The sequence below is a fragment of the Cupressus sempervirens genome, chromosome 3 (assembly GCF_028749045.1).
Source record: "Cupressus sempervirens isolate cs-2001-9-10 chromosome 3, ASM2874904v1, whole genome shotgun sequence".
NCBI classification, from domain to species: Eukaryota; Viridiplantae; Streptophyta; class Pinopsida; order Cupressales; family Cupressaceae; genus Cupressus; species Cupressus sempervirens.
The window spans coordinates 233,258,457-233,402,635 of NC_143120.1; the positions used below are offsets into that span (position 1 = coordinate 233,258,457).

The 144,179-nt window shown below is 36.1% G+C and overlaps 3 protein-coding genes across 4 annotated transcripts; 1 reads left to right on the forward strand and 2 right to left on the reverse strand.

The window, feature by feature from the left end:
- Nucleotides 1–4,752: 4,752 nt before the first annotated feature.
- LOC149565706 (microbial collagenase) lies at nt 4,753–116,291 on the reverse strand. Of its 2 annotated transcripts, XM_089819203.1 has the most exons (5): nt 115,921–116,275; nt 80,960–81,014; nt 52,910–53,183; nt 52,730–52,789; nt 4,753–5,465 (listed from the first exon to the last, which is right to left on the reverse strand). In XM_089819203.1, the coding sequence occupies exons 1-5, from the start codon at nt 116,144–116,146 to the stop codon at nt 5,175–5,177; spliced, it is 906 nt and encodes a 301-aa protein (XP_089675329.1). In that variant the 5' UTR covers nt 116,147–116,275; the 3' UTR covers nt 4,753–5,174. The 2 variants fall into 2 exon arrangements, with proteins under 2 accessions (XP_089675329.1, XP_089675330.1); XM_089819204.1 differs by lacking the exon at nt 80,960–81,014 and having other exon boundaries at nt 52,910–53,163; nt 115,921–116,291.
- Nucleotides 116,292–129,691: 13,400 nt separating this feature from the next.
- Nucleotides 129,692–130,366, reverse strand: LOC149565707 (uncharacterized). Its single transcript, XM_089816369.1, has one exon. It carries the CDS (start codon nt 130,364–130,366, stop codon nt 129,692–129,694), a length of 675 nt encoding a protein of 224 aa, XP_089672495.1.
- Nucleotides 130,367–141,320: 10,954 nt separating this feature from the next.
- LOC149565708 (uncharacterized) lies at nt 141,321–143,810 on the forward strand. Its single transcript, XM_089816370.1, has 3 exons — nt 141,321–141,446; nt 142,902–142,961; nt 143,246–143,810. The coding sequence occupies exons 1-3, from the start codon at nt 141,321–141,323 to the stop codon at nt 143,666–143,668; spliced, it is 609 nt and encodes a 202-aa protein (XP_089672496.1). The 3' UTR covers nt 143,669–143,810.
- The last annotated feature ends 369 nt before the right edge of the window (nt 143,811–144,179 follow it).

Genomic DNA, 144,179 nt, shown 5'->3' on the forward strand with positions numbered 1-144,179 from the left:
TCACTTATTTGATAAACCAATCAAATCACATATCCCTTGTCACTAACTATTATAGCAGTTGCACTATTGATTCACTTGATAATCCCTTTATTGTATTCAAAAGTGGGGGTCATATTGTAGACTTTTAGAGACATCCACAATGCTCTCGTATTGATCACAACCACTGAAACTTACTGCAACGCTTTTCTCATCATGTTTATGGTGGGCAACATACATGGAACACTAGATCAATAGTTGACATCAATAACAATACAACAAATGATCATAATGCAATCAAGTGTATGTCATTACACTACTAACATCACCTACCATGACCACACCACGTATACCAACATCTTTATTTCTCAAACTAAATATCTTAAGGAGATGTTAGTAAAATTTGGCATGGAAAATTGCAAACCAGTTGGACACCTATGGTTATAAGTTGTAAATTGACTACTAATGGTGATTCCCCTAGCACTATTTAGACAAGGTATAGATCTATGAATGGTGGTTTACAATACTCAATTCACACTAGCCCTGACATAGAAAATGTAGTTGGTATTGTGGCAAGATACCAGGCAGAACCTAAAGAATCACATGTGGCAGCAGTAAAAAGAACTTTTAGATATTTAAAAGGAACTTTGGAATTTGGTTTGTGGTATGATAGTTTAATGATTTCATATTATATGCCTATATTAATGACGATTGGCAAGAAATGTTGATCACAGAGAAAATAGATGTAGAGGTGCATTTTTCCTTGGACGAAAATTGGTTTCATGGCTAAGAATAGCAAGATTGTATATCACAATCTATTGCAGAAGCAAAATATGTGGCAACACAAACCAATTGTAATCAGCTAATATGGATGAAATAGATGCTAAAGGAGATTGGTATAACTTTGTATAAACCTATCATCATGCATTGTGATAAAACAGGTACAAATAATATGTCAAAGAATCCAATATTATATTCAAAGACGAAACATATTACTATCAAATATCATCTTCTAAGAGAGAAAGTGACAGAGTGGGAAGTTGCATATATGTGAGCACAAAAGAGAAAGTTGTTGACATCTTTACTAAGCCTTTGCCTAACAACATGTTTGAATATATCAAAGGTATGCTTGGGTTGATATCCCCTCCTTTTGAAGGGTAATTGATAGAGGGATGAATTGGTCTAGTATATTCAAAGCACATTTATTCATCTGAACGTGATGTTTGGTACTGCTCCTTAAGGGGAGTGGTTGCATGGTGCATAGCTAGCCCAAGAGCTCTTATTTGATCAGATTTTTATAATAGTATTTGTTGGCACTTACTTGGATTTTGGTTGCAAATTGGCTTGATGCAATATAAGTATTCTGATCAGAATTGCATGTCATTCTGAAGGAAAGAAATCATTTGACAAAGGGAGATCTTCTTAGGGGGAGAGATTGTTGATGAGGTTGTTATTTGGCATTATTTTGGCACCCTTTGCCATTAATTTTGAAGGGGGAGAGAATCATGTGAAAAAAAATTCATCAAGGAAGATATGTGTGTGCAACTTGAAGCCTGTATATGTTGAACATGTTATGAAAGGGAGAGAGATGACCACTTTTAGATTGATGTTTTTTCACCATATGTTGTCATCAATGTCAAAGGAGGAGTTTGTCAGAGATAGGATAGATTTTTAGCACTTAAGAGTGTTGCAGAGATTATGTATTAATGATAGTGTCATTAATGTCAACATATGTTCTTTAATTGAAGACAAACTCAAATTCTATATATCAAAGGTCATTGATCGGTTTAGTGCAAGCAATGGTTGATAGATTTTGATGTGCAAGCTTAGATTTGTAAAGACAATGGAGTGTAGACATCATGTCTATGTTCATTGTACTTTATTTGATATTTTGGACGAGTTACAATTTGTTTATTGAAGACTAGTAGCAAACCAATGACCAAGAAAGTATGTCAAAAGCAACGGCATTATTTTTGTTGTAGCTTGATGGAAAGAAGGGATTAATGCTAGCGAGCATGGAAAATGATATGGCTTGTTCGTGGTGTGTATGTTCAGATTTGTGAGTTATTTGGTTTACTCTAGGAAGGTCATTGATGTGTGATGTGTGATGCATTTTACTCACAATCGACTAGATAACTATAGCATGTGAATTGTTATTGGCAAGTGTTAAATTATCATTATCATTGTAGCATGTGGGACATTTCATATAATGATTGTTTAATTTCTTTAAAAGGCATGTGTGTCTTAGAATGGTCTTATGTAATTAAGTGTGTACTGGGGAAACCCTAGTTGGCTGACCTAATTAATTATTTGGAATCAGTATTAAGATAAGTTATTTTCCTTATTTGAAATGTATGTATGGGATGTATAGATGTGAGCCTTGATGATGGATCATCCTAGTAGAGCTAAAAAGTTGTTGGATGCTTTGAGCAAAGGTATAAGTGGAACCTATCATTCCTAGTGGACTTCAACGGAATTATTTTGGCAAAGCAAGTTGTAGATCAATCAGTTCACATTCTTTGATTTGTTATCCTCTATAAAGGTAGTTTAACTTTTCAACACTGAGCTTGGGCAATGTGCCTTTTGTTCTCATCAACTCATAATAGGGTTAGAACCTTCTAACAAGTGTTCAAGATCTCCTAAAAAGGATATGTCCTTTAACATGGATTGTTGTACTAAATGCATTGTATTTGACTCCTAACATGGTCACATTCTTTCACAAAGAACTTATATATTAGTACATCATTTTGTGGGTGTCATCCCCACTGGAGTTTTAGCCTCTAATCAAGGGCTTTCCTCGAGAACAATCATCAGTGTGTTATGGTTGAAGATTCCTTATTGTTGTGCATTATTGTTTAATTTTTGGTGATCGGTTTTATTAAGTTTGGAATTAATTATATTTGCTCACAACTGATTCACCCCCCTTCCCACTCCCATTGTGGTATATAGACTTTACTTCTTAACATCACTAATTATATACGTAATAATCCCATTCAAACTAACATAGAAAAAGATGGAAGAGTGAAGTTGGAAAAGTTTACACTTTACAAAATGTTCCAAATGCATTAGCAAAGCCAATAAGTGTAGAGAAGTCTACAAAATGCAATAACTCTTTGAGCCTCATAACCCCTAGTAGTTAGATGTCAATGTATGAGTTCACTTTTTCTCTTTGCAAGGTATTCAACAATTGAGAAAACGCAAGGGGAAATGTCTCAACCCTACATCATTATTTTACAATTTGTCTTTAGCCAAATGGGGCTTCCCAATTTACATTGGCATTATTTTCCATGTGCATTTAGTACTTTGGGAATAATAAAATATCTAATGTCACTATATTGTGTGAGAATATTTTGTGACATTGCCAGAAAAGGGTTCCTCGTGACATTCCATTTTAGATGAGAATGAGATTATAGATTTATATTGAAATCCTAACCAATGCTGTGCGAATTTATTATGCATGTCATAAAACATCTTTGAATGGAGATTGTGAAGCCAAAAAAGTAAGGACTAATTTGAGGAGATAATTATGAGTTATCACAACTTATAATAGGTGTAAAGAATCATCTATTCTTAGCGAGATGGAATCCCTATGTGTAGGGGGTGTTGGAATTTGACTAGATGATGTTGCCACAATTGTGGACAGTATTTGTTCATATTATTGGTTTTTCATGTATTGTTCCTCTTATAAATTGAGTGCATGGTGGAGATAGCATGGATGAATTACAGATATTGTGATGATACCAACATTGCTCTATATCCTGAGTGTTAGTGATGCTCCAATAAAGACAACTTAGCAGTCGTATTGTAACTTGTTGGCTTCTAATATATTCAATTTTTCTCTGAAGATGGATTTCCTCCCGAAAGAATTTTCTCCACATACTATTTTCAATATATTGTTGTGTGTGATACTTCTCTATAACAATACAGTCCTTTTGTTTCACATGACTCTTCTTACATATCTGTTCTTTGAAATTCTGTTAAAAGCATATTCCACATCTCATTTTAAAAAAATCATTCAAAAAAAAGAAATACCAAAAGAGAATTTACTTTGAGAGCATCATAACAACATTATCAAAGGATAAATCACCCTAGACCAATTGCATGTGCACTTGATATCTTCATCATTGTTTCAAAGTCATTGAATTGATCATCCAAGGGGTTTGGGAGAAAAGACCATCAGTGTCACACTTCAGCATGTGCACTTAATGTCTTTGTCATTGTTTCAGTAATCGAATTGATCATCCAAGGGGTTTAAGTGAAAAGACCATCAGTGTCACACTTCAGCAAATTCTCCCAACATGTTTGTAAACACTACCAATTCCTTACACAGATTCAAACATCAAAGATTCCAACAATAATTTCTGCTTGTTCACTCTCACAGACAATTTCAGGTTTACGCACCAATTCCCTTCCAGAAGAATGGTAATCAGATCCATAGGTGCAGATATAAACCAGAACAATACACGGTGTCATTTTGTCATCTTTGGTATCTAGCTAAGTATCAAATTTAAACTCATTTTATTTCAAAATTTGATTATTGCATTTAATTATTTTGAATCCCACCCATTTATCTAAGTTGATAATTTACTTAAATCCTCTTATTTAATTAGCCTAGATATCCATTTGAAGATGTGATTTTATCCGTTACTATACTCAAGCTTTACATTCAAAGTTCATGTTTTTTGAGAAGAATTTTTTGAAAATATTCTGACTCGCATTTGAAAATAGGGGAGAGAATGCATTAACCAACAAAGGCCATGCATATACAAAGTCTAATTTATGAAAACTGAATTTATGCACTTTGAATATTAAAGATGTGAAGAGTTTGCAGGCTACAAGTTGGCTTCATGGAAGGTTCAAACTCCCATTTATAAGCCATATTCTACATCTTTCTGTACCAAAAGTACAAAATTGTTGCACTGGACATTATTTCTTTCCTTCAATCAAAATAGTCATGGCCTTTCATAGAGCTAACATTGACATTTATCAAGTCTGTGAAGCAGAGTTTTCTCTCAGACTCGAGTACAAGCAATGCAAATGTCATCACATCTCAAGTCATTCTGCAAGCATATAGAACTGCCCTTGTACATGGAGCTTGTTGATAAAGAAACTATACTAAATAAGCATTTGTTCAAACAACAAAGACAATGTAAACCAATGCTGTAATAAAATATCGTCAAACAGCTTAAAAGAACGTACTATGTCACTCTGGTGCACCTGCACCATAATGCTGTTCCTCCACCCCTCCCTTGAGCAACAGCAATCTCTTCATCAGCATAAAACCAAATGAAAAATGGATCTTTGGTTACTGGTGTTCGATTCTTGTCTTCTTCTTTTGCCAAATTGATTTTGAGTGGGCCGAGGGGACCAACCTTTAGATTCAAAGATTCAAAAATGAAGGCCAGGATTCGTTTTTTCCAGGAGAACCTTCCTTCAAATGTTAAGCAGCCTATTGGTCCCAAATATATTCCATTTTCAATTCTCATTGCCTGCAACATAAACCATGTATGTTAGTAAGAGACGTAATATACAAATGAATTAGTTATTAAAAATCCATATGTATTATCTAAGGGGCATACTACAGTGAGGAGCTCGCAAGCTGGAGAACATCAACTCCCTCTGCTTTTAAAAATCCATGAAATTCTTCAACACGGTTTTCTCATATCAAATATAACACTATTAACAAATAAATTATGGCCACAAACAGGACCATTGACTAGAGTTAAAATCCTGAATGCAAGACACTTTTATCAACACAGCACCTGGAGAGTACAAAGTGATATTTCTTTACAAGTTGAATTATGTACATCTGTTCTCCAGGATTTTAGACAATCTTGTTTTCTTCACATCACAACTATCCAAGTTTTTATTAAAGATACTAGAACTGAAAAGATCAAAGCATGGTCAGACCATGAGTTAGGTTATATCAGTGTTAATACCAATACTGGGGTATGTCAGGACAAGTTTCCAGGACGTGGGGAAAATAGGCTTCATTTTTGGGACAGGGGAGGGGGGGTACAAGGGGAGGACGAGACAGGAAGGATTGTTGTGTAGTATCCATATAGAGCTTGAAATGATGTTTCAGTATAGCATACCAAATTAAAATACTTGAACATAGCAAAAATGCACCATGAACTAGAACCATTGAACATTCAACATTGTAACATATTACATACCCAATAGTAACATTCAAGAATCAAAGTTCAAATAGAAATTCAAGTACTCATCCCAGCACTAGCATGGTTGCGAAATGGCAGAGGTGAGGATACTTGGGTACTCAAGTGCCTGGTGCAAGGACATCTCAGGGACAGGTTATTCGAGGTTTGGGAGGGGGGTGTGAGTCCCCATTTTATACTAGGTTATATAGATCAAAGACCGTGTATTCTAATTTTTTGTTCAGTCAAAATAATAACAAAGAGGGTTTCCTCCTTATATCATCAATTACATGCAAAAGGAAGAAACTTACACAAAACTAGTTCACAAGTGAAACTTCAAGAGGCAAGTGATAACAACAAATATTGTCAAAGAGATTGCTAGGACTTAGGACACATCTATTTTGGTCAAATGATAAGAAATGGACAATTATTAATTGTCTCTTCACATTGGCCTAAAGAATCTAGTTTATAAAAAATTGAATTCCGAATATTCCTTTTACAAGAAAACAGATATAACTAATTATAGGAAGAGGAAAAAAATAAAATTGCCATATCTGTTAACCATAGCAGAGAGTTATTTCTATTTAAACAGCATTTTCAATGCTATGTGCAAAGCCTGGACCTTATATCTGGTGTTTTCTAGGATCGCTAAAAATGTACTAACAATGCCATTTTTATTGACTGTTTTCCAAATGCAAATTGAAGGCTTATTAAATATGAGAGGAGACATGCCTCATGAAGAGACATGTCTATACAGTTAATATTAGTAATATAAATAACCATATATATATATATATATGATGATTTACCATCAACAATGTATCTCATGGTAAAATCAATCCAACTGAAGCTACAACCTTAACACTTCCTCTTAGTTAGGGAGGATTGATATAGAACACATTATGCTTTTAAGTATATGAAGAGATATCATTCCTAGAATGGCATATTAGGAATATCAACATAAATCTATCAACACACATATATTAACATATATTACATATGGAATTTGCTTCAATTCACTATGAGGCTAAATTTCTCAACGCTCCCTCTTTAGCAAAGAGAGAATTAAAGCAATTATAATACAAGATTTGAACACCCCCTTAAGTGTGGTCTATGATAGACTTAAGTTATGGTGTCTGGCAAGATCTGGCCTGAAGAACCACAAGAAATTGATTTTCACGGTGTCCGGCAAAATCCAGCCCAAAGAACCATGATAAGTTGGTTATCAAGGTGTCCGGCAAAACCTGACCTGAAGAACCACGATAACACTTGCTCCAACACATTTTGGTGTTAGGAGATTAATCAACTATTGATAAAGTCATCACCTTACAATAGTTACCTTCTTGTTGGTACATTCATTATCATGACTTCCAATACTCTAGGACAACTTAATGAAGTTTGTCATCCATTTATAAGATCGTCACCTTACAATGGTTACCTTCTATTTATATATGTCAATGAAAGATTGTCACCTTTTATTACATATCATATGTGAAATAGTAACCACCATAAACCAAGTCAGAGGGTGGGACAAAGGCTTTCACCTCAATTCTATCTCATAGATAAGAATACATTACAATAAATTTTACTTATAACTTCTCCTCATAGAGAAGATATCATTTACAAAGAATTGCACCTCAAAATTCTCCCTTTGAACATCAATCCTGGGAAGTCAAGTCTTCTAGTTCCTTTCTTAGAAGCTCTCTTCACCCAAGGATGCCTGTCGAACTCGCTCTAAATCTAATATCAATCTTGTGATTTTCTAGTGATAAGTCAATACTTCCTCATGATGCACTCAAGAGTAGGCCCATCAAATTCATGCAATCACACACATGCATTTCTAGACTTCCTCTGAATATTAATCTCCTAAGCTCCTGTGTTGCCTTCGAAGTGTTATACTCCCTCTTAATGTAAAAAGATACTAATAATCTCAATCATCAAAGATATTTTCTTCAAGAACCTCACTTTATCCAGCCTAATCACAACTTCTTTTAAGCTATTGTCATAAGTTGCCTAATGTCATTCTTCTTTTCTCGCAAGATCAACTTCAAATACAAAGGAAAAGATCAAGGCAAATAACTCTTATAGTATGTGTAGAATTACAAATAAGAGAGAGAATACAATAAGGAAGTAAATATAATACTCAAGGATAATAAATACTTATCTACACATTAATGTTCTTCATACAAGTTGCTCCAATGAAGGTCCATATGTATCAAATAAGATGATGTCTCTGTATAAGCATTTGTCAACCAATGGGAATAAAAAATTGGTTATTATTCCCCCCCACAATGTAAGATTCCCACTCATTCCATCAACATTGTTGGGTGATAGTATCTATTTAGTGATACTTAGTTCTCATGAGCGATCATTTCATTCTATGCAATTAGTATGTCGAGGAATGTAATGGAGTTCTACTTCCATGAATGATTCTTGTAATTTCCTTGTAGAATATATATATATATAATAACATATTATATATATAAGATATGTAGTAGGGTTTGCCTTGGTTTTAAGGAGATTGTATATGTTTTACTCTTTAGAATACATGTTTCCACTATTTGCTCCCTCTCTTTCAAGGTTGCCTCTAATGAAATATTAGGCTCCCTCTGAATCTAGATCTCCTTCTTCCTTCACTAGAAATCTCAGAGGAAAAGATCAAGGCACATAGTTCTTATAATATGTATTGAAATTAGAAATAAGAATAATTCTACATAACAATAAATATTATTATAATAAAATATAGATAAATATATATTTTGAACATATATACATATATTCAATCTGCTATGTATATTTTATTCTATATTTTCAACTAATTTCACCTAAAATGATCATAAATAATTGAAATAATGTTGGACATAACAAAAATACTTCTCTCCTTTGCATCAATTCATAAACTATCTCAATATCCCTCAAAACAGAGAAATGCCAATATTATCCTTTGGTATTTTCTAAAACTCCACCTTTGCCCGATCACCAAATCAATCTCCAAATCCTATTAATGCCCATCCTTTATTAATTTTTCCACTAGTGTCATCGGTGTTATATATTGCTTCAAATCTACTGTGGCAGACTTAACCATTTCGATATCCATTCCATGGTTACGTTGCATTTTCCCTATGCTCTTTAATTTGGGTTCATCTTGTCAATATCTATTAATTTGATACTTTATAATATCTGCTGGTAATTGTTGGCCTATCGAATTGTATAGTGTACTCTTATTCTTCCTTGAATATACACATCACTTGGTAATAGGTGATATATTTATTCCTTCATGGTAATGTATGAAAATGCATTCAAGCTTTATTTCATTCCCATGATAATGTGTCGAATCCAGTTGTATGCCCTTTCTAATCTGATATTCTCCAAAGTCAATGAATTCAAATCACTATGCTGATGTATCATAGTGTAGTGGTCTGCTGATCGCACCGAATGATGATTCCCCTTCTACTTGGCAGTATTTTCATTGGCAAGTATGTGGAATTTGGGTCTAGTGAAAATCTTGACCTTGTAATTATTTTATTTTATTTTTACCTTCCTCTCCCAAATTTCTTAGGAGATGCATCTTATTTTCTCCTCTCCATACACAACGCTATTAAATTTTAAACAATATCTTTAATAAAATATTAAGATATGGAGACCAATATGTTACCCGCCCTTTGAGTGCATTAATTTCTACATAGATCTTTCCATATGGTCAGTGTTTCCTCACATCTTTCCGATTTTATCTATTCTTATTTAATAGCCCATGATCAAATCGTAGTATCCATGAGATAATTACATTGCAAATTCTTTTTCATCACTGACTACATAGAAGGTTATTTTGACGATTTGTACCAACTTAGATATAAGACAACATGGATGCAAATCCTGCACTAATTTCTATATCTGTTACTTCTTTCTCTCTAGAAATTGTGATTCGATCTTTCAAGCCTTTCTCTTTATGAGGCTTACTATACATACATCAATCTATTGATAATGTCTTCTTAGAATGCTTTACCATAATTCGCACCTTGATTTTGATAATAAAATGATTATATATGATCCCTAAGTACCCATACTAGTGTTCGAACTGAAAAAATGACATTGCCCAGTTTCCTTCTTATTTCCATTGCTTTTTCATTCAATGTGCTTCTCTTATTTTGAAACTTTTTTTTAAAATATATTTTCAGTCTTTTTTCTTCCAATGTGCACTACTAGGTGTATAGAAGATATCGTAAATATGCAGCAAGTTTTCCTTTGTTGTTTTATGTTATTGGTATTTTTCCATGATGAAAGGAAGCAATTGATGATTACCTCGAACATGCCACCAATTTATCTCTGTTTCACTATGTTTTCACATATGTTTTAATTTTAAACATTAACCTATCAATTGGTGGCTCGCTTTTGTGCCCTTTCAAATACTTTCCGACACAAAATGGAGCAAAGAGGATACTATTCTTGTGAGGCTACCCTTGGGATCTATCCAATGCTTTTACATCAACATCTTGCAACCTTTAATAAATCAAGGTTTTTATTATTTTCATTGTTGAAGACCACCATAACAGGATCTGACTGCCATAATTCTGTCCATATTATTTTCGTACTCCTCGAGCAGTGAAGTTCAAATATTTTCCAATGGATCTCTTAAGTTGTGTTGATCTAGACCAAGATGGCACATTGTCATCCATACATATCCTGACTTCAAGGTTTGAAATTTTCTCCACGCAATATTTGTGAAGCCTCTAAACTTGAATGCATTTAACTACTTTTTGACATTTGCAATTGGCTCTGATACCATGTTGTTTTCTAGAATCGCTGCAAATGTACTAACAATGCCATTTGTATTGATTGTGTTCCAAATGCAAATTGAAGGCTTATTAAATATGAGAGGAAGCATGTCTCTACAGTTAATCATCACTAGATAATATATATTATATATAAGATATTTATCTAAATGATGATTTACCATCAACAATGTATCTCATGGTAAAATCAATCCGACTAAAGCTACAACCTTAACAATATCTTGCCACACAAAATGACCAAAGTTGCTCTTTTTGCAATAAGGTACCATCCAGATATGACACAAATCTGGCCATTGTTACCATATCCATATTACTTTGTAGGTTTGAGAGGATAAGAAAATTAAGGACCAGATTATGATTTATTACATCTTCATAAATAATAGATTACTTAAATTCATAGACTCATAAGACCATGTAAGTGATATAGTGTAGCTACAATGTAGGTCTTAACAGGAAACCTATATAATTTTAAAGAGTTTGATGCTATAAATAATAAAACTAGTCTGGAGGGTGGATAAGAAGGCAAACATTATCCTTGGCCTTTGCCTATCTGTCATGTCCCCTCTCTGGGCTAGACCTATTCTATTTTGCAATTAGTTCTTATGGTCGCCCGGGAGTTAATTGTCACACAAGGGGGCCCAATCAACGGGGTGCACTAGTACACCACCTTTCTTAACTAGGATCTATCTTTATATTTTTGAATTTGGGTGCTCACTTATGAGACCGCCTCATTGGAGATTTAGGACCTAGCCTTGCATATTTAAATAGGATGTTTGGTTGTTCATCATCATCAATCACAGTATATCAAGTCTTGTGTCTTCAATTCCAATTGTGGAATTAAGCATTAAAGAGCAATTTCAGAGGTGAGAGATCCTCCCTAGTATGTTGGTTTGTCTAATAAGGTGAATTCACTTTGTAACAGTATTGGATTAACTGGAATCATCTTGTTTCCAAATCATCATACCTTGTAGATCAACTTCTATACAGTCAAGCATTTAGTCTTGGCAGTGAAACACAGAGCATATAGTGATATTTTTGGCCTCAATGCAATTCTTAATCGAAGGCTATCTGGGCAAATAGTCAACTGCATCTATCATAGCCATAAACCATCATTGGAAGGCAATCGATTTCACTTGCAATCTTCATAACAGGAGATCCAAATTATAAGATCACAACCTGCAACCGCTAATTCATTTTGATAATATGATTTCCATCACAAAACATTGGCCAATGATTCATCATCATTCTTTAGGAATCAAGCGGTGAGTGAGGAACTGGCATCCTCCAAATCAGTACCTAAAGATAGATTTGGGTATGGATGAAGGAAGGGAAGGCATGGAACCAAACAATAAAGGGATGCTTGAGGTGGAAGATTGTTTTGAAAACAAGGATGAATGGAATATTTCAGTAGTGACTGGAGGACTCTAAAGTGTTCCTGTCAATGTGTAATTTCCTTGAAGCCACAACTTTCTATGAAGAAGAGCCGATGAATTTATGTAAATTTATGGATGATACATTTGACAATATAAAGAGAAAGTTACTTAGGGCTGCATCCCCAGAATGCTTTCAACTATCCCCATCCTAGAAACGTTCCAGGGATAGGAGAATCATAGGGTGCTTTGACTTTGACTCTCAAAATCATAATTGCACTTCTTGCAATAAAAGCTTCATAACACTAAAATCCAACACTTTATCGTTGCTTTTGTTGCCAATAAGTTGGATTTTTATTGCTGATAAAAACTGCAGATTATCATTGATAAAATAGAAATAAGTGCAATATTTATTGGCCACGGTTGCCCAATTGGTATTGTCAGCCAAACACAAATGCATTCTTTATTTTGTAAGTCGTATGTTATTGTTTGGCCAAAAAGAACTCCCAAGGTTTTGAGTTCTAGTGATTCATGCTTTATCAATATTATTTTTTGCATCTTAAACAATCAAGAAAATGGTGCACACCATGAATTTTTGTGGTTCTCAAGGTGCCAGTATGGTCTTGGCGATAGGGGCACTACCCCCGAACCCTGTGAGGGGCATTGCCCCTCGATCCTACTGGAGACGATGCCCCCATACCCCTCCAAGGAACCTGCCCCTTAACCATACTGGGGGCACTGCCCTTAGACACCTACAAGGGATGTGGCACCTTGATTCCACTAGGGGCAATGCTCCCCCAACCCCTTTTTATTTTTGGAGTACACTAGAACTTTAATTTTGTGCAGCACAAGACATTATCTACACTCTTGTCATTAGTCTATTACATGATGTAAGAGAAAAAGTGGTAGATGACTTTTTCTTTTGGGGGGGATGATGTAGTCAGTATAAAATGCGTATTGTTGTGTTTGATAGTATAAGTCGCAACCAGTTGTCCAAAGGGCTGACACACAACCATAGAAAACTTCTAGGTCTAGACCCCCCACCCTTCCAGTATTTTTTACTAGAGCTACTACGAAGGGGAAGAGGAAGATATTAGACTATTTTGATGTTGTACTTGTATTTGCTTATAGTTTTACATAGACAACTAGTTATTTTAGTTTGTTGCAGAGTTTAGACTTATCATGTTATAGCTACCAACCATCAATACTCCACATAAGAATGTCATTTTGTACCAAATTTGCATTTAAATATATCGAGACTCAGCTAATTTGTTTTGTTTATACATTTACTGACTCATTAGATGCATCTCCTCATTGAGTGTTGCCCCTTGGTAATAAGTTGTTGATAGTGATATTTTCAACTATGCTCAAAATAACACAAATATGGCATATGAATTTCACTAATTCTTATATTTTAAGGTGGTGTTATCTATAACTGCATGTTTTCATATGAATATTTTAAATTTCTCTGCATATTATCTTCCCTATCGTTATATAGCCATCCCCTTTGTTGTCCCCTAGCCATCGCAAAAATTGGCAAAAAAATTTGTAATCTCAGAAACTCATCCCCACGTCCCATGTCATACCCATCCTAGAAACTCGGGGAACCTTTAGAATATGTAATATGGAGGGTATAAAGGATTGTTAAGGGAAATCCACTTCTTCGGAAATTCAAGGAGAGAGAATAAGGAGGGGTGGAAAATGGAAAGGAAAAAATATTGAAATTTAAGGCGCAACTATGTCGGGAACATTCTCATGTCACTTGGAGAAGAAAGTGGCTAAGTTACAAGAGTAGCTAGCCTAGAAAGACTTGAAGTTGGTCAAACAGACCTCCTAGTTGGCAGAAAACTGTGAGGCTTTGATGGGAGTTTGAAAAAACGAAGTAGCAGTTTATGGAAGAAGCATACATGATGAAAGCATCTCACGAGTAGGGGTTGGTGGAAAGACAATGCCTCCAACATTTACAATAGCAATAATCTCAAACAACTAGTCTCGCCTCTTCTTTGCTTCCAGGGACGTCTTATCGTCACCCTCAGTATTCTACTTCCATTTTGTTGTGTTCGAGCCCGATCTTGTTCAATTGTCAAGAAGACAGTTTTTTTTTATCTTCTTTTTTTTCGGGAGGGGGGGGGTGGTGTGGTGCAGATATCATTTATGCCAAAAGTTCATAAATAAATGTGTTAATCAGTAGTTAGTTGGCAATGTAATGACATCTGTTCCCAATAGATAATTGCTGGCAGTTGTAGGTAGTTAGCAGATTTAACCAACCAACGAGTAGTATTATGGTAACCATTTTGCCTATCCGGAACCAATTCTGATTTTGTATACAGTACATATGGTAATAAATGACATGTTTTTCTGAGACTGCATTGTGTTGGAATTATCTTGTCCTGTTACTTCATGTTCTGCTTTGCAAATGACATATCTGTTACTCTGCATAATTATCAGTAAGTTACGTATGGGAGTAAACAGAGGGATTTTGTATTTAAGGTAGATGTAAATATTTCAAATAATCTGATGTGGGTATAGTGATTTTGGTGTGTGGTGTGGCTTCTTCAAGTGTTGTTTGAGATTGGTTCAGTTTTGGAGCTTTTTCTGAGAGCTGGTGTTTTTTTTCACAATAGTTGGATATCATAGTTTTGATCATATTTCATAGAGGAGGACTTTTTGGCTTATAAATATTGCTTCAAACAACTTCCTTGACCCAAGCAACTCTTGGTGATAAGTTATTTGCATCTTTTGATGGAGTACTGATTTTGTAAGGTAAAATCGCCCCTATTTATTGGGTGCCACTTCTTGCATAGCATATGGGTTTGATAAATATTGTAAATCTGCATATTAGTGATTCAACCTGCTCTGAAAATTGGAGTTTTCTAAGCACTAAATTTGCATATGGTCACTTGTTATCTTCGAATAAATCTGAAGGAGTCTGGCATACATGCTGATTTAAATGAGAATTGAAACTTATACTTCTTGGCATGTTTACCAAGTCTGCAATTTGTGGAGAAGATAAGACCTAACAAGTCAAGCCACTGCCTCAGAAGACCCTCTATCCACAATAATTAGCCTATGAGGATCACAATAATAGGCTAATCTCTCAAACTCTGATGCTGGCAAAAATGGAGACATTACGTGTCATTATAATATAATTTATTAATTGCTTTTGACTACCAAAAATGACCTTTTTCCATCATAACATAATATTCTGACACACAAGGCCACCATTTCTTGTGCTCATAATTTAAAAAAATTCGATCTAGTTCCAACGAGCTATGATACTGAGGTGACCAACATACAACACCAAGAAAAACAACCACCTCAACATATTAGATGAATAATAATAATAAGTCACCCATCTTGTGAAAACAACTATTGATGCATTAGAATCAAAATTTGACAACACCAAATTGATCCTAATAAAGAAAGACGATTAATGAACTTGACGAGGTGGCTTGCTATAAATAAATGCTCCCTCCAAGATTCTTTGATCCCAAACCAGAAGCTTGAAATAAAAACTGAGAGCATCACTCAACTCCTCTAATTGAACCAAACTCATTAGAAACAATAGTTCACTTACTATAAATAGTAAGTCCCTCAAACTAAGCCAAACCACACCATAGGTTGCTGGAAAGCCTATAACCCCACAACTTAGACCCTCAAATCCTACTGTCAACTCACGAGGGTCATGATGGTGAACTCACCAAGCCAACTATAGGAACCTACTAAAAATGGAGACATTACACCCAACCTCTTGAAATCAAGACCCTCTCATAAGTTTTGCTTTTCTTTACCACTTCTACTATAGAATTTAATAACAACATTCTTTAACTTGTTTTGCATTTTTTTTCTCTTCAGATTGCAAGTTTATTTTCCGCTAAATGGAATTGGAGTACATACTCCTATATCCACTTAGTGAAGCATAACTGGTTTGGTTACAAAAAGAGTTGAAGAATTGATGTATATTCATTCCAATTTGCGTCTTCTATCATTCAAGGATCTCCAATACAAAGAGGGGCCAATGAAGCTCTAAAATGTAGCAAATGAGTGTATCAACTTGGATGCAATTGTTGAGATCTTATTTTAGTTGCTATGGATGATGAAAACATACCTACACATGGTGCATCTAATGTGAGTGGAACCACTTTTGGTCCAAATGATCTTGAACTAGCAGCAGCTCAAAAACCAACAGATGTTTTTTTGACAATCTTTCTAACGATTGATCAATCATGAACTAAACTTGGAATTGTAATAAATTTAATCGGAATTGTGAAAATAGACATATATGATGTGGTTTAATTGACTTATGCACAAAGCTAGACATCATGTAAATGGAATACTGTAGGCTCACATTATTTGAGATTCCACCAGCCTTTCAGATTGAAGATGATGGCATGATCCCAAACCCAATGTATCAAAAAGCCCTATTTGACAAGCTTAGCCCTTTCCCTATCAAGTGGCAACAAAAAGAAAGCAATTCTATCTTTGATGGATTCCAATGTATCTTAGTGCATACTAACAAGTGGCTAAAAATCAATGGACTCAAGAGAGTACATCTGAAACTTGGGTTAGATTGCAATTATTTTGGACCTACTAGGAGAAAATCTCAGTTAGAGATCACAAAGAAGGATGGCATCCTCTTTAGGACTAGTTAAAACTCTCAAGTTAAAATTTAGAGGAAAAGGATCAAAACCACTTGTAGATTCTTCACAAGTGCTCAAGCAAACTCAACAATCGAAGGAAGAATCAAAGGAAGAACCTAATGAATAAGACGAACAAAAAGAGGGAGATATAATGATCATATCTCCCCCACGACTGCCAAACAACCAAGATCCATCTACTTGGGAGAGACCTTTCTTGGATGTCATAGACAACAATGTGGATTCACTCTCCACTTTTTTCACGCCTACTATTTTCGTCTTGGAGGTGAATATGTCAACACTCTCCATCTCTTCAACAGCTCATCCTATCCTCACAACAGAGCAATGTGAGAACTTGGGAAATGAAATTGATGATTTTCCAACTCTCACAGAAGGTGAAGTGTTCCAACTTCACACCTCAGTCGCAATTTGAGAGATGTTCGTGACAAAGTCATCTCAAAGAACACCCATGGTTCCAATAATGCAAACTAAAGCATGCACATTGACAACGGAAATACAATCAGGATCAATGTTTGTTGTAGCTATTGTCCCAATTTCAATAGATGAAAGTTTTAGTCTTCCAATATGGTTGGAAAAAATCACCGTCAACAGAAGAAAGGTCATAGTACCCCTAGATAATCTCCCTGTCAAAAAGAATAAATCTAAATCTTCAAAAGTCAAGATTGTTTCAAGAATTGTTGTTGAGTTTGAAAAGACTCAATATGCTGAGATTGCAGAGCCTTTGGTAGACAAACCAGTTGAGGAGCTTAACCGCTTAGATTACAAGTTCACCAAAATTGAACTTGGTAAACAGTCGCAACTGAGGTGTTTGCAAGATGCCCAAGTTGCACTTGCCAATTTATCAAAAGGCAATCACGAGCTTTAAGAAAAGAAGAATCAACTGAAGCAGGAGGTTGCATGTCTTCATGAGATCATTCGCCAACAATCCTCACAAATCGTAGTCATCACATCTCAAATAACCCAAATAAATCAGAAAGTTGAGGCAGCAAACACTTGGTTCAAAGAAGTTATCTCACAAGGAGTTCAATCCATCAAAAATGAGGTCGAAGTTCTTGAACGTATCAGAGGTGTTGAGGAGATACCCCATGACATGATTGCTTCCAATAACCAAGAAACAAATACCTTGAAAGAAATTTAGGGTGTTGGGGATCAAATGGCAGACGATCTGGATGTCTTGATTTTATGCAATGTCATTCCATCCTCTGATATGTTCTACAGATATTAGAGACTCCTGGGTCATAAGTAGCAAGTATTGGAGCAACTTTTGACAAAGTTACAAGGAGCCTTGGAATACTGTCAAGTGGTGGAAATGGAGATCATGAACGATTTGGAGCAGATTGGATGCAAAGTCCTTACTGAACATGATAACTTGTTCACTAAAGAAGAAATGGCCTCAGGGTACACTGACAAAGTCAATATTGATTTTGATTTTGAAGTTTGGATCACATATGATCAACATGTTTGCTACATACAAGTTTGTGGTGAAATACTTGTGGGATTCTCTTGTAGAGAATTACAAAATTGTAAAATTGTAAAATCAAAAATGATGGAGATCCTATAGTGACAATTAGTGATGTTTCTATATCTACATATTCTAATGAGGATGTGGGTGTTGTCAATACAATGGAGGTGAGTGCATTTGTTGAGAGAAACAAAGAACCACATATGGCACCTTGTTCTCCTGTGGCTTCATCTTTTACAGTGATTACTAGAAATGATTAGGATTCTAGTGAGGTATATTTTATGAAGAGTCCATACTACTTCACATTTATGCAGGATTCATATGGGGTGCAGAGATTGTTTGTACCTAAGTCAGATGACTGGCGAAATGACTGGGTTAGTGCAGAGGACATACTACGACCACCTATGGATTTGACTACAAGTGATACCTTGGCATCTAGATTCTATATCATCGGGATAGGTGTTAAGTGTTATATTGTAGGTTATGTTGATGGTCCTGATGATATTAGCATTTAGTTGGTTCAATGATGGCAGGGATATTACATGCTTCATTAGGGATCCAGGTAGAGGTTGGAGTTCACTGTGTTGCCAAATTGCTTGACGAACAATCTCAAGGAGGGAGGACTTTAATGTCCTCATTTTTGGCAAGCTTCTACAGATGATTGAGTCAATTCATTATTATGACCCTTGTGAGCTGACAGGATGATTTGGGGGCTTTGGTTGCGAACTTACTATTTTTAGTAAGTTGATTTATGGCAGTTGCCATATGTGGCAATGCAGATGATGGTACTGGTAGTCAGTCATCACCTACACCAGATGGATTATTTATTGTGTCAGCTTATATTTATTAATTAATTATTAAAGTTGAATTATTATAATAATAATATTACAATAAATGTCATTAAGAGTTGTGTTGGAAATTTTCTGGAGTTGAGTTCTTTTGGGATACTTTTGCCAATAGAGGATTATAAATATGAGCTCATTTCATTGGAAAAGCATTCGATTGAATATTATTTTCTTTTGTTGTCTTTGTGACATTTTTGATGTTCTGATATTTGATGCCCTTGCTGAGGTATAAGGGTGAGTCTGAAATTCTGAGAAGTGCCTGGCAATTCACAGTTGAGGTATTGTGAATTCTTTGATCTGAATTATATATTCCCCTACTGTTTCTTATAGCGTCTGGAAGGTTAATTAATTGGGAGTCTTGAAATTTGTGGAGTTCAATTTGTTTGGAGGTTTTTGTAAGTGTCTATCATATTGTCCATCCTATTGCTTGAGAGACCGAATTGTGGAGAAATTAATTGTTCTTGGGGAGACTGAAATTCTGCAATTCCATAGCAAATATCTGTGAGCTTGAAAAGGAGGTGTAGAATGCTGAAGGCAGCGTTCTGGCATTATTGGATTGCTTGCGTCCATCCTCGTAGGCCTGTGTTCATTATTCTGGGCATTGCATTCAAGACCAAAAGCCTACAACCTGATCTGAGAGGCTAGCATTTCCATTTAAAGGCTAACATTACTTGCCTGGAGAAATCTGACTCTAGCGTTCAGCATTTATAATATGTCTGTTATTGTTATATTCAACATATATAAAATACAAGGATCTCCCAAACACAAAGAAACAAAAGTTCATTAACCACTGATATCTGAGTTTGTTTGCAAACTATTTGACAAAATGTCAAACAATTGTTCAATTAAGAAATAAATGGAGTTTGTTGAAGTTATAATCTGGTCGGGGTTATTACGCATCATCACTTAACTTTACATCATAAAAGATCTACTAGAGTCGGCCCAAATACTATTGGTTGAGGATCAAACATAAACTATTCTAAGTGTTCTTGATTGCCTCCTGAGCATACTTCAAGTGATCCAAAACATGCCTTCCTATAAACCAAATCATGTGTGATTGTAACACGAATCTCATAACTGAGTATAGATTATAAATCTTGAATTACATCATCTGAATGATCATAGGTTGGATAGACCAATCAAATCATTCATTGTCTGAGACTAACTATTCAACCTAGTGATACAATCACAATTCAATCTAACATAACTTTCTTCGTACTTGTGTACAGCACATGAAATCGTACATATATTTTCGTGAGACATCTTTGAGTTTCCCACATCAACTATGCACTCCAACTCGACACAGAGATCAACCACACACTGGATTTCTATTCAGCAAATACTAGAACAATGCTCTTGATAAACGATCATCCAACAACCTTCAAGTTGACATCAATGACAACACAATAATTGATCAATTGACCATCAAGCATGCAACGAAACATCTCTTCAACACAATCTGCATCAGTTATGCCAACAATCTCCCCTTTTGGCATTGATGGCAACACCAACTAATAACACCAATTAATGATGGCGATACCAAAACGCAAACTTGATAACATCAACTGTCATCTTTAGCTCTTCTACTTGTACTTTCCCCTTTTCTCTAGATAAGGTCTTCTTCCCCTTCGTCTTCTTGTACTTCTCCCCCTTTGACAACAATACCAAAGGTGTCACTCAACATAAGTCACCTATCCAACTTCCAAATACTCCCCCTAAGATGTAGTCCCCTTTCCATCAATCCACTGAAAAATATGCAATAATTCCACTTGATTGATGCAACAATAACATCTTACTTCTACTCTAGTAGGGGAATGACCACTAGCCTAACTCTTAGATACTCAAAAGCATCCTTAGGTAATGGGTTTGTGAAGATATCTGTAACTTGTTCCTTTGAGATCACGTAATCCATCTTCACCTCTTTCTCTTGCACCTTTTCTCTCAAAAATTGATACTTGATAGCAATTTTCTTAGTCTTGGGATGCTGAAATGAATTCCTTGATATATTTAACCACAAGCACTATTACAAAAGACAATCGCTGCTTTTGTGATATTTTCATTAATCCCTTCCAAGACTTGTTTTATCCATATAGCTTGTGAGCAATTACTTAAGGCTGCAACATATTATGCTTTTGTTGTAGATTGTGAAATACTATTTTGCTTCTTACTAATTCACGATACAAGTCTGCCACCTAGGAAGAATGCACCACCACTTGCGCTCTTTCTATCAGCAATGTTTCCCGTACAAGCTGCATCAATAAACACTTATAGAGAAAAATCATCATCATGAGGATACCAAAGTCCATAATCAATTGTTCCTTGTAGATATTTGAATATTCTTTTTACTGCCACCATATGTCTCCTTTTGATTAGACTGAAATCTTGCAACAATCCCAACTGCATGAGCAATGTCCAATCTTCTATGAACACTATAATGTAACTTGTCAATCATAGGCCTATAAAGTGTCTCATTTACTGAACTTGATCATCTTCTTTAGACAATTGCATCCAATAACCATTGGTGTTCCTACTTGTTTGAAATCATCAATCCCAAAAAATTTAACACTTCTTTCACATACTTGGATTGACAAATGAAAATACATTCTTGAGTTGCATCACTTGTAAGCCATTGAAAATTGTTAATTCACCTTTGATTGACATATCAAATTCTTTCTTCATTTCTTCTACAAACTCCAAGCTCGTGTCATCATCACCACAAAAGATAATGTCATCAACAAAGACTTCAGCAATCAAACAATTTATCATCTTCCATCTTCAAGTACACATTACTATCTACACTAGTTCTCCTGAAGTCAATCTTGATGAATTATGAATACAACCTTTCATACGATGCCCTTGGTGCTTATTTCAATCCATACAATGCTTTCTACAACTTGCAAACCATATCTTGATCTTCTGATAATACAAATCCTTCAGGTTGTTTAATGTAGACTTCTTCCTCTAATACACCATTCAAGAAAGAAAATTTCACATCCATTTGAAAGACTTTGAACTTCTTATAGGAAGCATAGGTTATTAGCATCCTTACACCTTTAAGTCTAGCCACTGGTGCAAAAGTTTCTCCATTATCCAATCCTTCCTATTGTGCATAACACTTGCAAACTAATCTTACCTTATTTCTGATCATTGTACATCTTCATTTAGCTTGTTCTTGAATACCCACTTTGTACCTATCACATTCTTGTTTGTAGGTCTTGGAACTAAAGTCCAAGTATCATTATTCTCAATTTGATCAAGTTCCTCTTCCATATCCTTGATCCAATCATCACTTTTCAATGTTCACTAACAGTCCTTGGTTTAAACTCTGAAATCAAACAAGTGCTCTCTCTAACCTTTCTTCTAGTCTGTGCTCCAACATTCATATCTTCAATTATCTAATCTATGGAATGATTCATCTCCACATATGTAGATATTACCAATTTAGTCCTTGGAGCTTTTTTTTTACCGGTTGCCTTACTTCCTCTTATTCGGTATTATGTTCAACAGTTGCTCTTCCGATTTCACATAAAAAATCTCCAGACTGATTTCAGATTCATTGATGCAATGGAGCCTAGTGGGTTAGATCAAATGATGATCAACTGGTCCTAAGACCCTCTTCGCTGAAGTTCTATTAACCAAATAGATGGTATGATGACCAAAAGTGCAAGCACCAATCGCAAGTGCTTCAAGGATGATGTTAGGTTATCACAACCCCTCACCCAAATAGGGAAAACCCCAATCACAAGGGAACCCTATACAAGTTATCACAAGTTGCTCACAATGCACTATTTGACCAATTTTGGTAAAAGACCCCTAAAACTCATGGAATGACCAAGGGAGACTCATACACAAGGGAATGGTCTGTTTAGGTCATAAATGGAATGGTTCAATGGTTAAAATCGAACTATGTAACTTTTGGCACATAGTTGCTTTACAAAACCACTCAAAAGGCTAGTAGCCCTTTTTGATGAAAATTTGACCAATTGCAAATAACTCCACACAACCTAGGGAACAAATCACAGAATGGGATACCCTTTTGGGACTTACCAAACAAACTGAAGCATCAAGGTTCGATGCAACAAATAGATAGGGTTTTGCTTAATATCTCGCCTAGGCAATTAGGCCTATTAGGTCTCCATTAACAAAGGAGGTACATATTCTAGAGTTCCAATCTGCAAAACAATGATGGGAACATAAGAGGGCAGACATAAACAAGTCACAAACCCAAATTCAAGCCTTGATGCCAACTCTGGAGCGAGTTATGGGAGTTGCTACATTCATTTCCTAGCATGCACATGGGTCTTGCATTACTAGGGCATCAAATATCTAATGGTTCCCTGCAAGTACAAGTATGAAACCAAAGAAATATTATAGTACATTGCAAATACTAGGATTTCACCAAAGCACGTTAGATTCCCATGGTGAAACCCTTGGCTATGACTCAAAATCCTTCAAAACCCTATGTTAGCAAGAAATTCAGACCAACTAGTGCAAAAATGTGAATATCTTGAGATTGGTGATAGGTGGAGACTTCAAATCAAATGCATTGGAAAGCTAACTCATTCAGCTATCCAAAAAATGTGGGTCTCAACCCCTGGAGAGTCCTTACAGGTCCGTACACTGTGTTACAGTAGTCAAATTGCAGGAAAACAGGGTAATTTTATTGATTTAAAATGTGTAATACATCCTTATTGCCTATCACCCGCCTAAAAGGGCTTCTTATAGGCCTTCCAACAGTCACAACAACATTTCAAACTTGTTTGTGGCCATTGGGATGGTTTTACATTACTTTGCAAAAACTTGCTAAAAGTTGCTTGACAACTTTTGAGCAATTTTGCATTTTTTTTGCAATTTTTGCAAACTATATGCAAAATGCCATGAAAACTAATCTAACTGATCCAAATAGGACCAAAACATGTCAAAACATGAAAATATGCAAAATTCTAAGTTTCTAGGCCCTTTGACCATCTTTGACCAAGGGCTTATAATGTGTAAATCTTGGAACTAGGTCTTATAATTTGGTCTAGATGCCTAAATGATAGTTCTAACCTATTCTAGATGTTCTTAGGACTTTGATGAGTCATCATTTATTGTGGGTGCTCCTGCACCATTCATGCTTGCGAGAATCATCATACACATCAAATTTATCTAAAAATTCATCTACATTCACATAGGCTCTCTCAATCATTTTGTTAGTTCTCTTGTTAAAACATTTATATGCTTTGTTTTTGGTAGAATATTCTAAGAAGATTCCTTCATCACTCTTAGGATCAAATTTTCCAGTGAAGTCATCCCTTTTGATATAACATATACTTCCAAAAAGTTTGAAATACTCCACATTAGGAGTATGACCGTACCATGATTCATAAGAAGTCCTAGCAGTATCTTTCTTCACTTGTACCTCATAGTGTAGACTACAGTACGAATTGCTTCTCTCCAGAACATCTTTGCAACATCACCTTGAATCAACATGGTTCTAGTAGCATCTACAATTGTTCTATTTCTTCTTTCAGCAATTCCGTTTTGTTGTGGAGTTCCTTGGAGCAAACATCTACCTCTTAATTCCATTCTTGTCACAATAGTCAACAAACTCCCAAGAACTATAATCTCCACCTCTGTCAGATCTTAAACATTTTAGGTTTTTACTGGTTTCTTTGTCTATTTAAGCCTTGAACAATTTGAACTTATGAAATGCTTCCAATTTGTCTCTCAAGAAAGTTACCCACATCATTGTAAAGTAATCATCAACAAATAAGATGAAATACTTATCAAAAGGATAGCTCCTAGTCTTAATAGGACCACACAAGTCAGTATGCACCAAATCCAAGACATTCTCAGATTAATAAGACTTTCTACTAAAAGTAGTACTAGTTAACTATCCAGTTGACATTCCTTACACATAATATTGTCTGGTTATTTATGGAGGCAATCCTCTAACTACATTAATCTAGCTTATCTTAAACAAGCTATCAAAGTTCGCATGGAAACACCTTCTATGCCAAAGCCAACTCTTCAACTTTTGCAACCAAAAAAATGTTATCAATAGAACTCAAATGGAATAAGTTACTTTTGGTCTGTCTCCAAATAGAAAATCAAATCTCCTGAGCTTCCTACACATACCTCCCTTAAACTCTAGCCTTCATCATTAAGTTAACCAACACTAAGAAAATTATGCTTCGAACCTTCAACAAGATACATATTATCAGCATTACTTTTACCATTCAAAGAGATAGAACCTTTACTTTTTACCAAGCATGGAATTTAACTATGCCATCAAACTCTTCAAGCTTGATATGATAATAATATTAATGTCCAACAAAAAACCACAAGGGTTTATGGGACTGCGCATACAAACAAAAAAGTCAGCCAAAGCAAAAGCACCAAACGATGACTGAGAAGAAACAAAACAAGACAAGAAACGAGGAAAACCAAGGTAAGGACTAAGGATCCTTCCTTGGTACAAAGAAATCAGTCACAAAAGGATATAACCGTACACGATTCAGAGTCTTAGATTGTCGCCGAAAGCCATTGGAAGAGTGTCACTACCTAGAAAGACTCGTACAGTTTCTGACCAATCTGGAGGGAGTGATACTAAATGGCCTTTTCACACCCTGGGGTAAAGACAAGGGGGAGAAAAAGGCAGTGATGCGCTAATCAGAGGTATATCCCTAAGGTGTGATTGACTGCAGGGTATGCTCACAAAGCTAGGAGGTCTCATGCAGATAAAGTGCAAGACACCGCTGGTCAATATAGATGAAGAACGCTGAAAGAGAAAAATAGTCTTTGGATAAGCAGTAAAATCTCTCTGATCTCATAGTAGATAGGACAACGAAATATGAAGTGGGTCTCAATCTCAACCTCCGCTGAAGTACACGATCTATAGATCCAATCATCCCTATCCATATGGTGGTTGGTTTGGGCCTGAAGACAATGAGAGCCAACTCTAAAGGAGCCCAAAGTAGATTGCGGGGTGTGACACCAGCGTCAATTAAGATAAGCAGAATGCACAATAATACCATTCTAAATCACAAGAAAATGCTCTGCAAAAAAGGCCATCTTAGGATCTAATCCACTAGGAGGATTACTCCAAGTAGTGATAAACTTTCCTCTATCATCAGCCATGTGATGAGAACATCCATTGTCAATGACCCACTCATTACTATAATTTGGATGTGAGACTTGTTGATGTCAGTTTGGTACCACTAAATAACATATAGCAATTGAATACTTGATATGGAATATCAAACACTCAATCCCTCTCTTGAAAAGTAAATACTCATGAAGAACATTAGAAAAACTCCAAGGTTCCTTACACCTATGGGTACTAACTCAGTTATATTAATGTGATTTGTTGGTTAATCACATAGGCAGACTTAAATTATTCACTCAAAGATAACTTGGACTTTTGCTATGATGGTGATGAATCTAGCTTTGCAATGTATATGAGTGCAAATGATGTTGATGGTGATGATGATGGAGGGTATGTCTGTCAATGATGCTTCTCCTTTTCTAACTTTCTTCTTCAATGAACTCCAACTACTCAACTACTTGCTACTTTACATCTACTCCTATGAATGGAAAGATTAGTAAATGGATGGGGATCGTATCTAATGAAAGCTTACCAGCAGCTCTACCTCCATAGATGTAATGGTTGAAGGGAAAAAGACTAGATTACCACGCAAGGCTTCCTAACAAGCAGCTAGGATGCTAGTGGCCCAGTTTATAGATCCCTATCAAACATCCACTAATATCACCATACAACTATCCATCTACTCTTACTCTTAACAACTTTCTTCAAATAAAATCTACTTTAACAACTTCATTGAAATTTAACTCTTAACTATTGGAAGTAGAAACCATGCAATAATACCAAGTGTCCCTAATCACCATGCAAGTCAAAACAATGATAAGAGAAGCAATTTTGGTATTATCTTAAGCAACAATTTTCTTCAACCCTCTACAAATGAGAGCAAATGGCTTTATAGGGGCAAAAATTACAACCAACGGTAGAGATTAAGAGGCAAAATCAATGATCCATATTAGATCCCAGAAACCCTAATTAGGGTTGCCACCCCACTAGCTAATGAGAAGATGCCACCTCATCAATGGACCAATGAAAAAAAGGAAAAGTCGCATCCAATGAAAAGGCACCAAAATGGTAGCCAATCAAAATCAAACCCTTATCCTACCCAATAAGGAGAATTTGCCACTTGGGCTTACATCAAATGATCTTCTAATATAATTCTACCCTTTTCCTTCATCTTCTTAGCCAAAGCAATGAACTTGGCTAGCCTGTCATTGACTTCCTTCATGGGAGGGCAAGGTGTGTGCTTCATCTTGAGTTCAGCTGAATTCATCATGTTGCTTGCTGCTTGCAGTGTCTTCTCATGATCCTTCTCATATTCTTTCACATATCCAATAAAGGCATTGAGGGAGGCAAGGGTGCCCAAATGCTTCTTCTTGGTGGCAACCTTCCCCAACACATCCAATCTCGATCCAAATTTTGTCTCATTGACATTCTCCTCTTTGATATCTTCAAAATCAAGTGCAGTCCCAACATCACTCTTCATGGTTGAAATGGAAGTGTCAACGCCTGGGCTATGTTGTGCAATCTCATTCTGTATCTCTTCAAGTATCCTCAATCTGATAGTCAAGGCAACAAACCAAGACTCCATCGTACTGATTCCTCCTTCATCTACCAACTTGACTCTTCCCAAATATCTCTTCGGTGGCCCAATAAATGCTCGTAGCCTGGGAATGGCTAAGTCCTTGACTAGAAGGAAATCCTTCCACTCCCTTTCAAATGTTCTGAATTTGTCTCTAATAGCCACCAATTACTTGAATGTCAAGATAAAGGAAGGCAAGTAATTTCGCCCAACTTGAATTATATCATTGATCCAATCTTTGATTTTGTGCAACTGAGCCAATATCTCTTCTATGTTGCTCTCGTTGTCTTGCGGAAGGGCTGCTTGGTGCAACTGTTGGATAGGTTGGCAATCTCTCCAATACTTATTCTCAACATCCAACTTTACAATCCTTTCGTTTGCCTTCCTTAACCTTTCTCTAATTGAAACCATGCCTTCCTGGATCTCCTCACATTCCATGTCATCCATGATTCTTCCCAAGTTATGCTCTACTATCTCATACTCCTGAGCTACAATCTCATCCACCGCCTTGCTAACCTTTGGTATAGCAATCTGAACTTTTCAATGGCCCTCATCATCACTATTGATTACCTTTGCCACCATTATTGCAATTTGTCTTTGTTTCTCGCTATCTTCCTTTTCACTAACACTTGAATATCTTCAATTGTTCGGACAGTCACCACCTCACCTCTTGGCATAAGCATTTGCCTTAACCATAGCGATGCAGTGCATCTCCCCAAATCTGGATTCAGTTCGACTAGCAAAGCATCACCAATGGCCTCAGGCGCCTTGCTTATTTCCTCAATATCAATTGGCCTATCCTCTTCTTCACCAATGGCTGTCATATCATCTCCATGTTGGTTCTCCGAGAGAGGAGAATACTCGGTACTGTTACTGTAACCGCTTGATTCTAAATCAAAGCTCACCTCTACCGCGACCCCTTGTCTACTTGTATTATCCCCTTGGCCTCGAGCCTCAATTATGCTCTCCCTTGACGATGTTGCATTTTGTCTCTTTGCTGGAAACTCTAGATGTTCTTTACTTTTCTCAACCTCAAAACCTCTCTCCTTGCTCTTAACTGCTCTTTGTTGCTAGCTATTGTCTTCACCTTTTTGTCCAATAGACTCTATTGGACCTCTTTCTTCCGATTTCATCTTCTCATAAGGCATAACTTCTGACTTTGGAATTGCCTTAACTTTTCATTATACCATGATTCAGTGTGTAGATCAACTATCCTTGTAACTGTCTCATAAGGAAGGATCTTGATGATCACCCCAATCCACTAGACCCAATTATGTTCCATCCACTGTATCATAATCTTATCTTAGCACATTTTCATCATCTTCCAATTGATCGAGAATATCAAGGCCTCTCCATCTGATTGCCCTCATCATGCCCATTGACAATCTTGAGAAAGCTAGCTTCCTCACATGAAAGTCATCCTGTGCACTGGCCCAAAAATCTTCTATAGTAGGGATATGTTCGAATGTGTTTTCGTGAGATGCCTTGATAAGACTATTAGGATCGAATCCCTATCTTGCTCTATACCATCCTAGAAAATACCATTCTAACTCTTTCTCTGCAGTTGCAAGGCGATAAGATTGGAGCAAGTATCATTTCCTATTCTAAATGAGAAGGTAATCCCTGTCTCGCCTTTAAATTTCATCTTGTCATAATGCTCAAGTTGCCTAGCCAACTCCATCAAAACTATCTTGTCAGGTGGGTACCTTGCAAGTCTTTTGGGACAAATTGTACTTCCTACCACTCTAATGTATCTAAATTGATGAAATTGGATGACCCAACTCCCATACTTCTTAAATTTTACGTTTGCTTCCAATGAGAGCCTTCTTGTAGGTGTCCCTTGTAATATCCTTACTTTCTTCATAGCAAAGGCATCATAAAACATCTTATAATCTTTGGTGTTGTGCAAATGAAGCTGTAGATAGCACCAAACATTGCCCCGACCCATTGCCAATCACTCCTAAGGCCTTAAGTCTAGGATTTTCATATAGTCTCGCAATCAAATAAAAAAATAGGATCCCATGTAGAATTGCTTTTGATTTTGCACTATCCTAAGTTGCAACTCTAGATTTTCACTTATAATTCTAGCCCAATCAAATTTTCTCTTTCCATTTTCAATTTCATCAATAAAGTAGTACATCCAATTCTCGAATTGCATACCTTGAGCCACGCCCATGATCCGAATGAGAAGCACAATTAGATCGTCGTACTCTGGCTTGAAATCTGACTTGGTGAGCTTTGACGACTTGGTAACTCCCCTCTTGCCCTCGTGTAACCAATTCTACTTTAGATGAATGAAGTAAGCCTCTTGATTATCCTAAAATAACTTGGCCGCCTGATCCATCATCACCACTATCATGCCTCTATGCTAGGGAATATTGAATACTTCTTCGACCACTTTTCCGCTGATGTTAGCCAACACTCTCTTCCCTTCATCGAAAATGGACTTAGTCACGATATCAAACCGAGATGCACATTCTATTACCAATTCCGGACAAGGCAAAGTAGGAGGGAAAGCCCCCACGTGTACAATTTTGCTCTTGTAGAGCTTCTTTGCCATGGGGGAGCATCCTTCCTTCAATCTGTCCTTCAACTGTACCATGTTCACTATACCGTTATTAGTATCACTTATTCGCCTTACTTTCAAGAAGGTGCTCTTAGGCATCATGTCTTCTTTGTCTTTTTTGGTATTCATTCCCTTTGGGTTCTTGCTTGCACTAACATCTACCATCCTAAACACTTATTTCTACCCCTTTGCTCTAAATGATATGGACTACACTTATCAATTCCCAAACTTCTTTCTATTGATGGAATCTAGCTTATTTCTGCCTCTCCAAGTCCTATCTCTACATTTATCAATCTTCAAACTTCAATCCTAGGAATGGGACTACCACTTATTTCTGCCTCTTCGTTACCTTAGGATGGACTACATTTATATCTCCCAACTTCAATCCTAGGGTGGTCTAGCTTATTTTTGCCTCTCCAAATGTCCTATCATGAAATCTACACTTACATCTCCCAACTTCAGCCTATCAATGGAATGATGAAGTGGTGGATGATGAGTGCAAGAAGAAAATAAGGGAAACGAACCAAGCAAGAACAAGGAATAAAATTCAACTTTAAAACCAATCTTCACCTCATAAAAATGAATAGAATTTTACCTAAAATCCGCCTTTACCAATAATCGGGTCCTCTTCAAGTTAGGTTCAGATCTTGGAAAATTTCAATCCTCCTTGCAAATATGATGCCCTAGCAAAAATTAGAATTCACCAACCTTGCAAAATCTGCCCATGCCACTGAATTTTGACGTTAAATCACATTGCCTCTTCACCAAAAAAAATCGCCCACTTCTGGAAGGAGAAATAGGTGCCAAGGATGGAGAAATCAGACCTCAAAAAAAATCGCCCAAGTTGGAAAAAATCAAATCTGCTCCAAAAATCGCCCTAGGGCAGAAATTCACCCAAGCAAGGAAGAGAAAAATGCCGCCAAGAAATGGAAAAATCCGACCCAAAAATCGTCTAAGCTGAAATTCGCCTCCCTTAGAAGAAAATCGCACATCCAAGGAGGAGGAAAAAGGAATGAGGAAATAAGAGGGGGGGGAGCCCCTCTTGTACAAACTTTTTGCCACTCCAAATGGGCCGACTTGCCTGGATGTAAAACAAAATTAAGTTAGTCCCTTAATTAATGGCCAAGATTTAAATGAAACACTAAAATTACTTAGCCCTATAATGAAATTGGCTCATTTAATTGCCAATTTTGATCAGAAATTGCAAAATAGAAACAAGGTAAGCTAGGAGATGTCAAAATTTTCATTTAATAATATTTTGGCAATTAAAATATCATTAAAATCAAATTTAGCAAGCTAAAATTGATTTTCAAATTCCAAATTACCAATTTCTTTTAACATTTCTAGAATTCTCTAGGCAAAATTTTAACCAATTTAATGTGATTTTGCAATTTAATTCAATTTCAATTTTGCAATACAATTTCAATTTTTTAACAAAATAAATCCTTTTCCTGGTAGTCGAAATTCAAACTCCAATTCAAATTTCACTATCAAAAGAAAATTTTCTTTTTCACCAAAAAATTCAAGATTCTCCAAAATGACTAAATCTAAAAATTCATTTTGAAAATGCTCGAGCTTATACAGTTATTTCAAATTTTCAAAAAAATCATGAAGTCCAAAATTTGTAATTTTATCCTACCAAATATTATTTTAACTATCAAAAAAAAGTTGTTATTGAATTTTGTTTGGCCTAAGGATAAAATTACATGTTTCGGAAAATCAAGTTTTGCACTAGGTGAAAACAAATAAAATCAAATCCCTCCTAGCCCGAAGGCATCCAAGGTGTAAAATTGTCAATTCAAAAAAAACCTCTAGACCACTCCAAAATTTGCTAAGGCAACCGAAAAATTATAACACCTACAAAAATTGCCAAGGCCTACCCAAAAAAGGGGGTCCCCAAAGTTTTTGGGGCAATGGTGTGAAAACCTCACAAGACTAAAGCCTTCTTAGCTTCACTTTTTGTGGTCTCCTCCTTGATAGCAAGATATAACACTTCTTCATCATTGTCCTCTGATTCATCATCAATCACTCCTTCATCAAGTACAATATAGCATTGCTTCTTTCCTTTGCCCTTAAATTTGCTTATCCTTCTTTTCAGTATTAGGATATCTCGCAGCAATCTAATGAATCTTTTTGCATGAAAAATACTTTAGAAGTAATTTACCTTTGTACTTACCAATACCTCTAGGTAATTTCCTTGCAAGTAGGGCTTCAAACTCATCTCGTCTCTTTTCTTCATCAAGAAATGTATCAATTTCTCTAGCTTTCGAGCCTTTGCTTCCCAAGGTCCATGATAAGGAAACTTTGAAAGGTGCTTCAACCTTGGGAATACTATTAGCATAATTGTTCATCTCAAATGCAATAAGCTTACCAATTAGTACACTAGTGGAAACCTTATCAAAAGTTCTTAATTCATGAGTTGCAGAAACTGTGATGGCATAAGAAAACAACAAGGTTCTAAACATTTGACTACCACTTCTTCATCATCAATAGTTCCACCAGCACTTCATATTGTATCAACCACCTCTTTTAACCTATGACCATACTGAGAAACATTTTCACCTTCTACCATTTTCTTATCATCATAGTTTCCTTTAAAACTATCAACTGTAGCTCTTTAAAAATGTACATCTCAACCATAGACTAACTTAAGCTTTTCTCAAACATTACGAGTAATACTGAGTCCATAAATATCAATAAATTCAATATCAAATAAGGTACTTATAGTGGCATCCAATGCTAGTATTTTTTTTGTCTCCACCTTCACGTGATCTTCATTGAGGATCCCATTAGGTTTGGCATATCTGACCTCAACATGTGTCCACTATTGTGGCCCCATTCCTCTGATGTAAATTTCCATCCTATCACACCATATGGAGAAGTTTTCCTTAGAAAACTTTGGACCATCTTCATCATCCTGATCTTTATTAGAAGTTGCTAGGCTTTTCACCAAGAGGACCTAGGCTCTTATACCAATTGTCAATATACTTAAGGTCCAAGATAATTGAGAGAAGGGGTGAATCATTAATCTATCAGATTCAAAACTTCCCCCAACTTATCAAATAAAGATCAACCATAATAGAACAATCGTATGAGATGCAAACAGGGTCTCAACAACCTAGGATCATGTCAATAGTAAGTAAATAACACATTAGATATGGAAATAACACATTATAAAATACTTTATTCAATTTTGTAAAACATGACATAAAAGAAAATAAATAAATTAAATGTACCTTCAATAATTCCAATCTCGAGAAAGTTCTAAACATTGATTGTGACATATGATGGTTTGTCACAAATATCTACATCTCCTCACTCTCTTGGTATATTTCTTTGACCTACTCTATTTGGGTGCCAATTGGTTACTAAAGGTCCAAGATTACTAGAGGGGTGGGGGATGTGAATCAGTAATCTATCAGATTCAAAACTTTCACCAACTTATCAAATAAAGGTCAACCATAACAAATCTTAACCATTTAACCATTCACCACATGCATGCAATGTAAACTTGTGAAACTGTAAGTAAGATGACTAATAAGATCATCCACACAAGTAACACATAAACACCAACATTTTTCATGGGGAGACCCTTAGTCAAACGGAAAAACCACGGTGGGAGTTAGTATCCACAAATATTTAAATGCATCCAGTTAAAGGCTTAGCCTTTTTAGGAGCTTACAATCATGCCCTAATAGGAGCTAAGGGATTTGCCTCTAGCCATGTTAGGAGTTTGACCTTGTTAAGAGTAGTCTTGTTGGAGGATTTCTAACTCAAGTTAATGAGACACCCGATTATGGGAAGTAATCTTCAGATATGTTAGGATATTGCTAACCCTGTTAGAAGTGACCCGATCAAGGGATTTATAGTTGAGACCCTGTTAGGATTCAACAAGGAAAGCGATCTGGGCATAGCACTTCTCAATTGTTTGTGCAGATCCATTTCAGCTCAACATTTGCCTCTGACTCTAGGAATTCAACTACCGGGTTGACTACACACACAACTTATGATCATCACACTTGCAACTGCAACTCTTTGTCATACAAATACACCTTTTAATCTCTAGGGTGGCCACAACCCTAACCAAAATGTATTACACTTGAATTTCACCTAAGGCCTGCCAAACATATTACCAAACACTAATCTGTCCTTCACCAGATCTGCATGATCATCAGTTTGAGCTGCACATAATTCAACAAAGAACATCTGGCTCTTTGCACTTTTTCCAATGAACATGCATAACTTCAAGAAATTTGATCACAAAAAACAATGTATGATCAATTCATCAAATCATTGCCACATCATTACTTAACTTTACATCATGAAAGATCTACTAGAGTTGGCTCAAATACTACTAGTTTAGGATCAAACATAAACTATTCTAAGTGTTATTGATTTCCTCCTATACATACTTCAATTGATCCAAAACATGCCTTCCTCTAAACCAAGTCTTGCGTGACTCTAATACTAATCTCATAACTAAGTATAGATCAGAAATCCTGAACTACAGCATTTGGATCATCATGGATTTAATAGGCCAATCAAATCATTCACTTTCTATCACTAACTCTTCAACCCAGTTACATAGTCACACTTCAATAAAAAACTTTGTCTATACTTGTGTGCAGTACATGAAATTGTACATACATCATCATGAGAAATCTGAATCTCCCATACCAACCACATGCACTCCAACTCGATACACAAATTAACCACACACTGGATGTCTACTCTATAGATACTAGAACAATGCTCCCAATAAACTGTCATCCAACAACATTCAATGACATCAATGACAACACAATAACTAATCGACCATCAAAAATGCACTAAAGCATCTCTCTAACTAAATCTACATCAATTATGCCAACATTGCTTGCATCGCCAAGTTTAGGGAGTGTACGGTGTATAGTGTCCAAAAAATGTTCTCATATCTTGCCTCAACCAAAGCACCTGCAACCCTACAATCTTTTGTATTACATGTAATTACTTGGACCATATTCTCATGACCCACCATCTTTATGGACCCAATGAGGATTCTAGAAAATGAACTCTCCATCTTTGACTTCCGCTTCATAATCAACTACCCTCACAAACATTGTCCCTTAGGGGTACACTACAATAACATTTATCAATAGACAAGTTTTGCAATTTTTCCATCCATCCAGAAAAATAGAAACACCTAATTCAACCCAAGAATCTCTAATTGGTTTCAATAAGGCATGTACAAATTTCTTCTCATTGCAATGAGGAGGTATGCACCTTTTCATACGTAGGACTTAAAAAACCAAGAGGTGCACTATTGATTGTTGACACTATGTCTTTCCAATACAATATTCTCACCAAGTTGAATGGAAGATCACTAGCATAAATGCAATTTGCAATTTTTAGTTCAGCAATTTTTCTTGCTTCCATTTTAAACATCTTTTGCAACTAACTCTCTTGTGCGTAAAACTTTCTACTTCATCTTCCCCTTCTATAGACGGTATAGGAAGGAAGGGATGTTTGAAGACCACAACTGTATCAATGGGTAAATTCACTATTTTTTTCATTTCAAGAAGTACGAGCACTTTGTTTCCTTTTGCAATTAGTTTGTTACCATCTTCTTGTTTTTTATGAATCTCTCGTTAATTGTAAAGGAGGCAACCCCTTCTTATTTGGGCCCTTACACATATTAATCCTTTTAGCACTAGAGCCCATAAAGTGAAGTTTCACTTGAGAATAAGAGCTATTATACTGTATTTTACAAAAAAATCACTTCCAAATATATCTCCCACCTCCAGCAACTCGTGAAATCTTTGTGGTATGTCTCCATAAAGGAGATCCTCCATAAATTTTGAATTTTTGGTTTCCTTCCACACCCACTGCACTTTGACTACTAGCCATTCTTGCAATTTTTTAAAAATAAAAATAAAAAACAAACTTCAAAAATTCATCAAAAGACTAATGAATAGGGTTTGAAGGCTTATTTTAGATGCTTAAATCTCCTTTGAAGAAGCTATTCAGCACTCCACAAATGATCTTCGAAAAAACCATCTGCCCTTCAAAATGTCAAAATGGAGACAAAATGAGTTGAGAACAAAAGAATAAACAAAATGATATGTTTTCAAGCTAAATGGCATTATTAAGGATCGTTTTAAGGATTTTAGGAAAAAATATTTAAAAAGTACTTTTTTACATGTTTTTTTGGTCACTTTAAGTGACACTACCCATCTATTTGCCCAAATGCACACTGGGTGTGCACATGATGCATGTCGCGGCCTGTAGATGCACAAGTTGTGCATTCAAGCGCATCCATAGGCTGTGGTGTGCACCCAGTGCACATCTGCATCCGATGCAAGCCTATAGTAGGCGCATCCTACAACTAAGGTCGCAATCCATATTCAAGTGCCTCTCCAAATTAGAGTTGTTGAAGGTAATTTAAATTTTACTCTTAAAATTTTGTAAATTTGATTTTTTATTGTTTTATGTGACATGTATATTTTATACCATGTGAGGTTATTGCAATACAATTTGCATCTCACACGAAGACAACTAGTGAAGGTGCAAGAGACATTGAATTCTACAGCCATCAACAGCTTGTGGACTATTTGGAGGTAGTCAAGCATAGAAAGAGCCCAAAAAGGAAAAGCAATGATCCTAAACACTTAGTGAAATCATGTGAAATAAGTTTTGAATTCTACTAAGCCCATCATGAAAATGATTAGGTATGCTGATAATTATGATGGCAAGAACTCCATGGTGGAGAAAATAGGAACACTAATAGATTCCAAGGAGTATTGACCCAACGGAAACAATTTTTTAAATTGTGCAACAAATTATCGTTGACCATTGGAACAAGATGACTGCCCTCTTACAACTCTTAGCATTTTCTTTGTCACCAAACTATTATAGCATAGAGGTACTTTCATTGCCAAGAAAAGTGTCACAATATAGAGATGGGAAGGTTGTTGACGACTATAAGGCTACAATTAGAAATATATATACAAATCAACAAATCTGAATTATTGTCTTTAGTGAGTTTGGCCAATTCATATCTTTAAAAAGTCACGATGTTTCCAATCTTCATGACGAATATAGGATAAGTGATGATGAGTGATGGTATCTACATGATCAAGGTTTCATTTTCTTGTAGCCTCTTGCAGTTAAGATTTTCTCCAAACTATGTTTTTATTTTTATTGTTTTTCATTCAATACTATCATACTATATAATATACTAAAAAAATTGGATTTTTAATTTATATTTTATGTTAGATTCTTGAATTATAAAAGAAAATACTGATTGTTGTATGCAAATTCAATAAGTTGCATGTTCTTCAATTGAGAGAAACTGAAATACATACTCCATTCACCCAATCAAAAGCAATTGTTTAGGTGCAAAATAATAAAAGGATATGGTCTACATACACTCCAACCCTCATCCCTTATCACCTTAGAAACCTGAATGCAATGAGGATGGTAACAAAGAATTGGGATCTAACCCCTGATTATGTTGATTTAGATGCTACAAGAGCACAACTTGCCTAAGTCTCTATGGTAGAGGCAACTGCTACACTTGACATAGCTAGCAGGAGCGGCAATCCAATGCATTGCGGTTCAAATGATGTCAAAACAAATGTTCACCTAGATGCTTCCATGAACAAGAATATGAATATTAAATATCAATTGTAAATTGAATTTTCATTGTGTAATGATATTTGAGCAGTGAGTAATTATCATTTTTACAAAATATGCATATGATATTAGGAGGTATATAAAATTTCAATTTGGCAATTATGGATTTCTGAGCATCATTGTTCTTATAATCTATACTTTCTCAACAAAGGAAATGCCAAGAGATGTAAAGGGGGTCATCTTGCTCCAACAATCAATGATAATTTGTTGCACAAATTTCAAAAATGTTTCCATTGGGTCATGTTTCTTGGCTTCCATTATTGTCTTCCTATTGGCAGTGGGCCAGCATCCCTCGTTGGATTCATGACATGGTTTAACAACCTCTTATGTCTTATATAAGTCTAGTGATTGTATCGGACATTGACAGGTCGATCTTTTCATGCAATGGCAACCCTAGCTGTTAACAAGTGGTATCACAGCTTGGGCTCAATTTCAAATCCTTGCAGGTCGTGGCGAGTAATGCTAGGAGGGGGATTGTTGGCAATGGGTTAGTGTCCCTCACTGGATTCACAATATGGTTTAACAACCCCATGTCTTGTATAAGTTTAGTGGTTGTATCGAGCCTTCACAAGTTGACCTTTTAGTGCAATGGTAACCCTAACAGTTAACAATAGCACCATACTCAAAATAGAAAATTAGAAACAAAATATAAATTTTGAAAGTTCAAAAAAGCTACAAGAGATAAAATACATATATGAAGCATCATAATTTCTGTTGGTATTTCCAACTAATGTATAAGGAGAATCTAAGGATTAGCCTTTAACTATGGTTAACTTCCTCATATCACTGCCCATTGCTTGAGAAATCCTTAAATGAGGAATATCAAGCTCAGCAAAACCTAAACAAGTCAACCTATGCAATACTGACAGATCTTACAACAAATGATAGTGAATATTGCTACTAGAAGATAATTCTCAATCTAATAGATCAGAAAACACAATTAATGCACCTCAAAATTGGCTCTAATTTGATATTTCACTTTATACACATATAATATTTCACTTTATACACATATATTTGAGAAACCAGAACCTACTCTGACTCTAAACCTATGAACAATAATGGAAAATGATCTTGATATTTGATGGTTACTAAAGGCCAACGAGATCATGACCAGTACCTTAATCCATTGGGACTGAATTAAATGCTCAATAAACCATAATTAGAATTGCATCCGCAGCCTTGAACACAACATTCAAAACATTCACACTGGTATATCATAGTTTGATCAAATCGATCAATTCTCAGGTAATTGTTGTGACCCATAACAAGTACTTCAATTTCATTTTTGAAGGACAACTAAGCTATGCATTACACATTTGTAAAGACATCATAAAGATGAAACTATCCATTCTTAACAGAAGAGACAACAAATGGTGAGATTTTCATTTATTGTTTTGAATGTGCTATCTAAAATTCATCAAACATATGACTGTCCAAAAATGTTTGCAACCTACTGTATGTTACTATTATCTACCGAGAACAAAATCCTAGGAGTTTCCAGAACCCTTTGTCAACTAGCCTTGAATTACCTTTATAGAAATAGGGAGCAAAGCAAGTTTCAAGCTGTTGGCACTTATCAAGAATTACATTCCATAGAATATGCCCAGAGGCATATTTTCAAAACCATAACAGAAAAGAAGCTCCTCCATTCTTTGCAAAGAGATCCTGCACAAAAAACAATGTTTGACCATGCTGAAGGACGCATGCAAAATTGAAAGATAGTGGAGCTAATGAGGCAAAAAACTGGAACCGTAACTGAAGAAACAAGAAGATAGTTGAAGATACTGCCAAGATGGATGAGCATAACTTCCAATCATTGAGAACAATTTCCAAAATAACAACTAAGCTTTGTAAAAAAACTCATGACCTATGAACTAGCATATTCTTGCTCATTAAAAACATTTTACTCTGGTTTCTCTTCTTCCTCCTTTTTCTCTGGGTCCACCTCCTCCACTTGGCAGTACTTCTCATACTGTGCATCATGGACCCTATAGGCCAATTGAAATCTATGATGGTGCTCACCCAGCTCGAAGATTGTTCACATTTACTATCAACTATTTCTCTGACATCAATGATAAACTATGTACTGTGAACCCTATGGGAAATAACTCTCATATCACTTGGTAGTACCTCTTATACCATGTACTGTGAACCATATAGGCCAGTTAAAATCCTTGATGGTGCCCATGTGGCTTGAAGACTACTTACATTTACTATCAACTATTGTTTTGACATCAGTGATAAACTTTGAGTAAGCCATATCCATGGAGATGAACTTATTAATGGTATTGTAATATACATGTTCAATAAAATAATCACCATTGCCCATCTTTTGGGCTGCCACAATTATTATGCCTTCATAATCTACTTTCTATTCATCAAAGCTCTTTAACTCAGAATTTTCCTTTAGTAGAGTGGGAGTTGTCAGAAATCCCAACTCTGTGAACAATTTCATCTTTTCGTTTGTAAATCTAATTTTTCCCTCCAAGTAGTGAATTTCACTTACAAGAAAATCATAAGTTATACACAAATTTTTGAATTGCTGGGGTATACTTAGTGTAAATGTAACTGTAGTCTTAAGTTGACAATTATCGTCTCCCAGAAATTTCCAAATTTCATTCAATTCCTTAACTTCCTTCAGGAAATCTTTGCATTGACTGAGAATCTTAGAAATAGTAAGAAAAGCAGTATAGACATCTTGTAACTTATCAAGTATAACCTTTAAGAAATGAGAGAGGGTGTCTCTCACCATTGTTATCACCATTTCTCTAGCCATTAATTTGGCTCAAGCAACCTTGTCGTCCTTTTCCTTCAATTTATTGTTGGCTTCCTACAACTCATTCCTCAAAGCACTTAAATTTTCTAATACAGAAGATTCACTTTGTTCCATCATGATCTCTTGAGGGGTGTCTTCTTTTCTAATACTTTTTCTTAATTTTGCACTTAGAATAAGAAACTTAGTATATGCAGCATATATCTCAACTCTCTCCTGGAGTGTGTTAAGTTGTCTTTCTTGTGACTAGATAGCATCGCTGCATGAGGAGTATGGGTAGCATCCTGCAAAGATGCAAAGATGCAAAGCATTAGTGTCCTTCAATGATCTTATGACTGCTCCATCTCCACCTTTATCCTCTACTCCCACAAGTTGGAGCCTACTAGTACTAGGAGCCTTTACCCATTATGCAAGTGCCTTCAAGGTTGGGTGATATTCAGATCTTACAAGTCCACCATCTTTCTCAAACTAAGACACAAAAAGTGGATCTTTCTATTGTCTAGTTTGATCCAATCAAAATACCTCCTCTAAGGTCCAGTCAGGGATAAACAACATTCCACTTTCTTTGACAAATTTTCTTGCCTCATCTAGATTGAGGTGGCTCAGATCAATATCATTCAAACCTGTGTTTTCTGGAATAACTTCTAATGGCTCTCTTACCTTCAATCACAATGCCTTAAATTTGGCCTATTAAAGAAATTGTCATCTGAAATAAAAACTTGAGCAGCTAAGGCTCTGTCATCATCCTCCTTCTCCAAAGAAATTTGATTATCCAAGCTTATTCATCTCGTGCCTCTTCATTAGATGGTCATTCTGAAGAAGAAGATGTTAAGGGTTGTTCCACCTCTTCTTTGTTAATGCTAAATTTCCTAAGCACATTTGTTGCTTCCTTTGTTTCTTGTCCAAATCGAGAGGCCTCATAGGGAAGTAATGGAGGACCTCAAGCAACACTTTTCTCAGGGACGTGGATGAAAATTCTCTCCAAACCCTTCAACTATTTGATCTTGTGCTTGCTTTCCTTCCATTTCTACTTCAATCTCTATCAATCCCTAATAAATGTCTTCTAAGTTACTTATCATCCATTCAATCCTTTTGACTTCATTCTTCTTTGTCATAAAAAACTATGAAATTAGGGTACCTCCTCATTTCATCCTCAATCTTCAAGAGGATTGCCCATTTCTTCCTTTTTTGAGTGATAAAAGCAGAGTCAATGCAATTCCTAATCACAACTTCATTGTAATCTACTTCATGGGCATATGGACCCCTGTTCAAATGAATATCCTTGAGCCACTCCATAGAACCTCCAAGATCATAGTTTCTTTTCTTACCACTACTCAAAAAGTGCCTTGCAAAAATCTAATTTTGTATTTTGTCAAATGCTTTGTTACCAATACCAAAATCTCCATACCTGGTGAACCTTAGAAGAAAAGAACATTTCTTCTGACCTTGCATGTACACGTTGTGCATCCACATGAACTACCACATAAATTCTATGAAAGCTAATCTAGGAGAGACATAATATGGGAGTTGATGAGGGACATAAGGACAGCCTTATACCCTAATAAGTGTGTAATCAAAAAAAATGAACCCATCAGAAAAAATGAACTTTCTAACATCATCCATCATCATCTCCTTGGGTCGAATCATTTCCAATTTTCCATGACCTTTACTAGCAACCTTTACAAAGAAACTCCTATCAACTCATATATCTTTACAACAAAATGCTAGCGGAATCCCAAATAATTGACCTTGTCACGACTCCTATCCCAGATGTAGTACCATCTCTGCACTAGGACAGCCCTTCCTTGATTATCATGAAATTTCAATTTGAGATCACTGCTCCACTCAAATTTACGCTGAAACAAAATTAGATGGCACAACAAAAAAGAATTCTTGAAACTAATGTCCAAAGAGTCCAACATAATCTTTAAAAAAGCTGAAGAATCTATTTTGAAAATAAGAGGCAAAAGCATATTACAAGTGGACATACTTATGCTAGATCCTCATAGCCATCAACATCACCCAAACTGGGACCTTTCCTATACATCAATACGTAAGATCTCAGTCAAGGCATAGTATGTCTTAGTGAAATACTTCTCAAACTTGGAAACCACAAACAATGCAGGCTCAAACAGAGGAAAAGAATAGGGATGGATTGCCAATCTCCGACCCTTTCTCTCTATAGGTTTTCCTCTTTCTTGTATAATTTGCCTCAAATTTCTCTTTGACAATCTCAACTAGTGCAAGTCTAACCAAACCAAAACATTCGGTAATTGCAATAGCACTAACATCAACTATGACCTGGTTCCCTATTATTCTTACTATCCTAGATGCACAATCATACCTAACTATAAGATATCTAATCAAATCTACCTCGATGGAAACATCTAATGCAATCAACTTTTCCATATTTAGAAACCAGGGATTACACTTGGGGATAGGGCCCTACTGATTCTAATGAAAACATGAAAATGAGTGTCTACCCCTCTTTGGAAGTGTTGCATCCCCACATTGGGCACAAACATAAATAAACTACTCTCCTTCTATGGTGTTCATGGTGAATACTGGAAGAATCTCAAGGAGATCCTCTTGGAAAAGGACCTTTTCCTGTAGTAGCATGAGGGGCCTCTATATTAACCTCTGAGGTTTGGGCATATTCTTCTTGCCTCTCCAATAGCACTTGATGCTAACCGCCCAAAGGTTTTACACCCTGCTCCCCTCTCATAGCTTTAAAAAAATTTCCTTCCTAGGGGCTCTAGGATTTTTCCCCTTGGGTGCAGACAGTCCTCCCTTTTTCACTTTTCCTTTTACTCTAGTTTTTTGGCTTTGTAATTGAGGCGAAAACCACTGGCTCAGCCTAAGGAACTTCCTATTGCTTAGGTTGTTCATGTTGTGCAAGTTGGTTTTCAACAATGATTACGTGTGGGTTGCCCTGTGGGACACTCACTTTCTTTCTAGTTGTACCTTTCTTTTTACCAGAAGAATCTTCTTCTTGCCCTTCTTTAGCATGTTTAAAAATGTATATCTAAGAAAGAGTTTCTATGTTTCTCCCAAATAATACACAAGAAGTTTTAAAATCCCTAGCTATACAAACAACAATTATTTTGTGTGAAAGTGTAATAGGAAATGAGCTACACTTAGTGGTTTTGTCTGCCTCAAAATTGTGAAAATTCTGCAAATGATCTGGCTTTGCAATTCCAATCTTTGTTTCTTCCTCATTCTGAACTATAAATGTCTTTGACCTCCAATTTGCAAAGTGAAAAATGCATCTTTCAAATGCAATTCTTATTTCACATCCATTTGAATTATTTTCTTGTCAACTCAACATTAATGGTGAAACACAAACACATAATCATGTATCACATTGAGAAAGGGTCATTGATGTGTCCATGCAGGCAAGATCCAATGGTGTGACCAAATTTGACCACTACCATGGTAGGCAACTTAGAAAAAAAAGTGAAATTTGATTCACCCCATGGGCCCGCATAGCACTTGCCTACTTTTTTTTACCCATGCAAGGATGTGAGGTCATCAATATGCCATGAGCTTCATTCAATTTGGAGCTAATCACATACTCATGTATCACATTGAAAAAGGATCGTTGATGCATAGATAAGAACCAGCAGTGTGATCAAAATTGACTACCACAATGGAAGGCAACTTACAGAAAATAAGTGAAATTTCATTAGCCCTACAAGTCTACATAGCATTTGCCAACTTTTTGTTTACCAATGGCGGGGTCATCAGTATGTCATGAGCTTCACTAATTTTGTCCCCATAAACTTGCAATATATCCTCTATAAGGCACCAAGCCATCACAAAGTTGTTGAGCTTCAAAAAAAAAATTCAATATCATTTACTTATTAGCACCCTGTTCACCTAAGCGCTGCCTTCAAAACTTTACTTAACCCTTATACAGATGCAAGGTTGTCATCTCTCCTCTTTGGTTCACTCACCCTGCATTCCTACAAATTAGCTTCCAATGTTGGGTTTACTCTCACAGGGATGCAAGGTCCCAACCTTGTCCCTCCCATTTGTCATTGCCCAACAAGCTTGCATATTACATTTAGAGTTTGGAGTTTAAGTTGTGGGGGTGTGGGGCCATCAATATATCCTTGAAATATTAACACCACATATCTACATGACATTTCACATTGTGGCTATAATGTTTGTGGGAGTGTAGGGACACATAGAACCCTTGGGTAATAATACACTCAAGTGATGCCACCCCACATACCCATACCACTCAACAAGGAGAAACTAAGAAGAATGCGGGAATGCAGGGTGCACTCTAACATAGTCTCAAATGGCTACCCCGCTCACCCACAACTTGATGAACTTCAAACCTAAAGACATTGCGGGGACGCAGGGTGGAGAGGACTTACAGTTGGAACATTTCCCCATAGGTCCACACCAATCAAGAGTGAAATTGGGAAAACTTAGTGAGGGTGTAGGGATACTCATAAACCATGAAAACAAACTTAACCCTATGGAATACACCTTTTGTTGCTAGTAAACTACCTAGGAACAAAGCACAAGGAGTTAGTTCACAAATGACAAAGTACCCTTAGTTGAATTGTAATATTCCTGTCCACCTCTGAGATAAAACAAACAATGAAATAATGGTGTTGCCTTACAAGAGAATTGTCGTACAGATTGCCATACGACATATGGTATCAAGATTGGTTTTATAAAGTCTGAACAAGAGGGTCACAGTAGGTCGTACTTAAGTTTGACCATACCGAAGAGCCTTAACCGTTCGTGTGAATGGGCAGTCCGTACTAAGCTGAGGGAGTGTTTTGATGGCCGTACGGATGGTGTTTGGACAAGCTGTACGGTTGATGCAGCAGTTCCGTACGGAGGATATCAAAGGGTCATACGGTGAGTATGAGCAAGTTGTACAAATGATTGTAGAGAGTTGTATGGTGCTGGTTGAGCTGTGTAGTATTGGTGGTTGGAGCCGATGAGATGTGGCACAAATGAAATCGGGTGTTGGGGGGTGAGAATGAATTCAATACCATCAATATTAAACTCGACCAAGACATGGAGAGTGAACACAGAAGCATACAATTTAATATTTGCAATATGATGGTGCTCTGATTAGCCAGATCCGAACAGTATTACAGGTGACGAAATAGAGTGAGGGTTGAATCCCACCGAAACCGGAATAGCCAAGTAGGGAAGATCTTTCACTTCTGAAATGGCGAACAACAAAGAATTCCAATAGGAATTCGCAGTACAGAGAAAATAATCCAAATTGCATGTGTAAAGACAACCTACATGCCGTACCTAAATACCCCTCGGGGACAACTTTCTAAGGGTGTATAAAGATAGCTGACGGCAATACAACTATGAAAACAAAAATAAAAATGAGTTTGAGATACATTAAATCAATCGGCCTATTACAATAGTTTGATAAATAATTTAATTAATAACGGGAACACTACAATCCTCCCGTTCCAAATTTTGCTTGTCCTCAAGCAAATGTAATGTCGGCTGCTGGAGAATGTGCTTGCCTCCCCACATCGCATCGTCCAATGGCAAGTGTTTCCAACGCACCAAATATTCCTTCGCTATGTGGTTCCACAGAGTCTTCTCACAAACTTCAATGATCTTGGCCGGTTCCAATATGAGCTTGCCTTCTTCATTGAGTGGTGGGAGGTTTGTAGCTACCGTGACCTTCTAGCCCATGGCCTTCTTCAAGTATGAAACATAAAAAGATGTTATGAATATGGCTTCTCTCTAGAAGTTCAGCTCATAAGCGACTTCACCAATGCGACGAACGATGCGATAAGGGCCATAAAAATGTCACTTCAATATCTCTTTTCCCTTCTCCTTCAATGAAGATTGTCGATATGGCTGGAGCCAGAGATAAACCAAGTCTCCTACTTCGAAACTCCTCTCCATTCGATGTTTATCAGCGTACATCTTTTGTTGATTCTGTGCCCGTTGGAAGTTTTCCTTTAGGTGTCTAGGATATCTTGTCCCTTCTGAAACCAATCCTTCACCCTCGATGCACGGTTGTCTCCCAGTACTATGTCGACGAAGGATAGGGGTTCATACCCGTACAGAGCTTTGAATGGTGTCATCCCGATGGACATGTGATACGTGGTATTGTAGCAATATTCACCCAAGTGTATCCACTTGACCCACGCCCGTTGTTGTGCCGAGACATAGTTTTGAAGGTAACCTTCGAGCCACTTGTTCACAATCTCCGTTTGTTCGTCTGTCTGAGGGTGTTAATTAGTGCTTGGTGACAATTCTGTCCCTGCCAATCAAAACAGTTTTGTCCAGAAGATACTAATGAACCGCTCGTCCCAATCACTAACAATGTTTCAGGGTAACCCATGCAAACGAAAGACTTCTCTAAATAATAGTTTGGCAACTTGTACAGCCTGAAAATATGAGGGGATGGCGAAGAAATGTGTGTACTTTGTCAATCTGTCAACCACCACGAAAATACAATCCTTTCCATTCACCTTGGGAAGTCCTGTTATGAAATCCATCAAGATATTTTCCCACTTATGTTCTAGAATTGGCAGAGGTTGCAGTAACTCGTCAAGTAGAGTACGTTCGGATTTGTTCTGCTGGCAAACTGCACACTCCCTTACATACTACAACACATCCCTTTTGAGTCCTTTCCATGAAAACCTTTCCTGGAGACTTTTGTAAGTTTTGAGGAAACCCGGATGTCCTGCTAAGGGTGAGTCATGTACTTTCAAGATTTTATGCTTTAATTTGGATTCCGGCACCAAAATATCTGATTCTTATAGTAGATGATGTCATCCACCAATTTGTATCAATCATCCTGGGTGTGACCATCCATTAGCTCACAAGCAAATGTGTTTTTGAAGTATTCTACCGACATATGTGCCTTCCAGTCATTTAAAATCTGGATTAGTGAGCAGATGGCAAGTTTCCTGGACAAGGCATCGGCAACCACATTGTTCTTCCCTTTCACATATTCAATGTCAAAATCAAAAGCCTGAACCTTACCCATTTTTGTTGCCTTTCGTTCAAGACCTGTTGCTCCATAAAATATCTCAAATTGTTGTAATTCGTACGGACAACAAACTTGGCCCCTACCAGATATTGTCAAAACTTGGTTAGTGCATGTACAATGGCCAACATTTCTTTATCGTAGATGGAATATAGGCATTCTATTGGCGAAAGCTTCCTACTCTCATAAGCTATGGGGTGTCTATCTTGCATTAGTACCGCTCCAATGCCTTCTCCGGATGCGTTGCACTTCAAAATGAACTGTCAAGTGGAATTAGGTAATGCAAGTACGGGACAAGTGCTCATTGCCTCTTTTAGTTTATCGAAAGTGAGTTGTGCCTTTCATTCCACTGGAAAGACCCCTTCTTTGTTAGATCTATCAAAGGTGCGCAGAGCTGAGAGAATCCTTTCACAAACCTCCAATAATAATTGCATAGCCCGAAAAATCCTCACAAGTCTGTGAGTGATTTTGGGGGAGGCCAATCAAGGATAGCCTGAATCTTCTCCTGATGCACTTGAACTCTGTATTTACTGACAACATGCCCCAGGTACAGTATTTCTGTCATGCTGAATTCACATTTAAATTGCTTGACGAACAAAGATTGCTCTTCCATGATCTTTAGGACTTCATTCAGATGCTTCAAGTGCTCCTCCCATGTCCTGCTATAAATAAGATCATCAAAAAATACCAATAAGTACTTACGCAATTGTTGTTGAAAATGCAATTCATGCATGACTGGAATGTAGCAAGTGCATTTGTCAATCCGAATGGCATGACCAAAAACTCATAATGTCCGTAGCGGCAACGGAAGGCCGTCTTTTCTATGTCTTCCTCCCTCATGCGGATCTGATGGTATCTGGAATGGAGATCTATTTTTGAAAAATAAACCGCGCCATGCAATTCATCTAGCAACTCATCTATCCTTGGAATGGGATATCTATTCTTTATTTTTTTTGGTTCAACGCGCGGTAGTCCACACACATGCGCATCATCCCGTCCTTTTTAACCAATACCACAGATGACACGAAAGGGCTAGAACTAGGACAGATCCATCCTTTATCTAGCAATTCTTGAATCGTCTTTTTGATTTCATCTTTGCATTTCTTGGGATGGCGGTACGGTGTGGTTATGACCGGCTTGGCTCTTGCTTCCAACTCGATAGTATGTTCAAATCCTCGATGAGGCGGTATGCCAGGAGGAATGTCCATGAAAAATTTATCATGTTTACTTAAAATATTCTAGAGTTCATCATCCTGTGGAGGTGTTCAATGCCCTTTTATAAGTTCCGCTGAGATAAAATAGTGCGCAGCCCACACAATGTAATCATGCCGAAAAATTGCCTCCATCCAATGTGCAAAAACTTCTTTCAGACCTTCATTTGCCATTCCGCAGAAGACAACCTTCTTTCCATCGACAACAAAAGTGAAGTCCATCCTTTTGAAACTCTAAGTGTATTCATCAACTATCTTCATCCACTGTATGCCTAGGATAACTTCCATGTCAACAAGGTCCACTATGAAGAAATCCTCAGTCATCGTGTGATTCACCATTGTGATACTTAGCTGAGGAGCAAGGTGCATGCAGGGTAGAAGAGTCCCTCCGGCAACCTTGACCTGAAAGCCTGCGTGCGCCTTCGTAGGTAGACTTCTTTGCTTTACAAAGGATGAGTTCATGAAACTTAGAGTGGCTCCACTATCTAGCATCACCGTAACCCTTTGTCCTTGAAGGGTGCCCCGTATACGAAAAACTATGCACCTCGAGCTGCCAGCTAAGGCAATAGTTCCTCCGCGTCGTACCAAAGCTACAATTCTCTCTATATGGTTTAAACTAACCATGTTGGTGTCATTGTTGGTGTCATTGTGAGTTGGTTATCTTCAGCCGGCATTTCTTCCTATTCATCCTCATCATCGAACACGACCTCAATGTAATGGATCTTTCCCTTTCCGAGGCATCTGTGGCCCGGCTCCCAAGGCCCCTTGCAATTGAAACACAGTTTCTTCCTTCGGAGTTCCTGTCTGGTAGCTTCGTCCAACGATGACTTCCTGGGTGGAGGTTTGTCCCTCGAAAACGTCGACGGTTTGGAATGTGAGTAACTTCGAGAGGATGATGCCGATGACAATGCCATACTCCGTGCTTTATTGATTGCCTCCGACAAGGTGGCAGGATTGAACCCCTTTACCCAACCTTTCAGAGGTTCTGTTAGTCCATCCATGAAGAGCACTACCCGTATTATTTTGGAAATGTCCGTGACCAAAACAAAGAGTTGCTGAAATTCCACAATAAACTAATCGACCAATCCAGTTTGTCTCAGTTGCACCAAATCTTTGAAATTGAGCTCCAGATCTTTACCATCAAATCTTTCTATCAATCTCTGTGAATTCCACATAAGTATTTATTTGATCATGCCCTAATGTGATGGTGTCATGGTGCCACCATTCATGCGCAACTCCCTCCAAGTGCAGTGCCGCAAATTTGATTGCTTCTTCTGGCATAGGATTCAGCTAGCACGCTTGCGCAGATATGGAACTGGATTTGTCAAATGGAGACAGATTTACTTTACTCAACTTTCTTCTAAGATCATCGTTAAAATATCCTCTGTTTCCACCTCCTAAATATCTCATTCTCAAATCCGTGTAATCTTTGTAGGAAATATCTTCCTCAAGATTTACATTCTTTCAGTCTTCTTTCAATTGTTCTTGCATCTCTTCAAAGGTTGGTCATTTCCCTCCGTATTGTGCCTCTGTCCAAGGTGGAAAAGTCGGCATGGAAGGTCGAGAGCGTGCTGGATGAGGGTTTGATTTACCCGACACCAAGTCTACACTATGACCATTTTGTTCTCTGGATATTTTATTGTCTGCCAACTTCTTGAGAGTTTCTTCCATGAGTCACTGCAATCAGTGATCTGTGCCTAATTCCTAGCAAGTTCCCTCAATAGTGTCACGAATTCGGTAGTTGTCGGTTCTGATTCGATAGCCATTCGATCAACGGAATGTGTCCTCCTTTTCTGACTATAAACTTTCATTCACTATTCACAGGCTAGCAAGATCACCAGCTCTGATACCACTGTAATATTCTTGTCCACCTTTGAGATAAAACAAACAATGAAATAATGGTGTTGCCTTACAGGAGAATGTCGTACAGATTGTCATACGGCGTATGGTATCAAGATTGGTGGTATGAAGTCTAAACAAGATGGCCACAGTAGGCCATACTTAAGTTTGACCGTACAAGAGAGCCTTAACCGTACGTGTGAATGGGCAATCCGTACTAAGCTGAGGTAGAGTTTTGATGGCCGTATGGATGGTGTTTGGACAAGTCGTACAGTTGATGCAGCAGGTCCGTACGGAGGATATCAAAGGGTTGTACAGTGAGTTCAAGCAAGGTTGTACGTACAATTTCAGAGGATCATACAGTGAGTATGAGCAGGTTGTACGAATGATTGCAAAGAGCCGTATGATGCTGGTTGAGTTGTGGAGTATTGGTGGTTGGAGCCAATGAGATGTGGCACGAATAAAATCGGGTGTTGGGGGGGTGAATGAATTCAATACCATCAATATTAAACTCGACCAAGACATGGAGAGTGAACATAGAAGCATACAATTTAATATTTGCAATATGATGGTGCTCCGATTAGCTAGATCCGAGCGAAGTATTACAAGCAACAAAATAAGGTGAGGGTTGAATCCCACCGAAACTGGAATAGCCAAGTAGGGAAGATCATTCACTTCCGAAATGGCAAACAACAAAGAATCCCAACAGGAATTTGCAGTACAGAGAAAATAATCCAAATTGCATGTGTAAAGACAACCTACATGCCGTGCCTAAATACCCATCAAGGACAACTTTCCAAGGGTGTACAAAGATAGCCGACGGCAACACAACTACGGAAACAAAAATAAAAATGGGTCCGAGATACATTAAATCAGTCAGCCCGTTACAATAGTTTGATAAATGATTTAATTAATAACGGGAACATTACATGAATGACTTGAGTTGCAAGTGACCGGTACAAGTCACCGTGAAAACATAAAGAGCTCTACAACACACTCTAAAGGTACCAACACAGCCATTTTCGCACACTTGGCCAACTACATAAAAAAATTACAATTGGAAACCCCAACCATACATTTAAGCAAATTTTGACAGTCCTAACACTTTCAATGTTGGGAGAAATGTATATTACCAAGCCTAAGTCAAAATGATAAAACGGCCCAAATCAAAAATTTGCATTGGATATGGATGTATTGAAATAATAGAGAACTTTACAAAACAAAACAAAAAGCTCTAAGAGCACTTAAACTGAATATCAAATCATTTTATATTACTGAAAAAGCTACACTTGATATAAGTTCTCAATATTAAATTATTAATACAAGAGTAACACACAGATACTTAAGCTGAAAAATAAATGAGCTATGATAAATGCCACTAAGCTAATAACAATAGAGAATGCCAAATGCTTTACTCAAAAGAGAAAAGCAGCCAGCCTCAGTACAATACATGTAATTAAATTATTAAAAAAGCAAATACTAAATGCTCTGATCTAAAAATTGCAAAACAAAAGTCAAAGATTGAAACTCCAGTTAGCTCTGCTGGCTAACAAAAAAAAAAATTAATTACAGAGAACTCAAACGGTATATTTTAACAACACTTGACAATGTTTAAGTTAGGCCAGAAATAGCGTTGTGTTTCAGACAATGAATATTACCTCATTAGAATATCAAGTAAATGTAAACCACTGAATGGTAATGCAATTTGAGAGGCATAATATTCAAAGGGTTATACACTTACAGATGCATCAAATCGTTGAACTGCAGTGACAGGAAAATAAGATCCCTTCCCAGATTTACCCTAAAAATATGATGCAACAATCAGACTTAGGGTGGAAAGGAAAAACCCGAGTACAAAATTTGACTTGATAAAAGATTAAAAAGCATCAATTATATTACACATCCATATGAATATACTTGCCTGTGCTGTGAAAATCAGCATCCACATTCGTCCAGGAGATTCATTTCCCCCAAGAGTATGAAGGAAGTTCTGAGAATCAAGTTTAGCATTTTTAACAACTCTAAGAGCAGAGACAACCTCAGATGTTACAGCTTTCCTGGTCTTTGCTGCATTCTTTAGTAGTTTTATGCTATTTATGACCTCTTTGGTCATAGTTGTGGTACTGGTTGAGGTGGTATCTTCTCCATCCGTGACAGATTTAAGTGTCCCATTCTCTAGGAACAACAGATCATACCTTGAAAGTCAGAAACAAAGAAAGAGACATTACATTACTGTCAGTAAATGACAAAACAACAATGTGAATCAAAAAGTCTATATAGAAACAATAGAGAAGTACTGAAGTAAAATAACCTTGGGTTATGAAAAGTAGCTTGACATTATAAGTACTAGAAATAAGGAAAAGCAGAGCAAGAGGGTAAACCTAAGATTATACAGTATATCTTTCTCTATCAGAAAACAAATTGTTGGGTCAATCAAACTTCTGCAATTAACAGGCTATTCTGCTCTTGGCATTATATTCAGATGACTGTCAAGGAATGCAGACACTTTTGGATAACTATTGATCACAATATTGATCAAGGCAAGGATGCTATCTATCATCTAATCAGTACCTATTATGAAGAGGCGCTTTAATAAAGATTAAAGTCAGACAGCAATTATGTTATTCAAACCGATTTCTTTGTGAAGAGTTGTGATTAAGGTAGATAATGGTAATCATTCAGATAAGTACACCTATTGGCATGATTAGATATATCAACTCTCAAGAAGAGAGGCAATTTGCTAAGGAGAGGCATAATTAAGGAAGAGACACAACTTTTCATCAATTGAAGAGTCACAACTTTTAACAGAAGGAAGTCATACAAGGGACATCTAAATGAATGAATCAGGCTTGGAAGAATTAGGGATTAACGATTATATGTAGTATTCATCAGATCAGAATTGAAGTAAGTCCACATATATCTGCTGGCAAGCAAGGGTTAACAGCAAGGCAGTATGCTGTAAAACATCTATACATCAATACTGATTTATATAATATTCAATCTGAATACCATTAAGAATAAGGTACACATATATGGTCCAGTAAGTAAGTATGTATGTATGTATGTATATGTATGTGTGTGTGTGTCTACATAGATGTAGGTATCATAGATTAAAATATAGCAGATATATCTGCGAGAAATTCAATTATCAAAAGAAGTTATGTCATTTTCTGGCAGGACAAAAAAAATCCAAAATATCGCAGAGCAACTAGCAGAATATCAGCAATAACTAATGCTTTATCATGCTAGTCAGAAACTTCCACCCGTGGATGCATATACAGGCGACGGCCCAAAAAAATAACCATTATTTTTTTGACTGCAAAAAAGGTTTGGAGAGGTGAGAAAGGGTAGACTATTTTGATATTGTACTTTTATTTGCTTGTAGTTTTACAAAGACAATTTTCTATTTTTAGTTTGCTTCAGAGTTCAGACTATCAAACTATTCAACATGATGATGCAATTTTTTTTTACCTATTTGCATTTATATATCTCTAGATCAGCTTGTTTGGTTTGTTTATTCATTTACTAACTCATTAGATGCATCTCCTTATTGAATTTTGCAAAAAAAATGCATTTCTAATTAAATTTAAGCAATTTTTGTTTCTAATATTTTTCCCTGATAAGTTTCTAACTTATCTCCGACATTTCCTGATATCCTTTGTTTGCCCTCGGCGATAAGTTGTCAATAATGATATTTTGAACCATGGCATATATACCTATATGTGTGTGTATCTACATATGTATGTATGTATGTATGTACATATACATATATATGTGTGTGTGTGTGTGTGTGTGTGTGTGTGTACATATATGTATATATACTTATATTTAACACACATATGTTGATGTAGGCATCCCTGCTATTTCTCTATTTTTGTGCATTCTTTTTCAATTTTGGATTGTTTTAGTTAAGTTTGATTCTGCAGGTTAGTATTAGTTTAGAAGTGAACTTATCGCAAACTTTCTGTCTGAAGTTTTGGCAGTTTCTCTTTAATAAAACCAACTGCCATCTATTTCAAGGGTGTGGAGGCCGCCGAGGAGGCCGGCCGATAATTGAAAGGAGAAATTTGTTGATTCACTAGAAGAATAGACTGTGGAGGACGAAAACAAAGACAACCTTCCCTAGGCTGGATGGTGAATGCTGGCAATGATTGGTGGAATAATAGTTGTGTTTGTAAAGGGAATGCTTCAATCCTTCCATGATTGAAGACATTTGTAATTGTTGTTAAAATTTAAAAGATAATGTGATGATTATTGTAGCCATTCTATCTTATAATTCCTATTTCTGTTAAGCTGAGCAAACTATCTTGAATTGTAAACTATTATGTCTATGTTTTTTATCATGATATTTGCACTCTATCTCTTAGATAATTAAGTATTCAATAAGAGGCATCATAAACACTACCCTGAGTTTCCCTTCAATTCTTCAGCCTTTGTGCTTTGTTTGTAACATACCACTATAATACGAATGCCTTATTCTCTCTCACCCTAGCACCACAGCACCTCATCGTAGGACCATGTAGGATTGTAGCACCACAAAAACATAGGATTGTAGCATCGTAGGACCGTAGGACCACAAAGGACCATCTAACAATTGGACAATAGGACCACGTAGGATCATCAAACCATAGGACCATAAAGCCATGAAAGACTCTAGGACCATAAGGCCATGTAGGACCAAAAAAAGACTGTAGAACCATCAAATCATAGGACTATGTAGGACAATCAAATTGTAGGGCCACATAGGACTATATGACCACGTCTTCCCGTCATATGACCAAGTTGTTCTCACTATAGGACCAAGTTGTTCTCACCGTAGGACCAAGTCTTTCTAGAGTATGACTATAAGGAAATATTCTCCCTTCGAATACTTAGTTGCCTAGCGTGATCTTTCAAATTTAGAATTCGACATGAAAAGCTAGACTGCTAGTATCAGAAAAGATCAATGTTGGGAAACAATGTAGACTTGCATATGCAAGAGACTAATTGATTTCAATAATGATAGCACTTCAGATATAACAACTAAAGCTTCAGTACAACAATCTTAGACTAGGCACAAATCAAAGTAGCGTGACCTGTTACTCCCACCGAAACTGGGGATGCCAAATAGGGAAGATTTTTCACCTCCGAAATGGTAAAATAGTAAACTCCAACAAGAAGTTCGCATATAATAATAAAATATCTAATTCGCATACCTACAACAACTTACAAACTAACCTTGTCTATTGCTTTGAGGGAACTTCCTAAAGGATTACAAAAAGTGCCGACATGGCCAACGTACTATAGAACATGAAATAAAAATAAGCCCCAAAGACAATAAAATTAATTTCGAGACAACATATGCAAAATTAATTTTTATTGAACTATATTATTATTTTTGCCTTCTTTTATTTTATAACTAAATTAATTAATCAAATATACAACAATATTGATAGCCTCCACCCACATGTTTAAGGGCAGCCCAACATGCAACCTCATGCTCCTTGCACACTCCTTATTGTCCTGTTCATGCGTTCAGCCACTCCATTTTCTTGTAGAGTCCTTGCAACAGTTTTTTGTCCATGAATACATTAGTGGAGCAATAATCTTCAAATTCATGACTGCAATACTCACCACCATTATCAGATCTGAGATATTTTTATCTTTGATCAGTCTCATTTTCAAGCAAGCATTTCCATTTCTTAAAAGTTTCAAATACATCAGATTTTTGTCTAAGCAAGTAAACCCATACTTGCATAGTTGCATCATCAATAAATGTAACATAACAATGAGAAGCACCAAGCGAAGATACTTGAGCTGGTCCCTATACATCTGTATCCATAAGCTCTAATTTCTCATTTTTCTTTTCCTTCTCAGTCTTCACAACACTCACTTTCTTTTGTTTTCCATACACATAACTTTCACAAAAATCCATATTGACACATTTCAGACCTGGTAAAACTTTATTTAAATGAAATAATTTCATACCTTTCTCACTCATGTGCCCAAGTCTATTGTGCCATAGCATTGTATTAGAATCTACAACACTTGTTTGTTCTCCCTACTCAGCTACAGCAACTATTCTTGACCATTCATTTTTCTGTACAATTAAAATAGAAGGAACAGTATGACCTATACAAAGATATAAGGTGCCTACTTTCACACCGTTTGCTACTACAAAGGAACCTGTGAAACTTTCCAATTTTTATCTTTAAAAGTAACTACGCAACCTTCATCACCGAGTTGCCCTGATGAAATTAAATTCCTACTCAGCCTTGGAACATGTCTTACCTCATGTAATAGCCAATGATTCTCATTCTGCAACTTAATCTTAACTTTTCCCTTTCCAACAATCTGACAGGGTTCATTATCCCCCAAATAAACAAGCTAAAAATCCCCTTGGACATAATCAATAAAATAACCTCTATGGGGTGTAACATGAAATAAAGCCCCAAAATCTAAAACCCAAGAATCATCAACATTTTCTAGAGAAAGAAGCAAAGCATCTTCTTCGGATTTGTTACTTCCCAAATTTGCCTCCTCCTTCCCTTCTAGTTTATCTCCTTCATTCTCTCGAGTCCAGCAATATTTCTTCATATGCCCTAGTTTCCCATAGTACCAGCAATCTCTTGGTCCTCTGGATTGAGACCTCTTCCCCTTTGACTTTCCTCTTGATTTCCCACGATTTACAGAATTACTTCCTCTCTCAATCGTTCTACCTCTACTTTGTGCGTTCAAAGCACTTCCTAATGTAGATCCATCTAAGATTTTCCTACGAGTTTCTTTACTCAAAATAACACCAATCACATCATCATATTTTAGAGTATTAAATCTGGAAACAGATTTACTCATAGCCATTACCAAGCCATTCCATCTTTCAGGCAAAGAACACAAAATCAAGAGAGCCCTAATTTCTTCATCAAAATTGACATTCACAAAAGATAACTAACTAGTAATAGTATTAAACTCATTTAAATGATCTACAACAAATCCACCTTCTGCCATCTTCATATTAAATAAACACTTCATGAGAAATACCTTATTTGAAGCAGAGGACTTTTCATATAGTGTTGCTAGGGTTTGCATCAACTCTTTCGATATCTTCGCTTTTGTAATGCTAAATGTCACTGATGGTGCCAAGCATAATCGAATGCTTCCAAGTGCCTTTATGTCTATCATAGTTCCCTATTTCTAGGCTTTTTCTTCCAATGGCTTCCATAAATCCTTAAGATAAAGATAGTCCTCCATTTGCATTTTCCATAATTGAAAATCCTGCCCATTAAACTTGTCAACCTTCAGCTTACTCTTGTATGTCATCGCTCTCACTCAACTGTGAGACTCCCACTCAACCGTGAGACATTCCTACAAAGGATAGCTAAAAAACAACAACGATCTGGCTTTGATAACACTTGTTAAGATTAACCATGGACACAAACAACAATTACATGCATATATAACCAATATCAAAAAATAATAGATCGCACAGAAGAGAACACAAGACACAAAGATTTAACATAGTTCACCCAATCCTTAGGCTACGTACATCAACAACAAGTCCAATATTATTATTATCCAGTAATTACAATCCAAAATCCCTTAAAGCTCAATATTACCGCAAGAAGCTACAATATCACCATACATTATGAAATCTCTAACCCTAAGTCATTTTATACAAGCTTTTTGTCACTTACAAAATTAGCGCTAGAATAAATCATCCAATAGAAAAAAAAAGCAATTGACATCTTTTACAATATAAGGTCATTTTTTGCTTCGGGGGCATTGGCCCCAAAACCCTTGCAGGGGCGTTGCCCCTCATCCCCACCATGTACTGCGACAGGGAGCACATCTGGGGTGTTGCCCCAGGACCCCATAGGGGCGCTACCCCTTGACCCCGTCTTGGGGACATTGTCCCCCATACCCCATAGAAATAATATGGGGGGAAGACCAAGCCAAATAAATCTCCGAGTCTAATTAAGCGCCACATCACAACACTAGGGATGCCAAATAGGGAAGATTTTCCACCTCCGAAATGGCAAAACACTAAAATCCAACTAGAAGTTTGCATATACAAATAAAATATCTAATTCGCATAGCTACAACTTACAAACTAACCTTGTATATGGCTTAGAGGAAACTTCCTGAAGGATTACAAAAAGTGTCGACATGGCCAACACACTACAGAACATGAAATAAAAATAGGCCCCAAAGATAATAAATTTAATTTCGGGACAATATATACAAAATCAATTTTTATTGAACTATACTATTATTTTTGCCATGTTTTATTTTATAACTAAATTAATTAATTAATTAAAGAAGCATGTTCAGTTTTATTTTTGTTAAGGCAAGCAAGGAGTTAGAAGTTTGTTTTAAAAATGGTGTGGTCCATGCAACCATGAGATCACTAACTACCCCACGAAAAATGGGGTAACATGCTAGACATAAGGAACCCAAAAGAGCAGGCATTGGCAATCACTAGACAAAAGTCTAAGAAGGCAACCCTAATCCTTGTATGGAGAAGGACAGGTTGAGGGAAGCAAAGGCTGTTATAGAATGGGAAATGGGAGAGGAACAAGTAATGTCATGACACTGCCAACACTCCCCTACGATTGAAGTCTAGAACAAACATTATCTAGAAAATGTTACAGGCCACTCTATTCTAGAGACCATGCCAAAATTAAAGGTGTTCGTTACCAATGTAGTTGGTAACTATTTAGTGGTAAAATGGGAACACTTAATGAGATGTGTAAATATAAGACTTCCACTTTTCAATAAAATTTGATACAAGAGTGTTATGTTCCCACTTTAGCAGTCGACCAAGTGTGTGTGTATTAGCCTAGTTCTACATGGTCTCAAGGGCTCATGAAGGGTTAAAAGGGATCTTCGAGTGTTTTGGCCTAGTCATCTCCAATTTGGGCCAAAACAGAGTTGATTTACTTAGTCTCAGGCATGCATACTATTTTTAGTAAGTCAACAGGACATAGGGGAGGCTAGTTTTGGCGATTGAATTTGATACTCCTCAGCGAGAGCTTTCCGACGAGCTATCACCCGTGTTGTCCGGAGTCCAATAGCTAATATATTTTTATGCCTGAAGTATTATTAAAGTAAAATTTAATTTAGTAGTAAAATATTAAAATGTTACTTTACTATTAAATTTTATGAGAATGTATGCAAATCAAAGGGGTCACCTAAGCGAGACATAAGTGATTATTTTAATATGTTTTATATTGCACATCTTTTATCTGACATTGCTCATGTGAATTGAATCGACCTTTGGAGAAAGAATAAAAGTAAGCATTAGTGGCTTGATTTGGCAGGTTGAATATGAGAAGAAAATTAATGTGAGTTGCAGATCTGTTCTTGGCATTAGAGGATGTCTATGCTCTCTTGTGACATTCTACACGTCATTCCCTTGGGGTTTGGTCTTTGGAATTCATTTCTATCAGCTTCATTAACAGGTAGATTAGGCACATTTTCAGCTACAAGTGGATTGGGTGTTTGCTCATATCATTCTCGCTTCTTGTCCGATGCTTATGCCATTCTGAAGGGATGATTTTATGAGGATCTTGGACTAATTGAAGACAGATTTTACTGTAGTGCAGCACTATTCATGTTACTGTATCAGCAAGATGAGAAGTCATTAATGAAACATTATGTTATAATGCTAGAGTAATTAGTGAGTTGAAATGTCTGCTATGTATTTGATTTTAATAGTTTGAAAAATAATACTATTTCAGCAGTAGTTCAATCTTCAGTTTGCATATTATTATAAATTCCTTCTTGTTCATGTTATGTAATTTCAAATCTATGCAAAGACATAAAAAAAAACAAACATTTTACTTCCAGAGCCATGAAGGGGTTTAAACATTTAACAAAGTAATAAAGAGTTGGATGCAAACTATTTGACAAAATTACTATCAACAGTTGTTTAGTTTTTGGGCATTTCTAAGGTGCCCATTACAGTGGTATCAGAGCATTAAGTCCTACCATCCTGCGGAGGCCTTACAAGGAATTTGGAATAGCCAGATAGAGGGAAAAGTGTTTGATGAAATGTCAAAACACTTAAGTCAAAAATAAAACAGGTTAGAAATGTATGTTTGAGCATGTGATAGAGGCCATAACTTCCGCCATACTAGAGCAAGACAACAAAGATTCGGACTCATAGAGCGAGCAGTCTAGTTCATCTATACAAGTGGACATAGTATCCAATCATACAAACACAGAGGAGATATACTTTGAACAAGACAGCAGTATGGGTGGCCGAGATGATAGGAATACAAGACTAGGCGGACGTAGTAATGTCGGTCCAGATCAGGAGGAGGTAATGTTCAAACGGTTACCGGGTACGTTAGAGAAGGGGCATCAATATTAATCCAGGTGATGCAGTCAATGGAAATGGGGGCAATGATAATAAAGGAGGCTGAGGCAACAACAATGGTCCTGAGAATAACATTAATAGTAATAATAATGGATATGGCAACAATGGGAAAGAGGTTGATAACTTTAGACACGCTGCACGCCCAACTCAGATAGCAAGCTCGAGACCTCATCTACCCACCTTCTCACCCAGAGATCCGGTCCAACTAGTAAATGAACCGCAAATTACTGAGTTATCGGATTAGTTAGTGGACTAGAGTTTCAAGTAGATATTTCCTTGAGAGACTATATGGACTTGAGAAAGAGACACATGCCTAGAGCAAGAGGGAGAACTCAAAACTTTGAGCCGAGAAAGAAAGTTGGAAAACTTTCTTTACCTTATTATGATGCTTCAGGGAAGATGACTGCACGAGCTTGGGTGCAGTAGGTAGATACATACTTCCAACTGAATCTGATGCCTGAGAAGGAGGCTATCAAGTATGCGGCTATTCACTTGGATGGTCCAGCGCATGAGTGGTGGCACCATGGCATGGTAACTGCTGCAGTGGCAGAGAAGAGAAACGCTATAGGAGGCAACATTGTTGAAAATGTAATAGGGAATTTAATGTTATGTTTTAAATGCTTTTAGTTTTTGAAGTTTGTAATAACGTCCTACATGTGGTGGCATACCTAGAGTAGCAGTTCGATAAGCTCTCCAGATATAGCCACCTAGGACCAGGTGTGTGGATCTTAAATTAGAATAGTTTTTTTTTAGTTTGTAGGTGGAGTGTTTAATGATTTTTAGAATCCAATAATAGGTAGTAGGCAGTTTTTGGAATATTCCTGACTTAGAAAACGACTGTCTAATATTGGTAGAAAAAATGTTTCAGATTCTTATCCTTTTTTTGGATAGAAGACGTTCTTCTTTTCTAAATAAGAAGAAAACGTTTCACATCCTTTAATAGAAAAAAAGAAAGTCATTTTTAAAGGTGAGCCAGTGGGCTATGTAAGAGAGGAATCGAATTTGGAGAGATATGGAATGTTTTTTTATTATGCAAGTTTTCGATGGGCTGAGTTTTGAACAGATTTTTCTTATCTTCTCACTGGAAACAAGTTGATAGTTTGCAGAAGATTAAAAAGTTTTAGTTTTGGGTCGAATTCGGTATGTTTGCAGAAAATTAGTCTCAGTGCGTGGTCAATATCTCGAGTTTGAACCGTTGGATTTCTCTAAAAAATTATATGTTGTTTGAAACCTAGTTACGCCAAATCTCAATGATTGGATTGAGTAGATCTTTTCTGGTTCGAAAGTTATTCATGTCTAAGTGCGGGTCTATCCGAAGGCAGCAAGAAGATATTTTGAGGAATTTTATTTACAAAGTTTTGTTTAATTGAATCTGATTTTAGTGTGTGATCCTGAAGGCTGTAGATGCCCCTTGAAGCAACTCAGTTGAGTGTCCGATTCCTCCTGAGCTTTCCAAGGTGTGGCTCTGCATCAGTAACCTTGGGGCATAATTAGATCACATCTTACGAGAAGTTCACTGAGAGACTCATAAAGAGATTTGATACTAAAGATCCTGAGTTACAGTTTAAAGAGTTGGCACAGCTCAAGCTGTGGGGATCAATTGAGACATACATCAGTGAATTTCAGAGGTTAGCTATGTTGGTTACAGATATTTCAGAGAGGAGATTAGTACTATTATTTATGGATGGACTCTCAAATCCCTTGAGGTGTTGGGTCAAGGGCCATGACCCAGCTACATTACAGGAGGCAACTAAGAAGGCTCGTGACTTAGCACCTTCTCTTAAAAGCAAATTTCAGCCTAGGAATTCACATACAAAGAAGGATGAAGATAAGGACAAAAAACCTTTTTACCAAGATGCACAGCCAAAAGGGGATAATAGGAAGTTGGATAATGACACCCTGAATGAGTTGAGGAAGAAGTTGTGCTTTCATTGTAGAGAGCCTTGGGACTTATCTCATAAGTGACCTCTCAAGGCTAAGGCAAATCAAATGGAGTATTTTTCAGCAGAAGAGTCACAATCAGAGGGGGAGAATCAGCAATTGATTCGGATGAGAGTAGCACTCTAGAGGAACATCATTCCTAAGGATGAAAGGTTGTTGGCATGATTGACAAGGGCTCAAAAGGCAATCACATTTAGGGTTAAGGTTACTATCCAGGGGCAGAAAGTGATCTCTCATTGACACTGGGGCTATACATAACTTTATAGATGCATGGTTAGTAGCAACGAGAGGTTTACAGACCGAGTAGCATGTTGGGTTTAGAGTCATGGTAGCTAATGGTGACAAATTATTATGCACTCAGAAGATATCTAATCTTTACATCAAGTTTGGAGATGGCTATGAGTTGGAGGATGAATTCTATGTAGTAGACACGGGAGACTATGATGTCATCCTCGGCATGACATGGATGGCCTCGCTAGTTGAGTTCACACTCAACCTAGAAAAATTAGAGATGAGATTCCAGCATGAGGGCAGAACTGTTGTACTTAGAGGACTTTCAAATGGGAGTTACAGAGTAGTCTCCTTGAGGAGAATGCAAAGACTTTTTTGGCATAATGACATAGAATGGGCAGTAGAATGTTTTATTATGCCAACTCCACAAGAGCCACAGGTAAAGAGTCATCCACCAGATATCCAGGAGATACTTGACAGGCATGCCAAAGTATTTGGCGATATTCCACATGGGATTCCTCTCGATAAGGGAATAAAGCATGTAATTGAGCTCGAGGAGGGAGCCAAACTAGTCATGATTACCCCCTATCGTCATCCCAAGAAACACAAAGATGATATAGAGAAGGCAATTAAGGAGCTATTGGAGATGGGGCACATTAGGTCTAGCAAAAGCCCATTTGCTTTAGCAGGAGTTCTAGTGAAGAAGGATGGGACGATGCGCATGTACATCGATTATAGGGCACTAAATAAGAAAACAATTAAAAACAAGTATCCCATTCCTAGGATTGATGAGCTGATTGACAAGTTGCATGGTACACACTTCTTCACCAAAATTGATTTACGATCCGAATACCACCAGATCAGGATGAGAGCAAAGGACATCAAGAAGATAGCCTTCCGACGTCACTATGGCCATTTCTGATGCAGAGCCACACCTTGGAAAGCTCAGGAGGAATCGGACACTCAACTGAGTTGCTTCAAGGGGCATCTACAGCCTTCAGGATCACACACTAAAATCAGATTCAATTAAACAAAACTTTGTAAATAAAATTCCTCAAAATATCTTCTTGCTGCCTTCGAATAGACCCGCACTTAGACATGAATAACTTTCGAACCAGAAAAGATTTACTCAATCCAACCGTTGAGATTTGGCGTAACTAGGTTTCAAACAACATATAAAAATTTTAGAGAAATCCAACGGTTCAAACTCGAGATATTGACCACACACTGAGACTAATTTTCTGCAAACATACCGAATTCGACCCAAAACTAAAACTTTTTAATCTTCTGCAAACTATCAACTTGTTCCCAGTGAGAAGATAAGAAAAATCTGTTCAAAACTCAGCCCATCGAAAACTTGCATAATAAAAAAACATTCCATATCTCTCCAAATTCGATTCCTCTCTTACATAGCCGACTGGCTCACCCTTAAAACTGACTTTCTTTTTTTCTATTAAAGGATGTGAAACGTTTTCTTCTTATTTTAAAAAAGAAGAACGTCTTCTATCCAAAAAAAGGATAAGAATCTGAAACATTTTTTCTACCAATATTAGACAGTCGTTTTCTAAGTCAGGAATATTCCAAAAACTGCCTACTACCTATAATTGGATTCTAAAAATCATTAAACACTCCACCTACAAACTAAAAAAAAACTATTCTAATTTAAGATTCACACACCTGGTCCTAGGTGGCTATATCTGGAGAGCTTATCGAACTGCTACTCTAGGTATGCCACCACATGTAGGACGTTATTACAAACTTCAAAAATTAAAAGCATTTAAAACATAACATTAAATTCCCTATTACATTTTCAACAATGTTGCCTCCTATAGCGTTTCTCTTCTCTGCCACTGCAGCATACTCCCCTGTAGAATGAATCTCAAGTCCTCTTGAGATGATGTGTTGTAGAAATGAATCTCATTCTTCTTTCGAACTTTCCAATTTCTTTGAACTAGGATGAGCATATCTACAAGAAAAACAAAAATAATATCCAACTTCTCCACCTTGTAGCTTTGATTCTTTAATGCTGTAAATGTCACAGAAAATTCTCCAACATGATTCACTATACATGAAATCTGCATCCCTGCATAAACATTATTAGAAGAAAACATATCATCAGCATTAAGATTATTTGAGTTCTCTTTTTGAATATGAGCTTCCTTATACACCATGTAATGTGCATCATATCTATCTTCATCAATATTAACCATAAACTTATCTGCTTCTTGACTATCAACCAGTTTCACATCTTGAATCTTAAGAATCGTATTTATCTCTTCTTCCTTTATTAAACATTTATCATCATCTTGATCTTCTGTAGTAATCTCACTTTCAAATATCTCTTTCTTATTACAACTTTGCTCAAGAACAATAACAGTATTGCACTCTTTCCTTTCTTCTTCAAATTGAGTTTCCATACTACCGCCATGCCTTTTCCATTCTCCCACAATGGCTGCAAATTTTTCCCATAAATCAGATTCTTCTTTAGAATTTGCTGTTACACATTCCTTAGCTTCATCTTCATGCCATTCCTCTTGACATTTTTCTTCATTATGCATATTTAAGGCTTCATCAGTTGCCTCCAAAATCTTTTCCATAGGAGTACCTTCCAACATTGTACTCTTCTCTATTTTCAAAGGACATGTTACTGTTCCAACCACAAATTGTTCACACTCAAATCCCATAGGACTTTCCTCTTTATTCTTCTCATCAACATTTACTTGCTGCAATTTATCTTCTTTCTGCTCTTCAGGTTCTTTCCCTTCCAAAGGACAACTTACATCTATCATTGTTGAGAGTTTTGTACCAACTTCACATACATCTACACTCTTTATGGCTGCCTTCTCTGTAGTTTCATTTGCCTATACCAAAACTTCTTTCACTTCCTCTTTCACTTCATCATGCATTGGAAATGCTATCCTATCAATAAGACTTATACTTCTTGATTCCTTCCATGTTGTATCATCCTTCAATGGAAGCAAAACCATCTTCTTCCCATTCTTGTTGACGGTATATGTGTTCTCTCTACAATCATATATGGTTGACCTGTCATATTGCCATGCTCTTCCCAAAATCAAGTGACAATCTTTTAAAGGCATAATATCACATTCAATGGTATCAAAATATGGTCCAATATTAAAAGAAACATATGACTTTTCGAAGACATCAATCCATTGTTCATCTCCTAACCCATAAGCTCTGTAAGGTAAATCATGAGGTACTCTTGGAAGATTCAGTTTCTCAACCATTTTTACTGAGATTATATTTTCAAAGGAACCACTGTCAACTATAACTTTGCATACCTTATTCTTGCACTTGCACTTTGTTCAGAATATAGAATGTCTTTGGCTATAGCTTTGTCTTTTTGCTTATTCTTCTTCCATTTCTTCTTTCATTTCTTTCTTCTCAACTACATTCTGCATATATTCCAACTTACTAGCTAGTTCTGCCACTATCTCCTTCAACTCTCTATTCTCTTTCTGGATAAGTTCTTTTTGCTCCTCGACTTTCTTCGCTAACTCTGCATTGGTCACCATCTTGCTTGACCCTACTGAAGAATCTTGATCAGGGGCGTTCAACATATAACTTCACAACCTGCAACTCTCAAGCTTTGATACCAAAAATGATGCAGAGCCACACCTTGGAAAGCTCGGGAGGAATCGGACACTCAACTGAGTTGCTTCAAGGGGCATCTACAGCCTTCAGGATCACACACTAAAATCAGATTCAATTAAACAAAACTTTGTAAATAAAATTCCTCAAAATATCTTCTTGCTGCCTTCGGATAGACCCGCACTTAGACATGAATAACTTTCGAACCAGAAAAGATTTACTCAATCCAACCGTTGAGATTTGGCGTAACTAGGTTTCAAACAACATATAAAATTTTTAGAGAAATCCAACGGTTCAAACTCGAGATATTGACCACGCACTGAGACTAATTTTCTGCAAACATACCGAATTCGACCCAAAACTAAAACTTTTTAATCTTCTGCAAACTATCAACTTGTTTCCAGTGAGAAGATAAGAAAAATCTGTTCAAAACTCAGCCCATCGAAAACTTGCATAATAAAAAAACATTCCATATCTCTCCAAATTCGATTCCTCTCTTACATAGCCGACTGGCTCACCCTTAAAACTGACTTTCTTTTTTTCTATTAAAGGATGTGAAACGTTTTCTTCTTATTTTAGAAAAGAAGAACGTCTTCTATCCAAAAAAAGGATAAGAATCTGAAACATTTTTTCTACCAATATTAGACAGTCGTTTTCTATGTCAGGAATATTCCAAAAACTGCCTACTACCTATTATTGGATTCTAAAAATCATTAAACACTCCACCTACAAACTAAAAAAAAACTATTCTAATTTAAGATCCACACACCTGGTCCTAGGTGGCTATATCTGGAGAGCTTATCGAACTGCTACTCTAGGTATGCCACCACATGTAGGACGTTATTACAAACTTCAAAAATTAAAAGCATTTAAAACATAACATTAAATTCCCTATTACATTTTCAACAATGTTGCCTCCTATAGCGTTTCTCTTCTCTGCCACTGCAGCAATTTCAAGTTTATGATTATGCCATTTGGACTAGCCAATGCACCTACCACATTTCAGAGTTGTATAAACCAGGTGTTCAAGGGGCAATTGAGGAGACTCATCTTGATCTTCTTTGATGATATCTTGGTCTTCAGTAAAACCTAGGAGCACCTACAGCATCTGGAGGAGGTGTTATCTATTCTGGATAGAGTGTCATTGTATGCCAAGGAATCAAAAATGCAAGTTTGGCATGACCGAGCAACTTTACCTTGGCCATATCATTAGTGCCGATGGTGTTCGGGTTGATCCTGAAAAGATTAGAGCTATTGTGGGTTGGCCTACTCCCACAAACCTCACACAACTGAAGGGGTTTTTTGGTTTATATGGTTTTTACAAGAGGTTCATTAGGGGATTCTCACAGATTGTCGCACCTTTGACAAATCTCACCAAGAGAGGAACCTTCACATGGATAGAGGCAACGCAGAGATGTTTTAACCACTTCAAACAAGCGATGTCATCTTGTCCGGTTCTAGCACTACCTGATTTCAAGAAGCCATGAGCTTCAATGTAATGCTTCAGGAGATGAGATAGGAGCAATATTGATACAAGAGATGCACCCCATTGCATTTGAGAGTAGGAAGCTCAGAGGAGTTGAGAGGAGTTATTCTATCTACGACAAGGAAATGTTGGCCATAATGCATGCATTGGCCAAATTCCAATCATATTTGGTAGGTGGGCGTTTTGTGATCAAAGCTAATCACAATAGTATTAAATACTTCATGAGCCAGCATGATCTTAATGACTGGCTGCAGAAATGGGTTACTAAATTACAGGCTTATGACTTTGATATAGAGTTTGTCAGAGGTAAGAAAAATGTGGTGGTTGTTGTTTTATCTCGGAGACCTCACTTATGTGCTCTAGCAGAGGTCTCAAGAGATTGGAGAGATCAAATTGCAGTGGAGTATGCAGGAGATGATTGGGCTTCTGGGATAGTTGCAAGCACCATCAGAATGACAGGTATACGGTGTTGGATAGGTTGATCAGATTTCAAGACAGAGTTTATTTGATCCCTACATCGCAGTTTAGAGAGGATATTCTAAGGGCATTTCATGATGCACCTAGAGCTGGGCATCCAAGGGTCTTTAAGACTTATAGGTAGATCCGAGAGCAGTTCTCATGGAGAGGGCTCAAGGATGATGTTCAAAGGTATGTAAAGTAGTGTGGAATTTGTCAGCAGAATAAGGGAGAGTAGGTTTACTATAGCCCTTGCCCATTCTGGACAAGAAATGGGAAAGTATTTCTATAGACTTCATCACTGGTTTACCACGAGTGTAGGGAAAAGATTGTATTTATGTGGTGGTACACAGATTGACAAAGTTTGCTCACTTCTTTGCTATTCCTTCTACTTATACAGCAGCTTAGGTGGTAGATTTATTCTTCAAAGAGGTTTTCAAGTTGCATTGGATACCGAGATTTACTATACCCCACAAACATTTCCCGCAGGTTTACTATAGCCCTTGCCCATTCTGGATAGAAAATGGTAAAGTATTTCTATGGACTTCATCACTGGTTTACCACGAGTGTAGGGAAGAGATTGTATTTATGTGGTGGTAGACAAATTGACAAAGTTTGCTCACTTCTTTGCTATTCCTTCTACTTATACAGCAGCTCAGGTGGTAGATTTATTCTTCAGAGAGGTTTTCAAGTTGCATTGGATACCGAGATTTATTGTTAGTGACAGGGATAGCAAGTTCATGAGCACCTTTTGGCAAGAGTTGTTCAAGTTGTGCGATACAGATCTTACACCTAGTACAAGTTACCACCCTCAGACAAATGGGCAGACAAAGATAGTAAATAAATGGGTGGAAGGCTATTTGCAAAACTATGTGACTGTGCAACAAAGAGCGTGGATCAAGTGGTTATATATGGGGGAGAATTGTTACAATACCACATATCACATGACCATCAGGATGACTCCATTTATGGCATTGTATGGGTATGAAGCACCCAGCTTCATGGATTTAGTTTTGGGGAACAACCGAGTGCCCAAAGCCAAAGACCTGTTGCAGGATAGTCAGGATATCTTGAGAGCGATCAAGGAGAACATACAACAGACTCAAAATCAGTAGAAGTTGTATGCTGATCAGCATAGGGTAGAGCGCAATTCCGAGGTAGGGGATATGGTGTATTTGAGGCTACAGCCATATAGGCAGTCATCGCTCAAGTAGAGCAAAGTAGAGAAGTTGAAGCCTAAATTTTATGGTTCCTACAGGGTGATTCGCGGAATGGGCGAAGTCAGCTATGAGCTTGAGCTTCCAAAGGGCAATCAGGTGCACAATGTATTTCATGTGTTGAGGCTTACGAAAGTCATTGATCAGAGTGTAGTTCCTTCTATAGATTTACCCCCTTTGGATGAGGAGGAGAAGCTCATGTTAGTACTTGAGGCTATTTTGGGCACTCGAGAGAGGAAACTCAGAACCAAGATGGTGAAGGAGTATTTGGTCAAATGGAAAGACTTGCAAGAGGATGCTACATGGGAGAGTGAGCAAGTTATTCAGCAAGATGGATTCAGATTACTTGAAAACAAGCAATTTCAAGGGGGTCGGACTGTAATGTCTCCACTTTAGCAGTTGACCAAGTGTGTGCGTGTTAGCCTAATATACATGGTCCCAAGGGCTAACAAAAAGTTTAAAGGGATCTTAGAGTGTTTTGGCCTAGTCGAATTGATTCACTCAGTCTCAGGCATACTTACTATTTTTAATAAGTCAGTAGCACACAAGGGAGGCTAGTTTTGGTGATTGAATTTGATACTCCTCGGCGAGAGCTTTTCAACGAGCTATTACTCGTGTTGTTCGAAGTCCGATAGCTAATATATTTTTATGCCTGAAGTATTATTAAAGTAACATTTAATTTATTTGTAAAATATTGAAGTGTTACTTTATTATTAAATTTTATGGGAATGTGTGTGAATCAAAGGGGGTGCCTAAGGGAGACATAAGTGATTGTTTTAATATGTTTAATATTGCACATCCTTTATCCCACATTGCTCATGTGAGTTGAATCGACCCTTGGAAAAGGAATAAAAGGGAGCGTTTGTGGCTTCATTTGGCAAGTTGAATATGAGAAGAAAATTGATGTGTGAGTTGCTGATCCGTTCTTGGCATTAGAGGACGTCTATCCTCTCTTGTAACATTCTACACGTCCTTCCCTTGGGGTTTGGCCTTTGGAATTCATTGGTATCAGCTTCATTAACAAGCAGATTGGGCGCACTTCTAGCTACAAGCGGATTGAGTGTTTGCTCATATCATTCCCGCTTCTTGTCGAATGCTTATGCCATTCTAAAGGGATGATTTTATGAGGATCTTGGATTGATTGAAGACAGATTTTACTATAGCAGCACTATAGCACGGCACTATTCATGTTACTGTAGTAGCAAGATGGTAAGTCATTATTAGAACATTATGTTATAATGCTGGAGTAATTAGTGAGTTATAAAGTCTGCTATGTATTAGTTTGAAAAATAATATTATTTCAGCAGTAGTTCAATCTTCAGTTTGCATATTATTATAAATTTCTTCTTGTTCATGTTATGTGATTTCAAATCTATGCAAAGACATAAAAACAAACAAACATTTTACTTCCGGAGCCATAAAGGGGTCTAAACATTTAACAGAAGTAATAAAGAGTTGGATAGAAACTGTTTGACAAAATTCCTATCAGCAGTTGTTTAGTTTTTTGGCATTTCTAAGGTGGCCATTACAAAAAGAAAGAGGAGCTTCCAAACATAACTCTGGAAATAACTCAAGTTGGATTAGAAAAACCATAGTAGCATGAAAGGATACCAATACTGAACCCAAATTACACTAACGAAGTATGCCAGCAAGTCCTCTTCATGCAATGTTGATTGATTTCAAAATGTGCAATGTGAATGTAAATTGAACCAATTGATCAAATGACGAGAGTAAAATAGATCTAGGTGCAATATGTGTGCAATTAGCTCAATTAAAATATGGAAATAGGTTTGTGCTTAGAGATAAAAGTAAAGGTGGAAATTTTAACTTAAAATATGCAAGAGAAAATGTTTCTTGCCTCTGAAAATCGCGGATATGAAGCTGTGACTAAGATTTCACAATAGATCAGCAATTAGAACGGAAAACTAGAAAAGCCCAAAAAGCCCAGACCTTCAGGTACAAGTCAACCAAAGAAAACCTACTAGTAGGTTTATGGAATGATGGACATGTTCCCGGAGCACAAAAAGAAAGTCAATCCATATTTTTCTAAAAGTTTGCAATTGATACTTTCTGGATCCGAATTTGCAATTTTGATACCCTACTCCTACATAGAAAAAAATTTGATTTTGTTTTGTTGGATGAAGGCTTGCCTTGGTCAAGCCCTAGATTGAGGAAACAACCTTCAAATTGAAATGTAGATAATGATACAGGGAATGATAGCATGAAGTAGGACTAAATTTAACAATAACAAATACAATTACCTTTGTAGGTGCAATTGAATTTGATATGTGATCAAACATGCAAATGCAATAGCCTTGACTCAAAACAAGGAAACCACAGAAGTCAAAACCTCATGATGGAAATGTTCGTGACATGCTTTGTGATGAGAGCTATTTATGCCCTAAATTATCCCATATTTTACCCTTTACATAAACCTTCATACTCATTTTCATATTCCATTTTCTCATTTTATGTTGCATATATTTCAATATACATAAGTAATATTTATTTTAGTTTTCAGATAAAATATATGAATAATTAATATTTGATTGTGTTTTACTGGCATTTACTATACCATGGAAATTAATATTTCATGTGGAAAAGATCACAAATACATATGAGGTCATTGATAACTACTTATAAGCATTTATTTATGGTTATAGCAAATCCATTTTTTTATTTATGACTGAAAAAATGAACAAGTTTGTTTCTTATAAAAGATAGTTGGGGAACGTTTGAACACACTACCTGCCACATACTATTTATTGCCCTAACCACTCAGCTATGGGTAAATTTTGGTAACAAACCTATGTCACAGTTATAAAGATATGAGTCCCGCCTATTATAAGCATATAAGAGAAGTGACGGTTAGTAATTTGAAAAGTGAAAGGTTGACAGTTTGAACCACTGACCTTCCATTTCTAATGCCCGCCTCTCCACCATTGCAGTGTGCACATTTTTCAAAAAATCTAACCACCGCACAATAGTATAGATAGGAAATTCTTAAAATAGAGAGCCCAAGTCTTATATATTGTAGAATTAATTGTAGAGATGGAGTGTGTAAGAAATATATATTCTACGCAAATTTATATTACAAGTGAAACTCTTGGCAAGCTTGTAATATTCTAGTGAATGTAATAGTATTGTTGATGATTAAATCAATGTAGAAGATATATTTGGTCTTTCACCGAATATATTGAGGAGGCAAGGCCCACTCCAAGATTGCCTGGTGATCTTTTATTTTCAGTTGTATGGTATGCAATAGTTTATTTTAATTAATCTTGCCTTGAATTAGTTTATTTTGCATTAATCTTAGTTATTTATATGCAATTAATTTTAGTGTGTCTATTTTTAAAATGATTAAAGCTTACATTTAATTCACTTTCTTTATAGATTTAATAAGTTGTTTGAATTCACTTATGCATTCTCGAGTACTCAGATTAATGAACATTGAATTAAATTATTATTTTATGAGTATTTACTAGTTCGTATAGCAATTTCGGTGTACTTTCTTTTGCCACATTGTTGTTGTTAGTTTTATTATAGGAAGATGTTTTTGTTTATGATGTTTCTATCACTAGGATGTTTGGTCACAAGTATTTATTTCATTTGCCATAGGTTTATTTTTATGTGTTCCAGTTGCATTCATAATCACTTAACTCATAACCAACATGCCTTGATAGGATATTGCTCGGACACCTTTCACAAGCTTACACCATTGGATTGACACAAATAGACCAAGCTGAAATTCATTCTGAGTATTAAATCTTTATCATTATTTGCCCCAATGCTGGCCTATTACCTTGATTAAGAATGGAAGAACTTGAGTGGCTGAACGGAAGACCTCCTCCTTAGAAGCCAAATTCCACTACCACCTTTAAGGAAGAAATTTGATACAAGAAGGAAATGCTTGAAGAATGCTTGATATAGATGCTTGAAATGCTTGCTTGAAGTCCACTAATGCTTGATTATGTTCATGTATGATGGCTTGATGGATGAAAATGACATGCCCAAGCCTCCTTATATACTAGTTTTCAAGATCAAAAACAAAGTATGACAACCCGGGAGACAATTAAACAATTTGAACACTCGAGAATCATCAAGCCTCGAACCTAAATCCCTCTGGGTATAGGTCGACCAGGTTGATCTATAAGTAAGAATATTCCCTAGAGAGGGAAACCTAAGGTCAACAAGAAAGTGTTGAAAGATTCGGGAAATATGGAAACTGTCGAAAGATATGACCAAAAAGGAGATAAAATAGAGCCTAAAGGGCCATGCAAAGAAATGAGAGATGACCTAGAAATTTGAGCAAGATTGGAAGAAGAAAGAGAGACCAAAAACACACTAAGGAGAGCTAAAATTTCTCAAAATAAAGTGCTTCCATTTTAAGACAGTACATTTAGCCCCCACTTCAATGGGAGTATGAGGCAAGTCATACTCTCAATAAAGAAAGAAGAAGAAGAAGAGACACTGTCACAATGAGATAGAACATCACCAAGTTCAAGGACATAAGCCCCCAAACCTAGGATCTTAACTGCATTCTTATGCATAAGAGCACGAAAGAAAACAAAGGAAAAAGAAAAGCGTAAATCAAAAGACACAAAAGATGTTAGTACTAAAACCCAAATCAAGTAGTGAAAGAAACCTTAGATAAGAAAAAGTCTCACCCGCTAATATCATACTTGGAAGGCCATTATAAGAATAAAAGATCACATAGGAAAGACAAGGGCACCATAAAAGATGATATTCCCCATGATTCTACCTACTAGCATGAAAGCAAAAAAGAAAACAAGAGAGAGAAAGAGAGAGGGATTATTTTGCCTACTAAGGCTTGTGTTCCTTACTGTGAATTACAAAAACAAAAATAAAAAAACTAGGAGGTTTATGTGTCTGATAGTCAACCATGTGTGCCTGTTGGCGGCTTTTGCATGCATATGTATCTATGTGTGTATACTCGTGGATGAATCTCTTGGTATCACACGAAGTGTAAATATATCTGAGGTCTTTGTGGATGGACAAGGGTCTGTTATCGGAAGAGATGTGTGTTTGTAAAAGTGCTTCCCTAGGATGGAGAAGTTTCACTAATACCCATTAGGGAGTGGCAAGTTGCAATGTAAAAGTAAAAGTGCATAAAAAGTAAACGACAGTACAAGGAGGGTGTATGTATGCCCCCTTCCTTATGAGGACTAGGTAGCCATAAACATCACAAAGAAGAGAATCAAGGATAACTACTTCTAACAATAAGGAGACATCCTCTAAGCAACAATGTATGCCACAAACATTGCAAAGAGTGTGGGCTATTTGTAAGCTAAGAAGATAGATAATTATGAAAGGATATGTCACTTATGAGAAGAGAACCTTGAAAGGAAGAGATCTTGTTAGCAAGACAACGACCTTCAAGAGGAGTGTCTAAACAACAATAATGACTTCAAGACAAAAGAAGGTGAGCAGAACAAGAATGCACCTATTTAGCCCCCTGTGTCTAGGTGGCAATAGAGATCCTTGGATAAAGGATGACAAAATTTTTGATGAAAAGTAAGGGAAAATGTTTATAATGATCATAATTTTGAAAATAAAGAAGAGGTGATTATCAAGGATATTCCCCTCTTGTAAGAGAGAATCCTGATGAAGACAACAATTCCTTATAGGAAAAGAATGTCACGTGATAAACAAATGTCACCATACTAAGGAAAGTTGGTCCTTAGAAAAAAGAGAGGAAGAACATACAAACAACCTTGCCCCCCAAGCATAGAGACAAGAATGAGCAATGAGAAGTTTGTGACAGATTATAAAACAAGATTTTGTAAGATATAATGACGAATTGTTAGCAGCAACCATAATCTAGCCTTGCACAAAAAAAACACCATAAATCAAACAAGATATATCATAAAATAATGCAACACCATAGAGATAAGGCAAGATGCAACATAGGATATGCAATTCCAAGCAACATAATGTTAGGAAAAAAAAATCGTGTACGAAGTAAAAAGATACTATAGATGATTACTAAATGACAAACATTCAAATCCAAGATATGTAAAAGAATTATTAGGCAGCAACAATTGCGTCTAGCATGAAACAAAACCTTACATACCCAAAGAGAAGAATGTATCCTAAAATAATGCAAAGCTAGCGAGAAATGAAAGAAGAGAAAAGGAAAACATGTTATGCCTACTTAGCTATCATCAGAGGAACAACAACGAGATAACAAATCCTTGAAAGAAATGAGAAAAAGCCTCAAGGACAAGTCCCTTATAACATATATGATACAAGGATAAAGTTGCACATAGAAATGTAACACAAAGGATACACATCTACAAGGAAGAGAAAGGGAAAAGATGGATAACATATTAAGCACCCTAAAACATGTCTCCTAGATACCAAATATACACTTCCTAGAAAGGATAATAAAGCACAGAAAAACGTGCAACAAAGAGAGAAAATAGATCCCAATGAAAGATGAACCTTACCCCTTAGTTAAGAGGAACAAAGAAAAAGACCTACTATGTCACTCGTAAACATATTATGTAGAATAAGAGAGAGTGACCCCAAGAGGAACTAGAAATGCTAAGTAATTTTATGAGTAAGGAATAAAATATCTTGCATATAAGAAATCTTACTGTTTTCAACTTTATCACGAACATATAATGCAAATTCAACACAATCACAAAGTAAATGTTCATTATCGTAGCAAAAAGGACATGCAAATCTATTAATAGCATTATTTTCATAAGGCTGATATCTTAGTTTAGATGCAGTCAAAAGTTAATGGTAGACTCTTAATGCTAAGGCAACCTGAGTGTCATTAGGAGGTAAAGATGGAGTTGGAAGAAGAAGATGAAGAGGAGGTCGTGGAGTAGCAAAGGTAGGAGGAACATTGAGAGGGAAAACCCTATGTTGGCGCTAAGGAAGGGTAAAGGGGGATCTTAATACCATGTTCATTATACCAAGACCTAAACCCTTATAACCTTGTCTAGTGATAACATTATAGCTTGTGGTATAAGTAGTGTGGAGGGAAGATGGAGAAAATGGTTTGTCTTGAGGGTGATGACAAAATGTAGTGTAAGAAGGAATGGAATAAGGAATTGTATATATAGGAAAGTGAGGAGTATTTGTGGGAGATGGTGGAGAAGATGGCTTTTCTAGGAATTGTCTAATATCGAGGTCATGAACCATATTTTGAAGGTGTTGGAAGGTGGGAGAGGTACAAGGGGATTGAACATGGGTAGGATTAGGCATAGTGTTAGAAGCATCACTAACAAAATCTCTTATGTCATCTAAAAGATGAATAAGGAATCCACATGAAAGCTTGGTGATGGTCTGAAAATATGCTTTATCAGAAAACCTTTTATTAGTTAAACTCATAAAACCATATGCAAGAAAACCATGTAAAAACATTAACATCATGAAATGAAAGAAACTTGCATAAACATCATAAGCATGGTAAAGAGATGCAAGGACAAAAGTAACCATAAAAATGATTACGCACCATAGTGACTTAGAGAATCTCATTGTTGAAAGGAAAGATAAAGTAATCTAACTTCTCAAGGTAGCCAAATCTAAGGAGAACGATTCACCGAAAGAAGATGAATACTCAATGGAAAGTAACAATCAAACTCTAGAAAGGTCACAAGTTAGGGTCACCAAGATGTTTAGAGGTGAAATCGAAGCACCTAATAAGATGTGTAAATAGATGACTTCTACTTTTCACTAACATTCAATACAAGAGAAAGAGGAGCTTCCTAACATAACTCTCAATATAACTCAACTTAGATTAGCAAAACCCAAGTAGAAAAAAAATGTCAATACTAAACCCGAATTATACTAAGGAAGTACGCAAGCAAGTCCTCTTTCATGCAATGTTAACTAACTTCAAAATGTGCAATGTGAATGTAAATTAAGATCTAGGTGCTATTTGTGTGCAATCAACATGATTAAAATATGGAAATAGGTCTATGCTAAGAGATAAATGGAAGGGTGGAAATCTAACCTTAAAATAGGCAAGGGAAAATGCTTTTCTATTCTGAAAACCACAGATCTGAAATTGTGCCTAAGATTTCAACTACAGATCTGTGATTAGAATGGAAAAAACCAAATATCCAAGTACAGGTCAACCAGAAGGAAGTCTACTAGTAGGCTCACAAAATGATAGACATATTCTTGGAGCATAGAAAGAAAGTTGATGTAATGTCCCCGTTTTTGGCCGGTCTATGTAGTTGATAGAGTTAGCTCATCATAGCGACCCTCGTGAGCTGACAGGATGTTTTGGGGTCTCAGTTGTGAACTTACTATTTTTAATAAGTCTATTTTGGGCAGTTGTTATTTTCGGCAACACAGTGGGTGGCTTGGCAGTTGGTTGTCACCTAAAGTTAATCAGATTAATAATTGCATGAGCTCTTATTTATTTATTAATCATTGAGTTGCATTTTTATAATAATGTTTATATTATTAATATAACGACTTTAAGAGATATTTCTATAAGGGTGTTGGAAAGCTTCTAGTGTTGAGTTCTTTTGGGCAACTTCTACAATTTCCAAAGTGGAGTTTTAAGGAAACTTTGGCAAACGAAAGCTTATAAATGAGAACTCATTTCATTGGAAAATGCATGCTTAAATATATATTTGTCTTTTGCGCCTTTGTGGCTTTTCTTGATTTCTGGTTTGTGAGCCCTTGCTATAGTTTAAGGGTCTTGTCTAAAAAATTCTTGGTGACTATCCTGAAGTATACAATTGGCCAACTTTCTCCTACTATATCTTTTTTATCTAGGGAGAAATATAATCTTTTAAATATATATTTTCTTTTGAATTTCTGACTAAGGGTTTTCTGAAGAGTTTACTGAGTATTGTTTTGAGCATTTCTAGCAATTTGTTGCTGTGATATAACATATTGCACATTTTCCTACTGTTTCATACTGTGTAACATCCGATTTCCCCGGGTCTAAATTAAGATCTAACATACTCAAAGAATATAGTTATTACTTCATTTATTAGAAAGACAGCTATATCATTCATGTTCATGTGAATAAGATTTACTGTTAAAAATTAGTTAGACAAAATTTCTTAAACTTAAAAACTTGAAATACCATGAAATTATTATAGAAATTGAAGACTACATACCTCAAAAAACTGAGATCAATATCAAACTAAGGATGCTTCATTGTAATCATTAGGGCATAGTTTACCATTGGAATCTTTTAGGGCTTCCAATATCACTGATTCAAATAGGGCTTCTAATACCACGGATTCAATTAGGGCTTCCGATACCACTGTATCATTTAGGGTTCCAATCATCTCTCAATCAATTAGGGCTTTAGATTCTTTTCCTTCCGATTACTTAATTGTAACAGTAACTCAAGATTAGAACATATACTTATATTCGATATTCATATAAATGAAAAACAATCCATAAAATCTCTCTTACATCTAGGTGAAATAATGAAATAACTCAATTAATCTTACCTTCTTGCATATTAATCATAAAAGTGATAATACCTACTTCCGAAAACCAATTGAATGTATGACTTATCTTTGTCTGATGCGCGTCCAGTAACTTGTGCAGAGATGAAACATTGTCAGGAGCTTAACCACCCAACCTCGAACCACAACTTGTCCCACACGATCTCTAACGAGAAAGGCCCTCCCTACCTGGAATAGACAGGGGTCATCTTGCCATCCACTGGACTTCCTGGTAATAAACTCACCATACGACTTGGCAACAGATCATAATAATAGGAATATGCTTGAGCTATTAATTAATTCATATTAAATGATAAATATTGAAATGTCATAACTGATACTGATTCATATTATTGATGATTCCTTTCTCACACCTCATCACCCATCTTCTCGGCTACACAGTCGAGTGAGTCCCAAGTATTCCGAATTCTCAGAGCAAACGGCTCTATCAATTATTCAAGAAGATTAAATACAACCATCATTTCACATTCTGTGTTTACATAAATTATATTCTTTAAAGATTTCAAAAATCGAATGCTTAATTACTTAATTTAATCACAACTGAATTCTCTTCCGCGTTCTTGCAGATTATCTCCACGTCTTCACCATTTCATGGCTAATCAATCAAGTTTTTAAAACAACTGCCATTTGAATTTATAAATGATGTATTCTCAAGGTTACTCGATTAATGATTTCTGACACACTTCAGAAAACCAGCAACTAGTATTATATATTAATCACTAACTACTATGCCTCACCGGCTATGGATGAATACTAAATCAGAAATGAGAAGAGATGGAACTTTTTTTAAATTTATTCACAGAATTGTTTTACACCACCTTCACCTATGATGGCATCGTTGCCTAGTGAATGCATTGGTGTTCTGATTTCTTGTTATCATCTTGTAAAAGAAAAATTATTTTAATTCTGAGCTAAATGGTTATACATAATTGGTAATCTTTTAGGGCAGAGTAAAACATTATTATGCAGACTTCATGAATTCAGTTCTATTAATTATCTTCTTGAATTCGTACCAGAATATATAGATATACAGCAGTGCTATGGTTCCTATGTATTATCGGCACAAAAGATAAACCATTGATGTTATGATTTGAAAAGAAATAAGGAAGAAATCCACAGATAATAATTGGTATTCTACATGTTTTACTACAGACAAGCCATATGGAAATAACACAAGGTATTTTCAGGGTCTTACGTGACACTTCTACTGCAGTTCGGCTTGCTCTGTTGCTGAGAAAAATACTTCCAATCTGAAACCCACGGCAAGAAATATCAAAGAGATTTGACACAGAAGAATAAGCAGTAATAGAAATCGATATCGTTCTCATTTGTCTTGAGAACCTCTAATAGCAAGGAGACAATATGGAAATAAGAAAAAGGAAAAAGATTGGGTTGTAATATGATATGAGACTCTATAAAAAGAAGAGCTTGACTTTACGACTTCTTGCAGTTACAAGAATCCACTCGAATTCCCAAGAAGTCTATACGAATTTAAAACATATATTCAATTGAACATGCCAAATAATAATCGGTTAAAAGCAAGAATAATAAAAAGAAAAGAATAGAATTGGAAGATTATAATTCAAAAATTATAATAATTCAATTATTATAATTCGAACATTATTATAATCTAATATTTATATTTACATGAGAACATCAATTTATTATTAAATTATAATGATGCCAAATCATTTTATATTATATGCACATGTTTAAATTATTATTAAAATTATATGATGAAAGATAAATTAAAATCCTTCGAGAGATGTTTTATATTTTAACTTAATTATTTTAATTAAATTAATTATTTATATAACTCATGCGGTTCCACAGATGTATCCTGTTTCAAATCGCTAAGTCCTCTACCCGTCTGCCCAGTGATGGTGATGCCCTGCCTAATTCTTTTCTGACAATGCTTCCACCCCTTCGACATGTTTCCTGCAAGGAATTTCTCCGTAATTAAATTATAAATTATTTAATCATAAATAATCATAACAGTTGACCTTCATCTTAATTCCATGAATTCGTGATTAACGATCAACTAACATGTCATCTTCACTTGAAATAATGACGACTAACTATCTTACCATTTCGCCAGATTATAACAGATTAAACTGCCAACTGACTTCATGCGAACCTCAACAACTATATTTCAAGCTAAGTCGAAAATTGGGATGTAACATACTATCTCTGGAGAATTGAATTGACTAGGGCTTACTGGTTTTTGAAGGAAGAATTTTGTGGAGTCTTTACAACTCCAAGACTACTGAATGGTGATTGAAATTGACTGTGCAAGCTGCCATTAATTTCTAGCTGGTGACATGCAACATACAAACTACTCCAGCAATCATCTCAAGGCTAAATAATTAAACCCAAGCACATTGCGATTGATTCTAGGTAATATCGCAAAGCAGTATGGAGTCGCGTTGAAGAATTGAAGGGACTGCGGCTAGACTGGTATCGCCTGGAACTCATTGTTGGGTGCTTTCAGATGATAGTTAGCTAGGGTTGGAGTCGAGCATGGTATATGGAATAACCGGCCAACTGCGACTTGCATTTAGGAATAAATCAACTTGTGACAGTCCATGTTGGGAGTCGGCTTGAAATTTGCAGCTGGTGTTTGACTTTTGGGAGCCATCATGGACAATTCGAAGACAATTTGAAGTCACAACTTGTCTAATTGAAGTGCAATCCAGGTGCAATTAAAAAATTGTAATTCAATTTTTAGTTTTTTCATAATAAAGTGTTATGAGAATCTATCCAGTCATAATCTGATTTACAATTTATGATTCCAACAACTTCTTGAAATTATTGATACATATCTACAAGGCAAAAATACAAAATAAAATTAGAAAACATTTTAATATTGCAAAACAACAAATTGTGCATCAATATTCGAATTGGGAACCAGTTCGGTTCTTTACAGTTGACCCAAAAATTTTCAATAGCTTGCAATTGATACTTTCTAGATCCGAATTCGCAATTTCGATACCCTACTCCTACATACAAGAAAAATTGGTTTTGGTTTGTTTGATAAGTGCTTGCCTTGGTCAAGCCTTAGATTGAGGAATCAACCTTGAAATTAAAATGTTGATAATGATAAAGGAAATGCTAGCATGAAGTAGGAGTGAGTTTAACAATGACAAATACAATTACCTTTGTAGATGCAATTGAATTTGATATGAAATCAAGTATGCAAATGCAATAGCCTTGAACCAAAGAAACCACAAGGAAACCCATGGAAGTGAAAACCTCATGAATGGAAATGTTTGCAACATGCCTTGATGAAGAATGGAAGTCCTTGAATGGATGAACAAAAGATCTCCTCCTTAGAAGCCAAATTCCACTACCACCTTGAAGGAAGAAGCTTGATGCAAGAAGGAAAAGATAGATCTTGGAAAATGCTTGATGTAGATGGTTTAAATGCTTAATTAAAGTTTTCTTGTGCTTGATCACATACATGTATGATAGCTTGATGGATGAAAATGAAATGTCCAAGCCTCCTCATATACTAGTTTTGGGATCGAAAACAAAGTAGGACGACTCGGGAGAAAAATTAAACAATTTAAATTTTAAACACTTGAGCCTCATCAAGCCCCGAGACCTAAAAATCCCTCTAGGTATAGGTTAACCTAGTCGAATTATACCAGAGGGTATTCTCAAGAGAGGGGACCCTGAGGTCTGTGAGTATAAGTAGAAGGATTTGGGAAATGTGGGAACCATCGGAAGATATGACCAAAAAGGTGATAAAATAGAAACTAAAGGGACATTCATAGAAATGAGAGATGACCTAGAAATTTGAGCAAGATTGGAACGAGAGATCAAAACCACACTAAGGAGGGCTAAAAGGTCTCCAAATGAAGAATTTGCATTTTCAGATGGTACAATAACAACATAAGCAACTAGCACAATGGCAGGTTGATCGAGGAACAAAAAGACAATCCCACTACAAATCTGATGATATTGTTGGTTGTTGTCAGGGGGAAACTAGTTGTGGTAGAAATGGAAATAATGCAACGAAGACTAACAAACACCATCTTGAATGGAGGATACGACGTAAATGAATTGTTGGAGGAGGCATGGTAAGCTCTCGACAAGCCAACACTCTTGTTATCAACATTCTATTTGGTGGGTTTCGACCAACGTGACATCAAACCAATTAGAACACTCATGCCCTAGAAAGTAATAATCAGTACCCAACAATATTCTTGGACTTCGTAGTCATTTGATTAGAGAAGAAAGCATACAACGCTCTCCTTGAAAAGGGTTGGTTGATCACAATCAAGGTGAACCACACCTAGAAATAAAACACTTTATCAAGAGCAATGAATGTATGTCATCAACTTGCAGAACCAAGCAGTCAGTCAATAGTTGACATTGGACTTAGCGTCTAAGAGAAAAGAATTTGAAATGGAAGGGGATGGAACCTAATGATGAGGGAATACTAGAACTTGGGAATTTCTCAGAGGATGAAACAAGTTCCTTTAATGGGTTGTTTCATTGGAAAATAAAGGACTATGAAGTCTTCCACCCAAGATGTAACATGTTAGGAATTGAAGAAATTGGCATAGATAGTAGCACTTTTCCTCCTAAGTACGAAGAGTGCAAAGAAGGTGTGGTGAGATTGGATGACACACTGGCCCATTAGTTCAACAAAAATAAACTAGTCAAGTACAAAGAACGAAAGGAGATAAAAAGGAAGAGGGAAGACAAAGGTGGCAACAAAAGTAAAAAGAACAAAAGTACCCAAACCGTAAGTAAGAAAAGCAAAGAATCTAAGGTAAAGTTAAATTTGAACATATGAAAGTTAAGAAATTAAAATTTCAAAAATAATAAATGGTAAAAAGCATTTTTTGAAAGAATAAGGACAACAAGAAAGGAAGTCACACATGAAAAAGAAGAAAAAGACGAAAAATTAAAAATAAAAACTCCACATAATAAAGGGTTGAGAGTTATTAAGGGGTATGAATTCAATTGTATTGATAATTGGCAGAGATAAATTACAAAAGAAGAACAAGAAACCAGCAAAAATGTAGGACTTTTTGCCAACTGGAGGATTGCACTAATCACCACTATAGGGAGACAGGCAACTATTACTGTATGAAAAAGATTTTCTATAATACTACCATATAGGCATTACTATCATATTCAAGCTACTTTTACCATACGGAGTTCATTCATGCTACCATCGTACAAGAATCGTGGTTATACTGCCATTGTATAGGCTTCAATCTTCAAGCCACCATATGGATTTCGCCAATTCTACTTGACACTATACAGTATTCACAAGTTGTCACCTCTGTGCAATCTTACCACCATCATGCGACATCACTATTGCTTTGCCTTTGTATGGCCTAAGCTCCATCTTGTCGCTGCTATATGAAACATATGTTTCCTTGTAAGCGCACGAAACACTCAATTGCATACCATCATATAGAGCATCTCCCTTTTAGCCACCATACAGTCACCTTCCATATTTGTCATTGCAAGGTCATAGTTAGCTATCACTATGTGGTATCAAGAATCTACTAGCACTATACGGTCTCAAGTTGAGACCATACGGAATGTAGTTGCGGTATGTGTGAGAACCGGTCAATACTTGTGCGAGCATCACCATGTTATTTCCACCATACAGTATCTAATATTGTGTCTATCATATAAATTACAAAAGTTAGTTTTCATAGCATACAAAAGTTTGTGCCATTCCTCGCTACCATACAGGACAGTATACATCTTGCCTACTTTGTTTGAACCTTGGTTCCACCATACAGACAAGTTCTTGCTGCCCTACAAGTGCGAAGAATTTCAAGCTCTACTACTACCATACAACACCAAGTTCATAGCTGTACAAAGGAGTCCATCTAATCTACTACCAAATTGTCTCTGTATCACCATTGTATAAAACATGGGAATTGCAATAACTATGCGAAGGTGAGAACTTAGAAGGTATAACAAGTTTAAATTCAATTAGAGAAAGATAACCAAAATTCAATGCAATTCAAGAAACAAACAGTGATTGATAGTTTCGGAGATCCGAAAAAATAAGAAACCATTATATCACTAAACAAAAGGAAAAGAAACAAAAAATGGCAACAAGCAATAGCTCAAAATTAAAAATCTCAAGGCCGCAAACATAGAATGATGAGAAGAATAGAATTGATGGCCTAACCTAGAGAGGGCTAAGCACCATTGAATGACACACCTAGTGGAACAAAACTAATGAAATGAAGAAATTTTTTTAGGCAATACAGATGTCGATATTCAATATCAAAGGATTTGAACATGTATTGAGGGCAATGGTAACATGTTATGACCACCATTCCCTATTTTGGGCAGTGATCCATTACTATATCCTTTCAAACATCTAAGTTTACCAAAGTGTTTGGATGTCGTGTAAAGGAGCAACGGTGCCAAAAAAATTGCCCAAGAAGATAATCGTTCAACAAATGAAACACATGTTGGACTTATTGTTAAGAAATGACCTATTAAAAAAGGATTTGAGCAACATGGGGAATAAAGTAGAAATCAAGGCACAAAACAGATGTTCCTCTCTATAGCCTTCTAGAAGTACATTCTCGACATGATCAAAAGTCGCCTTACAAGTGCTAGTCATGTATTAGACATAGCAATATGGCAAATTAATCTTATGGCAAGGATAAGCACACGCAAGACATATAATTGGGCAACAATTTTAATTGATAGGATCGAAGAGTTCCTTCTATTGGAACATAGAGCATTTTACATGTCACATCATGTCATTGGCCTCTACTTGGATGTAGTATGGGTGTAGGTGTCTGCTAAGGAATGGGGAGATTATAGGCCACTGAGTCACGTGGAGCACTTTATGTCGATTATCTTCTACTGGGCATACTAACAAGAGCAGATCAATACACAAGAAAGCAACTATGCCACGAGGTGTGCCAACAAGAGGAGTCATCTGATAGTGGCAAAACCATGCTAAGAGGTGTACCAATAGGAGTCATCTAATAGCGGTAGTAGGGATGAAACAAATTCCATTGAAATGTCTTCGTCAAGTGAAAGTGCAGCTGAAGTAACACAGGAAACAACAGGTGAAGGAGGTAATAGAGGAGCATGAGGATATTAGTAATACCATTCCTGCCACATCAATTCTGGTGTTGTAGTCAGCTACATTCTTTGTGCAAACACCAATACCACTAGTCTTGGCACTTAATAAGGGTGCATGTTCACAAGCGACAACACAAGGGCTCCACAACCATTGGTTGTACTACCATGTGGCAAGGAAATAAATGCACCACGAGAGGGGCAACTACCAACTGAGAGTGAGGCAGTGCCAACATAACACCAAAGGAGACATTTACACTACTATAAATAATTGGTTGCATGTATTAGGGGTACCAATAGAGGTAGTATTTTTGAAGTCTCAAAGACTCGAACAAGTAGTTTCAAGCATGGTAGCAGAAAGAGACGAAGGGCAATCAAGGGGAAGTGCAACACACCGAGGCACACTAGGTGGATGCAGTTGTAAAAACCCTTAGCCGGCTAGAACTAAATATTGTAAATGAGAACAATCTTGGTTTTTTTTGTTTTCTTGTTTTTCTGATTTTATTTTGATATTTTGTGGGACATATATAAATGTTGGCACAACCGAAAGAAGCATAGAAAAATAAACACTTCAATCCACTTCTTATTCAAAGAGGCATATACAATGCATAATGAGTTTATAACAAATCAACTTGAATGTATTAAGAAACTGGTTTATAACTGTTGAACTTTGGCCAGCTCTCAATGTGATCTGCCACGTGCCAACTCAATAACAATGTGCAGGCCGCAGCTAATGGTTGGTTACCCCACATGAATACATTCACCTTCACCAATTTCAACACAAAACCCCCAAGGACTCAATCTCACAATTCTAGAACGATGGATGTGGCTCCATATGCTAACAGCAAGTAGAATGAAAATGTCGTCCAGCTCCAACACAGATTGCACAAGTTGATCGCAAGATTAACTCAAAATGCCATACTTGCGATTTGTTATTACTCCTCCCAAATGCCAAACCTGCGACTTGTCTAGCTAGTGTTTGGGCATCCAAATTGTTGTCAAACCTAGACGCTGCTCTAGAATATCAAACCACAACCAATAGAAGGTTGTGCTCTCACACATTAGGTAGTAAATCGCAGGTCTTGTAATTACTGTCATCCAGCCCTTTGGGAAATGAATCTAGCTCAGAATTCGCCTAAGAGCAATTATTATATGGAACACTGCCACTCGTTGTCAATTGGCAATCATCAATATCCCTATCAAATCTCAATTCGATAGCTGAAGCTTGTAATCTGAATACAGTCAACTCTAGTATTTCAATCTTCATAGCCACAGTGAATACAATTGGAGAATTCCGAAAATTGTTTACCTCAGTGCAGCTGTCAATGATGAATCTCAGAATTACAATGCCAATCTCCCAGAAACTGAAAATGACAGATAGAAGATTTGACCAATGAAACCACTATACTTCAGCAATGATTCGAAAATCAAAAACTTAGACCCTAATACTTTAGCAAGGCTCACAATTCAGAACTTAGGAAAAAGCCACAATGGCAATTAAATCAAATATATATTCAAGCGTCCCTTTCCCAAAGAAATGAGCTCTCATTTATAATCTTTCGTTGGCCAAAGTTTCCTTAAAACTCCACTTCAGAAATTGCGGAAGTTTCCCAAAAGAACTCAACACTACAAACTTTCCAACTCTCTTTTTAAGAAATATCTCTTAAAGTCATTATTATAATAATATAAACATTATTATAATAATGCAACTCAATGATTAATAAATAAATAAGAGCTCATGCAATTTATTACTTTATTAACTGCAGGTGACGACCAACTATTGAAGCCACCCACTACACTGTTGAAAATAGACTTACTAAAAATAGTAAGTCCACAACTAAGACCCCCAAAACACCCTACCAGCTCACAAGGGTCGCTATAATGAGCTAACTCCATCAATTGCGTAGACCTGCCAAAATCGGGGACATTACAGTAGTGGAACTTCTTACAACCCTAGCGTCACCACTGAGGGAGAAACCAGCACGAGAATGGCAAGATGTAGTGCTATGTCTTGACAAACCGAACCTTCCTGTCCACACACTTCAGAGACATGGTCAACAATTAGAGAAAATGGTCCTCTTCATGTCCCAAGTAAGGAAAGCTACCAAGGATTTGGATATTGGTTAGGACCCCTTGGTTGATCATGCAACAAAGAAGCTCTTGAGATTCATGCTAGGGGAATGACATTAAAAATTTGCTAGATGTTTTACAATGAAAGAATGGCCACAAGTAAAGATAGAAGAGATGGTGGTCGCTTGGTGACCTCTAAACCCCCAAGTCGGTGGTCGTCATGATAGATCACTTCATGCACTTCATGGTATGGAGACTTGCTTCAGAGAGCTACTGCTATGCCACAACCATATCATTGTAGCATTAGATGAGGTGAAAATGGCCAAGAAGCCCACCCAGCAAATTAAACAAGAAAGTAAGGCATATTTTGACCTTGCCAAGAAGAGTCGGGCACAGCTAGCACGGGATGACTAATCTAGGGAGCACAATAGCCCAACTTCATGAACAAATAGCATAGAGGGACATACAGTTAGCAAGGAAAGAAACAATGTAAAGAACCTCAACTGGTTCCAACTCCAACAACATCAAATTACTTCACTTTTTGGATGTTTGACATTTTGTCAAACAATGTCAAACACTTTGCAAGAAACCTCTATCTTGTTGTCCTTTGACTTCACTTACTTTTTCTTGCTTGTAATGGTTTCAAAATTAGTTTAGACGCTTGTAGAAGGTTATTAGATATCTAAGAAACAAAATTGAAGCACAAATGCAATCTTTTTTTACCATTCCTATGCATACATATGATCTCAACTTGTAAAATATGCATCTACAGCCAGTAGACATTTCTACAAACACTTGGTATGCTTACTAATGACTGAAAGACATAACTACAACTTGGCATTTCATCAAATAGTTGCAGTGCAACCTTAAAACTTGTTATTTCAATACCAAGAACAGATAATAATGCCAATATGAAGCTATTGATTTGCAATTATAAACTTGCAAATTACTACTACAACCCTCATGAAATTTGCAATTAAATGAAGAACCTGTAGGTGACTGTTGTAGATGTCAAATTGCAGCAGATATGAGGATAACTTCATCCAACCCACAGCTGAAACAGGCCTGCAGCTAGCCAACAATTGTGTCACCCAAGCAAACACCAAATGCCACCAAATATGGCTGAACACGGCCTAACAGAAAAGTGTGCCACCTCTGAACCTCACAGCAATAGCGCGGATAAATCACAACAGCAGAATGCCAATAACAAGCCCAATTTGCTGCTCAGAATGAAGTATATCGTAGGAACAACCAATGCCAAAAACAGACGTAACGGACGCCAATTTCGCAGCCCATGTTCACCCTCTAAAACATAGTGATCATAGACTAGAAGGTAGAAAACATAGACATCCAATCTAAAACCAAAATACCAATTAAATTTGCTATACAACAGCAGCAAATTGATGCTCTGATCAAGAGGAATCAGTCCTCTCAATTCTCCAACTCCAAACCATTAGGAAACTTAACAAGTAATAAAAAAGCCATAGACAAGAATGACTTCATTTTCTCCATCAAGTCTCTTTTATAATGCAACTTGGCATCTTCCTCACACCACTCATTAAAGAGACTTAATCAATACACCTTTCAATTATAAGTTCTCGTTTAATAATTTAATAATAATTTGGCCACTAAAATAATAATAACTCTCAAAATACTTACCCTTTTAATATTCCGTTTGAAACATGAGTCACAACTATTATTTTCCCATGTGGCCAAATGCACTTTCCTAAAATAGAAATGGTCCCTCTCAATCATCACCAAACTTGACATAAATAGCAGGTGCATGAAACTGAGCCCAAACATAGTCCAAATTGAGTCAAACGAAGACTAAACTGAAACATATTGAATTGTGAGGAAGACAAGACCCTCCCAAAGCCAAGCATTTGCCTCAAAAGACCCTCTATCCACAATAATTAGCCTACAAGGATCACAATAATAGGCTAATCCCTCAAACTCTGATGCTGGCGAAAATGGGGACATTACAAATAGAACCAGCAACTCTTCAGGACGAGATGAAGGGAAAAGACATCGAGCTTGAAAAAGTTAAGACGCAATCGATGGAGGCAGCTAATATGGTCCACACAGCAAGAGAGCTAGAGATGGACGCCATGCAATGCCTCCATCGCCTGCAATAGCAATCCAATCCCTCATCCTCTCCAATTTCAGGGACATATCCTTGCCCCTCTTCATAGTTATCTTTTTGTACAATTTGCCCCATTTTGGTTTTTACCATCTAGAAGACAACATTTTTTGCGGGGGGATGATATAGGCAGCAAATCTGCCATAACTAATTAAATGATACATTTATTAGTTAACTAGTACTTGGTGATGTAATGAAACACTTATTCTGAGAGGTTGCAAGTTGTTAGCGATTACGAACCTTAACCAACCATCAAGCACTATTTGTATCTGGCTCCGAACAAATCATGGTTTCTTGATTGTATAGACTTGTTGTGAGGTTCTCACACCATCACCCCAAAACAATTGGGGACCCCCCTTTTTTTTGGACAGCCTTAGCAATTTTTTTTGACCTTGTCCAAAAAACTTCGATTTAGAAAATTTTAAGCCTTGCACACCTTCCAACCAGTGGGGAGAATGTTAGATCTATTTTCACCCAATTTCAACTTGATTTTCCAGAACAACCAATTTCATCTTTAGGCCAAACAAAATTTTAAGAGACAACATTTGGTAGGATAAAACTGTAAATTTGTACTTAGACGATTTCTTTTGAAAATCTGGATATAACTCTATAAATTTGAATAATTTTTAAAAGGGAAATTTTGTTAGACTTGAGTTTTGGAAAATCTTAAATTTTTCTTTGGTGAAAAAATTAATTTTGTGGAGATGAAGTCAAAATTGCAAAATCAATTTTAGGCTCTCGAAGTGATTTTATTTTTGTCAAAAAAAAAAAATTGTGGCATAGCAAAACCTGATTTGGAGGGAAATTGCAAAAGTTGGCTTTAATGGATTAAAATTGCCTTAAAAACTTTTTTGCCTTTAATGAAATTGGTAATTTAATATTGAAAAATGGCTTTTGGTTAGCCAAAATCCGATTTTAATGATGTATTAATTATTAAATCCTCATTAAATGGAAGTATTTAACACCCCCAAGGCATTATTTAATTTCTTTTTGCAATTTGGAACTAATTGGCAATTTAAAAAAGCAATTTTCATTTTGGCAAAGTTAATTTTGTGCTTAGCATTTAATTGGCAGCCATATCTTGTGCACTAATTAATTTATTTTTCCTCCCAGGATCCCAATTGGCTAGCTTGGGAGGATGAACAAATTGGGTATAAGAGGAAACTCTTTTCTCTCATTTCTTCACTTCTCACTCTTCCTCCTCAAGGTGTTGCAGATTTTTGGCAAGAGCAGTCTTCTCTTGTTTTGGGCGAATTTTTTCTTGGAGCAACTCTCCATTGATGGGCGATTTTTCTTGCAAGTGCAGATTTCTCCTTTATAAGCGATTTTCCTACGGCAGATTGGCTCTTTCTTTTGGGTGATTTTGTTCGAAGGCAAATTTTCATGGTGTTAGGCAATTTTTTTGCAAATTCTGATTTTTGTTAAAGAAGCTGTGATTTCTGCTCTAAATTGGGCGATTTTATTTGGGAAATTATTGAGATCAAAGGTCTGAATTTTTGTGGACAATTGGTGGACAGTTTCAAGTGTTTAAATTTCTGATTTGCAAGAGGGTTTGAAATTCTCAAGGTCTGATCCTAAAATTCAAAAAAGTCAAGATCCGGCTATTGGTAGAGGTGACTTTTAATCATTTAGAGTTGAAAGGGGTCCTTAAGCTGACTTCCTTCTTTCGTTCTAGTCTAAGGATTGCCTCCCTTGGTTCTGCTAGTCTAATTGTCCACCACTTTACCATCCCATAATAGGGCGACGAGATGGAGGATGTTAGTACAAGCAAGAATCCTAAAGCGACAAACACTAAGAAAGACAAAGAGGATATAATGCCCAAAACACCTTTCTTCTCAAAAATGAAGCGAATAACCGACACCAATATCGATACAATAGACATGATACGGGTAAAGGACAGACTAAAGGAAGGACAATTCTCCTTGGCAAAGAAGATATAGAAGGTGGTTGCAAAGCACAGCCCAAGCATCGACACTTCCATTTCAACTATGATGAGCGACATCAGGATGGTGCTTGATTTTGAAGATATCAGAGAAGAGGATATCAATGAGACAAGACTCGGATCGAGATTGGATGAGTTAGGAAGGGTCGCCATCAAGAAGAAACGTTTGAACACCCTTTCCTCCCTAAATGCTTTCATTGGATTCGCAAAGAAATATGAGAAAGATCATGAGAAGACACTACAAGCAGCAAGCAGCATGGTGAAATCAGCTTAAATCAAGATGAAGCACACACCTTGTCCTCCTATAGAGGAAATCGATGAAAGGCTAGCTAGGTTCATTTCCTTAGCTAAAAGAATGAAAGAAAAAGGGAGGGTCATATTAGAAGATCATTTAATGTAAGCCCAAGTGGCAATTTCTCTTTCTTCTAGAATAGGACAAGTGTCTATTTCTGATTGGCCGCCATTTTGGTGCCTTCTCACTAGTTGCCACTTTTACACTTTTTTCATTGATCCATTGACGAGGTAGCATCTTCTCATTGGCCGATGGGGTGGCAACCCTAATTAGGGTTTCTAGGATTCAATCTGGATCGTCGGTTTTGCTTTTGATCTCTACCGTCGGTTGTAATTTTGGCATCTATAAAAGGCCATTTGCTCTCATTTGTAAGGGTCAAAGAAAATTGTTGCATAAGATAATGCCAAAATCGCTTTCTTTCTCATGGTTGTGACTTGCATGGTGATTAAGAGCCTTTGGTATTATTACATGGTTTCTACTTCCAAATAGTTAAGAGTAACATTTGTGGGAGAGTTATGTTGGAGGATTGTTGCCAAGATAATATCAAAATTGTTCTCTATTCATTGTTGTGGCTTGCATGGTGGATATACATGATCATTTTGGTGTATTGCATGGTTCTTCTCATCTCTCAAATTAAAGTAGGATTTCATTTCATGTTGTTAGAGTAGAAGTAGATGGCTAATTGTATGGTGATGTTAGTGAATGTTTGATAGGGATCTACAACTAGGCCACTAGCATCTTAGCTGCTAGTTAGGGAGCCTTGTATGGTAAACCAGATTCTCTTTTCCTTTGAATCATTGCATCTATGGAGGTGGAGTCACTGGCAAGCTTTCATTAGATTCAATCCATCCATTTGCTAATCTTTCCATTCAAAGGAGTAGGAATAGAATACCGAGTAGTTGAGTAGTCGAACTTCACTCTAAGAAAGTTAGGAAGGTAGAAATCATTAGAAGCATTATTGCCTTCTCGCGCTACATCCTCCACCATCACTGTCACCATCAACATCACCTGGCACTCATACAAAATCATCACCATCTCACCAAAAGCCCAGGTCATCCTCGAATGAATAGCGTAAGGCCGCCTACGTGATTACCAACAAATCACATCGATAAAACTGAGCGAGTATCCACAAGTGTAAGGAACATTGGAGTTATTCTCATATCCCATGAGCAATAACTTTTCAAGAGAGGAATTGTATGTTTGATACTCTGTATCGGATATCCATTTACTAATATGTTATGTAAGTTATACAAAACTCGCATCAACATTATTTGGCGCTAGAAGGAGGGTTGAATGATTTTCATTCTTCGAGCAACTTGGAAATTCAAAGCAGAGATTGACAAGGAATGAGCTTTTAAAGCTAGATCTGAGATGAGAGATCTCTTTTAAAAGTGAAAATCAAAAAATCAAAAATCAGAAAATTCAAAAAAGGAAAAGGTTTCTCAATAGACAGAGAGGTGGACGTTCTTCCCTTTTGGTTTGATTTGAGCAAAAGGTTACCTCCATCGAATTTGTCCCAACTTGCGGCATTAGGAAAATGTAGGATACATGGTACTACAAATCATGAGGAGCTGGATTGTTTGTTGTTTCTCTTAAGAGTGGACTTGGCATTAAGAGGAAAAATTTCTTTTTCACAAATACATGTGCCTGCGGTCTTTGTCAATTCAGAGGAAGATTTTCTTGTATTCAAAGAAGATATCAATAGGGAACCAAAAAACACATATGGAAGAAGTTCTTGGTGCAAGATACATGGTCACTCACATTAAGAATCTACTTGCTCGTCTTGTCAAGACACTATTGACTTGGTCAAGTTTCAATTGGGTTGGTATGAAGAAATATCAGTGGGAGGTGGTAAACATTTCTTTTAGCTTTTAAGTTGGACACCAAAGAATGAAGAGGGTAAGATTTATCAAGATGATATGGTTGATTCTAATGTTCAAAATAACCTAGTGGATGAACCTTCACACATTATATCACGAGGTGGGGAGGTTGAAAAGAAAATCAAGGAAACAATTGAATTTATCAAAGAGGGAGAAATGATGGTATGCAAAGATCAACAGATGAAGACACACGAAGAACTACAAATGAAACAACGAAAGGTGAACGAAAAGGAAATCTTTGGTGAGCCTTCATGCATGATTCAAGGGGTGACCCTTGAGGATGGATTGCAAGAAGTTTCAAATATCCTTAAAGAGGAAGATAATCAAGTGGGTGAGTTGGACAGGGAATTACAAGATATCACAAGAGAGTTCAAACATGAGGAAAATATTGATAAACCAATACAAGGCGCTATCTCCACTACATTCTTTGGGGGGATGCTTGAAGATCCTATAGAAGAAATTCAAAAGGAGTCATTGCCCAAAGCCTTTCAAAGTGATCAAGTTGTTGCAAGTGGCGTGATTCACCATCAACTTCAACCTCCAGAAATTTTGCCACTTGAAATGGAAGTTGATGGACATTTCACAAAGACATATGATGGTTCTCCTATCAGTCTTGAAGGTGCTATGTCTGGTGAGAGTCTACATAAAGAATGGCAAGATGTTCCTGAAGAGAGTTCAAAGGGAAATTACATGCTAGATGATGAAGCTTCTATTGACGAGGATATGCAAGGATTGTTGAGTGGTGATCAAGTTGCTCCCATGGAAAAGGAAAATAAAGAATAGTTTGGGTTGATGCTACAGTTGGATATTGTGTTCGAGCAACTTGGAGAGGCGTTTGATGGGGAGAATATCAAGGAATCCTTGATTTTTGAGGATACAGTTGAGGAGATTCACAAGGATTCATGGTTCACTATTCACAGGGACAAGACCCCAAAGACGATATTTCATGAGCTTGATTTCAAGATTGATCTTGCCTGGACTACCAATGAGTTTGGTGTTGATGCTATTGGGATGGTTCACCACCAACTTCGACTTCCTAAGGCCATGGAGAATTTGCAAGTTCCATTTGAATTTGAGTCATGCCAAGTTGTTTCTTTCCTTGTTCTTAAAGATGGAAGGTTTGAAAGTTTTATTTTGATTATGGAAATTCTGGAGAAACAACTTGTATTTGGATTAATCATGGACCTTATGAGTTGCCTCAATTGTTGGTCTTGCATGATAATTTTCTAGAGTTTGAGTTTGAGGTGAACAAAAAAATTCCAGAGTACAAGGATGAGTTTGCGAGATTGAGAACTATCACCCAAACCTTGTTACTTTTGAATATCCTGAGAAACCATGTTAGATCCAGTGTATATATTAGATCGGTTAGCGTTGTCCCTTTAGAGCCTAGGACTCCATCCAGAGCCCTTTGTACATAGTTAGAATAGGTTTGCTTTCAGTTAGTAGTTAGTTTATTTTCCGTTCTTTAGAATAGAATTTGTTTTGGACCATTTGGCCCAAGGGTTAGAGTAGTTCCCCTTTCAATTGTTTAGTGTAGATTTCTTTTCAGTTGTTTAGAGTAGATTTCTTTCAGTTGTTTAGTTTAGGTGTTGTGAGGGAGCTTGAGCTTGATTTGCATCAAGTCATTTGACTTTAAAAAAAATTTAGCTTCCCTCAATCAGAAGGCAATTTTGGTTTTGGGCCTTTGCAAGTGCAAAGAGGGGTCCATGCTATCACTCGTCGGCGAGGTGTGTAGATTTTACATTTTTGGTGACAAAACAGAGTCTATCTTGTTCATTTCTCGAATACATTTAACAAGGTTTAGAGGTTAAAGGATGTGCTTAGTTGTTGGTCTATGGTACGACTTGTACTAAATTTGGGTCGAACTCGATGGAGGTTCTTAAGTTATCTTTGACATGGTTACAACATTCTACTCACACTTAATTGCTTTGAGTTCTTGGTGCCTTGAAGAGAAGTTGGACTTAGTAAAAATCATACACCTGCTTGAACGCCACTATGGTCTTCCAAACCCTCCACAAGCTTCATTGCTTGCAAACCAAACAAAAGATTGAAAAGAAAAGAAAAAGAAAAAAAAAATTATGTCATGAGAGAAGAGAAAAAAGCATTATGAAGGTGAAAATAAAGATGAGTTTTGGTTCAAGGGTGTGCAATCATCTCTACCGGTGCTATAAAAAATAATCACTAAAGGTAGAACCATGCTTGTGGTGCCACAGCGATAACTCCGTCGGCACTATAGACGCCTGACTGGCAACGGAGCTCTATCTAGGTTGCTTTTGAAGTAAGCATATTACAATAGCTAAGTTCAATGGATCTAAGACAGTATCAAGTTCTTCTCGAGCGGGGAATAAATCATTTGCACACATTTGAGTAAACTTATGGTCAGGGTGCTTAGGATCAACTTAAGAGTTCTTTCCTTTATTGAGTGCTCGTCTTTAAGTAGATTTGTGGATAGGCCATCCTGAGATTTTTGTTCTAAGTTACTTACTTCTTGAAATGTTCAGGAACATTTATTTGGGTTGATGCTGGATGTTGTGAGGTTCTCACACCATCGCCCCAAAACAATTGGGGACCCCCCTTTTTTCTGGACTGCCTTAGCAATTTTTTTTGACCTTGTCCAAAAAAATTCGATTTAGAAAATTTTAAGCCTTGGACACCTTCAGGCCAGTGGGGAGAGGGTTAGATCTATTTTCACCCGGTTTCAACTTGATTTTCCAGAACAACCAATTTCATCCTTAGGCCAAACAAAATTCTAAGAGACAACATTTGGCAGGATAAAACTGTAAATTTGTACTTAGACGTTTTCTTTTGAAAATCTGGATATAACTCTATAAATTTGAATAATTTTCAAAAGGAAAATTTTGTTAGACTTGAATTTTGGAAAATCTTAAATTTTTCTCTAGTGAAAAAACTAATTTTGTGGAGATGAAGTCAAAATTGCAAAATCGATTTTAGGCTCTACAAGTGATTTTATTTTTGTCAAAAAAAAAATTGTGGCATAGCAAAATCGATTTGGAGGGAAATTGCAAAAATTGGCTTTAATGGATTAAAATTGCCTTGAAAACTTTTTTGCCTTTAATGAAATTGGTAATTTAATATTGAAAAATGGCTTTTGGTTAGCCAAAATCCGATTTTAATGATGTGTTAATTACTAAATCCTCATTAAATGGAAGTATTTAACACCCCCAAGGCATTATTTAATTTCTTTTTTTGGAATTAATTGGCAATTTAAAAAAGCAATTTTCATTTTGGCAAAAATAATTTCATGCTTAGCATTTAATTGGGGGCCATATCTTGTGCACTAATTAATTTATTTTTGCTCCCAGGGTCCCAGTCGGCCAGCTTGGGAGGATGAACAAATTGGGTATAAGAGGAAACTCTTTCCTCTCATTTCCTCACTTCTCACTCTTCCTCCTCAAGGTGTTGCAGATTTTTGGCAAGGGCAGTCTTCTCTTGTTTTGGGTGAATTTTTTCTTGGAGCAGCTCTCCATTGTTGGGCGATTTTTCTTGCAAGTGCAGATTTCTCCTATATAAGCGATTTTCCTAGGGCAGATTGGCTCTTTCTTTTGGGCGATTTTTGTTGGAAGGATGATTTTCATGTTGTTAGGCAATTTTTTTGCAAATTCTGATTTTTGTTAAAGAAGCTGTGATTTCTGCTTTAAATTGGGCGATTTTATGTGGGAAATTATTGAGATCAAAGGTCTGAATTTTTGTGGACAATTGGTGGACAGTTTCAAGTGTTTAAATTTCTGATTTGCAAGAGGGTTTGAAATTCTCAAGGTCTGATCCTAAAATTCAAAAAAGTCAAGATCCGGCTATTGGTAGAGGTGACTTTTAATCATTTAGAGTTGAAAGGGGTCCTTAAGCTGACTTCCTTCTTTCGTTCTAGTCTAAGGATTGCCTCCCTTGGTTCTGCTAGTCTAATTGTCCACCACTTTACCATCCCATAATAGGGCGACGAGATGGAGGATGTTAGTACAAGCAAGAATCCTAAAGCGACAAACACTAAGAAAGACAAAGAGGATATAATGCCCAAAACACCTTTCTTCTCAAAAATGAAGCGAATAACCGACACCAATATCGATACAATAGACATGATACGGGTAAAGGACAGACTAAAGGAAGGACAATTCTCCTTGGCAAAGAAGATATACACTTCCATTTCAACTATGATGAGCGACATCAAGATGGTGCTCGATTTTGAAGATATCAGAGAAGAGGATATCAATGAGACAAGACTCAGATCGAGATTGGATGAGTTAGGAGGGTTGCCATCAAGAAGAAACGTTTGAACACCCTTTCCTCCCTAAATGCTTTCATTGGATTTGCAAAGAAATATGAGAAAGATCATGAGAAGACACTACAAGCAGCAAGCAGCATGGTGAAATCAGCTTAACTCAAGATGAAGCACACACCTTGTCCTCCTATAGAGGAAATCGATGAAAGGCTAGCTAGGTTCATTTCCTTAGCTAAAAGAATGAAAGAAAAAGGGAGGGTCATATTAGAAGATCATTTAATGTAAGCCCAAGTGGCAATTTCTCTTTCTTCTAGACTAGGACAAGTGTTTATTTCTGATTGGCCGCCATTTTGGTGCCTTCTCATTGGTTGCCACTTTTACACTTTTTTCATTGGTCCATTGATGAGGTCGCATCTTCTCATTGGCCGATGGGATGGCAACCCTAATTAGGGTTTCTAGGATTCAATCTAGATCGCCTGTTTTGCTTTTGATCTCTACTATCAGTTGTAATTTTGGCATCTATAAAAGGCCATTTGCTCTCATTTGTAAGGGTCAGAGAAAATTGTTGCATAAGATAATGCCAAAATTGTTTTCTTTCTCATTGTTGTGACTTGCATGGTGATTAAGAGCCTTTGGTATTATTGCATGGTTTCTACTTCCAAATAGTTAAGAGTAACATTTGTGGGAGAGTTATGTTGGAGGATTATTGCCAAGATACTATCAAAATTGTTCTCTATTCATTGTTGCGGCTTGCATGGTGGATATACATGATCATTTTGGTGTATTGCACGGTTCCTCTCATCTCTCAAATTAAAGTAGGATTTCATTTCATGTTGTTAGAGTAGAAGTAGATGGCTAATTGTATGGTGATGTTAGTGAATGTTTGATAGGGATCTACAACTAGGTCACTAGCATCTTAGCCGCTGGTTAGGGAGCCTTGTGTGGTAAACTAGTTTCTCTTTTCCTTTGAATCATTGCATCTATGGAGGTGGAGCCTTTGGCAAGCTTTCATTAGATTCGATCCCTGTCCATTTGCTAATCTTTCCATTCATAGAAGTAGAAATAGAATAGCGAGTAGTTGAGTAGTTGAATTTCACTCTAAGAAAGTTAGGAAGGTAGAAATCACTAGAAGCATTTTTGCCTCCTCCTCGCGCAATCAACACTATTTGGCACTACATCCTCCACCATCACCATCACCATCAACATCACCTGTCACTCATACAAAATCATCACCATCTCACCAAAAGCCCAAGTCATCCTTGAATAAATAGTGTAAGGCCACCTACGTGATTACCAACAAATCACATCGATAAAACTGAGCGAGTATCCACAAGTGTAAGGAACATTGGAGTTATTCTCATATCCCATGAGCAATAACTTTTCAAGAGAGGAATTGTATGTTTGATATTCCATATCGGATATCCAATTACTAATATGTTATGTAAGTGATACAAAACTCGCATCAACAAGACTTTACCCTGGAAATGCAATGATATATCCTTTTTCCAATCACATGCTGAATTATTGTTTATTAATGTTCTATTTGTCTTTCTTTACTCTATGCATAAACCAGATACCCATTAGGGAGTAAACATAGAGCTCACATTTATTGTTCCTTCTAGTTTTAATTGTTAATGTATGGATTAGATTGAGTGGTTGGCCTTATATAACTCAACTAAATAATGGGTTCTAGAATGAGAAATAAGGGTTGCTTATCCTTCTAGATGTGATTTGGTGATGGTCTTCTTATTTCTTCTAGTGGCATTTAATTAGTAACCTTTTGTACTTATATACAAATAATACAACAGACAATTTGCTGAGAAAACTCTTTTATTATGTCCATGAGTGCAACTATGTAGGATAGATGATCAACACCACATACTGTTGTAAAGGGTAACATATATTAGAACCCATGTTAGGTTAATTTAAAGGCAAGTTTTGGGTATGTACTTTACAACAAATTCAATTAACAAAAAATCCATACAGTTAGAATCACCATGAGAGTAAAATCAAAACATTTTCGATAAACAGAACTAAATTACCCCAAATTCGCATCAAACCCAAACCTGACATGGGAAATCAAGAAGCCCTTTAATATGTGGCTGCAAGGTATCACATTTTGATTGAATGGATCTATAGCCTCTAAAAGTCTTAAGTAAACTCTAGATTAACATTCAAAAACAAGAAACCTTTTTATCTGCATCTATACAGTATCGCATGTTAATGATTTGGGTAGCAGCAGGAGATATCACCTACCTGCAACGGTTGATCTTGTCAACATTGGTGTGGTTGCGTTATTGTTGCCAACTCTTTTCATTGTGGCAGTCATTATATTTTGAGGCATTGAGTATTTGCAAAGATGAATCGTCTCCTTCAATACCATCACCGTCTCTTCTATTGCCATGGGAGAACAAAAGTTGGCAGTTTTATATTAAATTGTTATTCCCACGCTCACTGGAAAATGATTGAGTGGTCTTCAACTCTTGATGGAATTCACTGTCTTACCAAAGCATTGATGATATAGTGGTTGCTTAGATATACATAATCAAGAAAAAATATGAAACGACACATTTATGGTAACTGTCACTTGTACATGTGTTGCACTGCTTCACTGTGGAGATGCATGTCAACATTCATCAAGTATTGCTTAACTATGAACGATTATTGTGACATGGTGATCATCGGGTATTCATTCTTTGTCAAGAGCCATGTGGTCGACAGTCATCTACAGCTCACATTGTGACTCTCATTTTATTTATCTTATGCATAAGTGAGATGCATGTGTTGGGTTTTGAAGCGGTTAGGCAATGTGATTGATCACTGATTGTATTGATCATCATGATTTGATTTTACTTGCAGGACAATGATAGTATGAATTATATTATTCAGCAGCTTATCTTTCTCTATGTATTTTGATTGTGTGAACAATTTGGTGCATGTAGTCTATGTATCAAAAGGAGATGTTCATATTCTAGTGTATGTTATGTGATAATAGTTTTCTGGTGAAAATGTCATTCTTCTGTCTACGCATGTGAAGCTTTGTATTGAATCATTTAATCATTCAATAAAGAATCTACTTTGAGTGAGGTTGGGTTTTTCCCCTCAAGTAGGAGAGTTTTCCTAGGATAAATCTGTGTCTCAAGTGTTTATGTACTTTGATTTACTTCTTATTATTTTTGCTATTCTGGTTCTCGAAAATTAAACATGGTATCAGAGCAGGTCTAAGTAAAGATCCTGAACCAAAATAGGACAATTAGATTCTAGAAGAATCGTGATGACTAATGGGTGTAAATATGTCATTTAATGTTTGTTTTAGGTGTTACAATCTTGAGCTATTGAGGATTCTTATGCAACCTTGTCCAAAGCTTCCAATTTTCATCACTAAGGAGGATGCGATCATGCCCGTCTATGGTCACGTGTTTGACATTCATGTCTGTGGGGATAGGGATAGCAGTTGTGCTGGTGTTTGAATTTGCATTCTCTACCTGCACTATAACTCTGTGATTGTGAAAGAACAATTGGTGAATTGTGAGGAAGATCAAACAATCAAGAGATAAATATTGATCATGATTTGTTATGAAGTTACTATTAATTCATGGGGATGGTGTACCATGTTTTCTTTTGGCATCGATCAGTATATTTCTCTTCAGAATGATTTGATTCTATTAACTTCCTCTAAGGATCGAAAAACGATGGGATGATGAGAGATCACATGCAAAGTCATGCAAGCTATAGAAATGAACATGGGGACACCGCTACTTGCAGCCATGACACTGAATTGGTGACACATAACTTCATTAAAATAATAAAAAGGGAAGAATCTATGCAGTTTGTCATTATGATTAGTTTCTTTGAAGAGGAAGAAATGATATTCAGAGGAAGACTTTTCAGCTGCAAAGAAAGACCTGCACAGGCAATCTGAATTTGAAATTGGCAGCTACAGAATAGGCTGATCTAGAATGAGGTCAAGGAGCACAGTACTTGATTTGAGTATGTCAGACATTCTGAAGGTGTGTGTTGAAAACCATTCCTCGAAGGCAAGAATTGGAGGTAATCTTGTAGAAGGAGGTCAATAGGTTGATACAAGTGTTTGAAGATTCAGAGAGAGCTTGAGTGGTAGAGGGAGAGTGTCAAATCCTTGCAGAGGATCAACAAGCTCATGTAGTAGTATGACTGTAAAATCTCCTTGTTCGGTCAAACATTGGAGTCAATTAATTCATTGTGATAATCAAAGTTGTGCATATGCTGCCCATGTTGAAAGGGAGTCTCAACATTCAGATAATCTTTTATGTGCTTTAATGCATTCTTCTCTGCAAGAGAAGTTTTAGCTGCAAGCCCTTGTTAATGCATTCTTCTCCACGAAAGAAGTTTGAGGTGAAATCCCATGTTCCACCCTCTAGGAGTAGCCATGGTGGATTCACCCTTTGGGAGTAACCATGGTGGATGTCATGTGAGAGACTCCATGACTTAGCTCTTGTGTTTATTCACCCTATGGGAGTAACCATGGTGAATGTCATGTTGAGATGGCATTATCATGTTGAGAGAATCCGCAATAAAGTATTTTTTGGTAATACATATGGGTGTAGCCATTGTGTTTGTCATGTTGAGAGACTCCATGGCATGAAATCTGCAGATGATATCTCCTTTACTAAGAGGGAGTGTTAATGCTTTGGGTAGCAGCAGGAAATATCACCTACCTGCAATGGTTGAACTTGTCAACATTGATGTGGTTGTGTTAATGTTGCCAACTCTTTCCATTGTGGCGGTCATTGTATTTTGAGGTATCGAGTATTTAAGGAGATGAATCATCACCTTCAGTACCATCACCGTCTCTTCTGTTGTCATGAGAGAGCAAGATTTGGCAGTCTAATTTTCAATTGTTATTCATGAGCTTGCAGGAAAATGCATAAGTCGAGTGGTCGTTGACTCTTGATAGAATTCAGTCTTACCAAACCATTGATAATATAGTGATTACGTACATATACATGATCACTGAAAAGTATGAAACAGCACATTTATGTTAACTATCATCTGTACATGTGTTGCATTTCTTTACTGTGGCATTACATTGCTTCACTGTGGAGTTGCACAGCATCATTCATTGGGTATTGCTTAGTTAGGAATGATTATAGTTACATGGTTACATCACGTATTCAGTCTTTGTAATAGGAGTCGTATGGTCTGGCAGTCAAGTTATCTGCAGCTCACCCCGTGACTCACATTTCAGGTACCTTGATCAGCATTTTTTATGCATAAGTGTGATGCTCATGCTGGGTCTTTAAGTGGTTAGGCAATGTGATTGAGAACCGGTCGTATCAATCATCATGATTTGGTTATATTAGCAGGACAGTGGTAGTCTGAATTATATTTTTCAGAAGCTTATCTTTCTTTGTGTATTTTGATTGTGTGATCAGTTTGGTGCATGTGGTCTGTGAACCAAGAGGAGATGTTCATATTCTAGTGTCTGTTATGTAAAAATAGTTTTCTGGTGAAAAGGTCATTCTTCTGTCTAAGCTTGTGAAGCTTTGTATTGAATCACTTAATTATTCAATAAAGAATCTACTCTGAGTGTGGCTGAGCTTTTCACTCGAGTAGAAGGGTTTTCCCAAGATAAATTTATGTCTCAGGTGTTTATGTGTTTTGATTTACGTGTGATCTATTTATATTATTCTTCTTCTCAAAAATTTAACATCACATTCATTATACCTCGTAAGCAAGGTTGCATGGGTACGTGGGTACGGGAACGGGAACGGGTACGGGAGCGGGTACGGGTACGCATATTTTTCAAAATAGGGGACGGGGGTACGTGTGTAAGCCTAATTTTTTCTATATAATTAATATTTTATAGAAAATATAAAAATCAAAATATTTGCCATGAGTCATGACATTGAGCATTCAAAACAAGAAATTTGAAAATATAAGCCATAAGTCAAATATATATATATATATATATGCTATTGTTGAATGTTTAAAGTATTTTTCATAATTGGGGACAGAGGTACTTGGGTATGTCAAACTTACTTAAAAATTACACTTTAATATTTATAAAAAATCTGATTTTATGAGTCATGACAATGGTATTTCAAAACAAGAACAGTGATAAAGTTTGCAAATGTAATGTACTGTTTTCAGTTTCAGATTTGCTATATGTTTGAAATAATAATACATGATAAATGCTTAGATGCATAACAAAGAAGGCAGAATTTAAACATGAACAAGAAGATCCTAAACCATATGACAATGACATATTGCAAATGATAAACTTTTAACTTGAACAATGATAAAGTTTATTGTTAATGAGTATCAAAGTTTCAAACTGATTTGGTATTGAATTAAGTTTGATAAACAACAAGCTAATACAAAAACAAAAAACCAAAAAAAAAAGATCAGAATCTTAATCAAGGTCCTTAGCTATGATGCTCTCCACCGAGTACCCGGTACGTGGGATACGTGTACCCAGTACTTGGGTACGTGGGTACGAGTACCAGGGGTGTGGGTACGAGTACCCATGCAACCTTGCTCGTAAGGATTACTACATTTTTCTTACTTCTATCAAGTCCTATTTTTGAGACTAAGAGGTAAAATTGAAGGCCCGTAGCCTATTTTTATTTCCTATAGGCAAAGGGATAAAATTAGAGAAATAATAATTATATCTTAAGTGAGCACAAATACTTTATTTTCAAAAGAACAACTTAATACTATTATAGGGACTGTGTAATATTTAAAATATTCTTTTAATAGTTATTAGAGTATGTAATTCGACAAAAGTGTTTTTTGTAATTTAAGATGTATTTCAGATAGTTGGAGAGAAACATAAATTCAAATAGAGAGCACAAAAGGCAACTATAAAAGAAAGGCTGTAATTCAAAAGAAGTGCTTCTATAATTTAAAAACTATTTTAAATAGTTTGAGGGAAAAGTAAATTCAAATAGAGAGCCTAAAAGGCAACCATAAAAGAAAGACATTGCTTGACTAAAATCGTCCGCTCATGTCATTTTGCTATTCCTTTCAATTTGGAGTTTGAAGTGTTCACCAAAAAAAACTGCGGGAGATCAAAATGACGAAAATTCTCTTGGTTTCCATTTATGGATTCCAGAAAAAAAAACAACTTATCCATTACAGGTAATTACATCAAGGATCACACTGTTGCTGATCATTGAGATTTATTTGAAAATTGCAAATTATTCTAGTTTTAGGTGGGTATTTGAAGTCATTTATGTTAGAGTGGGGTTGTCGTTGCACCAAAAGACCGATCTGTCAATGCCCGATACAACCACTCAACTTATAATACACAGGAGGCGGTTAAGCCCTTGTCACAAATCACAAGGGGAGCACTGAACATTTTTCCAACAATCTCCCCCTCAGCGTTACTCAAGGGTCTAAGGATTTAAACCTGTGACCAAGCTCTAATACCACTTGTTAGAGTGGGGTTGCTGTTGCACCTAAAGTCCAATCTGTCAATGCCTGATACAACCACTCAACTCATAATACACAGGAGACAGTTGAGCCCTTGTCACAAATCCCAAGGGGAGCACCAAACAATTTTCCAACAATTTCTAGTTTGCCTAAAAAAACTGTATGTTTATTTACAGATTTTGAAGAGGTTTTCACTGCTGCTTTTACCACAAGGATTTTTAGTCATTAAATCTGCTGAAAACATTGTATCATTGCTGCTCTATTATCCTGCATTTTTTATTTTCAGGGCCTCTGATGTTCAATCTGTTGTTGCATCCATTTACCATCATTTGGGGGAAATTTCAGACATAAGTAGAAGAGTTTTGAAGATCATCTATTGTTGCATGGTTGCACCTATTTTACTTAATTGCCTCTCATCATTGACAAGAATTTCCATACAATTGTGGTGGATTGGTCAGGTGTTATCTACTGTTAACAGCTGCCTACATTTAGCCATCAACATCAGCAACAGCATCATGTCATTTTTTAGCAGTGGTACCATTTTGGCTGTCAGAGTAGCTACCGCAATACTTTTTTTCAGCCTATGCCAGAGTTACACTTATCCTCTGATCTGCACAATAGCCTCATTTCATTCCTGGTCTCTTCCATACAGTTGTATGTGTATGGCCTTCATGAGTGTACATTGCTAAGATAAATTAATATATATGGCCACCATAAATATAATAAGTGATTTAACTGCTAATTCCTATAGCTGTCATCATTTAGTGTTTCCATTAAGTTCAGACCTGTCCAGATAATGTATAGTCCATGTTGGAACAATACTCACGGTATTATATATTTTTAGTTGTCATACATTAGTAAAATGATTAGACTTCAACATTGGAGGGTTTCATAAATTCCTATCAGCTTGTGAGAATGAATCCACTGTTAGGAGTTGAGTATTTTGTTTTATGAGGGTTTATAAATTGTCTCATACTGCTGATCAGCAAAGTTTCCATAGGTTTGGCACCTACATTTGATCTCGGTTCATCATTCCAACTTGCATGTGCTTGAAAATTCATCTATCTCCTAAGGTTGTCTGATCGGTTACTTTGCAATCTTGTTGTTAACTTACATTCTTGACCATTTTTCCATAATGTCATGTAGCAACTTTAGGTTTTCTATGATGACACCTCAAAATAGCTCTCTCATAGAAGATTCCACTTGGTGTTATTCGATCACAAAACCCTTTCATAGCAGCATGTCAAGCTAAGGTTGTTTCTCAATGCAAACTACCATGCTTGGAATCCACATTTTGCTATTATTCCTAGCCGAAAAAAATTGAAGTCGACAAATTCAATAGTTCATAACAAGAGGAATCATCTCCTCTATTCAAGGGGTGGGATTTGTAACATCTCTATAAACAACATTGTTTGGAAACTACCTCTAAAGGAATGTTCAAGGTCAACTTTGACGGTAATTCCAAGGGAAACTTTGGCCTGGCTGTGGGAAGGATCTTATTCCAAAATTCTAAAGGCTTTTCTAGTTCAAGTAGGTTCTCAGAGGCCATGAGACTCATAATGAAGAGATATGGATGGCCTAAATGGTAGTTTTAAAAGTGATGTTAGACAATGGCAATAGATAGTTTATTGTTAAAGGGGAGTTTTCTCAATGTTATCCTAGGCCTTTAGAAACAAGTTTGTGCCAATTGGAAAATTCAAAGACTTCTTCAGGAAGCTATTGATTTATCTAAGAAATTCTCTAGTGTCCCTTTGATGCATTGTTATAGGAAGGTATTAGATTAATAAATGCTCTTGCCGACATTGCAATCTCTCAAACTCTTTTTTTCTGCCCTTGTGATTGACACATAACCACCAGTACACAAAAATATTTTAGATTATCGATCACCTCGATATATTTTGTGGGCCAATCCTCCATCCAATCCTTGTAGTAGCATATTTACTTCACCTCATTCTGTTCTTTTTGTTGTGGCTCTTTTCTTTTCTCATGAGGTTACTAAAAATGTTGCCATTGGTTGAGGTCGGCTTTGCCTTTCATCCTCCCACAAATGGCAACATGTACCAAAGCTTCTTTATCATTCATGGAACCTTGCAGTTTAGTTGCATATAGTTTTGCATGTGTGGCTTCTTGTCTAATACTCTTTATAGTTGGATTAGACTAGGTGGCACCTATCTGTGTTTTATTGTTTATCATATGGCTCTAGGCATCATCGTAGCGTTTCAAAGGAACCCATTCTGCATAGCAAAGTGTTGGACCATTATTTTCATCCCATTTTCCATCACCCTTCATCTTGTATATATGTATATGATAAGTAGGAGATATTTTCCACGGCAAGTCAAATTGTGATATTGCTATCAGGATTTAACAATGTAGTTTTTGAGTCAAACTCATTGACCCATATTTCATGAGTAGTGATTCACACGAATCCATCTCTCATGAGAATAAATGGAACACTTAACACTCATTGGATCTAGATAATGCTCACAGAAGTGAAGCACCGGGACTTCCCAGGAGGTCACCCATCTCCGTACTACTCCAGCTTGAGGGCACTTAACTACGGAGTTTCTTCCATGGTTAAACCCACTCTGCTTGCAACCCCATTTGCAAAACCTTCACCAAGTGTTGTGCCTTATGAAAATGGGGTTGCAAGCATAGTGGGTTTAACCATGGAAGAAACTCCGTAGTTAAGCGTGCTCAAGCTGGAGTAGTACGGGGATGGGTGACCTCCCGGGAAGTCCCGGTGCTTCACTTCTGTGAGCATTATCTAGATCCAATGAGTGTTAAGTGTTCCATTTATTCTCATGAGAGATGGATTCGTGTGAATCACTACTCATGAAATATGGGTCAATGAGTTTCACTCAAAAACTACATGGTTAAATCCTGATAGCAATTTCACTATATGTATATGGTCAAAGTCCTTTTATGCTAAGATGATTTGGGGGATTCTAGGAAGCACACCATAGGGCTTCTATCCTTGCTGACTTTAAGTCCAAACCTGTTGCAGCAGTGATCTTTGACAAATTGATGGGATGGCTAGTGGATCTAGTGTTACATCCCAAGGATCTGGATGTCCCTATGTTATATGCAGTTAGTCATGTTGGGCTATTTCCATTGGAAAATGATGAGGAAATGCCACTTGTTGATATTTTATAGCTACATAAGTGTACTGTTGGGAGTTTTCTTTTCTCCTGCTGAAGACGATTCATTTTACCCTCTTGGTTTTTTATGTTCCTGGCAAATTTGTATTTATTATTCCTTGCAGAGGCTGTCGGTGAATAAGTTTGGGTTTCTTCCATAACTGCCTATTCTTTTTATGCTCCGGCAATTATCTGATGGAATTCAATTTAAGGCATTGACAAGTCAGATGTTTCAAGTGTCTGACGAATCACCCTTCTTGAATAACAGCAGTTTTCTATGTGTCTCAGCAATTTTTAGAACATGAAGGGTCAACCATTTTGTGCGACAGTATATGTCTTGGAGGTTCTACAAATCGTAAAGAGTATTCCATGTAGGGATGGTTAAGTGTTAGCAATCCCAGTGAAGGATTTATAACTGGCTCATCTTGTGAGTTGTGCATTCAGACTCTATTATTATTTCAATAAAGTATATTTTGGTGTGGTTAGGTTTTTCTCCCTTGGATAAGAGGGTTTTCCCAAGGTATTTCTGTGTATAGTGTTTTTGTTGTGTTATCTATTTTGTATTGTGCTTTCTGCTTTAAACTTCAACATGGTATCAGAGAAAGGTTGGCTGAATCTCAGACGTTTAAAGACTGCACTTGTTGGTTGCCTGCATAAACCTATCATACAACACACATAGGCTCCAGTGGATTCGGAGAGAGAGTTGAGCGATCGATCTGCAGATGGTAGATATGCATGCCTTTCTCCGCCCTGCTGGAGTCAGATGATACATGAGCAACTTGTTTTGGAAGAGAGTGATACAATTTATTGTTTTTTAATAAGAGATTGACGAACAATCTGAGGTTCAGGACACGACCAGATATATTAAGAGTCTAGTTTGAATGAGGTGGGTACAGTGAGTGAAACTGAGATGAAGTCATCAGGTCCTTCTTATAGCTCGGGTTTAACTGAGACCACACAATATTTGTTGAACATTGAGTCAAGAGCTGGTGACGCAGGATAGCTAAAAGAAAGAAAAGTTGCCACACAATGTGTATGAAGTGTATATTGCAGAGGTCATTTGCTCCTGAAACCGTGACTCAATGACCAGGTCAAGGCTCTTTAGTTATTAACTTATTTCCATCATCGAATGGGAAAATCTTGGTTTCCATTGAGTTCAAAATACTACAAAAATTTTGCCACCCGGGTGTGAGTGTTATCTGAAGATATTCATAGCATCGGAATTAATAGTTGAGAGTTCTTTGCATAAGGACCTGAAGACTAGCGTAACACTTGGAATATGAGTCGTGCAAATTTGTAACAAAGTTGAATGAAATTCTGAGTGTGGTTATTGAATTGTGTTGGCTTCATAATATCTTCCCTGAACGATTTTAGTGGTGTCACTAAAATTTCTTGTGAGGTGGACAATAGGAGAGTCTTCAAAGCTCAGTCCTATGGCTCTTAGAAAGTTGCAAGTGTTGCAGATATCCAAAAGAGTTTATTCCATTACTCATTAGTATATAACAGGATATTAAGAATTCAGTATTGCCTGTTTAAAATACTGAACCGTGTAAAAAGTGTCTAACCAAAGCATTAAAAAGGAAGGTCGCTGTCTCTTCTCTAGGCAAGCAATTTTGGTTGGTTGTTATCCATATGGGCCAACAGACCTACTAGATTATTGTAGCTAACATAACAAGGTCGTGGGTACTTTTGACATTCCCATGGAGGATGAAGTTACACAAGAAGAATTTCATCGTTTCGGAGGGAAGAGAAATTTTGAAACCTCAGTATAGTTAACTGACAATGCTAAGTTCCTATTTTGGGCATATCTAGTGATCTGAATCTTTAGGTGCAAAGATCAGGAAAGAACAATTGGTGGATTGTGAGGAAGATTGGACAATAAAAGATAAGCATTTCATACCCTTGGATAATGTTCGTGAACCTTTTATGTAGTTATTAATTCATGCATTAGAATAGTGAATCATGTATGCCTCTAAGCATTGGCATTTTTTTCCTTCAGGATAGGTTGATCTTATGAACTATTTGTAATCTCTAGAAAATGCTTCCAGGACAGATCAAGGAGCATAAGGATAATGAGGGATTGCATTCAAGGGAGGAAGAGCTTGATGCATCCTGTGAGGAAGTCACACAGGCTGAAGAATGAAGGCACAGGTTGTTGTCATAGGGTTGAGTTTGGGGCATATAATTGGAGACACCTCTCAAACAAGAACCTATTCATACTGTCTTGAGCTCAGTTTCTTCTAAGCAGAGGAAATGACATTCAAAGGTGGTTAAAATCCAAGAATTCAAGGCTCAAGTTGAGAGCTTCAGATTTAGTCTTTTCCAGACTACGTAGAACTGACATGAGGGTTCAAGAATACCATAATTGAGCATATCTGTACATATTTTTTTAGCATACCTGTGCCTGTTTAGATATTTGTTGGATTCTATTGAGGGACACTGTAGCATGGATCTGGAGATTGTTAGCAGCTGCTATGGGCTACATAACTCTGTGATGTACTTGCAACCAATTCTGAGGAGGATTAGTCACTATTGGGCTGCTGAAGATGGAAGCCAGGTCTCACCATCGAAGGGACTAAAAATTCATCTTGCATGAGTACTGGGAAAGAATTTGAAGACAATAAGCTTGTATCTGGATGTGATTGCAATGTGTCGGTTCTTTCTTTGCATTGGGCAAGCATATCCAGTATATTGCCCACTTCAAGTGAGCAAGTACTCTGCAGCGATTCTTACTTCATATTGGGTTAGAGATTTAGAGGGAGCTTGAGTGGCAGATGAAGAGAGCAAAGATCAGCAAGCTCATGAAGCAGTGTGGCTTTGAAAGCTTTTTGTTTGGTCAAACATTGGAGCCAACCGTAATTTATTTTGATAATAAAAGTTTTGAGAATGCTGCCTTTGCTGAGAAGGAGTCTCTGCTGAAAGGGAGCCTTAGCATCAGTTGCTCTTACTATGTGCTATAATGCATATTTCTTTGAGTCAGAGAAATTTGAGGTGAAAGCCCTTCTAATGCATTTTTCTCTAAGGTAAAGAAATTTGAAGTGAAACTTGAAAACCCTTGTAATGCTTTTTTTTTTCAGAAGGTGAAATTTGAAGTGAAAGCCCTTGTAATGCATTTTTTCTGAGATGGTGAAATTTGAGGTGAAAGCCCTTGTTTCCTTTAACATGGAGGTACTGCTTTTTCTGCTCATGGGAGTAGCCACAGTGGATGTTATGTTGAGAGACTCCATTACAACATCACGTTGAGTGACTATGATGTGAACTTGTGTTTATATTTATTTCACACATGGAAGTAGCCATGGTGAACATCATGTTGAGTGACTCCATGATCACATTCAGAGACTCCATGATAAAAAAAAATCTCACAAATGGGTGAAGCCCTTGGGAGTGTCATGTCGAGAGATTCAATGACTTGTGTATTTGAAAAAGATTCCTCCCTAGCTATGAGGGAGTGTTGATGTTTTATAGCCACATGAGTGTAGCGTCGGGAGTCTTCTTTTGTCGTGCTGAAGACAATTACCTCCTTGGTTTCTGAAGTTGCTGCTGAATTTGTATTTATTATTCCTTGCAGTGGCTATCTATTCATTTACTCTTCAGCAGTTGATAAGTCTGGATTTCTTTTGTGACTGCCTATTCTTTGTATGATTAGTCAATCACTTGATGGAATTCAAGAAAGACATTGAAAAGTCAGACGTTTAAAGTGTCTGAAGAGACACCCTTATTAAATAACGACAGTTCTCTATTTGCCTTGGCAATTTTTAGAACATGAAGTGTCAACCGTTTTGTGTGATGGTATATCTCTTGCAGGTTCTATATATTGTAAAGAGTAATCTATGTAGGGATGGTTAAGTGTTAGCAATCTCAGTGAAGGATTTATTACTGGCTCAGCTTGTGAGCTGTGTATTCAGAAAATATTATTATTTCAATAATGTATATTTTGGTGTGGCTGGGTTTTTCTCCCTCGAGTAGGAGGGTTTCCCAGGGTATTTCTGTGTTGTGTTTATGTTGTGTTATCTAATCTGTGCTGTGTTATTTCTGCTATAAACTTCAACATCACTGAATTAGATTGTTTACTGGGTCATGGCTAATTCAAGGATCCTCAGTCCCCTTTGTCTAATGGGTGATTTATGGACTCTTTTTGCTGGAGGTGCGGGGCCAAGGTATTGCAGCAGGAATTTCAGTCTCTTTCATTCTTCTGTCTTGGTCTCCGTTTGATGGTGAAACTCAAAAATCTGTTAACACCTCACAAGAATGGAAATTTGGAGGTTGTCAGTGAACTGATGCTTCCAACTTTGGTAGGGATGTTCTAGTTCAAAGAAGAAAGAGACAACAGGTTATCTATGGTGTCTCTTTTGAGTCCTTCACCATTACTGGTGATGGCAGTGATTCAGCTCTTCAACAGTTTTGGTTGCACCACAAGCTTGTATGAAATACCTGGTGTTCTGGAAGCTGATCTTGAGGACTATGGTGTGGTCGGAGGATGCGAACTTTAGCTTCCTAGTTTCTTTTGTCTCAATTGTATCTTGTTTTTAGGCTTAGTAAGTTGCCTGCCTTTGTTCTTTTGGGGCTTTTGTATTCTCTTAAGAGTGAATGAATGAATGAAAGATTTTTAATGACGTCCACAAGGCCATAAGCCTAAGGGACCCACATAAAACATCTAGTCAGTCTGATGTGATTTCTCCAGCCTGTCTCTTTTATTGTAAATCTGCATATGTAAAATGGCCCCTTTGAAGAGTCTTGGTCCTTTGAAAAGGTCTTTTATGTTGTTCACTTTTAACATTTCTTTGTGTTGGCTGCGAATGTCTTCGTATGCTGTACAATCCTTCCAATAGTATCACTCTGTTTCCACCACACCTTTGTTGCAAAATCTACAAATTTTGACCTCCCACTCTTCCTTAGGAACCTTCCATCTACCAGTTTCACATCTCAAATGGTGGGAACCAGATCTCAAGTTATTCGGTTGGTTAGTTGGTTCCGATTGTTAAAACAGGGCTTTTGTTAGTTTACTACTTCTGCCTCTCAGAGGTCTGGCATGTCGTTAGAATTGTCCATACTGGACATACGTTAACATTTTTCTAAAATTATATTGGGGAAGACCCAATAGGTCCTTCTCTAACAGTATTAAAGAAACATAAGGGGAACCATCTTCTTTAGAGATTCCCTCAAAACCTATGCATAGATGCAGAGTGCATAGAAGAATTACTATTATGTGATTGAATGAGAATTTTTTGCAATAACTGCAGCTGAATTTTAAAAATAGTATTCACCTAATCAATCTAGAATTGAATGGGCCACAATTGAAAAAATTTGAGGGAATGGAAATGTTTAACAAATATTAATCATTCAATTTATTAAATTCAAAACGCGGCAAATATTTAGCATGCATGTTCGAAGGGGTTGTAAAGTCAGCGATGCATTTGTTAGGAAAGTGTCCCAAATTTACGTTCTCAAAACTTAATAAGATCGTTCACATCTCGGTAAGGAGACCCACAAGAATACCATGATGCTTTTAATTCACGAAAAAAAGCAGAGTAAGATGTTAACAAGAGGGCTTCAACCATCAAACCCCTCTTCCACAAATGGGATGTTACGATCCAAAGCTTTTAATGCATGTAGTACATAGCACAACATAAAGTATACTACTAACTAGCAATACAGGATTTTAGCCAACCTAACAAAACTTGGGTAGGTGTAAAAATCATTGTTATTGAGGAATGTTTTTTAAATTGTGAAAAATTAAGCGATTGTTCAAAAAATCTCATAAACAAAACTTCGCTGATAACACACTCCAACAAAAATGTGCCACTAATTAGCAATAAATGTGTATACTTCAGCCACTCTAACACAACTCGGCAAACAGGCAATTGGGAAAAATTATAATTGTAGCCCATTAACGAAGGCAGAGCAAAGATATGAAGCGTCATTCTAACTGAACCTTGAACTGAAATGGGTCTATACTGTTTACCTGGTTGCTGTGCATTATCCTCGTATTCATCCTTCTCCTCCTCCACACTGACATTAATGGGTGCCTGTGACTGTTCCTGTGCCTGCAAACTCGACCAGTATTTCCTCTTCTTCTTAATGGGGAGAGCAACCAACGAATGCTTGCATTGAACATAAATTGAACTTGCAGGTCTCGCTACGATGGTCACAGCAGGAGAGATACCGACACGTAAAGTGGTCATTTGCATTGTTGGATGAAGTGAATTCAGCTTGTACAGAATGCACTTGATACAGATTCTTCAGAGACGGACAGAGCCAGACATTTGTGATGCGGGTTATCCATAACATTTGTACCTTTCGGGAGGCGGCGTCGAGTAAAAAGTTTTTAAATTTGATATGTTACACATAAAGGTTATCTTTTAGTGTAGCAATATGATGTTTTACGACTCTTAACTTTATGAATTTCAATATTATTATTAGTTCCTACTTATGCATTCATGTCATTCATGACCAATCCAATTAAATGAAAGAATTTAAAAAATTATATAAAATTTTAAATGTTTATATTTTTTTTTTAATTTTTCATTATTTTATAAATCACATTTTTCATTCATTTTATTGGTCTGTATTATTTTTGGTGGGAGAGAAAATTCAATTTTCTTCAATAAAAAGACAAATATTTTCTAACAACTTCATCATGCATTAATCAATGCATTAATTACAACTTTATCTTTTTCGCATTTGTGAAAGTTGATAAGATGCTTCATGCAAACTTGTAGTTTTCTTGTGTACAGCTCTTTGTTTGAGCTTTCCTTCTGTAGTCTCCACTTGTCACACCGCATTTACTACGGGAGCTTTTAGGCTAGGATATAATGGCCCTGGCCAGCGGTGAACCAATTGTTTCTAGTGTTCACGCTGCTATTTCAGATTCCCGTGGCACCGCCATAGAATGTAAACGCCCTCACAAGTTTGTCCTGAAGGTTTTTCACGAGGTAATCTTAATATTATCCTTCCTTTACAAGAATTTGATGTTGCATGTGACTAGTTAGAACAACATACTTTGATGGTATATTTTGTGAGTAGGTCTCCTCCTGAAGCTATGCTTCGAGAATGGGTTGACAAGTGATGGACTCCTCATGGAGTCTGCCTTGACGCTATGCAAAACCTTACCAAAGGTTTTTTCTAATTTCGCTTCACTAACCCGTTGTAGGCAGATGCAGTCTTTAACAACGGACCTTGGTTTGTGCATTCGTCCCTGCTTGTTTTTCAAAAATGGTCGCAAGACTTCATAGTCTCTAATGATAAAAAGCTCAGGGTTCTTGTGTGGGTCGAGTTCCTAGGTTTACCCTTGCCATGCTGGTCTTTCATTGAGTTTATTGCCAAAACCCTTGGCAGAGTTGTCAAAAAGGAGCTTGAGAAATTTTTTAATACTCGCCCATAGAGACGTGTTTGCGTCGAGGTTGATCTTTCAAGGGATCTTAAGGATTCTATGGAAATCCAGATTGGGGCTCAAACCTTCTCTCAAAAGGTGCTCTATTTGAACCTCCCCAACACCTGTTATAAGTGTCAGTCCGTGAAACACAAGATCATGGATTGCCCTTTAGTTACACCTAGGGTTAAGCCCACGCCGAAAGAAGTGCCTACCAAGCCAGTCGAAGGGAAAAAAGAAGAGAAAAATGAAGAATGGGTTACTGTTGGGTGCAAGGGTAAGGCTACCTTGAATCCCTTGCCCCCTAAACAGTCTTACACGGCAGTCATCACGACTCCTCTCCCCACATGAGCATTAATTTTTGCCAGCGTAGGGATGCAAGTGATTTCCACAGCACCTATTTCGGGGGTTTCACAGGTTTCAAACCTTGCTAGTACACAAGGGATCAAGGTGGCCGCCAGGGCTTCTGCCTCGGCTATGGTTCGTACCCCTCTTGTTGCTTCTTACATAGCACCACAAGCGACACAATGTTCTCGCAGTCCTCCTGGACGTGCAGAGATACCAGAGGTGAAACAACAGACTATAAGGATAGAGGATTTTCCTTCTAACTTCCACCAAGTTTCTACCTTCTTGCAAAATAGCTACTCCTTTCTTGAGGATGAGGATGATATGGAAGAATTTTCATAAAAAAAAATTCATGGAATGTTAGAGGTCTTGCAGACCTCTCCAAAAAGTACTATGTTCGGGATGCCCATCATAGACTTGGTAACTTAGATTTTCTCTATTTGCAAAAAGTTAAGATTTTTGGTTTCATGCTCTCCTTTGCATGTCACGTCATTTGGCAAGATGGAGTTATGTTTTCCTCTCAACACAAAGCTGTTCGAGGTGGTGTAGTTACTCTCTTGTCACCTCGTCTTCATTCTGCTATTATTTTCCACGGTTCTAACCCCACGCATAGAATTATTTGGCTTTTGCAACAATCATTCTTTTGGAGTCATTAATATTTATGCTTCCAAAGATGTTGTGGAAAGATCCTAGATGTGGGGCTGGATGGCTGACAACTTGCCTCCAGCATCTTGGGTTATGTGTGGTGACTTCAATATGGTTGGGGTGGCCTTTGAAAAAGATGGCATTCTGCCCTTTCATTGGATAGCTAGGGAAAAAGAAGTCTGGTACTACATGCACAATAAACTAGGCCTTTTTTATCCCAATATTAATCACTGCCAGGATAGCGGGGTTTGGCACACTTGGTCCAACTTTTGAGCAGGCTCTAACCGCATATTAAAGCATCTGGATCGTGCCATGATTACTGCATAATCTTTTTTCTCTTTTTTTGAGGATCGAGATTTACCTGTCATTCCCCTACCAAATGTGATGTTATTTGACCACTGTCCCATTTATTTTGTCATGTCATGGCAAATAGTTGTCCCGAAAGTTGCCAAGTCTTAGTTCTTCCTCAACACATCTGTGTTGATGCATGCTTCCACCATCGCACATATCCTACGTGTTTGGAATTTGGAGCCACGTTCGCATTCTCAAAAAGGTTAGATTCAATGGTGGAATGATGCCATTTCTAGAATTGCTCATTTTCTATGCATGTATGGGCACCAATTGGCAGTTTTTAGAAAACGGTCATATGAAGCTAACACTTCTACACTCAAAAAAGTCTCTGACGCTCTCACTCTTAATCCATTTGACGTGGATTTACAAATTTAGTTGGCCAAACTTTTCCATGAAAAATAAGTTGCTAATAACTATGTTGCTCGAGGAGGCCAAATCAAAGCCCATCTCCACTGGTTGGAGGTTGGCGATAAAGCCTTGAAGGAGTTCTTCCAGGCTCTTTGTGCCTGTCATACTAATGTTGGGATTAAAAAGATCAAACGAGGAACTGTTGTTCTTTCCAGTCTCCCTGACATCCTGCAAGCATTTATTCATTATTATGAGAATGTTTTTGCTTCGCAAGGAAATTTAGTTGCTCAAGAGGAAGCTCTCAAAAAGTGTATCTCTATTACTCCAAACCGCCTAGCAGTTGAGCAACATGCTTTTTGTGAGCAACTTCTTTCCCTTCGAGACCTTAAAGAGGCGGTCTACTCCATGGCTGATGATAAATCCCCTGGGTGTGATGGGTTTCCCTATGAATTTTACAAACACCTCTAGGAGCATATAGGTCCTAATTTGCACAAAGTTTATCTCGAAGCCTATCATTCTAAAAGCTTAAGAGCCATAATAAATAAAGGAAATATCAAATTCATACCTAAAGTTAGTGATCCAAAGGACATTTACAATTGGAGGCCTATTACCCTTCTAAATGTGTCTTATAAGATTATTGCCAAGGCACTCTCTCTCAAATTTTGACACATGTTGCCTCTAATTGTACGCCCTAAGCAAATTGGCTTTATTAAGTCTAGATACATTCTCAACAACATCATTGATGTTTGAGAAGGCATGGAATGGGCTCGCAGGTCCAACTAAAAGGCCATCTTTCTAAAGCTTGATTTTGCTAAAGCTTATGATCGCATTGAATGGCCCTTATTTTGGCTATGCTCTAGGCTCTGGGTTTTGGTCCCAATTTTTTACATTATGTGCAGATACTCTTTGGTGATGCTAATGCTTGCATTACCATTACCATCAATAATTCACAATTAGAGGCTTTTGGCCTTTTTCGCTCAATCAGGCAAGGTTGCCCTTTGGCTCTAGCTCTTTATGTCCTTGTTGCTGAAGGTTTTGGCTATTTGCTAGCTCATTCTATGTCTTCTAGACTAGTTCATGACATTTCTTTTCCTGAATCATCTTCTCAGTTAGTCAATGGCCACTTTGCGGATGATTCCTTTCTCACTCTTCTCAAGGATGAAGAAAACATCCACAATGCTTTAAGTTGCTTGGACACCTTTTGTCAAGCCTCTGGATCTGCCATTGAATGGCATAAAATGCTCTACTTCCGCCAGTCATTCTTGCCAGCTCCACCCTGGCTCAACCAGTTTGAATGGAAATGGGTTACACATGGGGAGATTTTATGCTTTCTGGGCATTCCTTTTGCTTTCCAAGGTTTGCCTGTTGAACTTTGGAATGTTGTGCTTGCCAAGATCACCAAGAAGCTTGATTATTAGATTACAAAACCACTTTCCCTTGTTGACAAATTCTAGATTTTTTGGAAGGTTCTTGTAGCTACTCATGTTTATTATTCTTCTTTTTGGGCTCCCTCCAAAGCTTCTTATCAGAAATTGGAAAGATTTCTCAAGGATTTTCTCTAATCTTTTGGTTCGGATCACCATGGGTTTTACAGGGTTGCCTAGGGATTTTGTTGTCTCCCAAAAGAATCTAGTGGTCGTGGCCTACTTTCCACTCAGAGACAAGGCCTTGCACTTTGTGCTAAATGGATTATTCGTGATATCACTAGAGATGAAGCCTAGAAGATTTTGGTTCGCCATTGCATATCTTCTAGCTTTCCTATCAACAGGCTTGCTTGGAAGGGGATTGGTTTTCACACCCTTCTCATCATGCATGAGCTAGTGACCATACAAGGCTTGTTTGTCATCAAGAGCATATGGAAAGCCTAGGAAGCTATTAATCCTTGGCTTCGATGGGCTAGGGATGAGTTCCACAATGGCCTCTGCCTGAATCAACAGAACATTTGGTGGTCTCCCCTATTTTCCATTCAGGGTACTCCCCCTACCAAGACTCAAGGTGCTAGTGTTCTGCATTTTTTCAAACAAGGCATTAGAACTCACAAGGACCTCTTCTCGTGGGTTTCCATGAGTTTCAGGTCATGGGAAGATGTGCAAGTTCAGTACCGCCTTATCCGTTCAGATTGGTAGACTTTTGACCTATTGCTCTCTTCAATTCTGGTCCAGTTAATTCATAAAGTGGGTATACAATCTATTCAGCCTTGGTGGCATGATTGGAAGTGGTATCTTGCCAATCCATTTTAAATTATAAGCTAAGTCTGGGATATCGATGGCTTTCGCTCCATCTTCTGATGGTGGACATGCTCAACTAGAGATGGCATTTGCAATCTTCTCTTTCTCAATGGAGAAAATACTTTGATACCATTTGGAGTGCTATAACAGAACCCAAGATTGCCCATTTTGCTTGGTGTCTTGCCTTCCAAGGTCTTCCCCTGGGGTATCAGATCAAACATATTGGGGTTCCAAATCCCAGGTGCCCTTTTTGTGGACAACCAGAGTCTTTCTTGCATATCTTTTGGTTTTGTAGGTGTGCCCAAAATTATTGGCACTGGATTCATAATTTTTTCAAGCCAGTCACGCTTGAACCTTTTTCTTGGCACATGATTTTGCTAGATGATTCTCCTCGAATCCCTCAAAAATTCACCCAAATTTGGCATACTTTCAGGATGGAAATTTTGTTTACCTTGTGGAAAGATAGGAATGTTGTTCTTTTCGTACACAACTTTTTGGATATTAATATTGCAATGTACACTAGGGCATGCATTTGTAATAATGTAATTATGTAGATTTAGGTGCAAGCTAACAAAGTTTCCCTTGAGGTAGCTCACTTGCAAGAGCTACTGAACCACTGGGGCAATGCTCCCTACACTATTGCTAGAGTTCCTCTTGATGCCTCTGCAGAAACCTCGATCCCTCGTGGCCGCCGTTCGCGACGTCATTACTCAGGTCGCCACCCGCACACCCTGTGCTCTTAGGCTACCCACCACCACTCTCCCAGTAGTGGCGATGGTGGATGGAGGCGCCACTCAGCTTCCCCACCCCATGGTGGTTCTGGTTGGTCCCCAGCTCCTCCTCGTGGTGCTTGTCGAGCATTTTCTAAGAAATGGCCTCGCCTAGATCTAGCAATTTCTCCTCCGCGGCCAGAGCTCAAAGATGTGGAGGCTACCACTAATCCTCTTGTTGTTGCTACTAAAGACAGTTGAATTGTTCCTAGCCCACCCCCCAATCCCAAAGATGACTGGGGCTTCCATGATAGAGATGAACCACCACCCTCGGCTGGCACTTCTTTGGCCGCCTGAGGTTGCCTTATATATGCTATTTTTTTATGAATAGTATGTGATTCTAGATACGATCGTGTGTTTTTGCTCCGGCTACGGCCATCTGAACTCATTCGCGGGGTGATCTTGTATCCCCCAGCCCTTTTTTGTGAATTGTATTCTTAGTATATTTTTATTAACAAAAAATGACTATTTATCAAAAAAAAGTTAATAATATTTTTTTTTAAGTCATTTTATCTTCCACCTCACACAACTTTCTTTGAACAAAAATGAATGTCTAGTCAATATTAATTATCACAATCTATTTTTCTTACCAAGTTCAAATATAAAGTTAAATATTTTTAATTTCTTATTTTAAATATATTTATTATTAGTTTTACATTGATGTTTATTTTTGACTATTTGATATGACTTGTTCCTAAAACTTCATGTAATGCATAAGTTCAAATTATATTTTTGTGTGTGTGTGTGTTTAATATAATTTGAATATGTTATATCTTTGTATTTGAATTTCTAATATTTTAAAAACTTTGATTTTTAATAAAAGTAGTTAAATTATAACTATTATTTTATTTTTATAAAAATAAATTAAACAATATTATTTTTTAATTATATTTTATAATAGTGTTTGTAGTATGTATAATTGAAAAGTGTTACAATTTATAAATTATATCTTTTATTATTGTTAATATTTTTTATTTAAACAATTTATCATTTAGTTTAAATATATTTAAAACTTAAATATATATTTTACTATTAAATTAATAATTATATTTTATATCAAAAAAATATACTAAAGGAAATAACCACATAAAAGAAATAATTGAATTCTAATAGATATATAAATTATTATGAAGTTTTTACAAACTATGTATTAAGATTAAATAATTATATTCTATTTCTTATTTATTACATCATATTTATTTATCAACATCAAGTTTATATAGGTATTACCTCTATTTATTATTTACAAATGTATAGATTAAATTATATATAGATATTATTTCATAATTATAAATTACTTAATTTAATAAAAATTTTGGAAATACAAAACATTAAATAATAAACCTTGTCTAATTGTGTAAAATAAAACAATTAATTTTATTTATAAACAAGGGACGCGATGCGTCATAGTTCCTGCCATAGGTTTCCACAAAGAAGTAAAGATATATAGTTTCAGTTTTTGCATTCACATGGTCTCTAAACAAATTCAAATAGTTTCATTAAAATATAGGGCTCTTGCAATAGCTAAAAATTTTAAACCTTATAGGCTTTGCCTGTATACTCTTCACAGTTTCACTACTCCCCTGTCATGAATGTAGATGTCATAGTGCTGGTGAAGGGTGGAGTGATTGTAGAGAAAGGAAAACATGAACATTTGCTCTCCAAAAGAGATGGGGATTATGCATCGCTCGTAAAAACGTGTCCAGGTGGGCTCTGTGAAGGTTAGCTTCTTCGGAATGAATCTTACTCCACAAATTTATAACACTATAAATTTAGCACATGTTAAATATGAGTAAATGAGTAAATGCATCCCCATGTTTCACTGGATTCTTTAGCCTTGGATGCTATGAGTGGCTCGTCAGCATCTTTGTATAATAGAATGATAATCAATTTTTTGACAAATTTGATATGCTCCTCTCTATATTGCATTGGCATGTAATCAACTTCAATTCCTTAATTCCTTACATGTTGATGCAAACCATGATTAATCCAGTTCCATGGTAGTTACTGGGAACAATAGTACCGATTTAGATCTCCTGTAGATTCATTTCAGAAAAAGCTAGAGAAATCAGCTTAGCATGGTCCCATGGAACAGCTGCAAACTTGTTACATGATATTTCCATGTTTTCTTTATAATTTTAATAAAGGCAGGCAACCTGATCAGGTTTAGCAAACATAGGCTAGGACCAGATACACAGAGACAGACAAAAAAGACATTTGACCTATTATTCTGACCTAACATTTAGCAATTCAAGAATCCTAGAATCAAAATAAAAAACTCTTAAATTGTAGATTTTAGACTTCAAAATTGAATTGCACATAACAATATTTATAAGCTTCCGACAAGTAAAAGTCTGTAGACTTTTAGACATAGGATCTAAATATAAAATCAAGAATTAATTAGGGTAAATGTCAATTATTCTATGACAATATAGACATTATTGTTGTCCTTGCATGCATCGTCTCGGTGAACATTTTCAACCCCTATAGCTGTAGTAATCTACCAATTAAACACCCAAATCGCACATAATTGCTTTTTGCAAGTATAAATAAATATTTAAGTTTAGTTTTTTTCATTCCATTTATTAAATTGAAATGATCAATTAAAAGAATAGAGGTAGAAAATCAAACATATAATACTAATTGCAATGAAGAATCACAATTTTCTGCAGCAACTTACCATGTTATACCACACGCATGGAGAATCCATTGGACAATGACATAAAGTGAGGTCTATAGCACAAAATATGCACCTCGAAACCAAGGTAAGTGTTGTCACTTGTTCTTAGAACTTAGTGTCTCAATTGATATATACCATGCTGTAACATTCCTATCAATGTAGCAACTAATTAAAACCTAATCAGAACTTAATTTAAAAATAATAAGATACGCAGAAGCAAAAACTTGTGTTTAAAAGAATAGAAAACATCCTAACACATAGAAGAGTAATAACATAAAAACAGGTTTAGAGCTGTTGCAGCACATCTATGATGTAATTAGACATGAATTTATCTATGCTAAAGTAGTACACATTCTGATAACAGGAAAAAAATAATACCAGTTTCCATTGTTGATCCACGAGCAATATAATTCATGGCAATTTAAATTAATCTCGTCTTACAATACACATAAATTTCTGTATATCTTATCTAAAGAACTCACAATTTGCATTTGCAATTTGCATGAGATGCATTTTCTAATGGCTTCACTTATACAAGTGACTCTAGAAAAAGACATCTTGCAAGAGCAATGTCAGGTAATCCATTGGTAAGAGACCAACAAAAGGACAATGACTACTCTCAAGCAATGAATTAAATATCATGAAGTAAATAACATATTAGAAATGACAATCACTGACAACATTAAAACCATTCAATTACAAAAGCTGAGTGTGATAGATAATATGCAAATCAAATCATGGATAAGAGTCTATTACATTATAACTTGATACAGAGATAGCACTGTAAACATATTGTTCTAATATACCAAAAGCAAAACATAATATTATTGTTATATCGAAGACTGAAATTTTGAAGTCAGAGGAAGTATGTATATAGGAGGCTGTCAAATTTATGTGCAATAGAATTTGATAGAAGATAAATACATCAAAATGAGGTTCTTATTTCTGTCTACTTTCATAATGCAAAATCTGTCTTGTCTTTGATCCTTGCAATAATTTCATCCTGATAAACACAAATAAATAGATTTAAACATAGGTGCATGTATTCTTATGAAATACGTACAACCATGTACTGATCATGAAGATAAATTATGATGTTAAAATACAAATTTGAATCCTAGTTGCTTATGTAATGTATATTTCACAAACCTGAGATGCGAAGACAATTGAGTTATGTGCACGAGAGAGTATATATGCATTTTACATTGTAGAAGATATAGATAGTGTATTTACATTGAATGCCAAAATCTGGAACCTGCGAAATTGGTACTATGATTAATGCATTGCAAATGACATGTAATAGAGAAAATGTACGTGCTTTTTATAATTATAAACAGATAAGAATGAAGAGGCAGTACCTGTGTTGTTTGATGTGTAGTTTATTGGTTCATAAGAGCTACATGTGTAATGGTGTTGTATTGGTTGAGAGTGTATGTGCCACTTGCTGAAAAGTCTCGGAGCATAAATATTACTTCTGATTTTTCATCAATGTACTGCTGATAATCTATGTTTTTAAGAGCAGGAAGTAACTGGTGCATAGTACTGTTTTCGATAGAGCAATGAATTGGTTGTTGGCTATGATCTGTGATAATTGCTTTCAGGTACAATGAATATTTGTATGATACAATTTCATTACATCGATTGCAGTGACCTTTTTCTCCTTCTAGTGCTCCATAGCTTTCAAATTTGTAGTTGCATTTTGGGCAAAAAGCATGGAATGGACTTGAATATGGATTCTCCACAGTTAAATTTCCCTTGACCTATTCATAGTGTGCTTGTATTAGTATGCTTTAAAACATAGAAGATGAAATATTGAATTAAATTGACAAAGGATTTGAAATAACTTGCCTGAATTGGAGTTTGTAGCAGTTCGTGGAGTGCATTTACTGCTCTTTTGTTATATAGTTTGCAGATAAATGTTGCTGGAGTTGTTCGTAGAGCTGGTTTTTGATATTTTTTTTAGCTATGCTCCTAAAGACCAGTGATGGTATTTCATTTCTTTCAAGTTGTTTGTGTATCTGAATGTATTGGGATGTGAAACTTGAATGCATATATAGCTAAACACAAATAGCAAAGTTAGCTTTTTAATTTTTAAATTTTCCATAGTGCAACTGTAAAATGTGATGAAAAGACAAAAAATGGATAATTTTTTTCATAGATTTATCAATAAAGTCATTTGTATAAGCTTACCAGTGCCTTGCTCATGTCACTATTTCCATCCTTGATTTCGAGCACATATTGAGTACCTTTTTTGTATGCTGCTAGAACAATAGCAGCAATTGTTCCAGTGGAGTAGTCAACTGTGCTTGTGAGTAACTGCTTTATAGTTGTACTAGGAATGAATCTATATTCATGCAATATAGTTGGTATTGTTTCAACCATGCTGGAATCTTTTAGAATTAGTATGCAGTCACTGTCTCCTCGATCAAAATCTGATTTTGGTTCGATGTCAAAGTCTGTTATTTTTAATGCCATGCCTGGAATTATTTTACTTTCATATTTACCAAGAAGGTTGTTGCCACTGACATTTAATGTTATAGTAAGCTCTGCTTTGGAATCTGTAAGATTAACACGTAGAACTTCATGTGTTTTGGTTGCTTTGTCCAAGAAAGTTCTGTAAACTACTAAGACATCACCTTTGAAACTGTGGCCTGCTTTTCTTGCATTCAGATCTTCTATTAATATACATGGTTCATTGTCTTCTTTTGACATGTTATAAGTAAAGGTCATTTTTTTTTATTCATAAATATTTGCAAAAATGAAAAGATTGAAAAGTTTAGATTCAAAATACCTTTTAGTGAGTTCCTGGTGATCTTGTGGTAGTTCACTTGGTACTCGCTTTGGTGGAGTCATTGCTATTATAAACATAACACAAACTAGAGTCAAATTGCATATAGTTGAATGAATGTTGCAAGATGATCTGTCCAGTATGCTTCAGTCTTGTAAATGGAGCATGTACTTGCTGGTGAATTTGTCCATACATGATCAATGAGTGGTTTGTTTATGCTATGTGTTTGATTTAACATGAATTGAATATTGTGTTTTTGCATATGTTTCATGAGTGTTGTTGTCATTATGTTTTCTATGGACATGTCTATGTTAAAATCTCCAACAATGTAAAGCTTGTTTTTTGATATTTAGCTTGTAGCTATTTCAGTAATAAGCATTTTGATTTTGGCAATTGTTGTATGTGGTCATATGTAAACATTACAGACATTGATTTGAGAATTTGATTCATCAACCGTAATTGTTATGGCTTCAATGTTTTTTTATCTATGTTCTATAGAATTGGTCACGAAAAGATTTCTTGAAGTAAGTATTGTTATACCATGTATATGATACATTGAATGGTGGTTGTATTTTTCAAACAAAATATCAATATTGCCTGGGAGGGAAAATAGTTCTTGTAGGCATATGATATCAGTGGACATTATATCGTAATCATTTAAAATGTCATTTGCATGAGCATGTAGGCTACGCGTGTTCAATGTACATAGCAATATGTGTGTATTGTGAGTTATACAAGAAAATTGATTTTCAAGTTTCCATGTTGCATTTGAGTGTAGCCGAGACATTTCATGATGGATTTTTTTGTGGATTTTGAAGTTTGCTGGAATCAAAGGTTTCAAAAGATATAATAAATTAATTGTTCTTGTTCTTGAGAGTGATGCGTATGTTAAGTCGTGTTGTGTTGTGTAAAGTTTATTTCTTTGTTGTTGGCCAATTTTTGTATCATTGAATTGTATCCAAACTATGTCTATTTCTTGTTGTTTGGTATACGCTTTAAATATTCCATTTGACCCATTTACAAGACCATCTTGTGTGTTGTAATTTCCTACAAAAAGTTCAACGAGAATGTTTGGCTTTACAAGTATTTGAGCTGGTAGCATCATTGTGTGTGTATATAGTCACATTGCATTGAAATTGTCATCCTCAAAGTCTATTGCATTTAATATGATATAGTTCCCGGGAACCCTGGAAAGCATATTGTTATTGTATGCATTGACATCCTTTTTTTTGTAGAATAGATATGGGAATGTTGGATCAGTAGGTGGGGGTTGAAGACAAGTTTGATTGAGATAGTGTATATCATCATATGTATGTTGTCCTAGACATATGTTATTTAGGATTGAAACAAATTTGTCATCTTTTTGACGCATTGTAGTGCTTAGTGAATAGCATTTTACATTATTAGTCCAAAATGTATAAGGCATTAATTCTGTTGTTGGTGGTTTGTTGTCAAAAATAGCTAAATCAAGCACTGGAAGTGCTTGATAGAAGTCGCCACAGAAAATTGTGTCTAGATTGCCAAAGTATAATGTTGGCAATTGCATTATGTCACGTAGTCGTCTGTCAATGTAACGTAGGAAAGTAGAACCTACCAATGAAATTTTGTCTACGAGGAGGACACATAATTGATTGTAGTTCTTTGACATTGTATATAATGTTTTTGTACTTAGTGGAATGAAATCTGATTTATTGAAAGGTATGTGAAAAGTTGAATGCAGTGTACTTCCACCTATATTGTATGCTGCCTTTCTTGTATATGCAGTTATTAGGCCTTTAGGTTTACCTGGATCATTGTCAGTGGAATTGTTGTAAATGCAAATAAGTGCTTGAAAAATGGTTGTTGCTGTAAATGTTTTCCCAGTTCCAGCTCCTCCAGTTAGAAAAAGATGCAAAGGAGTTTTTATGTCTTTTAGTTTTTTCATCACAATATCCTTGACAATTGATTGTTGTTCTCTATTTAACTTTCTCCTTAAGTTATAGTACTCATTGTTATTCATCATTCGAGGGAGTTGTGTGATTTCGAAAGATTTTTGACTTGTACTTTTAAACTGGTTGGGAAGTTTGGTTTCTATATCTTGATGCATGTCATATTGTTCATCAAGTTCTTTAATTATTGGTTGTTGACGAGTATTGGCTCTTTTTTCTTCGTTGTCATTTATTGCATCAATAGCATTGTCAATATCACCCCACATTGAATTTGTGTTGTATTAAAACTTTGCTCGATTGTTATGAATTATATTTTCATTATCCATGTAAGCCTTTTCCCAAGAGCCGTAATTTTGTTTAAATGTATCTTCAGTTACAATGAAGGGAACATATAGCAATAATTGTTCCCTGCAATACTTCTTTAGCTGTAAATGTTTATTAAAGTTAATGAAACGAATGATATTTGGTTTAGCTTTTGGTTCAAGCTTACTTCCATCTTTTTTATAACTTGATACAAATTCTGCTAAACATAGATTAGCAATAGCTTGTGGACGACGTAGGTAATATTCAATTAGTGATCTGCACATTACATTTTCAGAATTGTCCTGTTCTTTTTTTAATTGTTCAATTGGTTTTAATATAAATGTACGATCATGATGTGATCGCGTATCAATAAACATGCATTTTCTAAAACTCGAGTGCAGTGGTAGAGCTAAAACTAAATGAGCTGCTTGTTGAGCGGACATTTGTTGTAGGTTTAGCAAAGCATTTCCAAGTTTCCCTATCATCTTGAGTGCATCTATATTATCTCGTTGATGATCATCACGTATTTTTTTGAAAGCATTTGTCATAGATTTGTCAACTTTTGCTATGTATGAACTACAATACATTGTGGCTACATATGCATTGAGAATAAACTGTGCATCTGTATTGACTTTCCATAGAGGAGGTATCATTTTTTCAAAGCTATTATTCCAAATATGTGATGGCTTTCTTCGGAGAAAGATTTTTGGTCTATGGATTGTTGACCTTAAAGCAAAAATGTAGTTTTCTTCAGTTATGTCTATTTCGTTTAAAAAGTTGTCAAATGTAAAGGATGCGTCATACACTACAAGTTCAAGTTTGCATTGAATTTTGTTAGCTATTAAGCTTATGCTTTTTTCTTTTTCAAGTAATGGATCAAGTATTGTCGTTGCTCTCATTGGCGAAAATAGAAAGTTATGTCTACAATGTTTATTTTTTGATCTTTTGCATTGCTTCGTATGATGATGTCTGTGGAGAATAGCAATATCTGGATCAAAATTTTCGGTTTCACATGTAAGATATGTATCAACAAAATTTGTAATACTTTCATTGCTTTTCTTTCCATAGACAGGTGCATCTTTCACCCATATGAGAAAGTGATCATGTTCATTTCCTCGATTTTGGAATTATGTTACCGAAAAGAAATCAACTACATTTCCATAAAAAGAGTGGTCTGAAAGTATCATTTTTTTTAAAGCGTTTATCCGATGTCTATAGTACCGCACACAAGTTATCAGATCTTTTTTAATTAGTTCATTTGTATTAAGTTCTTCTGTCATATTTGATATGTTTTTTTTTGTTGATTGATGATTTTTGTATAGTTGTTTGAGTGTGTTCATTAGAGTCTTCCAGTTTTGTTCAGCACTAGTAAATGTGAGGAAAAATGTTGGAAGTCCTAGTTGTCGTATCATAGCAAAGACATCTTTTTTTAGTTGATGTGCATAGTCTGGAGATATACGAATTCTTTTGAAGTCGACATAGCCTATATCAGATTTTAGTATTTTTTTTAAGTTTGGTTTGTGTTTAACATCTTTTGCTAATAGCTTTCTTCCTTTAAGTTGTCCTTTGCGAATTCTGATCCATATTGTGGACATTACTTGATGTATGAGTATTTTTATTATTTTGAAGAAAATATTTGTTGTGTGATATGAAAAACATCTTTGTGAGTGCAACAATTCCCACTTTGCAATTTTTTGGTATGATAGTTTTTGGTCAATGTCATGGTCACGTGGATCGCCAAAAAATAATGTTGGAAAATTCATTTCTTCTGCATATTTGTCTTTGAATATTCCAATGGGACATTGGTTTTGTGCAGGTGCAATTTCTAGCAATTTGTCTTGCATTTTATGTATGTTAATAGATTCTGTGAATCCATGTACGAAAGTTTCACAACCTACATTCTTAATGTCACTTTCACATTCAGTTTCAATGTCATTTAGCTCGTTCTTTTCAATAGTCTCATTATCTATTTGTAGAGCTTGTTTCCAATCTTTATTAAGTTTGACATGTTCTATTTGGTAAAGTGTTCTTCTTATTAGTTGTTGAAAGGCTTGCATAATAATGTTTGGTCGTACCATTCCCTTTTGAAATGCATTTTTGTATTCTAGTTTCCTTTTCAAGGACACAACAATTGTTGTTGTACTAGTAGTTGGTAGAGGCAAAGTTGTCTGTGTAACGTTAGTATCTACAGGTACATTGATTATTGAACCAGTTAACCCAAGTTGAGACCTTTTGTGCCCTAGTTCCCAAATTTGTGCAAATGCAATTCGCAATGAAACAAGACACTCTTCTAATTGTGTTAGCATTTGCACATATTGCATTGGCTTGTTCATTCAAATGTTATGTGGCGTAGCATATTGAGGAATTTTGTATTTTTTTAATGCATAATTACATTTGCGGCAAATAGAATTTGATAATGTCTTCGAATTTGATTTGACTAAATTGCAATAAGTCTCCTTTTGTTGAAAGTGGAATTTTTTAATGTGTTTCTTGAACTGTAATGTTTGACAAACGTTACACGTGTGTTGGTGTGTCATTAATTGTGTTCTTGAATACATCAATTGGGGATAATGTTCTCTTTCATTTTTTTGAGACTTGTTCTATAGTATTATTTCGAATAGACTTTTTTAATTTTTGGAGGGAAGTCTTTTGTTTTGCAATGTCGTTTTGTTAATTGTTATTTTCGTTGTTGTTTTTTAATCTTCAAAGACAAGTCTTCTGTTTTGTAGGTTGTTTTTGTTTTTTTTTAATTTGTTGATAGCTTTCATCTATTGTCATCGTAGTTCTCATATTTACATTTCTTGTTAGTTGGTTCTGTGTAGTATTTCTGATTGATTTCTTGAATTGAGAGAAACGTAGTTGTTGTTGGTTTTGTGAATTTGGTGTGATTGATTGTATCAGTGGTTCAAAATGGCCACAAAGTGGATCGACATCGTGGAAGAGAATTGAGTATGGTTTAGTTGTTAAAAATTCATTGAAATGCAAGTATTTTTTCCCTGTTGTAGATGACCAAACACATATTCCTATATTCAACCATTTGGACAACCATCATATACAAAATATATCTCCCCAAAGACCTAGTTCATCGCTAATTATTTTAGGATTTGCAGTTTTTTGCATTCTTCACAAATATGTCTCACGGTTCTCAACTCTATGCAACTTGTAAAGTATTTCTGGATGCAATTCATGGTTGTAAGAATTAATCGCTTCTGGTTCCTGTTTTCCTAGACTGGTCAAAAAGTATTGAATAGCTCCTTTGCGGAGGTCAGTTGATGTATACTTATTGTCAAGCAAAAGTTGCAGTGAATCAAATAAACAGTCCCCAACATTATATGTAAATGTTGCAATTCTAGACAATCCTTGTTGCCTAAGTACATTGTCAATGTCAAAGGACATCTCACCGTTTTCTAGAATTAAAATTTCACGTATTGGGCTCAATTTTTTTAAGTAACGCTGAAAATATACCTTATAATAGTATTAATGTATAAATAGAACTTAAATAAGTAAATAACAATAGCTTTTTCTTTAATAATCTTACCTCAATGCAAAAGCTTTTGCTAATTGGACCACTAAAAATATACCTTATAACAGTATTAACGTATAAACAAAACTAAAGGAAGTAAATAACAATAGCTTTTTCTTACAATAATCTTACCTAAATGTAAAAACTTTTGCTAGTACAATGCCTAGGACAATTCACTTACTTTAGCTACTTGCACCTGTAACGGCCCGCTCGGGAACCCAAGAGAATTAAACCTAACATGTTACAATGTTTACTGAACTATTTTTTTTTTTGAAGTTTAAACAACATCAAGATAACATTAATGCGGAAGCAATATGAACATACACAACAAATACACATTTGCAATTACAGATATAGTTTCAATTCCTCAAAGGTTCCTTTACGTTGAGTCACATTTAATAATTTTAAATTAATTAGTTTAAGTTTCCAAGTACAATGTCTCATGATCATAAAGAAATAACAGATACATAATCGCATAAGCAAAGCATAAGTATATCTAATACAATGAAAGCACATCCACTAAATAACATCCACTGCACATGTCGCAGGGTATGTGAAAATAGATACAATACACCAGGATATATGATAACATATATACATCATCGGAAAAGAAGTCTCTGAGATAAGAAATAAGAATGATAGAGGTACATCTTCTGCAACGAACATCCAACAGCTAGCAATGTAAAGGGGGAACCCAAATGGTAAGAAGACACTACCTCCCGACCACGTGGTTACCTAGTCAGGCTTCCACTCCCACCGTGTAGGGAAGATAATGAACGATCCACATACGGCTATCAAACATAAAACATTCCCAGGCATGGAATTCCTAATAGCCAAAACTACCTCAAAGGTAACACATGCTACTCAAGAAGATAAAATAATCCAAAAGTAAGAACACTCAATCCAATACCGACACCACATAATCAAACATCATACATGAACCAAGTATAAACCAAATACCAAGATCATAAGATAAAGTCAACAAAAGACAATCACCTCAAGTCAAAAGCCACATGTCAAAAGTACATCATCCATGAATCACCAATCATCATCAATGAAAGTAAATAACCATAATAAACACATCCGACAATAGATACACCACCAACAATAAGTACACCACCAGAGATACACAAAATCTACAGAGGAGACTCATACTACATACTAGGGAGTGTCATCACATGGCTGCTTGAGTTACCCTGGACTGATCTCTTAAGAGACCCCGGACCCTCAAGCGTTGAGTTACCTTGGACTGGTTACTATGAACCCCGGACCCTCAACATCACACATATGGAAACTAGAAAGCCCTCTCAAGAAGACGAGGCACTCATCTCATTCCCATCCTTAGTCTATACAAGCACTCAAGGCATGGGTAAATCAAAAATCTCTAATTTATCTTTTTAGTGTGTTTTCCCCCCCATAAACTTTAATTACTAGATTATCACTTATTACATAACTTGCATTAGGTTACCCTGGTACTGACCGCTTTGGGTCTCGGACCCCTATGCAAGCCACTCCCAAGTCATGTACCTAGACAACCTCTCCTAAGCACATAAAAACACAGTTGTGTCCCATACCACAACACCCATAAAGATCAAACTTGGTTCCTTAACAGGCAACCCGAAAGCAAATTGGTTCTCCAAACCCAAGTACACATAAATGTTCCATAGATTAAACCTCATAAACATAATCTCAATATGAATCACAAAACACATCACAACATCTAGTCCCATAAATAGTATACAAGAAATCTCACAAAACCTCTAATGTACATCCTAGACTGGTCAACACCTACTCGACTCCAAAATCCAAAGGCATAAATAATACAAGCAACACCACAGTTTCATAGTTTGGTTTGATTTGATAATACACAATAAAGTCAGAAGTAAAGTTTCAATTCTCGTTTCAAAGTATGAACTTGATTGACAATATATTGTTGAGTTAATGATTAGTTCCCATTTCCAGTTGAACATATGTTTTAATCAGATAATTCCCATAGTTTACCCTTGCAAAAATATCTTGTCCCTATATCCAAATGATTTCAAGTTAAGTCCCCAAGAGTGATAATTAAATTATTAATAATACTTATTGATCCATCAATATAATAATCTACGTTTTTCATTAAAATTTGGTATTATAATAATTTAATTATCTTTAATTTAATCCACTTCCTTTACTCAATTAAATCAAATTTTAATTAAACCAATTATTATTATTTTTCATAAGAATCTATATTATATTTACAAATAATTTATTTAATTACAAAATTATTAATAAATGATAATACATATTCAATATAATTAAAACTTAATATATTTAAGTTTAATAATTTAAAATTTTAATATAATTAAAATATAATAAAAACTAAATTATAATTAAAAAAATTTAATGCATATATCAAGAAACGTTTATAGCCCGCCGGCTAACAGTACTGGCCGCAACCCTTAGTGCGGCAGCGCTGCCGTAGCAGGCTGTTGCCGCAGCAGCAGTACTATGTACTGCTGCGACAGCGGCTGACCGCCGTGCGAGGAGGTCAAGGGGACAGGGGGTGGGTAAAACCCACCCTTCCCCATATATATATATTTTTTTATATAATATTCAAAACACCCACATCTTTTTAAATATATATATATATATATATATATATATATATATATATATATATATATATATATATATATATATATATATAGTTTTATTATTTGATAACTTTTTATTTCATTAAAATTTATGATTTTCATTTCAAACAAATTCTACAATAAAAATTATTATATATATATATATATATATATATATATATATATATATATATATATATATATTATTAGTCTGATAGGAAAAAGACTAAGTTTGACCATTCAAATTTCTAATTTTAAATCTTTCTTTTCCTTCAAACCCTACATGATTTAATTAATTTCCTCTATGATTCTTCTGTATAAACAATGAGAAACTAATTTTAACCAATCAGATCTTGAAAACAATCGAGATGATAAACATAATTACAATCACCTAACAATCACAAAGCAAACAGATATTTCCAATTAAAATTACATTCACGGGATTTCAAAACCCTACCTCGTACTGATGCTAAAACTCTAACAGCTGGATGAAAATTTCTACTGCAAGCAAAATCCTTCAAGCTACGAAAAATTCCTTCTTTTCCAAACCCTCTGAATTGCTCTCCAAACCTGTGTGTGCCCTTGACACTTGTGTGTGTCTTGAAAACCTGTGTCTGAAAAACTCTCCCCTAAATAATGACCCCAAAACCCTCTAATATAGAATCTAATTACCCTTTAGGGTTTCTGTCACCACCACTTCTAAATTAGAATAATTTTATTTAATTAATTCATTCATGCACAATTAATTTTCTTTTTTAATTAAGATATTCTTTTATTAATCCTTCATGCACTTTAAGTGAATCATTAAATTACTTTATTTAACTATCCACTTGACTTCTATTTTAATCAATTTATAACTTATAAATCTCATGCGCACTTAATGCGATTAAATATCTTTATTAATTTCACATGTTTAATCTTTTCAATTAATTTCTTTTATTTAAAACTCATTCATGCGAACTTAAATCTTTTCCATAAATTAATATCTTTTTCCTTTTTAATATATTTTTGAACGTTTAAATTGATAAATATTTATTAACTTAAATAACAATAATATTTAGCATTTATTTAAAAATGAACTCTAAATATATTATTATTAAATTAAATAAATATTATCAAGTTCTAAATTTAATCTTAAAACTTTTATCTTCCAATTCAATTCTTTATATTTAATTAATTTCTCAATTAATTAAATATAATTAAATATTCAAAAAGTCGTAATAATTCTTCATTAAATTCAATTATTAATTTAATCTATTAATTAGACTTAATTAATAGAAAATACATCAAAGACTCACAAAACAACATATGCATAAAATACTCACGGATTTAAAAAGGGTAAACAGTTTGTTACGAGTCCTCCTTGCAGGACAAGTATTATAGGCTTATGGCTAGGATTGGACCTGATCATTATCTTCCCATTCTCACCATTTGAGTATTTGTAATAGGGCACGCTCATCCTGGCAATTCAGGGAAGTCGATGCCCGGTACCTGCATCCTGCATAAAAGACGAGCATGTACATGTATATAATATATCTAAACTAAACAGACAATGGCGAGGAGTGGTTCATCGTGTAGATCTCGACTAGCAGGTGACTACGACTCCCTCCCCTAACCACATCAAACACGTCAGACAGAAAGATAAAGTAAACACGCGCACCATACCCATGCAAGTATGGGGTAAGTATCGTAAAAATCACAAGTCTAACATCAAATGCGTACATATAACAATGCATCTCTATCAATACAACATAATCATCATTAAAGACATCATGTTAACATTTTTATGAAAGAAACCACATTTATTAACTAGGATCATCAAAATACCATTAACAACACATGAATGAAATCAACTAAGCAATAATAACCGATACATTTGTAATTCAAGACATGAAATAATATCATAATATTGTAAATCCAATATCTCTAAACTAATCAATGCATAAAATCAACCTAAAAGAATTTGACGATGATAACAGAAATGCAAACTAGGGGCAGGCACTACAACACCAAAATGTTCAAAGAGAATGAACTAGCATGCGATAAGTTGTTCAGATGGAAAAAAGCAAAAGTAAATGTCAAAAAAGAATATTACAGCATCAAATAATTAGTAAAGTAAAAATGGTAAGGAAAAAATTACAACAAATATATGTTTACATAATGAAATTGAGAAATAAAATTACTCTTAAGAACTTAAAAAGTATCAGCTAAACTATATAATTAAATAAGAAACAAAATCATGGTTTACTGTTTCATTTGGAGTGAAGTTATTTATGCCTATATAATCGCAAAGCATCAATTGTTTTCAAGACAAGAAAAAGTTGGTGTTAAAAGCTTCAGGCTTTGTTTTAATTCAGAGCTAAGCTTTAGTAGGTTCAGGGCAATGGAGAATAATAATAATTAATTTTAATATTATATTATAATATTTAATATCATCCATATAATCATTATTATTTATTGTAATATTATAACTATAAGATTTACAAATACAATAAAATTTTTAAATAATAAATGTTGATTTATGTTTAAATATTATTTATTTATTATTTATGAATTCTAGAATATAAATTTAAAATAAGCTGAATAATTATATATTAACTTAATATAAGCAATTGTATTAATCAAAAATAAGAAAGTTAATAACAGTTAAGATAAATTATAAGTTAGTAATATTATTAATAAGTTAACTATAATATATTTAGTTTACTTATTATTGTTATTATTATTTAATATTTGTTAATCTATGCTTTACAAATAATTAGTCAACTTATTTAAAGTTAATTTATAAATAAACTTTATTAAATTAATATACCAGGTGACATCTATATTTAGGAAAATAAATTTATAGAATAGTAATATTTAGGAAAATTCAATTCATTCAAGAAAATAATTTTAATTATATAGGTTGTTATAATTTAGTATTATGAGTTGTTATATTAAGAATTGCCATTTATACGATTCAAGAATGTATAAAGTCAAAGGCCCAAATCTTGTTTAAGATTCATTAATTTCAATGTCACAAGCATATTGAATAAAACACAATTGCCCAATTTAGTAAGGTAGGTCAACTTTGATTACTTATCACTCCCCAATTTCTAGATAAACCCAACAAAAAGGGTCCACAACAAACGTGAGACAATCTAGAGCAACATGCTTAGGTTACCTCGTTTAAATTGAAATCTTTGCAAATGACTTTTCCCAACATTTATATTAATTAGTTATAATAATAAAATAATTATATTTATTGTGAATTTCAAATATTTTTTAATAATGTCAAAAATGGTGTAAGAATGACTATTTTCCATTACAAAGAGCATTTTATTTTAGTTACCAATAATTAGATGAATGTCTTGATATCAATGAAATTTATTTAGTCTAATTCATTTTCATGAATTTGAAACTAAAATTCATTTATGAAAATATGAACTTGTCCATAGATTTGAACTTCGTCTATTCTAATTCTAGAAATATGTTCATGTTATAATCAGTTCTTCCTTTACAAGGATCTAATGTTTTCATTAGACCCTCAACATTTATTTGATGGCAAAAACATATGTTAAAAGCTAAGATTTTTAGATAGTGACAAATATATAATTATTTTATTTACTTAAACTTTAGTCTCAAACAATTGTCTTTATTAGATATAATTTTAAATCTTAGACGATAAATGTTTGCCATTAAATAATGACATTTAGTTTTTAAGAACATAATTTATACTATCTATAATTTCTTTAACTATTTATTGTAAAAATATTATATTTATTTTTAAATAATAAACAAAAATATAATTTCCAAATTAAAAATTATTTTATCCATATACAAATATTTGGATGATTAACATATTAGATTTTAAAATAATTTTGTAATTCAACGAAATCCTCCTTTGTTTAGGGTTCAAATTCAATGTTTTGGATATGATTAGTTAGGGTTTAAATTCAAAGTCTTGGATTTCATTAGCTGAAAGTAAATAAAATTTTCCCCAATTTTGTTTCGCAGATGGCGCCGGGGTGTGATGTAAATAGAACTATGAACATGAAATAGATTACCAATGCCATGGTTTAGGTTATGTTCTATTAAATAGGAAAATGAACCAAAAAAAAGTAAGATACATAAATTATAAATGTGTATATGTTTACACATGTCTTATTTGTTGAAGTCAAATAGTAGTGAGACTTTTGCTAAGTATTTTGCTAAGCATGTGGACAAGTGTACAGATTTTGTCGTTGATTAAATCATACGTACCTTAATTGAGGCACATTGGCTGCTTTCCTTATCCTTTTTTTAATTTTATTGTTAAAATGCATTGGAGTAGGTATTGATTTAAAGATTCTTAAATTCTACATTTATATTAAAAGTTTGTTTTACCCTATCCACATGTCTAATTATTTGCCACTTTATAATTGTTCATTTTTTTCTTCAAATAATTTTCACTTGGACAAAGTTGTTTTGTCGAATGAATTTACCTAAATTGTTTTTTATTTTATTTAGGTTGTGGTGACGCGATAAATGTAAATTGAATTTTATTTTAAAATATGTTTTAAATTATATACATGAAAAAAAAAAAATGAGCTTGTGCATTTCAATTGAAAACAATTAAATTTATATTATGATATGATATGATATGATAGATTTTAATGACGTCCACAAGACTAAAGTAGTCTATGGGACCCATGCAATCGCCCTTCCGAGTCAGGAGCCAAACTAGTCAGTTGCAAAGTTTTGGTTAACTTGTCTCTTCTTCTCTGAATTTTGATAATCAACTCCGCTGTTCTCTTCACTTGATCTTCCTCAAATAAATAGTTGAAGTCCTTGTTCTGCAAAATTTTTGTATAATCAGATCTGATGTCGTTGTAAGCCAAGCATTCCATGACAAAGTGTTGCTCTGTCTCCACTGTTCCCATATTGCAAAATAAACATGTTCTGTCTGTCCACTCTTCCTTTGGAACTTGCCATCTACCAGTTTCACATCGCAGCTGATGTGAACTAGTTCTAATTTGTGCCATCAACATTTTTGCTTTCCAGTTAATAGGTGCCCTTATATAGGCCTTTTCATCATGACTAGAAGTGGGATTAAATTCTTTAATGTAATAAGATTTTTTCCTTCCTATGTGTCTTGTCCACAGAATATTGCGAAATTTTTCATTGACAAACTTTTTTATTTCTTTAATGTTATCCGGGCAAGCTTGGATTTTGATATCCCATTTTTGCATCCATTTGTCATTTTGTTTCATCCATGTGCTTTTCCGCCTCACAAGTTTTTCCTCTACTACCAATTTGGGCCAACGATGTGTTTCTAGACCTTGGGTTTTCTTTAAATAGCTTAACATTCGGATCAATGCGACGGCTTCTAATAGAGAGTAAATCAAAAAAAGAGATGGTGAATGCGAACGAAAAACTCAAAATCCTCGACGTTTGAAAACCCAACCCTACCCTGCCAAAATCCTTTTGAAATCCTCTCCAAAAGGCACGATGTCAGAAATCGAAAGCTCCAAAAAGCAGAAGAAAGATCGAAGAAGGAAGAACATGGCAGGATCTCCAGCGAGTTTGTTTATTGTGAGAAGTGCACAAAGGGACTCTGGCGATCCAGGTGGCAAAGCAAGTTTTCAAAGCTTCTAGAATCGTCTACACTTCCAGCGCGGCCAAACCAAAGTTCATGAAGAGCCTAGGGACAGATCAATCGGTGCTATTTTAGTGGAGTGCCGCTAAAGTTAGAGGGGGTTTTTAGTGGGAAAATTGGGAAAAGACACGCTATCTGTGAACGTGTGCGTTCCATGAGGCATTTGCAGCTACTTAGGTGGAACACGTTTCAGTCATTTAAATTGTTATTATAAATATGTCATCCCTGTGCTCGGTTGGAGTAGAAAAGTTTTCATCTATAATTTGTTGCATGACAAGTAGTTTGAGGGCATAGAAACCCTTCCTAGTTTCCCTAAATCTTTTGTTCCTCGGCTCCTCCTCAAATATCTAATATCATGGTGTGTACTTTGTCTCTCCCGTGGTTACTCCTGCCAGAATTGGTAGAGTAGTCCAGTTCGCCACAGCTGATTATGATCTGCTAGTCCAATTCCCGAATCAGAACCATTGCGGAGGGCTTGATGATACGAAAGCCTCTGGAGAAACAGAAAAAAAATATTGAACGCAAATTCATTTTCGATTTTACAGCTACTACTCAAGCATGCAGAATGTTGAAACATACGCAAGACGCAAATTGTTTGATAAAATTACCGTATTATGGACCGTAATCATTTATACTAAATGGGCTTGTTGATGAAATCGTGGGGATCACTCAAAATAAACAAGTGTAACTTTCTTAAAATGTTGTAGCCGGCTAACCTGAAAACTGAAGTTGCAATTACTTGTTTGACAAAATGAAGTCGGATATTTGTTATACCCTTTCCACCAGGTATTACGGACTATTTTAAAACAATCGCGTCCAGATAAAAGAGAGTCGCCTTGCAACAGTTCTGAGAAAGAATGGCTATAAATGATATAAACATGGGCTCCAAATTTCGACAAGATCTCAGGTTGACCCCGACATAAATTAGAAGATGATGCTTGTGCCAAAGCTTATTTGCCCCACATTGGGAGAATCCTAACCAAAAAGTACTTAAATCTTAACGAGGAAGAAGATTACATTAAAAAAATTCACTCAGGAAATACACTATTCAAGGCATCTCTGGCAAAATTATAACCTGAAGCGGAGTCAAGGGAATGTCAGTGAACTCAACCTAGACGGCGAACAACATTGTTCATTGTTTTCTCCTCAGCAGCTACTCTCAACCATTTGTATGATGTCTGCCAGACTGAAGGAGTGTTGGTTCTAGAGGCCAGTTGAATCCTCCTATTTGCTTTAAAGCCCCCATATTTTGTAAAAGAAATCGAATGATCTGGATATTTGCTTGCAGAGCCCAAGCTCCTATTTTTTTAAATCTTTGCAACTTCAAAAACAGTGAAATTTTTGTTTTAGAAACAAGGCTTTTACTACTGAAGATGTCTTATAAAAAGGATTTTTTAACGTATTAAGTTTACGTTTTTTAAACCTTGCTATAGGCCTTTGCATTCGTTGATTCAGGCGCAAAGGACCTGTCGTCAAGTTGCTCTTTTCAGCCTGTTGTTCTAAACGATACAATTTTGTGTAGCAATTTGGAGCGTATTTTCCCTAATTTTGGTGGATATACAGAAAGATGAAATGGGGCATGAAAAATATTGTTAAATAATTTTTTATTATCTCGTTTGACTTGTTTTATACGTCACAGGTTATACCTAATCTAATAAGGTCGCGAACTGCACAAAACTAAGGCCTACATCGATTTGCTGCTACTGTGAGGATGAGTCTGAGTTCGGCAGTTCTGTCATCTTGTTTGGTGCCATCAGGCAGGAGTGGTTTCTCATAGAAGAACGTCGGTGTAGCACCGTTAAGTGCAGGGACAACGCCCATAAATTTAAAGATTGCAGCTCAGGAAGGAGACCTTTCTGCGAAAAGGGGAGTTCGCTTCCAGGCTGAAAAATCCCCGTCCTCGACCCCTGGAGGGGCATCTATGGAGATTCATCAAGCACTCACTCGATCCAAGGTCATTAAAAATGTACTGTGTCGCCACGAGCAGGGAGAAATATTTGCAGCAGAGGGCTATGCTCGATCTACAGGGAGGGTGGGTGTGTGCATTGCGACATCCGGTCCAGGAGCCACCAACTTGGTAAGTGGTCTTGCTGATGCTTTGCTTGATAGCACTCCTTTGGATGCCATAACTGGTCAAGTGCCTCGCAAAATGATAGGTACCGATGCCTTTCAAGAGACCCCAATTGTAGAGGTATCATAGCAGTTGCTCAACTTTCAACCCGAATTTTCTTAGCATTCCCCCAAATTTAGACTCATTGCAGCCATTGTGTTTAACAAGAACAGAAATGATTGAAAAATCATTTATAAATTTACCCAAATTGCAATTGTATTCTATTTAGCGATTTCCTTTGATCATTTACCTCTGTTAAATTATCTCTGCAACTGAATATTTCTTTAGGATTCTACCTCATTTTCGGATCTCCCGTTAATTCCAGCTCTATTTTTAAAGATTGAAATTGAATTCTTCCATATAAAAAAATTAAATTGTTCTGTTCTTTGTATCGTAATCAATGAATTGATAGTGTTGTGTAGATTAAAATTGTAAAACATAATTTGACATCGAACCAAGCAAAGAAATCAGCCATGGCAAAAGTTTATTTTTCTTGAATCCTGTGTTTGATAACATAGATTTATATGGAAAAAATCCCTGTTATTATTCAGAAGGATCATGGAACGAAATTTTTTTAGAGAAACATTCAGTGCAGAAACAA

Bases quoted from the DNA above. Each gene is read 5' to 3' on its own strand.
- LOC149565708 (XM_089816370.1), top strand. From the start codon at position 141,321: ATGTCAGAAATCGAAAGCTCCAAAAAGCAGAAGAAAGATCGAAGAAGG. The intron at 141,447-142,901 runs GCAAGTTTTCAA...ACCTTGCTATAG, and splicing joins CTGGCGATCCAGGTGGCAAA to GCCTTTGCATTCGTTGATTC. The intron at 142,962-143,245 runs GTTGTTCTAAAC...GGTTTCTCATAG, and splicing joins CAAGTTGCTCTTTTCAGCCT to AAGAACGTCGGTGTAGCACC.
- LOC149565707 (XM_089816369.1), bottom strand. From the start codon at position 130,366: ATGATACCTCCTCTATGGAAAGTCAATACAGATGCACAGTTTATTCTC.
- LOC149565706 (XM_089819203.1), bottom strand. From the start codon at position 116,146: ATGCAAATGACCACTTTACGTGTCGGTATCTCTCCTGCTGTGACCATC. The intron at 53,184-80,959 runs GTAAGACCCTGA...CTGACTTTCAAG, and splicing joins AACTGCAGTAGAAGTGTCAC to GTATGATCTGTTGTTCCTAG. The intron at 52,790-52,909 runs GCAAGTATATTC...TCATATTTTTAG, and splicing joins TGCTGATTTTCACAGCACAG to GGTAAATCTGGGAAGGGATC.